The 143,500-nt window shown below is 44.6% G+C and overlaps 4 protein-coding genes across 9 annotated transcripts; 2 read left to right on the top strand and 2 right to left on the bottom strand.

Annotated features, from left to right (window-relative positions):
• Positions 1–48,594: 48,594 nt before the first annotated feature.
• On the bottom strand, positions 48,595–68,879 carry TFAP2A (transcription factor AP-2 alpha). 4 transcript variants are annotated; one of them, XM_030971690.1, is made up of 8 exons: positions 63,015–63,091; positions 61,962–62,502; positions 60,243–60,674; positions 57,290–57,341; positions 55,424–55,655; positions 54,396–54,514; positions 51,944–52,085; positions 48,595–50,381 (listed from the first exon to the last, which is right to left on the bottom strand). In XM_030971690.1, the coding sequence occupies exons 2-8, from the start codon at positions 61,986–61,988 to the stop codon at positions 50,093–50,095; spliced, it is 1,293 nt and encodes a 430-aa protein (XP_030827550.1). In that variant the 5' UTR covers positions 61,989–62,502; positions 63,015–63,091; the 3' UTR covers positions 48,595–50,092. The 4 variants fall into 4 exon arrangements, with proteins under 4 accessions (XP_030827550.1, XP_030827548.1, XP_030827547.1 ...); XM_030971688.1 differs by lacking the exons at positions 61,962–62,502; positions 63,015–63,091 and adding an exon at positions 68,710–68,879; XM_030971687.1 differs by lacking the exons at positions 61,962–62,502; positions 63,015–63,091 and adding an exon at positions 65,474–65,813.
• A 20,676-nt stretch (positions 68,880–89,555) lies between these two features.
• On the top strand, positions 89,556–100,349 carry GCNT2 (glucosaminyl (N-acetyl) transferase 2 (I blood group)). The gene is given in 10 exon segments (XM_030963939.1): positions 89,556–89,611; positions 90,047–90,135; positions 90,291–90,554; positions 90,557–90,657; positions 90,659–90,690; positions 90,692–90,785; positions 90,787–91,007; positions 91,009–91,163; positions 91,321–91,454; positions 100,215–100,349. Coding segments are annotated over 10 exon segments (1,281 nt in total).
• A 6,983-nt stretch (positions 100,350–107,332) lies between these two features.
• Positions 107,333–110,918, top strand: LOC115917601 (transmembrane protein 14C-like). The gene is made up of 4 exons (XM_030971779.1): positions 107,333–107,484; positions 107,832–107,933; positions 109,819–109,903; positions 110,132–110,918. Exons 1-4 carry the CDS (start codon positions 107,409–107,411, stop codon positions 110,187–110,189), a joined length of 321 nt encoding a protein of 106 aa, XP_030827639.1. The 5' UTR covers positions 107,333–107,408; the 3' UTR covers positions 110,190–110,918.
• Positions 110,919–113,105: 2,187 nt separating this feature from the next.
• On the bottom strand, positions 113,106–143,110 carry MAK (male germ cell associated kinase). 3 transcript variants are annotated; one of them, XM_030943896.1, is made up of 15 exons: positions 143,027–143,110; positions 137,670–138,007; positions 135,940–135,994; positions 134,884–135,005; positions 133,790–133,869; positions 131,872–132,004; positions 131,614–131,785; positions 127,204–127,371; positions 125,113–125,424; positions 123,885–124,075; positions 123,222–123,352; positions 121,199–121,330; positions 119,255–119,329; positions 117,596–117,724; positions 113,106–114,889 (listed from the first exon to the last, which is right to left on the bottom strand). In XM_030943896.1, exons 2-15 carry the CDS (start codon positions 137,768–137,770, stop codon positions 114,735–114,737), a joined length of 1,956 nt encoding a protein of 651 aa, XP_030799756.1. In that variant the 5' UTR covers positions 137,771–138,007; positions 143,027–143,110; the 3' UTR covers positions 113,106–114,734. The 3 variants fall into 3 exon arrangements, with proteins under 3 accessions (XP_030799756.1, XP_030799757.1, XP_030799758.1); XM_030943897.1 differs by lacking the exon at positions 143,027–143,110 and adding an exon at positions 142,667–142,848; XM_030943898.1 differs by lacking the exon at positions 119,255–119,329.
• Between the last annotated feature and the right edge of the window lie 390 nt (positions 143,111–143,500).

The raw sequence follows: 143,500 nt of genomic DNA, 5'->3' as shown, positions 1-143,500 counted from the left end.
ACCAGTAAGTGAGAAAACAGGGCGGAGGGAGCTGTGCCTACAAGGGGAGAGCAGAGAGTGATGATGACAAGGAATACCAAACTAAGAAGCAACCTGGACAACTTCTGGATCAGTTCATGGCCATCTCTTCAGTCCTTTTACCTCTTAGAAGGCTGCTGTCCATCATGGAGGAAAAAAGGGCAGATAGATAGATAGATAGATAGATAAATATTTCAGATAAGAGCTATTCTTAACATTTGTGGCAACTATTTAATTGCTACTTACATTCTAATGAAATAACTACATAGAGGAAAAGACCAGGGTCTGAATTAAGTGCTAGTTAAATGATGTGGGCAGCAGAAACTTTAGCACAAGTCCTGCTCAGAGAGTAGCCCAGGACACACAACAACCCTCATCCCTGTGTCTGCCAGCGACCAGTGTAGCCCCTAGATTTAACACCTCTTGTGAAAAGAAGAAAGCTTTACATGGATTTCCGGGCAGACTTTGCACTGCTGGGGGGAAAGGGTGTGCTTTTGCCAGTTCTCCTACAAAGCTGTTAGCTAGTGCAGAGTCACAGGTTCACAGTCCCTCTCCCACACCATCAAGCAGGTCTTCTGCAGCGTTCTGGGGGAATTCTAACACCAGGAGATAGAAAGGACAATCAATGCCTATGATAAGAGGCACTCCAGCAAACTGTTTATAATTTTTCCCACTGGGCTGCAGATGACCTAAAAGGCTCTTTTCCACTTCTAATTTCTATGAATCTGCAATCCTATTATTTATATTGTATCTTGAGGGTTTCTTCCAGAGTAAATGATGTAATTATACTCTGCACCATAGCATTTCAGGTTCTGGTGTAATAGAACTAAATATGTAATTATGTGGTTAGTAAATGTAACAGTAAAAACTCAAAATCTGTATCCATGTACTGTAGCGTCATAAGAAGAATTTGTTTCCTGTTCTGTACACAACAGATGTAATGTAATTATTTCTAACTGAAAAGTATCAGCAGACATTCATATGATACCAGTAAAAAATGCCCCTCCAGCCAATTCTTCATTCAAACACATGAAAATGAGAGAAATACCACAATTCTATCTTATCAGTGAAGTCTAGGCCCATACATTTGATACTCTGCAAAATCAATATTTTCCAGGCTTCTAGATACATGGAACACACAAAGATTATCCATCCATACATGAAGGGAAGGATCAGATTCACCCCTGATGCTAGTCCAGCCACTTCAGCTGAATTACAAGACAGCAGAAGACAGTCCATTATGCAACTTGTGTGGATTATGGTTGGAAGAAATAAAACTGGCCTCCGACATTTATACAACACTGTGTGACAAAAGGAAAATCGACATGAAAGGAACCACAGCCTTGTGGTTAAGGAGCTAATCCTGGACTTGGGAGATACGGTTTCTACTCAGAGGTTTGCCACAAGTTTCACATATGAAAAGAAAAAAGGAAAAAGAAAAAAGGAAAAAGAAAAACGGAAGAAGAAAAGAAAGAAAAAGAAAAAGAAAAAGAAAAGAAAAGAAAAAGAAAAAGAAAAAGAAAAAGAAAAAGAAAAAGAAAAAAAAAGAAAAAAAAAGAAAAAAAAAAGAAAAAGAAAAAGAAAAAGAAAAAGAAAAAGAAAAAAAAGAAAAAGAAAAAGGAAAAGAGGGAAGGAGAAGGAGAAGGAGGAGGAGGAGGAGGAGGAGGAGGAGGAGGAGGAGGAGGAGCAGGAGAAGGAGAAGGAGAAGGAGAAGGAGAAGGAGAAGGAGAAGGAGAAGGAGAAGGAGAAGGAGAAGGAGAAGGAGAAGGAGAAGGAGAAGGAGAAGGAGAAGGAGAAGGAGAAGGAGAAGGAGAAGGAGAAGGAGAAGGAGAAGGAGAAGGAGAAGGAGAAGGAGAAGGAGAAGGAGAAGGAGAAGGAGATCTTTATTGTGGGCCTTGTCTGCAAGAGGACACCTTACCAGTAAAAAGTGTGATTTTGCACAGGCGACAAATGCCCTTTAATTTCCACTTAAATCCAAATGTGAAATGCGCCTAGCTGTACCAGGGGAAAGTTCTTTCACAAAATAATAATAATAATAGTTTTTTTTTTAATATTGGAAGTATTGGGACAGCTCTAGCCTTAGAAATGTTGGGATTCCCATTTGCTTGAGTAAGACAGCTTCATGCTGGTTGAACGGGTATGGTGGGAATCCTCTGGATAGGGCCTTCAGCTGCAAAATCAGGCAGTGAAGTGGGAGTCACCGCTGAGCCACGTGTCTCCTTGCAGCCACTCCATTGGTGGAGGTGCGACATGCCTCCAGGTTTGTCAGGCACAAAATGACAGAGCCTAAAGAAGCACAAATGTTGTTTTCCTGTAGAACCTGCATTTACTTATCCAAGCGTAAAAAAACCTGTGATACTTGAAAAGAGTATTTTATTTCTCAGCAAACATCCATCAGGTTTCCAGCATTGCATGTTACCTTGCTCCTTTGAAGCAATGTGCACCATTCACCAAGGTGCTTTTCATGATGATTTTTCATTCAGTATGAATGATACTTTTCATTCACCAAGCCACCACACAGCTCAAGCTTGAATACCATGACAGAGCTCTGAACTCTGGTGTGTTCTACTTCCATCTCCACTTTGCGAACTTCCCATTTGCCACAGGAGAATAAATATCACGCCATCCCCACTGCTGAGTGACAGTTCCATGCCTGGTGCCTTACAGAATTGTACAGCTCTTCCTTGCTCTCTCTACAATCAGTCATGGATTCTACATCATAGGACTGAACCACCAAGATAAAAATTAACATGGTTCTCTGTAATGAGGTGTACTTGCTTTCCTTTGAGCTGGAATACTTGATCCTATTCTCCCACCCCATATTTGTGTCATGCTATTGGCACTGGAAGCATTAGCTTTGTAGTCACAATTATATGAGAACTAAGTAAACTACAGAAATTTGTAAACTGTTGCATTGCTAAATTAAATGCTGTTTTAACTAACAGTTAATAGTGTTTACTGCTGTGTAATAGTAATTTTCATTTTTTACTGTATCTAATGACTTTCTGATGACTCAAATTCTCTGTAGGGATACCAAATCATTACATTAAGGATGAGTGATTTTAGTATGCAATGACTGATCAGTACAATAATATGTAGACTCATGCTTCAGCTAGTAAATTAAATCATTTACACCAGAGCGTTTGTCAACCAGAAGAGTTCTATTACATTGCTGCATTATAATGTAGAGTCTGCTCAAGATAAAACACATGCTATATTAAATCTGTGCCACTTTACAAACAAAACCCTTAAGGAGCAGCAATTTAGCATATAGTGAGGCCATGGAGAAAGGCTGTTTTCCACACAGAGTGGATAAATCCAGAAATTTTGTCTTTCCTTTGGAAAAGTAGCAAGGCAACATAGAGGTATGGGTCTATTAGCTGCATCAAGCATTCTAAATATCACTTGAACACTTCACTTGGTACTAAAGGGACTTGTGGAAGAGAAAATGGTCACAGCCAGAACTTGTGAGCTTTCAGATAAACATACAGTTGAGCCAGCCTTATTCTTGATGGGATCACCACATCATCCTGAGCTATAAAAAATAAAAGGGCAATTTAGTCTGGGATACAAACACTCGACAGGTCTGCTGACATTGGGTGGTGGAATGTCACTGGTGAATAGCTCAACATGATTGCATTCTAAGAAACTGGAGCAATTCCTCATTTGAATAGGACTTAAACAACCTCTCACAGCATTTAGGAATTTCCAAGTGTAGGCTTTGGTTTGGACCCAACAATTACTTTGATGTCAAAATGTTCAGAAGAACAGATGATGTTTTATTGTTTTAGTATTTTAGGAAATGTTTGTTTTAGTGTTTTCTTTGAGACACCAAGGGGCCTAATTTCCAGTAAGATGAAAGCATCAGAGTTTCCATTCACCACAATTAGAATGGAAGGTTCTCTACTATTTGGAAAAAATCAGATACCAGAGTTTTAAGGTTATATCCCAAAGGCCGTGCACTAATCTTAAACCATTGACTCCACTGACTTTGACTCAGTCGTGCTCATATAAATACATACAATGATTCAGAACCCCAGTTTCCACTACAATTACATGCAATTATGCCATCCAGAAAATACTTGTAGGGACATACTACCTCGGACAAATCTTCCCTGTTGTTTTGAGACGCATCCTGAGACACATTCAGTATAAAGCCTTGAAGGACAATAGGAGATGCTTCATCATGTTTGCTAAGTTCATCCCCCAGAAGTGGCAGCTTTACTGTCAGAGAAGGGCTCTGAACTTCTCATAATGGGAAAGAGTTGTGACAGGGGGAAAGGCTTGTTTTGTGAACTACTTAAACTCACATGAATTTATTGCTTTTCAGGAACTTAATGACTCATTCATTTTTTTTACCCTTGGGATATCGAGAGTCACAAAAACAGTGGTATTTTGATTTGTGAAATCTTCATCATATAAATGTTTTCTGTGCTACTGTGTGGGAATCAGGTTTCTCTGGCAAGAGCTAAACAGTCAGGTTTACCATGACTAGTTTATTACTTGGCATGCTTTGCTGAAAGCCACCTAATGGATGAGATTGGTAGCAAAACAACAATGTTCTGTGGTGCCTTAACACCTGATCCAGGGGGCATCTCCTGTGCAGAGCAGGATCCTACATCTGTAACTTTACATGACACATCTAAGTATACCATACACTTTCTGCTCAGCAAAACATCCTATATGAGCCAACTCAACCAAGATCAGACCCCTGAATTTTTTGTTGCTGTTGCTTGCTTAAGTAGTCTTAAAAAAAAAAGGCACAGCAAATGCTTTTGATCTTTTTGTTTAAAATATAAAAGTGTTAAAATGTCCTAATAATCTGGAGGCTTTCCAGCTTGTAGGCAGGCACTAAGTGAGGTTTAATTTTTGCACAGAAATCAAATATTAGCATTGGGAACAAGAACACATACAAAAAGACTGCTCATCTGGCCAACATCTGGTTTGATGCAGCCATTATTTCAACAAGTACTTATAGGCAGGTTTTTTGTTGTTGTTGCTTCCTCCCAGAGCAGCAACAAACTAGTAGAAGAGATTAAAATTTCCATATCATTCCCACACACAGGGTGGTGTTGTACAAGTTGCCCAGGATGCCTAATTTGTCCCTTTCCCTTTTTTCATTTAGCTTAAAAAAACACTATTATATTTAAATACATGGGCAGGAAAAGTGAGAGTAGCAGTAAAAATTGTTACTTTCCAGTACATTCTTGCATGGCAAGTTGTGTCAGTGTTTATTACACATGTTTAATGAAAGAACTAGAATGCAAACCTGAAAGCAGGTTTGGACTGGGAGGTGAAATCAATCATCCTAAGACTAAGTGGCTCTCAGTTTTACAAATGCACACAAATTTTGAAGCTCAGGGTGTCTCACTGCTCATGCTGAGCTTATTGATCTCCATGTGGAAAGGTGTGTCCTTTTTCACTCCACCAGAAGAGAGGCATTCTTCCTGGAATCATTAAAGATCATAGGCAGTCTTAATTGCACAACCAGCATTTATTGCTATACCTGCAGATATACCTGTGCTTGCTTCCAGATCCCCTCTTCTCTCTCTCAGGACAGTGGTGTGTACCTTTTAAGGTAAGCTGGGAGTCACCACCAGTCCTGTGGTTAACTGACAGCCCCATGTGCTCTGCTGGGTGGTACCTACCAGGCCTTCCAACACTGCGAAATTCCAACACCTTCAAGTAACAGCCATGCTCTTGAAGTCAGTGTGCTATGGAGAAGCAATGCTCCACATAAAGAAAAAACATAGAACTCTAGACTATATCTGTGTCATAGATTGTAAACTAGTGACAGAAAGGCAGCCAATGCTGGAGCACATCTGCATGCAAAAATGGAAATGAGAGATTTATCTCCACCACTGCCTTACTTAATCTGCTTTTCACAGCAATGACATCTCTTCTGCTTGTAGCACCACCTGTCTTTATGTTTCTTTTCCTCTCTGGTATGGCTGTGACCATTTCTGGGGCTTCCCAAAAGCAGAAGTCAAAGTTATGGTTAGACTCCCACAGAAGCAGTTGCACACTAAGTGTGGGCATCCATTTACTGCAACCAAGCCAATCCACACAATTTACGGACACGAAAGGTGATGAAGGCTGGTCGGCCTTGCCACCAAAGATGGGACTCTAGATTTGAACTGAAGTTCTCGCTTTCTATCTCAAACTCTCATCTCACCCACAGTGAGCCCCTCGGAACGTGTCTCACTCCCTGCACATGGTGCAGCCTGGCCATCAGACCTCTGAGGGGCTCCTCGCCCCTGGGCTCAATTCTGCTGGCTGCCTGCAAATGGCTTTCTCCAAAACAGGAGGGATTGAGGTTCCAACATGGTTTTTGGGTGGGGAGAAAGGAGACAGAATGAAACTGCACAGCTATCCTTGTCCATTGGTTTAAGACCATGAATAAGCGTTCCTTCTGAAGGTGCTGCTACATCTCTCAGAGGTAATAGTCTCAGGTTTGGGGGAAGAATTGGCAGGTGCATGTTTATATGGAGAGGCTTGGGAAGGAAACAATATGCTGAACATGAGTAAACATGAGCCTTCTTCCCCCTCCAACCTGAGTGGTCATGGAAGCAGCCATGAACACAAAACCAAGTCACTATGCAGCAGGTCATCCAGCAGCATGAAGGAGACAGTGCTAAAGCACAGATGAAGTTTAGAAATTTACTTAGTGGCTGCCTGTGCAGGCTTGGGTAGGGATTTCTGCTGCAAGCAAGTCTTCTTTCAGCCTTTTCTTTTGTAAATAAATTGCTGACACAAGAGGTCCAGAACACACCTAGAAATCAACTTTTCTTCAACTGCCCTCACACAACTTGCTACCCTTCACTCCCTCCCTGTGCTTACAGCAACTGTGGCAGCTCCATCAGCAGCCAGCTCTGTTTCCTGTACATGCCAGGCAATAATTAGTTGCTTATTTCTTGTCTCTGATTGACACAGCTCCTACTCCAGCACAACACAGAGCTTGTTCTCGTCACTTTGCGACTTTCTCAAGATGCCATTAGTGGGCAAGGTGACACAATGTGAGGAAAATCACACAACAGCACCATAAACACAAGGGCAGGGCCAGATTCTCAGCTCTGTGCCTGCAGTTTCACTCTGTAAGAACTCTGTTGAAATGTATCTGTCACACATAAGACCAGAGCTGCATATTCAGCCCACAATGTGGTCATGAGGCAGTGCAAAGGAAGAGCACTCATTTCTATTACTAGAGAGCACTTATGCCATACAGTTGTTTTATGTTCTGTGAACAAGTAAAGATAAGGCAGAAATACATGCACAAAGAGGAACAAAGATGGGTTTCCATGGAAACACAGAATTTCCTGACTTGTATAATTAAAATTAACCATATCCCTTGTTAATGGACTTGTGGGGACAAAGAAATGTTGATTTTAATTATTTTTTTCTTTATTATATGTGAACACTTTTAGTTATCTTTCTCTTTTTACTTCATCTCTCTGACACATACATGTCCATACACGGCTTCTTACTTTTATATATGTTTTATACACAATGTGCATTCTGTAGCTTTCCTAACTCCCAGTAATATTAACAAGAGTCACTGATGTAAATCTCCCATTCATTGTTGAAGCCATAAACCTCAAAGAGTGTGAAAGCCCTGCATGAAACTCATTTTTCTGAGTTCTGATATGAATGTGGGATGCTAACATCCAGATGAAATGGCACACATAAACCTAAGAATCCACTGTTGCTGGATATCATGCATCATGCACTTATCTCTCTGTCTTGTGCAATACTGAAGGAGAATGTTCTCAACAAAACAGATTTGTATTTCCACACAGCAACATCTCTTGCTAGGACAATTGAAGCAGTGCCAGTACTCTGAAGCTTTCCACAGTGAAACACAGGTTGTCTGCCTGTAGCTTACAACCTTTGGTTCAGACTGTGCCATATATCACATGTTAAGTAGGAGTGGGACTGATGAGAGCTTGGACAGAGGACCTCCAAGGAAAGCTTTAATCTGGCAGAATATGGTATCAGTGACTCTCTACATGCTGTATGTCCCTAAGACTTAGTACTGAACCAGCATTCCATCTGCAACCCACTGGTACTGATAAAGGTGCTAGTTTTTAAAAAGAAAAATTAATCACAGCTCTAACCCTTTTTGAGGAGAAATAATAATATATCACCTCCATTTTTGCACAGTTTGGCCTCAATTTCCCTCTCATGTGTAAGTCACAGAATGAGTCCACAAAAAGCCTCTTCATCAGTAGCTGCCAAGTACTATCAGATTCAATTCTTAGTGAACTTAGGGACATCGTTGTTTCCACCCACAAATAACTCACAGGTAAAATAATAAAAATTAAGAAATGGGAATATTTTGATGCCTTGGAGATGGGAAGGAGAAAATTCTTCCCAGTAGTGTTACAGACGTGATCCTATTATCATAATAAGGCAGGATGATAGCCTTATTTCAACCTCAAATGGTTTATTTCAGCAACGGGTATAAAGCGAGCCCTTGCCGTACCATCTGCCAAGCACCTTTGGGATCTGACAGCGTGGAAAGATCATTAAAAATGTAAGAAGTTGCTGTTTGCATTAATAAAAACACAGGTTCAAAAATTAGGTTGAAAAAGCAACAACATTGTAAACACGTCTTTAAAATGAAAGTAATTTCCTCTTTGTAGTGAAAGGCATGTTTTATTTTCATTTGTTACTTAGGATGTAACTGTGCTGAATCTGGTTTCAGTGTCCTCACTGTGCCACTCTCTAATGCAGTTTGCACTCACAGGAATTAAATGTGCACTGTACGTGGGACTGTCTCTGCTCTTTCACCTGGACAGAAATAAGTGCATTTCAACCCCTACACCATTACTTCCAGAATGCTTATAATGAGGGTTGGGTAAAATTGAAGCCTATAGTAATAGTATACAGTTCCTTTTTTTAAAGCCTGACCTGCAGTTCTGGTTTTCAAACCAAATGACTATAGTCAGGCATATTAGTGCTTTAACCTTTTTATTACATTACATACATGAAAACAATTAATGCTGGGATTCTTTCCAATGTATTATCATTTTCTGTTCCCTCTGGCCTTTTTCCATCCATTTCAAAGAATGTACATAGCATCAACTGAACATTCTCTCATGCTTTTTTTTTTTGTTTCTTTTCTGCTTAACAACTGTCATGCTTTCAAGATCAGCCAACTATAGAGTATCATGCAACAGCAGCAGCCGACAGCAGCAGCAGCAGCAAAAACAACAACAAAAAGTTTGGGAGTTTAAAACTCCTCATAAAATTAAATCTGAGATTTAAATTCTCCCTCATATTTTATTGTCTTTTCTTTTCTTTTTCCTGTGGTAAATGGTAATTAGAGTCAATAATCTTTTGCTGAGAGAGCACCTTGTCCTCACAGTGTTTATATCATCATCATCAAAGATCTGCCTTAAGGCCCTGGCGTGTTAATAATTTAAGGTGTGCACAGCCTAGTTATAGCAGGAAGCCTAGTTATTGAGTTTGTAAACCAGCTGATGATTTATGGGAACACCTTGCATGAGTCATGCTCATTAAATAAAATACTTCAGTTTAATAAGGAACATGGGGTAAACAGTTCTTCCCGTTACAGGGTGACTGTGCAATTGGAAATTGCTGAGTTTTGTCACCAGCTTTGCCACTGCTATTTTGTCTTAATTGTAACGTCAGGGTCAGCCTGTCTGTGTGCTTGTGCAGGCACGTGCATGTGCATATACACATTCCCTTGAAGAACAGATTGGAAGCCTTTCACCAATGCTTTTTTTTGCCACCCACCCTCTCTGTCTCTCCCTTTCTCTCCATACAGCTGTTTCATAAGTTACCCTCTGATAATGAAGATGTTAAATCTGTCTTTAAAAGGCTACTAATTAAGAAAACAGAAATGTTCACAGAAATAAAATTACACAGGAAAAAAAATCAATATATGGTTGTTAAATGTAGCTTGCATTTGAGAGCCATAACCATATTTTACTTTTAAACACTAGAGCTAACTCTGACTCATTAGAAATTCCTTGGGAAATTGAGGCAGTAAAAGCCCTACACATTGGCCTCTTCTGTTTAACCAGAAGCAACCATGCTTTGCCCACTGCTTTAGAAACCCACTGTATCTGCAGGAGATTTCTGTGGGATTAGGTAGTGTCAGCATCTACCCTCAGGTGGCAAACATGCAGACAATAACCTCCTCTGGATCAACTATATGGTTGATGTTTCTCAGCCTGTTAGGAATCAGGGCATGGCTCCTTAGGGTCCCTGAAATCCCCCCTCATTGCCACCAAAGCCAGTGGCACTTGAGCACTGGGAGTGGAAGGAGGTGATGCAGCTGTGGCTGGAGTCTTCACTAGGCTGGTGGCTACTCCAGGGAAAATTACCCTTGTCTTCACTGGGAGGAAGGTGCCACTCATGGAGTTGCAACATTTCTACGGAATAAGGGGAGAAGCAAATTGAGCAATAAAAACTCCCATATACTTTTCTTGATGGGTTTCAATCTTATCAACTCAGACTAAAGGCAACTCAATTGGGTTTAGTTAAACTCTTAGACAAACAACAAGAAATTAGTTTTCATTTAAAAAAAAGCCAAATTTTCTCAGCAACAGAGTATTAGCAAACATGTCATTACCCCTGCAGTATTCATTTTTGTGTCCTTTATGGTTCCTTTTAGATGTACTTTTCTGCATTCTTTTCACAGAGGTGATACAGCTGTACATTTAATTTTCTGACTAATAACTGAACATCCCCAGACATAGACAGTCTGTCAGACACCATTAATAAATTTGTTCAAAAACATTGGGCCAGGCCCACTTGTGGGGTAACTTTTGGATTTAACAACACCACACGAATGAGTGATCTGACTGCCAATTTGTGAACAATGGCTTGAGTCCTCCCTTTTTTTCCAGGCAAAATAAACCATGACATAACAGGGTGTACATACTACGTGGGCCATCTCTCTGAGGCATCCAGTATTTGTATTTTGCAACCTTTTGATTGACACTGGAGCATGTCCTAACGTTATCTTGTTTTGCAGACAGAGAAGGCAACATGGACTGCTTCTGGTGAGACCCACAAATTAAATAAGGCAACCAGTTATGCCCTATTTCTTTTTTGTTGCTGTTTGGTTTTGGCTTTTGGCTTTTTCGGTTTTGTTCTTCTTATTGCGCAGTCCAGGGGCTTAGTCCAGGGGCTGCTCTGAGCCCTGCTCTCCTGCAGCACTACCTTGCATGCACTGAGGTGTCCAGCCTGCAGCAGCTGTACCCAAACATGTTCTTGAGTGCTTTCAGATTTCAGTTGTCTCCAGGCAGCTCAGTGAGGTATTTGAGAGTACACATTTTTACAGGCAATGGGAGTTAGGCATGTCCTCCTCGCCAAAAATGTCCAAGTCACTGACTGAGAGGCACACAAAGATCCTGGGGCGGAGAAGAGTGAAAAAAACCCCAGTTTATTCAAGGCCTATACTTATAAGTGCCCTAATTCATAAATTATAAATTTGTCTTCTAAATGGGAGACATCTTTGCAATGTCACAACTGTGACACTCCTTACTCCTGGAGGCTATACCAAAGGTGATGTGGGAAGGAAGGACACTGGAAAAAGTGTAGCATTGGAAGAATCCCAGCCTTAATTGTTTTCATGTATGTAATGTAATGAAAAGGAGCATCCTTTTTATAATTCAGTCATTGTAGAGGAGTGCTTTGGACTTTGTTTTGTTTTGTTTTGTTTTGTTCTTCAGTTTCATATAGTGCACATTATAGTTTCCTCTTCATAACCACACAGAAGGCAGAAAAAAACCACATTTCCTTCTTATCTTTTGCTGTGCTTAGTGAATGCAAGAACTGTATCAGCTTCACCTCCACTGGCATGACCACCTCCCTCCAGAAAGTTCCCAACTGATTGCACTTAATTGCCTTTTGTGATAGCAAAACACATTCCTGACACCACCTTCAAGCCCTATAGAAACTACCAACAAATACAGAAAATTAGTTTTATGGAACTATTCCTACCAGTGCACTGATCCAAGGGCATAATAGAGCATGGGAGTTCACTCAGACAAGGGACTAGGAAATGCTCCCAAAACATGGTAATACTAACCTAGACTGGAATAGGATGCTCTGGACCCCATGACTGCTCCTAGTGCACCTCCAGTCTCCACACTGGGGTGGTGTGAGGAGCAGAAAAGGCCCTGACACAGTGCAACCCTGCCCAGCAGTAATGCAAACATCCCTGTGTTATCAGCCCTGTTATTTGTTCAGCACAAATCCAAAACACACTCCCATACTAGCTAATGTGAAGAAAGTCAACTCTATCCCAGGGAATATCCCAGCACTTCCGTTGCAAAGTTCAGGGCTCCACTTCCCTCTTTTTGGCTGGACCCAATGGAAAGAAGTTTGGATGATCTAATTACCAGTGTCAGCCAGAAAGAACTGAACTAATTGCCTCCCTCTAGAACGTTGGTCCCTGCTGCTGTGGGTTCTTCACCCACGGCATGGAATAAAATATAATCACTGATCCTGCCCCAAACCAGGAAATTGGAGGCATGATTAGTTCCTGGTCTCTCTACCCATTCTGGCCTTGTACCCAGAACAAGCTAATTTTGGGGAAAAGTAGGCCAAATTAAACCATTTGCATCCATCCATCTATCTAGAACTGATAGATCCCACGTCCAGGTTGCACTAAAGAGGAATGCTGCCACTTCTGGAGGCCAGGAAATGGCTTCAAGCCAATCTGATGTGCCACAGGGAAAAACACACTATTGCTTCTATTCTTTATGGTAGGAGGGCAAGTGGCTTCCTTTTGGAGATGGGCAAAGTGATAACCATGATTATTTGCATTGGAATAACACTTAGAGACTGTATCCCTACTGTTCTAAATTATATAGCTAACTATCTATTCAGCCAAGGTAAAGGATTTTCAGACTAAGTATAGAAACATGAAGTTTCAGGAATGAGAGGTTTCACATGAGCTGGCACAATTTTGGTGATCCTTTGAATTGAGGTCAAAAATAGTCACAAAGTGTAGAAAAAGGAACAAGCATGAATGTGGAATTGAAAACATAAGGAGAGGAAAAGCTAAATTAGGCCATTAACTTATAAAAGAGGTATTAAGTGGAAAAGGAATTTGGTTGGCAGGATTTTAGGTTATATAATGGAAAGATACCAAAACAAGGCAGTCTCCTATACATTCTCAGGCAGGCTAACATACCTAAGCAAATTCATCCCGTAATTGGCTTCAGTTAAGTGCCCTATTCAGAAGACTTTGGGGTAATTCAGAGTGCCAGGATGCCTGGCAAGTGAAAAGCTTCTGGGAATTAAGCAAAAGAGTATCAGAAACACCCAAAATGAAACCACTGGAGAGCAACAAAGAATGTGATGAAACCTCACCTGGTTTTTGAAGTTTGTTTGTCAACAAGACACAACGGGACTCCAATTGAAAATTGGAAATTAAAAAAAAAAGAAAAAGAGCTTGCTAATGAAATTCTTGCATTCATGAATGTGGGTTGAAATAAATAACGGTAAAAATGAGTGAGTCCATATAGCACTACAAATCAGAAATCATATTAAGGATGCCATTTATCATATTCTGGCCAAACTGCACAAATCTGTCCAGTAAATTGCAAAATGAGCTCATGCTCAATATAAAGGGAGAAAGGAATTTCAAAAGACTAATATGAAGCAAATGTTTGCCCTGTGTTTCCTCATGTCCTATTTGAACCAAAGTCGACTTGCACCTTTGTTGAGGCAAACTCAGAACCTGACCCAGCCTGACTGGATTTTGAAAGCTTGTCTCAAGATGAGCAGCCAATACACAGGGTCTAGGTACCTCCAGATAAGCACCTTTCTTTGGACAACAGAAGATAAAGACACTGAATAGCACATCATCCTAAATCAGTCAGTCATCTTAGTCAGAGCCTTCAGTGTTCAGCTGAAGCACAAGAACAGAGCTGGAAATGTTCCTTAGTAGATAGAGGAGCACCCACCAGTGATGAGATAAGGTATCCACGTGACTCTGTAATAAATAGCAGGAGCAACATCCAACAGAATCAGAAAAACACCAAGATATTCCTGAAAGTCTTTGGTACCTGACAGATGGATACCTATGTGATTTAAACCAGAAAGGTCACTGAGTGAGCTGCCTCTTATTTGCTATCTTCCTCTGGCTCAGTTTTGAGTGTTTTGTTAAGATATTGCACAGCACATGCCACTGAATTAACCAATTATAAATTCTAGTTTCTTTACATGCATTTTCACTTAAGTTAGAAACAACTACCGTAGCTTATAAGGGGTTAATCTGACTAAATTATCTTTGAAATTCACTCAGGAACACCATGCCCAGCCTACACCATGCAATGTCAAACAGCCTGGCACATGGCAACTGATAAAAGACTTGATAACAAAAAGTCTTGGTTGAGTAAAAAGGTTGGTATTTGTCATCGTTACAATATAACACACCTCACAACATTTTATTAGACTCACCAGTTTGGGGCACACAGGCAGAAGGCAAATCACAATCCTGCCAACTTCTTGAGCAAATACAATTAATTCTGAGGTATAGTTACAGAAGAAGGTTATGCCAGGACAAGAGCAATATCCAAACTTGCCAAATAGCTGCTATCTAAATAAAAGAGATTTCAGCAAGTATTTGGGAACCTGACACACGTACGAATATTGTGTCTGTGCCAAAGTCAAATATGAGGAGCCTGCATTACAGGAAGGCCTGCAGGAAGACCTGGAGCTGCTGGCTGTACCTTGAGGACATCCAAAAGCTGTTGGCGTGGTTCTTGCGCTGGCAGAAAGCAGCACGTGCTCCCCCTGCTACTGACAACAAAAGAAGGAAAATGTGAAACTGACACAGATGCCAGGTGCTGCGGAACAAATGCTGCAGATGAGGAACGTAGAACATGACCAGAAAGTTCCAAGAGTTGTTCAGGACATGGTTACTAATCCAAGCCCTGTGCAGCTCAACAGCCTCTTGGCATCAAGGGCTCCTTCTCCCCATCCCCACATGCACGATATGTGCACTCATTTGAGTATGTGTTTTGGGGGCAGTAGGAGGTAGGTTGCTGCTATTTTGTCATGTTTGCTTTCACTTTCTTTTTTACTCTTTTAGGGATATGGTTGAATAGCAGTCCATGAAATAAAGACACTGACCTCTGCCCTATGGAAAGGACTTAGTCCTCCTCTCCCTGGCCCATAAGCAGGAGCTCAGGGCACAAGCTTAGCAAAGCTCCTCTCTATGAAAGCTGTAAAGAGCGGCATCCTCCAAAGCCTGGTGAAAAACTTCAGTATAGGTGGCAGAAGTGGCAGTGCAATGTTCCAAAGCCTGAAAAAGTTCTTGCATCATTTCCAGGTAAAAGGGTCAGCAATAGTCATCAGCAACCAGAGAACTTAACTTCCAATTACTATTATTTTAAAGGACTTCCTTATAATATGACACATGATGTAATGAAAAGGAAAAACATATGGGTTTTTTTTTTTAGAGAAAGGACTCTAAAAAGTAAGAATAATGGCATGGAATTGGATCTGGCTCACTTCTGGGCAAGCACATCCCATGCAGTGACAGAGGGACAGTGTCTTCGTATCGGCCACGTCACCAACATGAGACACACAGACTGAAGAGAACCTGCACTGCTGTACCACAGAAACACCAACTGCCTTGTAAATCACTGACTTATCTGCCTGGAGATTTCTGAGGAACTGAGTCGTTCTGGGAAGGGTGAGCAGACAGTGACACAGTGAGCACAGAGTCCTGCAGAAGTGCAGTCACAGAGCATTGCAGGGGAGGGGGGGAAGCTTTTAGAGGGATCCAGACAGGGGAGGACACCCAAAACCCAACACATTAACTTCATGGGGGCTACTCATGCTTGTGATCAGAACACAACATGCAAAGAGAAATGAGAACCCCAGTAGATGCAGGGCAGGTAACGGGGAGGTTGATGCCCTCACTGCCACATGCCTTAGCAGTCAGGGACTCCAGCTCACTAGATTAAAAACTAACACACAGTACTTGCACTGAGGTCAGACTCCTCATTGCAATGCAGATATACTCAGACTCAGACTGGGGAAATAATTGACATGGGAACAATAATGAGAAAATCAATTGCTAAGTCAGATATCATTGACTGCAATGAAAATTTTGTGCATGGAGGATTTTCAGGATAAAGACACAGCTTTTCTTTTAGGCTAGATGAGTTGCTAGAGATGTGAGAAAAGGTAATGTGGTTAATAGTGCTGTCCTTGTTACCCTACCCTTCCAGATGGAATTCAAAAGGAGTCTTGATGGCAAGGTGATTCTTCAGCCAAAGTTCCAGGCTGTGCTCCTGTAAACGTTTAAACATGTGCATGATTAAGACCTTGAGAGGCTAGAGCATTTCACTAACGGTGCGGGACACTGCAGTTTCATTAAATTTGACACTAAAACTAATATATCAGCAAAAAAAATACAGCCTAGTCTGAATGAGTAAGTCCATGATAAGCCCTGCATATCTCAGCATGTGTGTGGGACACTCCACTGGGTGAGGCCCACAGTGCTTGTACTATTATTTGCAGCAGTTTGCAGCTGTACTCAAAGCTTTTAATCAGTGCTCCAATCATGCAGGCAGCGTCCAAAGTGTAAAAAAATTCACAATTCTATCTGAGAATACTTAATACAATCATGAGCCATTCTCTGTTTGGCATGATGTTATCTCCACCTTCTGTCAACAGTATCTGCTGGAAGATCGATAGCAATCGTAAAGTAATGTTTATTATCACCTTGCCCCTCACACCTGCCCCACCGAATGGTTGCTCTTTGTCTCAGAGGCTACAAAAGTGCAGCAGACTGAAGCAGAGACACGCTTTCACCTTGCAGTGATGCCTATTTTTGTAGCAGGATTACAGTGCTAATTAAACGCCACTTGTACATCACTACCATTACTCCTTGAGCGGGAAGAGTGGAGCAGGTTTCCTGCAGGAGCCCTCTCCAGAAATACATTCATAGGTACTTCCACACCAGGCACGCTTTCAGCCTGGATGTATAGAATATTCGGATTAAAATCTCCCCTGTGAAACGAGACGGCCACGAAATTCCAGGTGTGAAGGTGGCACACGGGGCACTCTGGACCGCGCTAGGAGCTGCCCCGTGTGGATGCTGCTCCCTTCCTCGCCCCATTTCTCCCTTCAGAGAGCGGTCCGGACCCGTGGGCGGGTCGCTCCGTGCCGGGGGGCTCCCGTGCCGAGGGCGGTGGTCCCCGGGCGGCCCCCGTGCCGGCGGGGAGCAGTCGGGAGCGTGTCGCGACAGGGACCGGCTCCCCTGGAGGGCGGGCGACGGCGCTGGCGACTCCACCGGCGGCCCCGGAGAACAAAGCGGGGCCGGGGGGGGAGGGCGCTGGGCGCGGGCACCGGCCCCGGGAAGCAGCGGGTGCTCGTCCCTCGGGGAGCAAACCCTGCCCGGGCTCGGAGGGCGATGGGCTGCTCCTCCCTTGGCGGCGGATGGCGGTGGGGGTGGGGAGGTGCAGGGAGGGCGGCTTGCGATTTAACCCGCCGTCGCGATTTCGCGATTGTCACGACGTGTGACGGGACGGCACGCTGCTCGGGCCCCGCAGGCAGGGAGGAATGTGTTCTGGCAGGCCGAAGGGGAGCAGCGGGCAGGGCGCCCCGGATCAGGCGCACCGCGGTCCGGTCCCTCCTGCCGGCAGCGCGGGGCGAGCCGCGCCCCCGACAGCGGCGGCCAATTCTGGCCCTGACGTCACCTGATCGCCGATATATTTTTTTAATTAGGTGGCAGCTAAATGAAGAGTGATGTAGAACATTGCGAATGTAATTATCCATTGTGCTTCAGAGAGACGCGTATAGATCTTTTCTTCTCGCCCCACCCCCCCCCCTGAAAACTATCAAAAACCAGGGAAATTCAAGTAATCTTCCGTCCCTGTGCATGGATAGAGCCTGTCAGACCCTGTGCAAGGGCTACTGACAAACACAAAGGAGCAACAATAACTGCACACCACTTACAGCACTGCTAGACTTATTCATTCATTGTAACATAATAATTTTAGATGGTCATTGAAGAGAAGCATATGTTTCGGGCAGACATCAAAAGAACAACCAGACATTTAGATAAGACAACTAAAACTCAGTTTTAAAGTTTCAGATCTAATCCTGGGTAAAGACCGAACAAAGAGGCAGAGAGCAGAAATTACGTTATTTAAACTGACACCACCTAAATCGGATCCTTTCTTCTGCGATCTCGCACAAACACAGCGTGTTCATCACATCCAGCCGGCTTCATTACTATTTATATTACCGTGCGCTGGCTGCGCGCAGTCAATTCATAATTGTCCAGTTTTTCTAATTAATCACAAAAGATTTTTGTTTTGCCTACAGCTACTTCTGGGGTGACTCACAATGGCAAGCCAAAGCTCATACATCAAAGGCAGCCCTCCTTCGCTCCAGCCTTCTGCCGGAGGAGGCTGCCGGGCTCCCTCGCCTCGCCCGGCTCAGGGGGCATGCGCGGCCCCGGGCGAGAGCGCAGCCCCGCGCTCTCTCCTCGGCCCTGTGACTCGGTATTTTTATCTGATGCTCACATCCTCAGCCCAAACTCGACCCAGAGATTTTTTTGGCAGGATTTCTCAATTCAGAGCGTTTGATTTCCCTCTCTCTCTCTCTCTCTCGCCTATGTGCGTGCGCATGCTCTCCTCTGCTGCTCCAGCAATCTGTTCGAGGTTTGTGCGGCTTCAAAGGAAGTGAGCTGCATCAAACACTGCCCAAACTTCTGCCTGATCAATATTTCCCTAATGAGCTCAACGTAGGCAGTGTAACCCGGCAGAGGCTGAGGCAGCTGCTGGATCTCTCTGGCTCCAAAGCAAAGAAGCTTTTCGGTAACATTTGCAGTAGGCCAGGTTGTCTGTGCCTCCTCTGCCCGCACCATGAAGAGGAGCTGCTCACAGAAGTAAAATTTCTTGGCTGCAAGATGTCTACTTGTGAAAGTCACAGCTTGCCATCCTGAGTCAGAGGACAATGATTTGACCTCTACTTCTTGTGCTGCCAGGGGTGTAAGCACACAGAAGCTGTGTGCCCATGAACAAAGAAATGGGACGACTTGGCTGACAGCAGCATGACAGTATGTTCCTTCTCCACACGTTAAAAAGAAACCAAACAAAAAAGCCCAACCTAACACACCCCATGCACGCAATCCTTACCAAAAAAAAAAAAAAAAAAAGAAGACGCCACTCTTTTTTATTATTGGTGACATTGTAATACTGAGTGTCAGCCCAGTTAGAATCACTTGAATTCACGTGAAGAGCAGAAAGCAATAGACACACGCTGCCTCTAAAGTACACTCCAACTTAAGGCTGCAAATGTTGTTAATTATGTGGAAGCTTTCTGGTAAGATGCATCTATCAATGCATCTTCCTTGATCACATTCTGCCCACTGCTGGGTTTGCAAGGAGTCAGCACAGTGGTGGGAGAGGGGTGTTTTATTAATAAACCCTGCACAGAACCCTGCCCTCACTCTGGGTATCTTGGAGTGAAAATGGTACTGAAGCCAAAGCTGGTTTCTGTACGACAAAGCGTGGGCAAGCAAATAGTTACTGAGAGAAAAATAGTTTTTTAACAGCATAGAAGAGAAAATGTGTTCTTGTATCTGATAGCATAGAGGAAAGGGTATCTCTGATTTATTGCATGAGATTTCAGGCGGAGTTGCTTGTGGGAAAAATATTATGTTTAGAAAGGCTGAAAAAACATGAATTAGCAAAAAATAGTGTTTTCAGAAACTTCTGCTGTAGATTATTTAGCTGGCAGCAGTCCCCTTTCTCTGCAGACCAAGGAGTCAAAAAAAGAAGGGGGAATGAGGTGAAGGCAGCAGCCTTTCTCAGGTCACCTAAATTGCAATGTACCATTTCTGAATGTACAGCCATACCTCCTAGCGTGTTCCAGTTGGAGACGTGCTGGTATCCTTGCTTTGGAACTTAGAGCATCCCCAGTAACATGCTGTCACTTTTTAAGTCATCCATGAGAAAAATACTCCACAGATACTCCTGCAGGACCAGAGTAAAGTTTACACCTCTGCAGATAAGATAATGTGTCAAAGAGCAGATTCAGAGAATAATCCATGAGAAATATTTTGAAGGCTCAAGCCATACTTTCATTCCAGTGCCCAACCCTAGTTTTCCACCTCAGTATTTGCTGCTGCACATGAACATACACAGGCCCTCATGTGACAGGAGCACACACATCAACCCATCATACTGACTCAGATTTGCTGCTTTGGTGCCAGGGATGGCCTTTCAGGAGCCACCACCAGCCCTGACAGCACGCTTTGCCTTCCATTGCATAAATTAACAGTAGCAAAGTCCCCCTGTCCTTGCTATCAGCCCTTCACTGGGACTCACCTCTGCTGAGACGTGTTGGCCACAATCACAGGTGACACCAGCAACCCTGTCTGCGGCTGCTGAAGCCTTGGTCTTATCAAGGCTGTAGATCTGTGCTCCCTTCTGGCTCTTTTCACTTGCAGGAAGCCAGATTCAAAGCTCATTAAGCCCAGGGGAGTATTTTTCAGCTGGCTTTGTCTAACGGGTGAGGCTCCCCCAGTCTATTGCCACCTTGCCGTAAAGACCATAATTTTGCTGGGACAAACTGCTTATTACCCAGTTGCAAGCTTAATAATAACCAAGGGCTGTGATTCCTCCTAAGGAACTGAGGACCTGAATTAAGTGTTATTAATACCAACAATATTGTGCTAACACCGGAAAAATAGCAGAATTAATAATAATGTTATCTAAATGACAGTGTAAATATAAGGTAAGTAGTGTACCTGGCTTCTGAGGAGTGTGAAGCCAAATGATGATTTCCTCTCAGGGCAGTGATAAACAACTCAGTCATACTGAGTTTACAGTTTTAGTAATAATTGGCTTGGAGGGAAAAAAAATTATATAAAGCACAGTCACAGGTTAACTACATTATAATTACATGGTATAATTTCAGCCCCTGCTCCCAGAGTGGAAGGCACAGTTGTTATCTGATCGGGCTCCGTGTGTAATTCCCTGCTAGGTTTGGGGCTAAGCATTGCTGTGCTGGTTTTTAAAATGACTAAGCGGAAATGCAGAGACTGCAACGCGCCCCAGGTCACGGCGGGCTTGGCAGCAGGCTCAGGAGTGCAGCCTCCAGCCGTGGGCATGTGGGGCTGGAGCAGGAGGTGGTGGCAGCAGCTGTATGGCCATCAGTGTGTGCAGTTCCCCAGGCCACCTAGGCAGGGTTTGGGGCTGAGCCTGGTGGTGCTGCCCAGAACGTTGGTTCTGAGGGTGCCCAGGTTCTGTGGGTCTGGTGGCCTCAAGCAGCAGCAATGACAGCTCCTGTCACCATGCTGGAGCTGGGACACGGTGTCTCCCAACAGCTTAGAAAATCCTGATGCCTGGTCACCTTCCCAAAACACTCTGCCAGATTTCTCCCAAAACCAGCAAATAACTGGTCACACCACGTGATTGGAAAATGGATCTCCAAAAAGATTTGTTTATGAGTAGCTGCAACAGGCAAAATTGGAAGCCAAGAGCAGCATCAGGTACAAGTTGTGACTTGAGTGATGTCTTCTGGGGAAAGGGTAGAAACCTGTCATCTGTTGTTGTTGTTGCATTTTGAATTTTCATACCCTTTTCTATTTTCACTGGAAGCCTGATTGTGAAGCTAAGCTCCAGAGATGAGGAGAAGAATGGATGCCATTTGCTTTTTTTCCTCTCCAAAGCCCCTCCCTGACAGAAATCTGTGCAGCTTCCATAAGGATAGGTCTAAAGCAGGGGAAGACATTAGTTCTTGCCTTTTCTTTTTTCAACTCTGTCAATCCACACACTTCAGTCAGGACAAGTAGGACAAGTCAAGTCTCTTTTAATGTAGGATCAAGTGCAGGGACAACCAGAAGCATTGGGTGGCTTTTCTTACTGTCCTCTATACAAAGCCTCAGCTAATTTACACAGGCTGTCATGGCCTGCTGTAGGTGACAATAGATGCTGAGCCCTCCTGGGCTCACTGGAATGTCTGATCATGTTCCACTTTCATGAGGGTGTCCCATGAACCAGCTCAAGGCACTGAGCAAGGAAACTGAACATTTTCTCCATGCGCAATTAATGCTTCTTCTGGGGAAAAACAGAATTGTCACAAATCTGTGAGGTACTGCTCCTCCTCCATCCAACTTGAGACCTCTGTGCAAGCAAAGTCCCCTCGTCCCTCACCACTGGTGCCTCACACAGACTGCAAGGCAGGTTGGAATAACTTTCAGCTTTGCCTTCAAAGAGGCTGAAAGGCACAGCCCACTCGCTAATGAGTAAAAATGTGGGTCCTGTGTTGCTCACTATGCAGTACAAGAGACATGAGAAATGTTGAGGGGGAAAGGGAAGCCCAGAAAGGCAGAGCTGTCTGTTGGCCCTGTGGTGCAGGGTTATCATTATTAAACATGAAAGCAACATCCCTATCCTTAAATGCACTTCACTGCAGATGGAAAGCTTACTTGGGAACCAGAATGATTGCTTCCCAATGGCATCAGAACAGCTGCAACTTTAACCTGTTCTCTCCCAGCCACCATGACTTGGCTCAGCACCCTTCTCTGGGATGTCCCAGCTCCCTTCTTGCTTGGCCAGGCATGTCCAGGCATGGAGGAGCTATTCTGGCAGCATCAAAAGGTCCTGCTTGCTGGGTGCTTTGAGATTGCCTCTATAGGGCTTGCATGGCAAAGTCTGGGGGAGACACCCCATGCTGGAGCAGGGGAAGAGTTGGAGAAGTTCTGCCCCTGAGGAGGAAGAAGTGGCAGAGACCACAGTGTGACCACAGTCTGACCACAACTCTCATTTCCCATCCTCCTGTGCTGCTGTGGGGAGGAAGTGGAGAAAATCAGGAGTGAAGTTAAGGCTGGAAAGAAGGGCTCTCATTATGCTACTCTGATGTGATTGGTAAAAAATTAAATTAATTTTTCCAAGTTGAGTCTGTTTTGCCCATGACAGTAATTGGTGAGTGATCTCTACCTGCCCTTGTCTCAACCCAGAAGCCTTTCACTGTGTTTTCTTTTGCCTGCACAGATGAGGAGAGGAGTGATAGAGCAGCTTGGTGGGCACCTGCAGCCAGCCAGGGTCAACCCAACACATATATACAATGAAGGAAAAAGTTCATCCAAGAAAGTCATAAAAGCATCTATCGACATCCAGGCTAGCTCTGGTGAGGAACAACCCATTGGGTGTGAGAGCAGAAGTGCAACACAAGCAGCAGCAGGAGAGACCCCCACAGCTGAGCAGAGCTGTCCTCCAACCAGGGGAGGAAAAAGGTCCAGAGCTTGCAGAAGGACCTTTGTGTAATTTGGGAATTTCTACCACGTAGTCATGTAAAGTCCTGTTCTGTATTTTCTTGACTAAAGCATTCACCACTTGTGCTGTTTAATAGGGAGCAACTCAGAGTATTGTGCAAGCTAATAATAAGCACGCTTGGTCTCTAACATCTGTGCCTGCAAGTTTCTTTCCTTCTTGTACATGGGTATGTCCCCAGGCATTTCCTCACCTCCTCTTTTCTTTAAATCATTTTTCTCTCCATCTTCATTTCTGCTACAGAGAATCTCCATGAAAGGGATACCTTCGATATCTTTGCCCTGTTTATTACCCTTGTTTGCCTGTTTAGTAAAAGAGCTTAAAAATGACACATGTTCAACAAGTGAAGGCTGGGTGAGAACAAGGAAGCCTGCCCAAAATGTTGGTATTTACCCTCTCGCAAAAAGTACTCAGGCAGCAGTGGAGCTCCACTCTGGCATAACACTGCCAGAACCCAGGGTTTCCTCATATTTCTGTGGAAATCTTTCATAGGAGCCCAGGTAGTACAAGCAGCAGGAGAGGTCGCTGGCAGTGCCTTTCTGTCACTGGTGTATTAATGGAGTGGTAAGACAAATGTAACGTCTTGACATGCCAGAGGTTTTTTCCTGCTGGTGCTAAGCTGGCTGCTCCCCGACGGGGCTCGGCTTGTGCAGGGGTTCCTGCTGTGCTGTGTTTCTGCCCCCATGCCCTCAACCCCTCCCCTAGATAGTTGTCCAGCTCCTCTAAGTGATTATTTAGAAGTCAGCATTGTAGTAAGACCCTTGGTCACACCTGGAGCATATTTGTATTGCCAGATGCAGATAATTTCAAATAGGTGCGGTGACTCAGGAAAAACCTGGGAAGGACTTCAGGTGGACTCCAGAATATCAGCTTGGAGCTGTGGGGCGGGAACGCTTCTTTCCCCAGGATGCCCAAGAATAGACCAAGATTGATGTGCTGCCCATAGAGAGCTGATTTCTGCCCTACATGCACCCCATGAGTGATGGGGTATAATTCTGGTTGACACCACTTGCAGTGCACACAGGAGGCTCCCTGCTGCATCCAGTTTCCTTCCTCAGAGAGTAGGCCCTCTGCTGTGGATTTCTGTTGATTTTTTTGATTTTTTTTATCAGGCTAAAGAGGATATATTTTATCATAATGGTTTCAAATCCAATGTGTACAGGCCAACGCAAATAGGGTATTACAAGTTGAAGAACTGTACCTCAGGCACCATTTTATTAGAACTAGTGTTTACATCAAACAATACATCCTAAGTACTTCATATTAAGCTTGGACAAATCATTTGCCTGAGGATTAGGGTGTTGTGCCACTGAAATGTAATCCTTCTGTTGATTTTTTTTTTCAAGCTGGCAAACCAAACATGGTAAAATCAGTAACTGTTAAAAAATCAGAAGGGTGAAAACCTTAGCCTCAATTTGACATGTTTAATGAAACATAGGAAAAATTATCAAGGTGGGTTTGCAGACAAATATCTGAACAGCAGGTTAAATTTTCACCTGCTCAGATCAGCAAAACTCTACAGGGTTACAAAAAAATTGTAACAGTGGGTTTCAGTATTCCCCCATGGGGGCTGAGAAGGGAAGAGGGGGCTAGTCTGGCTGCCTCCCATAAGGTGTAGATGACGTTTGCATGTGGAACTGAGTGAAAGCTTTGGGGAGCTGAGCCAGGAACAGTGGTCAGAGCAGGCTGTTTCTCACAGAGCAATGCTCTGTGCCCCTGTGCAGCCCAGGCAGCATGTCCTGCCCCAGGAAAAGGGCAGGATGGCAGGAGGGAGAGCCTCACTTTTCTGGCCTCTGCTCCCAAAAATGGAAGAGCGGGTGTTGAGATACAACAGGCAGATGTGTAACACCAGCTGTGGGGAGTGGTGGGTGGCAGGGGCCCAGCCAAAATTTGTAGTCTTGTGTGGAATGGAACCAGGACAATTCCCGCTGGCTTCACGAAGGCAACCTGCGCTCCACAAAAACACCTCATGCCTTTCCAGTACCCAGGAAAGTACATTTCTCCCTGTATCTTACACAGCCATGGCATTTGCTTTCCCATGCATGCCCTGCTTGGGCCCCTTTTAACAAAAAACACCCCCAAGAATGAGTACTCAGGCACACAGGACACTCCTGATGGGAGCTGCCGTCGTGTACTGAAAGGACAAGGATGGCATCAAGGTGAACACGAAACACCTCCTGTCCCCTCACAGGCATTTAAGCTCAAGTCAGAGGCAACGGGAGTACTACAGAGATGCTATCCCTGAACTGAGCCCACAGTAGTGCCCTGGAGACTGTTTTCAACAGAAGCCCCATAGCAATGGCTGAGGAGGATACATTTCCATGCTAGGTAAGAAAATACCAAAATATAAGTGTTTGGTTGTATTGAAAGCAAGGAGCAGGACTCTGGCTCCAAACAAGGAAGAGAGAAAACTTTCCTGGACTTCTGCAGGACTGGCATTTCACTGGTGTGATTTCTCCCACCTCCAGCAATTTGGTGGTGCTCACATGCTCATGTGCACCTCAGGCACCTCTTCCCTGCTGTCTCCCCCTTCTCTCCTCCCAGAGCCAAGTCTCACTTTCCCTATAGGTGCCATCCATCCTCCCCTATGGTTTTCACCTGGCCAGGCCACCTGAGATGTTACCATGCTGCTGGCTGGCTGAAGTTCAGGAATCAAGAGGGAGCAAAGGGGGGTAGCAATCCTCTCTACCCACCTCTCCTACTCCTTTTTTCCAAAAAGGATTAGGTTACTCAATCCCACACTTTCTCTAGAGAATCAGGAAGGTGGGATAGGTGCAGTGTCAGAAATCAGTATCTTGTTTTGGGTACAAGCTTGCCAGTAATGACTTTTGTTAATAATTCCAGGGGAATCTGTATTTGAGACATCTAGTACCCAATACCTGTGAGTAGTATGAAATAAAAAGACATGAAGTGAATTGTGCTACCACCAGTGGATGCCAGTACCAGCATGTGGTGCACTGGTCACTGGCCCTCATTTCTCATCACTACTACAGCTAAGGAAGGCAAAGTCCTGCTCAGAGGGAACTGAGCCTGGTGTAATTTTGCTTCACTGCTAAAGGCACCTGCGCTGCAGGGGAGTCAAAAACAGTGAAGTGGATATTAATCCACAGAATATGCCTTGGGAGACACATTTAAGCAGATCTAGGTTTCTGTAAGACTTTATAGTCAGAATTCTCCAACAAAGTGTATTTGTATGTTTTGGTTTTATATGTGTGTATCTGTGGCTAGGAATTTATCTACATCTGCATAGTACTGCATCTTTGGGAGTGACACACAATAGATATATGTCTTGAGAGCAATGTAGATACAAACATAGACATGAGACACCTCTGTGAAGAGGTTACCCAACACAGTGACAAGTGATGGTGTGCAAGCATGTGCAGAATCCATGGGTCTGACCCCACAGTCAAAGAGATAACTCCCAAGTTTAAAGCTAAGGACAATATTAAGTGTTTCAGAATTAGGCCATCACTGAAGCAATCATCTCCATTCTTTTGGAAAGAAGAGTCACCGAAGGTGACATTTAAAAAACCCACAAAGACTTGTATTCTTGCATCATTGGGAAGAAAAAGAGGATTTATATCTAAGAAACTATTAATTGGGTAATATGCCCCCATACTTGAGTGCATACACACTAAACTTACTGCTTGTCTTACCACAGTTTAAAAATAAATCTAAAACTAATTGATATTCTTTTGCCAGCCATGAGTTACCTGCTAAGTAAAGTCAGCAGCAGCTCTTTGCCTCTTGTGGCTGCTGAGAGGTATCACAGAATTGTGAGGGAGCTCAGCAGCTCAAGCCAGGTGTGGGAGCCACAGACTTGTATCCCTCCCTGCAGTCCATTGATGCTCTCACCAGCCTGATCGGCAGCTCGTGCCTTGCCGTAGGTAGGCAGAACACCCAAACTTGTGTCTGTTGCTGAGTGCCCGTGATCACCCGCTGCATTCCCATGCTTCTGTCTAAGACTTCTGAAATCACCAGGTTTTGGTCAGGGACACAAAGCTGCAAGTTTCATTGAAAGTCCAAAAGGTTCTGCTCAGGCAACACTCCCCTAGGGCATCTAGATGCCCAAGCATTTGAAAGCCTTATGAAGGTCATGCTTGCTGGGTGTCCATCAATGTGTCTGGTTTGAGGGGTATCCACAAGATGCAGCACAGGTAATGTCCAGTCCCTGCTCATAAACAAAAATTTATTGACGAGTATCAAGGCATAAAAGAACTGCAGCAATGGGAAGTATTATGTTTTTCTTGCAAACAGCACAGTTAAACCTTTTGAAAACGAATCTTTGGCTCAAAATTACACTGTCAGACTCCAAGCATTCTTCTGTCAAGTTGGAACTGCTGTGCATTTTGTTAAGCCAAGCCACGTACTGAGAGCTGTCTTGATATTTCCTCTCCTTATGGGCCCATTCTTCAGCAGAAGAGAAGGGGAGTGCTGACTCGCTGAAGCAGTCATATTAATTGAATCTCCCAGGAGGTCCCATCCTGTCTGCACTCTCAGGGTAGCACCTCTGAACAAGGCACTGCTTTAAGAGCTCTGCTTTGCCAAGGCTCCAAGTAGCACTGGTGAATGCTGCTGCCTTGGCTTCGAGCGGAAATTTCACAGAGATCACACATGTGTGAGCAGGTTAAAAAAAAAAACAGCAAAAAAACCAAGAACAAACCAACCCACAAGAGGTAGAACCTGAAAAATTAGGAAATTGTAAGCAAACAGGGAACACAGGCAGGAGTATTGCACACAAAGGGCAATAAACATATGGAATAAATTAGGGGAGTAGGCAATGGAAGCAAAGCGTGTAAATGAGTTCCACAGACACCTAGGTTTGTTGCTACAGAAGCAGGGGATGGGGGAGAAGGAAGAAGGATGGAAAAGCAGATAAGTGGAATTAAAAGGGCCTTCTCCTGATCCCATGGCCTTTTCTTATGTTTCCTATACTCTCTGTTTATCTAGATATTGCTGAGACCCCAGATGAATAAGCACGTGGTATTTGTAGGTACCACGTGTACAAGCACACCTGGACACAGTTTCTCTTGGTTCAGATCAAACACCCAGCCTGCCTTCAAAGTATAGTATGAGGGTCTCTACTGAAAATTGAAATGCAAGTGTCTTGATTTCCCTGAAACTTTGAACTCTCATTTTTACTATCCTTCTGAGAGGACAGGGGACAGGATTGAGTTGTTAAAAAAAAAAAAAAAAAAGGAAATAGAAGAGAAAAAAAATCACTAAAGCATGTTCTGACTTGAAAGAGCAAAATACCGTATGCCTATACATGGGAGAGGAACAGCAGATTATAAGACTTTATATTACTAAAAGTAGCTTGGTCACAAGCTGGAGCTGCCATGGTTAATCTTACTGCACTGGTTTTACTGGCATTTTAATGTGTTACCCAGGACTTAACACTGTATTATTCACTAAGAGGCTTGCTCCCACCACAGGACATAGAAACATCACTGCTATTAGCACGAAAAGGGGAGCCACATAAACACAGTGAAGAGAATAGCCCCTTGTGCACATATACTTTTTATGATGATGCTGTGAAGTTAACTCTGGGGGCTTTTCCCCCTTGATTCCCACTGTGCTCACTTGTGGTGACGGGATTGTAGCTGCAGCCAGGTTTGACACTCTTGCACTGGGACTGAGGGGATATCGCCCCATCAGCAGGGCAGAGCAGAGGCAAGACAGAGCTGCCTGCTGCAACAGAGGAGGTGCTAAATACAGGCTTTCTCCTGGGTTGTGCAGGCTTTTTAATTTATCCTGTTGCTAATAAAGCATCAGGAAGAACTGTAGCTCAGGAAGCAAACGGGCCTGGGGAATGGCGGTGGTGGCTGCTGCAGGCAGGAAGAGTCAGCCTCGACTGCATAAATTGAAGGTTTCACATGCTCTGCAAAGAGTCTCTGTGAGACATAAAAAGAGTTAGGAGACCATCACAATCTGATCCACAGCCTGCACAGGGAGCTGAGGCTGTCGAATGCCATGCCAGCCTTTCCCAAAGGGAGCTGCCCTTCAGTCGGTGTGCAGGAGGCTCCTCGCCTGCAGCTCTTGCCGGGGCAGCTCTGACACTGACCCCAAGGTTGGACCCCTGCCTTCAGCAGCACCAACCACCAGTGCTTCAACGCTTCAGTTAACACAAGTCTCACAGGTAGTACCTCTTTCCATGCATATTCTTAGTTTCTTTTGCTACTCTATGAATTTTGGGATAAAACACAGGAGATTTTACAACCTCATTTGAAATGGATCTTTTTAAAAGGGAAACAGGACTAAAGAAAGACCTACCACCACCATTTAGGCACTTCAAATTCACACATAAAGCAGGAACTAGAAGTTGAATGGGAAACATCTATTCTCACCTTCTGCATTTGCAATATCCTTATATTTAAGTTCTGCATGCCTTGAACTGTGAGTTTATGACTATAGTCTACATGCTGATGCCAGCAATACAAGCACACAAGAGTGGCATGTTAGTGGGATTTAATTAAAGCAAATTTTATTCATGTTTACATCCATTGATACAGGACAAATCCTTCTTTCTACCCAATAATCTAAAAAACCATTTAAAAGGCACTTATAGTTTGTTTCCTGAAAAGTCATACCCTAGTGCAAACTGTTTCATGTCTTCCTTATATTCTGTATGTGTATACCACACTTATTTCCTCCAGTACAAAGGAAACCCTACATCATTCTATAGGGGGCAGTACAGAAAAATTATTAACACAAGAGTTTGAAAGGCAAGAGGCTTGCATTTCTCTCTGGTACTGTGTGGGGTGGGATGTTTGGCCTTGAACAATGTCCTTCAACAAGTTAGTGCTTCGATTCCCTTCTCACTAAAGGACTAACATCATGCTGTCCTTCAAGTCCACAACGGAGGTGTTGTGCACCGTGAAGGCACAGCACTCACTCAGCTTTTGCTCCTCAAACTGCTCTACTGACAAGTGAAACAGCAGAAGTTCCTGCTGCCTCCATTCAGCACTGCTCTTTGCCCCATGACCCAGACAGCCTGACCCCAAGGCCTTTCCCTGCTAACAAGAACTGCCCAAATAGAGACTACTTTAGGGTACGTCATCTGAGGGGGTGCTGTGGGCCAGGCATTTCCCGGGAAAACTGCTTCTGTCTTTGTAACCCCAGCACGGGTGAAGTTTATCAGTTCTCCTGTCTAAGATGTATTATTCTAATGGCACAAGGATGAGTGGCATGCTGAGCCATGGCTGGGGTTAATCAAATATCATGGTGGATGGACACTTAACCACTTAAAACCTTTGCTCAATCACTATGCAAAATGCCTTGCTGGAGGATCTTTTTATTTGTTTATTTTAGGAGACAATAATATATGTGTGTCTTCTGCTGTGTCAAATGTAAATAATCATGGAAAATGTCTTCCTTTTTTCCCTGACTTGTTTTCATAAAATATCCTGGTCTGTGCTTAACAGACGATGAAATAAAACCCAGTCTTAACAGGATTCCTGTTGAAATATCAATTGATTGACCAAAACACCAAAAAACAATGGAAAGAAAAATTCCCTTTTTTAGAATAGCCAGTTCATAGTGGCTGGCAGAGGAGTTGCTTCTGGATTTTGTCATCCTGTTACTAGCACATTGCTGTGTCTCCACATATCAGCACTGTTTTAGAAGGTACAGCTGGATACAACAGCAGTTCTGCTTTTACAGTCCAGGGACACTTAAAATTCCTAAATTCAGAACCTGCCTATCTCCTAGCCCCAAGATGTCAAAAGTGTGAGGGCCAGAAGCACTGGACTGTAACACTAGACCAACACAAAGAGATCTAGATAGCCACATCTAAAAGAGAACAAATATTTCTATCACTCATTCTTCAATTCGTTTTAGGTAAACCCAAAAGTAGCAAAGTCTTGGTAGGAAGACCTCCCCTGACATCACTGGGGCCATCTAGCTAATTTCCTGGGGGACACACCAGAAATAGGAATGATTACAGAGCTTGGCCACCTTATGCTCCACGAGCTATGATCTCAGATGCTGGGGTGGTGGTAATGCCTCTCTGCATCCCAACAGCACAGGGGCTGCTTGAGTGCATGGCTCCAGATCCGATTCTCCCTCTCCAAGCACAGCCATGACGGCAGTGAACACATGAACACTGCAAGCCATTGCTGTACCCTGCCTTGCAGAGCCTCTCCTTGCCTAGATGACTTATCTGACTCATTCAGAACAAAATTTGGAGAAGAAGGACTGATCATGCCCTCACTTGCCTGGGAGGCATTGCTGAACCATCATCAGAAATGGCCTGATTGCTGTGAACAAGGGGAAGCACATTTTGAAGAGGCCTAGGCAGGGATGCCAAGACACATCACGCTGCTCAGCTGTGTTCAGAGTCCTTCTGTGGGAGTTCACGGGAGGCGCTCAGGGACAGGACGAAGGGCAGTGGCTGAGGAGCCACAGGTCTGTCTGTCACTCAGAGGACCCTACGGAAAAGGCCACCAGGATGTGCTCTGCCAGCAAGGGTCATGTCCAATACCAGAGACTGGAGCTGGGGCAGGCCCAGGAGTTTAGGGACAAACAAGCCCGCGGAAGAAACGCAGCAGTGGATGCATGCAACTGTTCCCACCCTGGACACTGCCAGGGCAACAGTGAGGAGGGAATCAGAAGTGACAGTACTACTTTCTTGTTCAACAGGGTGAATCCAGGACACAGGCACAGCTTAAAATGTGACTTTGCTATCACTTGAGGTTCAAACCTTGATGTTATTTAAGGTTTAAGCAGGGTTGTGGAGTTTGCTTCCTTTCCTTGAGAATTTTCCTTCTCATTAATTTTATTGGTAAAACCAGAAGAGAAGGATGTGTCAGTAAGGGTATGAGGGATGAGGTGATGCAGGGGCGTCTCAACCCCTTTGTCCAGTTCTCCAAATACCAGGGCTTGGGAGCAGCCTTCCTGAAGTGACAAGGCTCCCTGAACTGTGTGGGTGCAGACTGTCCCATGTAGATGTCCCATCTGCAGGATCCAGTTTTCCATATGGCTGTATTAGATGCTCCCCTGACAAATGTAAACTTGAAAGGCATAGACCTAGAGTACCCTTTTTGTCTTTATTTTCTAATTTATTCTTAGAAACAGGCCAGATAGTATTTTTAGTAAAATTTTCACCTGCTTCCAAGTCAGTTAGGCTGATCTTAAGATAAGGACATAGACACAAAGCACACAGGGATCAGATTTTTAAAGCACTGAACTACCTGAAAGTGCAGAGAGACACCTAGCTGTTTCCCATTGCTCTCAGTGCAGAAGAACTGGGCACAGCCCAGTGAATGTAATCCTAGTATCTCTATACTGGAAAAAATGTGAAGAACAAACAGCAAATTCTAGAAGGGACACAGTGCCTTCATCACTCTCAAGTTATCAGCATCTTGCAAGTCATATTTTGCATCTTAATCCACAGCAGACAGCCATGTCAACATTGGGGATAAACTAAGTACAGGAGCCTGTGTTAATCAGTTATAATCAATTATATTCCTCAGACAGACAACAAAAGCACAGTGCTTGTGGACTGTGTTACAATCCCACCTCCTCCTCCTACCTATTCCCTATGACAGAAGCAATAGAAAAGAGTGCAATTCCCCCAGGTCCCAGTCTGGTTCCAAGTCTCCCCATCACCACTGCCTACATCCCCATCAAGAGATGAACCTGCAGCCCCACTAAAAAGATGCCCATGCAGACCATGCCATGAGTGTTCACACTAATAAAAGTGAAATACTGACAAGTTTGGGCCCTATATGTTGTCAGTGTTTATTCTCATGGTTTAGCTAATTATTCTGTATAACATTGGTTTAAAAATTTACACTTCCCAGCGAGTAATGTACAAACCAAGACTCACATGAGGATAAATTTTTACAAAAAAACCACAAAAGCTTCAGAATTATGCTGGCAATGGAATTGCAACCAGCATGACAATTAGACACAATGTTAATCAGATATGAGCAATATGAACCAGATTATTTTATTAGCCTGAGAAAGATGGTCAAGCTTCTTCCAGCTTTCATTTACCATTTCCTTTAAGGTGATTGATGATGATGATGATGATGATGATGATTTTATTGTTAGAATAAAATTTCTCCTTTTGTTTTCTTCTTGCTAAGAATCTAACTTACTATACAACAGAGTGGTTACTTAAGTCGATCTCTCAAGGAATTGTTGCTCTCTCTGCTGCTGCTGTTGCACTGAATTGCTTTTATTTTCAAATCCATCTGTCTGTTGCTACTTTTAATATACTCGTCCTGATGAGAACTGCGCTCCACCCCCACACTGAGCCTCACACAAAGGGGACTAAGGGAACACTCCTCAGCTCCTCCAAAATCAGTGGTTTAGGCTGTGAGCTTCACTTAAATCCAGTCTTCAGAAGACAGGCAGAGCACTGTGGACATGCTCATAGTTTTCTACTCAGCTCCTAAATCTCTTGGGCACCCTACAACAAAGAAAGCTATCACAGTGTTAGGGCTGCCTCCAGCACATGGATGCTGGCAGTCCTGTTTGAAGCAGGACTTCTTCCCTTGCCAGATAGCTTCCATCAGCTCTGTGCAGGAGCCTTCACGTCCCAGAGGGATGCAGAGCAGTGCCCATTCCAGGGAGTATGAGGGGAGCACCCCTGCAATGCCAAATGTGGTTCAGCTCACATAGGTGCACTAGCCAAAGACCACTATGGGATTAAGTATCATAAACTTACACCTGCTGGTGTGAAAATGAGCTACGGTATCCCTCCCTGTCGTGTCCTGTCAGTGTTCCCTGCAAGGGCAGTGGGATTGCTCTCCAGGTGTTCACTGAAAACAGCACATAAATGTTTCAAACACCACTTCATAGGTGTCACTCCAAAGCCATAAAGAAAACAGAAGGCAGAAAGCATAAGCACAAACCCTTCTCCCCTCTATAGGATTTTACAGGCTGAGGAGCAGTGTTAGCTGAAACCTTAATTTTACAGCTTTTTCTCTAAAACTCAGCATACAATCAGCCTCAGAAGTATTAGTGATGTTGCCTGTGTTGCCTGAAGAAGACCTCTTGGATTTAGGGGCAATAATTAATCTTTAATTCCAGTAAGGCAGCTGTGCTGCAGGGTTAGTAGGAGTCACCATGTTGGTAAATTATGATTGCACTGCACACACAGCCCTGAGTGAGTATCCTGCAATTATGGGGAAAGGCTTCCTGGGCCACTCACAAAGGCCCTCAGGTTAGGAAGGTCTTGCCAGGCAAGCTGGAAAAACCCTCCTCCTCTGTGCAAGACAGAATTTAAGGCAGAGTGGCCTGGGCAGATGAAGCCTCTGAGGACAAGACATAGACAGGGCCTAAGAAAGAAGGATCCATCAGGTCACCCATGTCTGGCTGGCAGCAGGAGTCAGGGCTGCTCTCTGCTCTGTCTTTATACATCAAATCAAATACCTCGAGTAATTCTGAATTGCTCCATTTGACCAGCTGAGGAGGCATAAATAGAACATTTGAGTGAGGTGTATTTTGCTCCCTGTGGCTGCCATGGGATGAAAGCAGCATTGCTCCCCTCTCTCTCTGTTTTGATTTCCACTGCAATTGTGTCCCTTCTCTGGAGTGGGAGTGCTATCCATAGGTCTCAACAGTTTTAGCTGAAGGAACCCCTGCTCATCACTTGCCTTGCTGGTGCAGCCCAAGATGCCTGCAGGCACCAAGAAAGTCTCAAAGACAAAGGGAGAGTGGCAACACTGTGGCCTCTTCACTAGAGACCTATCTTCCTGACCCCTGGCCAAGTCTGGCCCCTCTGGAAACAAAAAAAAAAAGCATTGAAAGAGACTAGCTTTCCCACGAGCCAAGGAAAAGACAGTTTGCCTACTGTTAAGTCTAAGTAACATCAGCCAAACACCAATACCCGAAAAGTAAGGGGCCAGATCATAAAGTCTTGAAGTCATTTGTTAGTCATAGCTGAGGGCTTCATCAGACCTCTGTCATACGGTAGGCTATGCTCTATATTGAGCCCAATCACTCACCCCTCCCTGGCTCAGTCACTTCTCCTGTGTGGACATCCTCACTTCTGCCAAAACACAGGGGGGAGTAGGACCAGTTGTCTCTCAGTAACTTATGTGGTAAATCGCCTGCCTGTGCCTTATCTTGCATTTGAATTTGTCTGGCTCCAGTTTCTGGCCTGCTGTTTTGGAGAAGATCCCTTCTCTGCAAGGTATTTTCTCCCCAGGAAGGTATTGTCATGCAGGGCACTTGTTGCTCACCACAGGATTCCCCTCCCAGTTGGCGGCACCAGCCCCAAAGGCAGAAGCCAGAGTCATACAATGTGACACTAAGTAAATACCCCGGCTCCATTTGAATGGAAGGGCAGTCCAAGTGGCTTAAAAAAAAAAAAATCCACAAAAACCCCTTGTGGGGCTCTGCTGTATTTGTTTTAGTCGCCTTTGCTGCCTAGGGGAAGGGGAAAGGAGAGGATAAATGTCCCTTGGCCCTTTTCTCCACGCCCTTTCAGCCCTGCTCGGGTGCATATGTACCACTCACCCCTCACTGGCTTTCAGCTCCCCTGGAGCTGAGGAGTGAATAAGACCTCTAGGACATTGTCTCTAAGCTGATAATTGCAGCCTCTTCACTGGCACAAGGCGTCTCTCATGCCATTTTGACCCAAACTATGTCTTTTTTCTGTATATTTTTAATTAGACTCAAGAATGCAGAAAACCCAGCGTGAGATCCTTTCTTTCCCCTTTGTTTAATATCTGTTATTATGACATTAAGTGTAGGGTTTTGTTGTGGTGGGGAGTGAAAAATCCCCCTCGGTTCTGCTGCTGTAGCCATGGGTTCGTGTACATTAAAGTGGTCATTTTCGGATTAGCTCTTGCCTTCCCTCTGATGCATGTGAAACGCTGAGCCAGTTAGTTGGAGAAGGCATTTTACTTCTTTTGTTGCCCTTCCTCACAACCAACGGCAGGGAGAGGACGAAAGCCCCCTGGCTCTCTTAAACCAGAAAGGAATTTCCAAAGGGTTTAAAGCTTTAGTTGCCACTTCTGTCTGGGATTGCCTGACGAAAAATAGAGCGGGTTTGCTTCTAAACAGAGCAGGCGGCGAGGAGCCTCGTATTTGCTGCTGCTGCTCTTGTCATCAGCGCTTGTGTGCCTGTTCACTGGGAATTTGGGAGTCCTGAGGGCAGAACCGACACTGAACAAGGGCACAACTCAAAACTTTCCTCTGGAATAAACGTTTTAAGTGGTGGGAACCAGAATTTTGCAGTAAAGTTGGGGGGTTTTTCCTCTTCTCTCTTCTTTTTTCCTTTTTCTTTTTTTTTTTTTTTTAATTACTCTTCTTTTTGGTTTGGCAGCTAATGGGAAGCAGAACAAAGGTTTGATTGAACAAGTGCTAGATTTCAAGTACACTTCACATTACTCAGGCAGCCCTATGATTTCTATCCATTTACATAAGACCTACGCTCAGCACGGCTATTTTTGTGGGATGTCTGATATTTTCTTCCTAGGAGAGAACATTCTTGAGCCTTCAGCTCTTCCCACTTTAACCATTCATATCATTACAACTAATCCTAAGGGCTCTTGATTAAAATAAAACTGAGTCAATTGAAAAATGGTTAATTACAAAAAAAAAAAAAAATACACATGCACAACTTTTTTGCTGCCTTGGACATCATCCCAAATATTCGTGTGAAAGTCGGACAAACGGGGAGAGGGACTAGAAGGTCGGGGTGGGGGGGAGGAAGTGTTTATATCAACACGGCTCAGTGATGGAATAACGCGCTGCAACGTGAAGTCAGAGCCGCGGGGCATGTGAAGTCACAGCTTCTCCAGGTGACAGGTGCTGCAGCAGTTCAGATGCGAGGCAGCCGCTCGTGCTCCCCTCCCTCCCTCGCCCCGGGCATGGGGAAACGGGGAGCAGGGCTGTCCCTCCAAACGCAGTTCCTCCGCTTGCCATACTGATGGGAAAAACGGGCTCATGAAATATTCCTGACCCACCAGAATAATTTTTGCCTTGAGAAACCTTCTTCCTTGCTTTGGGTTTGGTTTTTTTTGGGTTTTTTTTTTTTTTTTTTAGACCCTAATACGTGCCTAATCAGCGAGATATGTTTTAATTTAAAAGCCAGTAGACTGCAGCTGAACTGCACTACCGAAATCCGATGTAAGGATAATTTGGAGTATTCGAAACCGCTGAGTCAGCGGCGGAGCCCATCTCCATGGCTAGAATATTGTTTTTAACTCCCGCTGCTGTGTTTCACTTACTGTTATACCGATTGTATCGTGTAATTATTGTTTGTTTTCCAAAAATGTAATTACTTTTTTTTTCTTTGTTTCCTTCTCGACGTTAAATCTGCCAAATGCCAGACTAAGGCAGCTCCAGAAAATAGAAAAGGAAAAAAAAAATTAAAGCTACTGAAAGAGGAGGGGGGTCTTTCTCTTTCTCTGTAGCCGAACATTTTACCTCTCGGGGACCTTCTTCCATCGACTATTTAGTAAAGATAGCGGCACGTGTAGAACCCCACCCCGGTTTGAGGAGGACATCGGCTCCAGGGCAGTCCCACTCGTTCCTCGGGTGGTTTTCCCTGCCGGCCGCGGGCGCAGGATGCGGCCACTCTGCACAGAGCGGTCTGCCGGAGGGTTAATAGCAATGATACCAATAATAATAACGATAATAACATAAAGCTGTGGACGTGATTCCAGCCTGCTGCTGCGGCCAAGCTGCACAACGGGACCAGGAGGCCCGGAGCCGGGGGTGGTCTGGGGGAGCCGGAGGAGTCCCCTGCGAGCCCGCCTGCCCTCTCGGCCGGCAGACGGCGAGGCTCGGAGGTCTGGCCGCCGGCCGTCTCCGTCCCCAGGCGGGAGCTGCTGGAGATGCTGCCCCGCAGCCGGGGAAGCGGATCCCGGCCGTTCGGTGGCAAGTTTGGCCCTGGGGCCGAAAAGAACAGAGGATGGAGGATGCTGACCTCCAGCTGAAATGTCGCGTTGCACTTCTCGGGGCAACTTTAAGGGCTCAGCCCGGAGCGGGGAAAAGCGGGGGGCAGCCCGAGTGAGGCGGGGGTGCCAAAATGCGGGGCACGCTTCAGCTCTCACCGTGCCGCATGTGTTCAGGCCAGAGCCGGAGGAGTCAAATGCTCAGACCAGTGTTCAGCAACGCGCCAGGAGGGGTTACTCGACTTTTCCTCCTCTTTAATGTAGGTTTCGGGAAGAGTGGCACCGTGTAATATCGGCTCCCCCGATAAATTATACCTGCTTTAGTCAAAACGGTGCAGAAGGGGCAGAACGCCCACAGGCCAGCAAACCTTCCCCTGGCTTTCCTGGCACGTCCCCCCGAGCAAGAGCTTGCGGGCAGCACCGGGGAGGGACCGGGCAGCTGAAGACACTTCTCACCGCGCCAGCGTCAGACATTGCTGCCGGGCTGGTTCTGGAAAGAGGATGGATGGGAAGGGTGGGAAGGCTCGCCCTCGCCTTGCCTGTGTAGGAGGATCAGCCGCCTAACTCCTGTCCTCAGGAGCGGGGGTCTGGGGTTTCTCAGCACGGAGAAACACATCGTCCCTCAAACCGCAGATTTTATTTCTGGCAAACAATGCTCCCCCAGCCAGCGTTTGTGTGCGAGACAAGTAATTGTGCTCCCTTGCTTAAATAAATCATTGATGGGTGAAATTACACATGCTCACTTAAAATGTAATGTGATTAAGAGATTATGGGATCGCAGTTAATATGTTGCCTCACAGCTTCTGGACCCAATTCCTGACACCAGAAATCCATCAGCCACAACTGTCCCTCCTTGCGGGGAGGCAGCTCCTCCTGCCACCGGCAGCCGTGAGGGCTTGGCTGGGAGGGGGGACCGGGGCTCTCCCGCCTCTGCTCCCCGAAGGGGGCCGGAGAAGGTGAGAGGGAGCGTCAGGTTTGCGTTTGAATGAATAATAACTTCTTGCTGTTGTTGTCTGGGGGGAGGAGAGAAAAAAAAAAGTTAAATGGAAAGGCAGGAGACGGGGGGTGGGGGGGAAACGAAGGGCTGGGGCTTCGCCTGCAAGCTTATTACCTCTCATCTGAAAGCTGCTCCATTTCCTCACACATCGGGTAAGTCTTTTATCATGAGGTGGCACAAGCCCTGCCGGGGGCTATTGGTCGCCCCGAGGAAGGAGCCGGGATGGCAAGCGGGATCCTATCATCAGGCTGCATAATAACCCCGGGCTCGCCACAGCTGCGCTGTGACCCTTTGTGATGGAGCTGATAGTGCTCCCGTGAAATAATGTCCTCCTTTTGCGTGTGAAATCACCATGTTTATTAATTGAGCTAGACATGAGGGTTACCTTTTTCTTTCCAAGCCATGAAAATTTGTGATTCAGGGCAAATGGTTCCCCCTTCCCCCCCCTCAAGTTGTGTTGCCAAGGGGTTGAGAGAGAAGGACCAGCTGGGAAGAAGAGCTGGTTTGGAGGGTCGAGAGGGACTGAGCTTTACGGCAAGTTCAGAGTAGATTCATGCACAGACACCCCACACTTCGCTCAACCCCAAAAGCAGCCCCCCACTTCGGGCAAGCACCGCGGGCAAATACCAAACTCATTCCCAAAGGATGGAAGCCGGGGTGAGGAGGGACGCGCACGGCGCAGCCTACCCTGGCCGTCCCGCGTGGGGATGCGCGGCGCCCCACGCCGCCGCGGTTACGGCGCATCCCCACGCACGCACTTTAGGAGGTGGGTCGTGCCGAAAGAGTACGGCGTTTCTCTCCTTCTTCTTTTTTTTTTTTTTTTTTTTTTTTTTTTGCTGTGCAATTACGCTTATAACGAGCTTATTGCAGTATGTGCTTCTGGGCCAATAATACTTGTATTTAACCTAATTAAAGCCGACCTTTTAAAATATCTGAAATATAAACACGCCTTTTCTTTTTTTTTTTTTTTTCCCTCTCCCCCCCTCCTTTCCTACTCTGGTTTAACAATTTAACGTTTGACTCTCTGGGCTGGAACATGCAACCTTTCACCAGAGCACGGAGAGAGAGAGGGAGGGGGAAAGTAGCAAAAACCTGCGAATGAGGCGGAGGGACTGGCTTTGCCCGAGCATCCGCGACACGCTTCCAGGTAGGCAGCCACCCCCCCCCCCACCCCGCCTCCCGGGGCCACTTTTCTTCTCCCCTCACTCCCCCACTTCCTCATCCTCCTCCGGTGGGCAGGGGGCGGCAGGCAGGGAGCGAGCCGGGGTGACAACCTCTGCCCTGCTGGGCGGGGGTCGGGACCCACGCGGGGACAACCAGCTCCGGAGGAGGGGTGCGGAGGAAAGGGAAGCGCTTCTCCCTGCGCGCCGGGTGGCCACGCGATTTTCAGCCGAGCGCTGCCTGCCGGGGGCGGGCGCAGCTGCGTGGGGCCGGACACGAGCCTCCCACTGGAGGCAGCGGCGCTCCCGGCCGAGGTGGGGCTGCGCTGCGAGGCTGAGGCAGAGCCCCCAGAATAACTCAGTAACGAGTGTGTGCGTTAATGCCCCCTACGTCCATCACACAGGAACTGAACGAGCCTGTTTTCCCGTGAAAGCCCACCCTCGCACAATCTCAGCGAGTTTTTTCCGATCAATAGGAAATGTAAACCTTTTTATTTTGTTTTTTCCCCAGGGCAAACCCGAAGATGCTAATTTTAATATTTTTTATTTTACTTTTTTTAAACTATGTAATCAGAATTATCCTGGGATTATTTTTTTTCCGCTGAATGACATTACAAAGAATTTTGTTAAAGAAAGCCAGACTAATTGCTGCCAGAAGACTCTTTTCATAGAAAAGTCTGGTTTTCATAAGGCAGTTTCTGTGGATGTTGAGGTTAAATACAGACGTAGTGGAATAGTGGAAAGGGGATTTTAAATTTTTTTAATAGATAGATAGATAAAGACTATTTTTCTCAGCAGCAGGAAAGACCCACGCTTTAGTAAAAAAACTATTCAGGGATTCGCGGGGCACACAGTGAGAGGAGCAAACGCCGGCGCAGTCCCGAGCGGCCGCGTGTTTGCCGGGCGGCTCTGCCCCCGCCGCAGCTCCCCGGGGCTCTCGGCCCCGGCTCGGCCCGGCCCGGCCCGGGTGTCGCGGCACAGCCCCCCGCAGCTCCCGGCGCAGTTTCGGCCGGGTCGGGACTCCCTCGGAGCGCAGGGTGGGGCGGACGGACGGACGGACGGACGGACGGCAGGGTGTGAAATGCGGCCAGCCCCGTCGGTGGCCCGACTCCCCGTTCTCTTGTGAAAGTCTCGGTCCTCACCTGCGGCGAACCCAACAGGGGGAGGCAGGACCCGCGCCCGGAGCCCCCCTGTCCCCGCCCGCCCCAGCAGCAGGAAGGCGGACGGGACAACAGGCAGCCTTAGGGAGCGCAGCGGCCTTCCCGGGAAAAGTGGGCCCGGGGTGATGGGGGGTCTGCCCTCCATCAGCCATCCCAGACAGCTGAGCAAAAACAAGAAGTAAGAAGGACCTGAAGAGTCCCGCAAGGATGTAAAGATCGCGCACATTTTTCTCCCCTTTTTTTAAAGCTTTTATTTCCTCTTTAATTTTTAAATTTCCCTCGGTTAACTATCCCTCCTTACTGTTCTTTTACTCCCTCAGCTAAGGGGTCCTAGGTAGAATTTTTAAGCCCCTTCGCAACATCAGAAACAGAACAGGACTCCAGGTCTGAAGGAGAAGACAGCCAAAACAAAAAAGTAAAAGACGGAGCCTTTGCCTGCAGCAGGGCAGAGCCTGCCCCACCGTGCCCCTCCTGGGTCCCGAGCCGGCGGGGAGGGCAGGAGCATCTCTGCTCCTCTTCCGTGCCCAGCCGATCTGTCCCACCGGGTGAAAGGGGAAAATCGGGATGGAGGCAGATTTCTGCAAAAATATCCCATTCCGCTGATCACAGAGAGTCGCGGGAGTTTTCCAGCCGCTAATTCTCAGCCCTTCCCCTATCACCAGCAGCACAGCCACCGAGAGGTGGAGGTTCTACGCACCTCTTCATAACCTAATGCCCGCTTGGACTACCGGAGCTCTTTGCCGTGAAAGGGAACGGAGCTCAACCACCACGCGGGATGGCTTTCCTTTTTTTTTTTTTTAACCTTTTTTATCCTTTTTTTTCCCCTCACAACAACAACAACAACATCATACTCTAACGCCTTTGCAGACAGAGCAACCTCAGCCCTGTGCTGCCCGTCCGCCCTTTTGTTCCCGGCGGAGAGACCCGGTCTGGCTCGGCTCGACCCGCCGGGGCTGCGGGGAGCCCGGTCCTCCCCTCCCTCCTCTCGCCGGAGTGGGGACGTGATAAAAGGAGACAGGGCTCTGAAAGGATTTGATTGAAATGGCGTGTGCCAAGCTGATGGGAGCCAGCGAGGGACAAAGCGCCGAGGAGCCATGGACACTCGAGCAATTATTCCTCCACGCTGAAGGTGGATTAGTGCAATGGAAAGAAGCATATGTTCGGCCTGGGGCAACACTCCCCCTGGCTGGGTTTAGAGAATGAGAGCGGAGAAAGAGGCTGAACCTGGAATATCAACTATCTGGGAGACAGCCCACCCCACCCCCTCTTATCCCAGCATCTCCAAAAGTCTCAGGGATGGAGACAGAAATACACACGCCCATAAAGATAAATAGATAGATAGATAGATAGATAGATAGGAACAAACAGGCAAACACCCAAAAATACAGATGAACACACACCTCTAGGTACAGCTGCATGTGCACACGGTGCTGGCACACTGGCTCTGCGCAGATAGGCAGGAGCAAGAGGCGCCCTAGGTGAAAAACCTCCCCGGGTACGACAATGTGAACAAATAAACAGCCAGCCTCCAAGAAGGTCATAGCAGCAGCCAGTTCTGCTGGAGGCTCCAGTTTCCCCAGACCTTTGCAAAAGCAGCTGCAGCAAGGAATGGGTGATCTTCATACCCCCTACCAGGGCCTTGTCCAGGCTCTCCTGGCAACACAAAGCAAAACCTCAATTGCCCCTTTTCCATCAGATTTTCTTCTAAGCCACAGCCACCTCCTGTTTTCTTTGCCTTTCCCTAGGTCCCTGCAAAACCCCATCCTTTCCAGCAGGATAGTTGCAAGCTCTCCCAAGGGCATGAGGATGGGAAGAAGCCCCAGCAGCCAGCCTGTCAGCCCCCATCCCAATCATCTGCATGCCAGGATGCTCATGAGGGCTCCGTGGCAATGGAACACCCATCAACTACTGTCCTGGATCATCTACACCCATACACAGGCTCCAAAACTCAGGCAGGCATGGCAGGAGCACACTTTTAGCACTAATAAAATGCAGCTTGTTAGGCCTAATGAGGAAAAAGAGCACTGAGGCCCGGCACAGCTCCTGCTTTCCTCCCAGCACTGCCCCACTGGCCTCCCCACTGGCCTCCCCTGGCCTGAGCACACCAGCACATGCTGCAGTGTTGGGCGTCTCCCCAGCTCTTGTCCCAGCCATCCCACTTTGTAGGGCAGAGAGATAAACTCCACCACAGAAGAGGAGGAGACAGGACAAGCACAGGGAACAGCATCCAGCAGCAAGGTAGAGGGCAAGGACAGCAAACTTTATTGGGAGGGAGGAAGAAAGAGGGAAGAAAAGGGAATTGCAGCTCTTCCCTTCTCCTGGGAGCCCCAAAAATGCTCTGCTCTACAATGAGAAATGTGCCCCAGATATTTCACATTTCTGCTTCTTTATCCTTAGCTTTGGGGATGAGGATGGACCGTACGCAGAGAGGAGGAGGCCAGCTCTGTCCAAAGCAGGGCTGAGGCAGGAAGTTCTGCAGGATGACCAAGCAGGTAGGAACATAACCAAAAACACTGTGGAGGAGCAACACACATCCCTCAACCTGCAAGTGTAACTGCACAGCTCACACTCCCACTAGGAAACAACTCTCCATTCAGAACTCCTGCTTTTAGCTGAGTATTACGAAGAATTAACACAGGCAACAACAGCAGTGGGGCTTGAGAGCATCTCTGGACAGAAAAGGTCTTCATGTAGATGCAGTAGATCTCCTATAGAAAATAGGATATGTGTGCATGTGCACACAACATGCCCAAGGAACAACATGGTGAAATGGCTTGCACTTCACACCTGACAGTCCTCCACTTTCCTGCTGAACACAAGACAAATTTTTTCCTCACCTAGGCTATACTTCCCCAGTTTACCCTCCTTGCCCTGGTTTGAAGATCCGCTGTGCAAATGAGCTCTGTGACTACAAAACAGGACAACAACCATGGAGCTTGGAGTAACCTCAGGGCCCTGGTTTTGAGAGGGAGGAACTCATGGGGAAACCACAGGCTCTGGGTGCCAGGATGTGCCTTGCAAAATCAGAGCCTGAAAGAAAAGTGCCACAGGGAACCAGCAGGTCCCTCCTACACTACCAGAAAGCTCTCAATAGTCTTACCCTGATTTCCACACTACATTCACTCAGTGAAGATGCTCTAAATGCTCTGTTGGTATGATAAAAATTTTGGGCCACCAAAGTTAAACTCAGCATCAGAAAGACATGACTGCAGTTGTTGTAAGAGGGAATAAAATACCACAGATTTGTCACCTTCATATCTACAGCACCAGAAAGGAGTAACAGTTCAAGGATACGAATATTTACTGCCATCATCAGCTATATATCTGTTTATCCTGCCTGAAATATCAGCTTAGAGACTTTAAGAAAGAGACTAAGAAAGCTTAGAGACTTTAACTAGAAGAAGAAAAACAAGGCTATTTTGCTATTCTGAAGCCAGTAAGACTTTGCTAGTGATGGGTCATAAAATACTTTCACTTTTCCTCTGCTTCTAAAAGCATGCTGTAAACTACTTCTTTTTGGGAGTTTGGAGTTACTAAACTAAATATTGCAAATGGAGAGGCTGCAGCCTATGCAGAATAAATGATTTAAGAACTGGGCTTGGCTGATTTATTTTTTCCTCTGTGCAGGAGATAAAAAGAAGGAACACATTCTAGTAAACCCTACTCATTTTCACAGCCATTCTTGCACCTGTAACTCAAATAATGAAGCCATTTGTTATTTATATTGCACTTTCCCCTCCATTCTAGATTTCTAACGATCTGACCCTGCTTTATGGCCCTGACAAAGCCTGAAACTGGTGTGGACTTCCAATAATTGAACGATATAAGGAAAAATCTTTAACTGGAATGAAGCAGATGTTAGCTTCATGCAGTTCCCTAACTTGATTATTCTTTGGCCACGTTAGACAAGCATTAGTGATTGATAATGATGCTAATTAACCCCTTTCCTTTCCAAAACAGTAAACCAAAGCCAGCAGGATTCTGCAAACAACACACACAAAGTGTATACCAGTATCTGTTCAAAGTGGATCAGGGACACAACTTCATTGCCTGGTGCTCGACAAAAATCTTATCCTGCTGACACCAAGCTGGCTCCAAATTCTCTCTAGGAGTTAACAGCTCCAGCTGCTTGCAGGGCAGGGAGCAGAGACATAGCTCTTTCATGCAGAAAAGGTGCACGGGACAAAATCAAAGGTACCATTTATTTTTTTCTGCTCCCAATCTTTCCCGTTTGATTATGGAGCCAGTTTAAATCACTGTGCCCTCACTAGCTAGGATGGACTTCATGCTGATCCCTGTCAGAAGGGCACGAGTTATTTTAGCTACACTTTCCTAACATGAGGGCTGAGGCTCTGGGAATCTGGTCTGGGCTGAGATATTCATGTACCAAGGAGGGAAAGGAAAGCTCACATTGTGGAATTTAAATGGGAGGTAGAAGATGAGTAAACTAACAAGGAGCTGATCTGATTATGCAGTCGAATTTATCATGGACAATAAAGAAATTGCCTTTAAATGTAAGGGTTTGGATAAATGAATACTCCTAGCCAGTGAATAAAATGTATTCAATTAACTAAAAACCTTGTGCACTTCTGAACTGAAGTGGAATCGACTGTAATTGATTTATTTGAAACCAGAGGTTAAGGACTGAATTAGCTAAGTACAACTGGGTATTTCAAGCCACTGACTTCTCAAATGTCAAATCTCTTCTATTTTAAATATTATTTCAGCTGCGGGGCATTGCTGTCCTGATGGCTGTTCCACCAGTTAAATCTCAAATTATATTAATATTTGATTTTTGGAGGGTGGGGTAAAATACGGTACAAAGAGGAGGGCTGTCCTTGTTCACGGTGAAAGAGCACCAAGCTGTATTTTGGTTCACATGTAGGAATTAGCTCAGTGTGGCAGCAACGCTCTAACATTCAGCCACCACTCACCCCCGCTCCAACCGATCTGGGGCAGGGGGGACAATAACAACAGATTTCTGTTTAGTATATAAAAGCGTGACCTAGAATTTCACTGCTGCACCTCGATCACAACGTTAAAAATGCATCCAAAGAATGCTGAAGTAATTAGCACATTTTAGTAACTGCACACTGGTCACAGCAGAAGAGGCTGAACTGAACCTAGTCTGATTTCCATTATCGCCTGTAAAATCCTTCCTTAGAAATAATAGTAATAAAGAAATCTTCGCAAGGTCATTTAATTTCTGGTTTTTGGTAGCTTGCTAATCCAGCAGCAGAATACCTAATATGCGCTCTCCTACCATGAACTAGCTAATTATATGTTTAAAACATTATTTATTATGACCTTATAATGTTCTAGCATAAGACTGCTTTATACATTGACCAGTATAAAACGATTATATTGGGTACAGGTTTCAAAAAGTAACAAGCATCTGTAAATCCAGATATGAATGAATGGTATTTAATAAGATTGTTTTCATTTAAAAATGAGTATTTATGTGTTGCTGTAGAAAGAGCAGCAATGTATTGCTGTTTATGAATGCTATTGTGCCTGAGGTTAGGATCCCACACACAATCTGAGATGCAGCCAAGAAAAACAGCCCTGATAGACAATGCTTCACTTCACCTGCTACAGTACTGTGCATTTCATTTATGTCAAGAATATGTACAGTTAGGGTTCATTCACCTCATTATTTTGTTACATCTACTTTACGGTTAACCAGTCTCTCTTGGAAATAATAAATAACTGTTTTTAAAACAATTGCAGCTTTGCATTCAAAAGATCCACTTTCAATTTATAGAAAAAAATATTCACCATTTTTATAAACTAGCTGGCTCACGAAAATAGAATTTAGACTCCACCAACTCTCTTTCTGCTTGGCAAGATTGATTTTACACTGCCTTCCATAAGTAGATTACCAAAGCAAAATGAAACATCTTGGGCTTTATCTAATGCTTTGCTTCACCAGCTCTACCAAACGTCAAAATATATGAGCAAATGTTAATTCTCTGTGCAGCTTTATTGTAAACACCTCCCTCCTAACCTCCTCAATTTCTGCCTGAGCGAAAAGGGGAAAAAAGGAGAGAGAGAGAGAGAGGGAGTCAGGGAGGGAAGGAAAGAGAAAAATCAGCCTCCTCTACTAGAATACCGTCAACATTTAAAGGAGACCCTCTCTTTAAAATGCCTTTACATTCTAAACTCCATTTAGTCTCCCTTCCTATGATATAACATAATCCAGCCTGATCCTGACTTCACCTACACCCCGGGCCAAAGAAAATAGATTCAAAATCTGAATTCCCACATGTTTTTATAGACCATCTTCAAGACATACACTCCATTTTTTTAAAGCGAACTTCCCTGTTTCACAACTGGTTTCCACAAGAAGAAATTCAAGATAAAAATTGCAGTCCCTTACAAACTGACACAGCCATCTCAAAATGTCAGTCTGTGCATTCCACTAAAACACGAACCATCAATCAGAAATAATCTGTCTCCTGCAAGATTTCACTAAAGTTCACAACCGTGAGATGATTTTGTTGGCATCAACTACGGAGCTTTTCTTTTTTCTTGAGGGGGAGGGAGCACCCAGCTATGATTTATCAGTATAAATTTTTTTTTCATAGCAATAATTTTCAGTATTTTCTCAGTAATGATTCTTTTTAAAATGTCCTTCTTGAGATGTGTTTTTTAATCTCTGCTCTCCGTTAGGACAACTACATGTACAAAATTTTATAGGCTTATAATTCTGTATGCTATATATAAACATAAATAAAAACCTAGAGGTCAACATAAATAAAATAAAACTTTTATTTTTTAAATAAAATTATGTTTCGGTTAAAGAAAAGATAGTGTGTCATTTTTGTTAGTAGTACAGACAATTTTTTATCCAAAAGAATACATTGTGCTTTATTGTGTCATTTGTCTGAATACAGACTCAGTGGAATATCTAAATGATACCCTGCTCTGAACTCCAAGTTGAAAGTAAGTTTTTATTATACTTGAGGGAAACAATGGGTTCAGCTGCTTATTGCAAGGAGCAATTGTCAAGGGAGAGTTAAACTCAATTACTGTAACCATACTGAATAAAAAATACTGCCAAGAACAAAAATACGCCTGGGTAAAGACAGCTACTGAATAAAAAAATCGACATAAAGCGTATCAAATATTTATTTATCTGGGCAACAAAGGACTATGATACATTGATAGGCATGGAAACTACTGCCGGCACAACTCAATACAACACAACTATAACTGCTTCCAATATGGCCAGTGGAAATACAGGATACCAGGTGGTCCCGAATGTTTGAAGTTCTTTGGGAAAAAAAAAAAAAAGAAAAAAGATAAAAAGATAAAAATAAAAACAAAAGAAAGGGAGAAAAAAAAAGAGAGGAAAAAAAGGGAAAGTAAAGCTAAATCTTGTTTTAAAAGACAATATTAATTTATTGCTCTGTTGTTGCTTTCAGGAGGACAGTGGATGAAAATAACTTTTTTCATTTTCCACAACACATAAGGGTTGTAAAACCACTAACATGTTTAAAAACCTTGCCAGGGTCCAACATCACTTTATTTTATCTTCAATGAGAAACTAAATGTCATACTAATTATATATAAAAATTAATGGTTTTTTATTTGTTCAGCTGCTTCATTGTCGCTTTTAACATGCTACAATAGGGCTAAAAATGATGAATCCCAGAGAAAAACCCCCAAAAAACCTCTGATATCTAAATAAGTACCATGAACCACATGATGAACTAAGAGGGGAAGATTTAAAACCCACTAAACAAGAGGTAAACGAGATCACCAGATAAATAAAAAAAGGCTTAAAACAGACTCACCATATTTACAATTCCCATTAAATTACACATAAATAAATATATACATACATGAACACTGATTCCCTTATATAATAACCGTGAATCGTGTTGCAATAGAAAGTTCAAGTTGGTCGCTTTACCTTGGACAGGAAAAAGTTCTACAACTGAAGATATGACATGGAACCGCTTGTGTTTTGTGTTCAAGTTTATTCACAATACTGATAAAATGTCATCAGTCCTCTTTGCCTTTTGTCTGTCTGCTGTTGCTGTTGTACTTTTTCACTCTTTTCTTTCATTTTTAGTATGGCTACAATCTTAACTGAAGTTTATGTAAGGGAAGGTGGTGATTCAGTCCGGTGAAGCTCATAGAATTTTTAAGTATTATTTATTTCTTTTTGTTTGTTTTTTTTTTAATTTTTTAATATATTTTTAGAAAAAAAAAAGTCCTTTTCTTTTTTGTTTTATTTTTTGTTGGGTTTTTTTTTCTCCTTTTGTTTTATTAAAAAAAAAAGTTCACAAACTCAAGACAGAACTTTTTTTCTTTGCTGGCTCCGTCCCCCTGTTCTGTTCTCTTAGGCTCCAAACTGGGGTAAAACGATGGTGGCAGTGGGAAGAGAGGGGAATTTAAGCAGGAGGAAATGGAAATGTGGATGCTGGGAAGGGGCGCGGAGAGAGGGCAGAGCAGTCCTGCAGAGTCAGAGAACAGGACTGGCAGAAGGACGCTCATTCTGTTGCTGTAGCCTGGGGTGCTGGGTGCTGGGGAGAGGGAGGAGGGAGATGAATGGATCGATGGGCTATGAGGGGGAAGGGAGAGGAGCGTGTGGGGGGGATCCTCACTTTCGGTGCTTCTCCTCTTTGTCACCGCTTTTGGTGCTGTTGTCTGTGTGGCTGTTGGGGTTGTTGCTGAGGTACATTTTGTCCATGGCCTTGAGCGCCTCGGTGAGATAGTTCTGCAGGGCGGTGACGGCAGCACACACTGCCGGGCTCCCAAAGCCGTGCGAGATGAGGTTGAAGTGGGTCAGGCAGCTCTGGATGCCCGGCTCCAAAATGGGGTTGGGCCGCGAGTTCCCCAGGGGAGATCGGTCCTGAGCCAGCAGGTCGGTGAACTCTTTACAGATCTGTCTGTAGCACAAATGGAGCAGAGAGACAGAGGGAGGGAGGGAGGGAGGGAAAGGAAGAGAGAGGGAGAGAAATGAACCATCACTGGCGGCAGCAAAGCCCGTGCATTCTCCCTGCTAGACTGCACAAGCCCCTGGATCAAGGGGGCTCCTGCTCCTAAGCATACACATTCTCCTTTCTCCCTCTCCTCTCTATGCATCCTTCCCCAATTCTCACACTTCCCCAGCACGCACAAACCTCTTCCCTTCACCTTGCGTGCACACACGACAGCACACCACACATCACACCCCAGAGCCCCATCCAACACACCGGAAGGCAACAGGAACATGGAGACACATGCCTCTTGCCCCACTGCTCTCTGTATCTCAGCCCCCAACACTCTTCACAAACATCCCTGCCTAGCTGGGGTTTGGAGCACAGACATAGTTTAAAGTTCCTGAGCAGGCTTAACAGACAGACTATGATATCCAAAAGGTAAGCTAACGGATTTATCCATATCTTAGAAGATTCATTTTTTGGGGGAAACCAGAGAGGGATACAGGCCTCTTCCTTCACAAGGCTGAAACACACACCTGTGTGTCAAGAAGAACGAGTGAGGGCAAAGCTGGCAAGTGAGGATTTAAATTAGGGTATTCTGAAACATTTATATATGTAAATCTCTATCTCCAAATCCAAAGGGACCTTTCCACAGAGGGGAAGGCTGACGCTAGCCAGCGCCTGGAAATTTCCTTCCAGGGAGGTGAAAAGGGAGGATACAAGGGCATGGTGCAGAAGATAGGTTATATCACCCACTCACTGCACAAATGGTTGGAGAAATAACACACCTTACAGCAAGAGAGCTCAGAGGCATGTTGAAACAGTTTGTATTCTAAAACCCACGTTAATGTCTTCCAGCCATAAAGCAGCTCCCATCTCCTGCTTGTGTCCTCTGGCACTGTGCCCTTTGGTGACACCTCCGTTGGTAATTAAGGGCTACTAAACAACCCTTTTAATTTCCAGCAAACATACCAAAACAATAATTTTCTTTTCACATACCACCTGGAAGTCTAGGCAGCCCCACCAACGATAAACTCTGCTAGCATTTTAACTGCGTACAGATTGCCATTTAAAATACATTTTTAATATCCCTGTATTAGCTAAGTAACAGAGCTGCTTAGGCAGGAAGAACCATTCCCGATTTTAATGAACTGAAATCAGTTTAATGTGCCAGTTTTATTTTACTGTCAATGGGAAGACTTCCCCTTCTACTTAAATTGATAAGCTAAGTGAATAGGCCCAGAAGATGTTTTGCTTTGAAGAATTACTGCTTTTTCTGTAACTAAACATCCACTCTCAATTTGCACAATTCACATTCAAGGTAATCTGTGCAAACAGATTTGGAGGAAACCAAGCTGGCCTGTAGAACTCTCCTATAACAGAAGGGCCAACACACACCCTCACAACTTACAAAGCCATCAGCCACTGGTTATGCAGCAAACAAATATCCTCACAAATAAAAGCCCCAAACTCGAGTTAGTCCCCCTCCCTTATTTCTAAGCAACATGCCAGAAAGTTAAATGTCTTACTTTGTAGCTAGAAGCATGTTTTTTCTTGTGACTTGCTCGTTTGGATCGGAATGTTGTCGGTTGAGAAATTCAGCTACTGCTTTGGCAGGAAATTCTGTCTCACAAACGTACCCAAAATCTCTAGCTAGATGTACTGCTTCTCCTGAATAGGGAGGCACGGGTGGGGATGGAAAGAAACACAGCTCATCAGTACACATCAAACAGAGGCAAAAATCCATTTGAAAAAAACTCCAAAAAAAACAACATTCTACTTGGGCTTTTCTTCTCAAAAGCTTGGACATTTTCTCTTTGAAAAAGTTAGGGCCAGAAATGTTAATTACATCTTATTTTGCAGTTTTCGTTGCTTCAGTTGAAGGCAATGCAAATGCATATTTTCATAACAATTGTTACGAGTGAAATCTCACATAAGAATTTTTAAAAGTTCACATTGACTAAGAGATACTTTTAGACAGACAAGCTACATCCACCTAGAATGTGTACTTCGATTTACATCTCCATACCTATAGAGAGCCATTTATGTACATTTTATTCACAGCTATTTACTCTGAAAATGTGTTTGCCTCAGCCACATTTCTATATTCTTTTGCAATGCATCAATGATTAATATTGATCATAATTTCTCCTAGAGCTCTTCTAAATAAAATGCATTAAACAGCTAAGTGTTTAAAATTTAACTTGATCGCATATAATTATATGTTCACCCCCAAACGATTAACCATGAGAATTTTAGGGTCATTCCATCAAGTCTGTCTGTTTTGTTGATTTTCAAATCTTTGGTTTTAATTTCCTGAACCAGTTGGTTTTTACTGCAGGGCTTCCTGCCATTAGCTCTAGCTCCGGAAGAACGCATGCGCCAATTAGAGCTTCAAAGCCTCAGTCCAGTGAGCTTGTTTCCATAAAATGGAGCGGATCATAAACAATAACAGTACTCTAGAAACTGCCTCATCGCTATGGGACTCGAAGCCTCAGCAATGTTTATACTATCATCTCCCCAGAATTAGCCACCATCACTAAGTTATCTGAAGATCAGGCCTCTGGTTTTGTTTTTTTAAAAAATCATTCTTTTCAAAGCCATTGTACGTGAAAGCCAAACAGAACAATGGATTACCATAAAACCTTCTCCATATTCATTAACATCACAAATAATGTTAAGCATCTACCAAATCTAGACTTTTTACAAGTTTTCCCCTCGTGATTTTTTTTACCACAGCAGCGTGTCAATGCAATTGCAAAGCCTTTTCAGAAACATGAAGACGTGGTAATTTTCACACAGTATAAATATAGTTTGTTCACTAATCTGCATGTTTAAAAAAATGACGCCTGGCATCATCGCACAACGTGTCTTTCCCTGTCCCTTCGAACATGAAACATTTCTCGCAGAATGCGAAGCGACAACAAAACAAATTCCCGTCTACACAACCAAACTTAAGCTGAACCTGGACAGCTCAGGCTGAGTTTAAAAATACTTTACAAAGGGAACCAGACTAAAACGCAGCCGAACTCGTAAGTAAGGGGAAAGGAGAGGGGTCTATCTGCCGGCCTCAGACATACTTTGTGTCAGCCAACGTGACACAGCCACTGCTTCAAAACGAAATGACTGCAAACTCTTGAGCTTCCCACCTCCCCGTACAGACAGCATAAGACATCCCAAGGCATTAAAACAAGTTGCACCTTTTCCAGCCAAAGCAGAGAATGATACAGCCAAGGGAACATGTGTGCTGAAAATGAGAACCAAAAGGGAGTGGGGGCTGGCAGTGGTGCAACTTTGAGGCTTTCAGGACACCATTAATTCATGGCTGAGGTCAAGGATTCCCAAATTAATTCAGGAAGTAATGGTCACGCATTTCTCAAATGCAGATGTCAGAAAAGTTAAATGATTTACTGTTATGCGGCTGCAGGCTGGGAGGGAGAACAAACTTAAAGTAGCTGCAGCTTCTGACATTTAAAATTGCTCAGTTGTCCACCTGTGGCAGAAGAACAGCACTGAAGTATTAGAGGCTCTGCTGCCCCTAATTTTCAACTTGATATTCATGGGTCTCTTATGGGGCTCATAAGCCCACAATCCCCCTTCACAGGGATCCTTCCCGTGCTGCTCCCAATGAGATCTGCTTACTCCACAGAGGGATTACTCATTTGAATGAGTGAGCAAGATGGGGCCCTGAAAACATCTAGCTCGGAAACTTAAAGGCAAATAAATAATAGAACACTTTGCTGAGTCTGCAGGACTCGCACAAACCCGTTTCAGGTTATAACAAAAAAGCAAAGGCACACAATTAACCTGATCTTTTTTTAAGACACAGTAAATAACGCCCTTCCAAATGCCAGTGAGCAGCACCAACTCTTGGAAAGGAGAAAGAAAACCTGAACGACCCAACAGCAAATCTTCTCCCATTTGGCAAAAGTAACAGGCACATTTTCCAAAGGAGCCCTCCCAGCTCTTGGAGTCACTTACCCTCCACGAGCGATGTGAGCAAGGTAACGTTAGCAGCTTTACGCCTCCCGGCTGGCAGGTTTAGTCCTATTTTGTCCAGTTTCTCCCTCAGAGATCTCCCTCCGTTTTTAGACTTTGCCCTGTTCCACACAGAAAGGCATTGAGAAATGAGGCTTGGGGGAACACCTGCTCCTACTTTGGCTCCTGCCCACACATGCCCCCAACACATCCTTTTCCAGGGAAGGGAATAAAAGGTTTAGGCACAAGAGATGGGATACATGGCTGTGGGAGATTCAAGACCAACTGTTGCTGAAAGCTGAATCCCACATATAGAGATGGCACTTTGGATCACACCTAGAGAGCAGCGGCCCTCACTAAGGTCTAGACCAGCCCCAGAGGTGATGCAGAGCTCTGAGGTGTCTCCCGAGCTCCCAAGGTGCCATGGACACGGGGGCAGCTTCTCCCCAGGCATGAAGGGAGGGGGCCGATTTGCAGGGCCGGCAGCCCAAGAGCATCACTGCCCTCACACCAAACTCTACGTGGCCCATCTGTGCCTTTGCAGCAGAGCTGGGCTAAGCGGGGCTGCAGAGATGGGAGCTGCCTTAATTAATCCTGGATGGTATTCCCTGCCCAGGCACTGCCTAATTGCCTGGGTGAGGCCACCACGGAGTAGGAGCCCACGGCAGGGTGCCCTCCGCTAAGCCGGTCCTGGGGGTGTGTATGTGTGTGTGTGCCCGTGGGGGTGTTCATGGCCACGAGAGGGACAGGGACACGCAGGGCCCCCACGGCGGGGCTCCGGGGACCGCGCAAGGCCGCGCGTTGCCATGGCGACAGCGCCCGGGCCCCCTCCCGCCGCCCGGCCGCGCTGCCCCGCCGGCCGCGCGCGCCCCGCCCCCTAGCGGCGGCCGCCGCACTCCCCCCGCGCCGCCGCCCCGCGTGGGCGCTCGTCCTCCGCCTTCCCTGCCTCCATCCCTGCCTCCCTCCCTGCCTGCCTGCCTCCCGCACGGCACGGCCCGGCATCCCGCCTCCCGCGTCCCTCCGCCCCTCACCTCCGGAGCACTCCGCCCAGCAGGGAGGCGTTGAGGCACTCGGGCGGCGACAGGCGTCTCTGCACTTCCGCCACCGTGACCTTGTACTTGGAGGTGGAGCTGAGCAGCGAGAGGCGGCCCGGCACCGAGCAGAAGACCTCGTTGGGGTTCACCACCCCGCCGAAGAGCGCGTCCTTGTTGATGGGGATGGAGGAGACGGCGTTGTTGTTAGACTTGGAGAGGGACACGGGGCCTGCAGGGAGGGAGGAGCAGGGAGGTGAGGGTGAGGAGCGGGCGGGGAGCCGGGGAGGGAGGGAAAAGCAGCCGAGCCGCTCTCTGCGGCCAGCCCTGGCCCCGCACCGCCTGCGGGGCAGCGGGGACGCAGCGGAGGCACCCCTCCCCTTTCTCGGCGGGAGGCGCAGGGGGAGAGCCGGACATCCCTCGACCCGCAGCGAGGAAATTGAAAAGACCCCGCCGCAGCCCCTGCCGGGCGCCCAGGCCGCCGGGTGCCGCACGCCGGTACCGCCGTGTCGGGCCGGCAGTGCCCGGGCAGTGGCGCGGCAATGTGGGGCAAGCCCGGGGCCCCGCCAGCGCACAAATTTGGACGTGGAAAACCCGTAACGCGGCGGAGGACCGGCACCCCAAAATACAGCTCGGTCCCTGCCCGGCGGCGGCCGGCGGGGAGGTGCCGCCGTTCCGTGCCTCGGGTCCCGGCCGCCTTCCCTTTCTCCTCTGCCTTAGCCCGCTCCGCTTGGCGGGCGCAGTCCAACCAAGCGGGGGGCTCTCTCCGTTTTGGATAGATCACTTGTGACATTAATAGCTCTGGGAAGGCTAATAGATACAACAGGAGTTAAACGAACTCTTGAGATTACTAATAAAAGAGCCAATTATCATGTCGACTTGGAAAGAGCATCTCTTAAGATTTATCCCTTGCACATCTAATTTGACGTGACAAAGGCTTTACGGGCGGGGGTGTATGAAACTTCAGGTTCGCTGGCTGTACAGCAATTAGGGTTAGAGAGGAGAGTGCCTCTACTCAGCACCTCTCTCCTTTGGTGGCCTGGGTACCCAAATTCCAGGTGGCCACGCAGCCACAGCACCCCTCAGAGCAGGCAGGAGCTAGCCGCGCCTTCCACCCTGCCAGTTTTACTCCAACAGCGTTCTCACTACACAGCATCCAAACGCAAAACCCATCACTTGCCACCAAGAACCTGCTTTGCAATATGCCCTGTGCCACCCTTCCCAATCTTTCGATTGTCCAAAGAACGACGGGAAATGAAAATCGAGTGAAAATTTGCAATAAATATTTAGCACAATCTGGGTAACAGCTTCCAAGCAATTCAATTCAATTCCAAGTGAAGCAAGCGCACAAAGCCAACGAAAACCAAACCACCCTAACCACCGACAGACATCAGTTTCCAGAAACTCGCCCCTCGTTCTCCACCGGTCCACCTCATCACCGGCGTGATTAAATAAGAAAACCCGAAGGAGGGGGAACAACGATTTCACATTCACAGCTCCAGTTTACCAACAACGATTCAAGCCCTCTGCTCAGCCAGATGCATGGGGCAAACCATGAAACCCAATTGTTCGCTAATGCACTAAAAGACCGGCTCGAATTTTCTAGATAATCTGCTAACATTTTTCCTCGTTAACGACAATAATAATTAAAATACCCGGCAAACGTGGCCATTCAAGAGGGCGGATTTCAACGCACATCGCCCGTTTTTCTTTGCTTCCAATCTTTCTCGGCCAACAGTACATGCCAGAGGAAGGAGCCCGGGGCCCGGGGGCTGGAGGGGAGAGGGGGGAGGCCGGGTAAGTCCTCCCAGCCAGCAGTCCCCAGCCTGTGACGACATGTTTGGTATGCGCAAGGAAACAGCTTACCTTTCTTAATTACAGTTTGATCTGGGATGTTAATACCGGGGTCTTCTACGTGCTGCAACAAAAGGAACAGGCAGGGATGTCAGTGCACAACCACAACAAAAGGCAGGGAGGGCGAGGTGGGATGGGGTGAAGGAGAAGTTTTGTGCTCCCCCCATTCCTGGGCACGGTGTGGGGAGGGAAACAACAGATCCTGCACGGAAAGGGGTGGGGGGAGGAGGGAGGAAGGGGATTTGAGGGAGCTTTCCTTTATCGAGAGGAATTTTGCATCCCTCCCAGCTCTTCCCCCGATCCCCAAGAAAAAAATACAATAAATCACTTACACCCCCGGGGCCCGAGTGGCCTTAAGCTTCTGAGGGCTCCCTCCTCCCGTCCCTTCCCTCCTCCCCGGGAAGCAGCTCCGGCCCGGCCCAGCCCTTCCCCGGGGCCGCTGCGCCCGCTCCGTCTCCCGCGCCCGCGGGAGGGAAAGCACAAAGGAGCGCGGAGCGGCGCGGGGCCGGGCCGCACGCACCCCCGGGCTCCCCACTATTGTCCCCTCGCAGGTTCCGCGGCCGCGGCTACAGCTGGGGTTCGCGCGGCGGAGTCACGACGTGATTAGAAAGTCAAATGAAATCATGTTTTCTAATTCCAAAAACTGACAGGCAATATAATGTCTGGCTGTGTTTACAAATTAACACCAGTGCTGCTGAGATAGAAGATTTCGCAATCGTTACAAAACCCAGGCATTACCATTTAAAAAACTATTACTTCCTTCTCTAGTCTTTGTCCAACAATAATACCGATTCTAACATTTTCCATTCTGTCTTGGATTTATGCTCCTGTTAATTGTGCCTGATCTCAATGATTCCGGGTGGATGGTACTAAGTTGCTTTATTACAGGTTTTATTATACTCAATGCTCTCATTTGTAACTTGCCTAAAGTGCTTCTGGATTTAAGTATAATTAAATTGAGAAATGTTCAGAAATGACTACTACTGCAGTTCTTGTGTTTTAACTATATGGGGAAATATGATCCCTTTATGCATGCACCCTAAACCCATAAAGTAAATGTAGTGTGGCATAATACTTTTATTTGTGTTATTTCTACACATATTCCGTACAGGGAGGACTGTTAAGTTTAAAATCCCACAGAGATATTTACGATTAAATAATTTTCACCGTCTACTTGACTTTCTTAAATATTAAGCAGTCGTTTTTATTAAAGGTTAACTGTTGCAGCAGCGGAAAAATTCCAAAATTATCCTCCCAACTCAGATTTCTGTAACGGATTTTTTTTAACTAGATAAAACACACCTAAAAGATGCACCCTCTTATTTTATACTCTCCTTCATGAAGCCTGCTGATTCAGCCTTAGAGAAAAAAAAATGGCTAGACTGGCTCAAGGATTTAAACCAGATGGCATTTGGTTTTCACGAAGTATAGCAATGCTATTAATCCATAGATCTGAAGAGGAGGCTTCCTGAATCAGCCCACTGCCATGGAGCACAACTGAGGAGAGGGAGAATTCAAGAGAACATTTTAGGTCATGTTTTCCTACAGCAATCAGGGGCTTGCAGTCAACAAATTAGTTTATTCATACGATTGCCTCCATGTTATTTTATATCAAGTTTAAAGAGTCGACCTGCTTTTAACAGATCCAAATTGCTTACTAAATCCTCCACTTTGGAAAACGTATGCGTTTATTGCAAAACTGCTAAACACAACCAGCAATTTTCTGTGGCTAATTTAGCCAGATGAGGGCTGTAATAAATTCACTATTTTCTCTGAGTATAATTTACAAAAGATTTCAAAATGACCCCCAAAAATAGGTAAGTTCATCTGAACATTATCCTTGCAACACGAAACTGTACTCATTAAACTGTCAGCGAATATATTGTTGTAATATTTGATCCTGTAATTTGGGATGGCATTTCGGCAAAAATCACATCCAGATACCACAGTTCCCTCCTCCTCTTTCCTCCTGCAAGTCGAGCAGCTTCAGTCCCTCAGCATGAGCTCTGTGGGCTTTAATAAATTTATTGCCATGTTTTAATTCCATTTGCAGGGAGAAACCCAGAAAGATGAACTTTGATCACGACCTATCATGTTGCATAAGGCCACTTTCCTAACTGAACAATAGCCCTGGCTGGCTTTGTAAGTAGCCTGTACACTAATGTCATGCTTAATTAGAAATCATTTTTAAAGTCTGTACTCATCGATAATAGAATTAGGTTCCCCCAAATAATGCATCCTCCAATAGGCCCCCAACATTTGATTTAATAGAAGGTGTAGTAGGTCTGACTCAAATTCGATAACCTATAGGTAATGATTTATGAGGTCATCCCTTTGCACCGCTACTAAAAGAAGGCGGCAGCATTTTAGTATACCTCTTCCCTGATTTGTCAATTCATTCCTTTAGAGAAGAGGATCTGCCCATACCCTCTTATAACTTTGGATGTGGTTATTCCATATGCCAATCCTGTAATCACGGGAAACCAATTTTTCTTTCTTAGGCCACTTTCGCCCACTTCCCCCCAACCCCCCCTTTACATTTGTGAGATCTCGTTAAATGTCCTCACAGGCATTTCAGACTCGTGTCTTTCCCAAGGCAGTAAGAAATCCCCAAATGCACGGCCCTGTGGTGATATTATATATTCTTCCAATCGTAACAGCTTATTGTCATTGAGAAGGAAAGATATTGTTAACAATGACAGTAATTTGATTTATTTATATTTTAGTGGGCAAGTTAGCGGGGAGACGTCGCTCAGGGACGAGCTGCGAGAACCTTTTGTTCTAGGTGGGGGCTTCACTTTTCCCTGGGGGACGGGGAAGGGGGGGGGGAGTCCTTTTCCTTCCTTCCTCCTTTTTTTTTTTTGAGGGGGGGCGGGGGGTTCCCCTCCCTCCCTCCCTCTCCCCCCGACGTTGAGCTCCCGCTGTAAGAGGGACGAGTGGGCTCCGGGGCGGCCCCTTGGCTTACCGGTACGTCCTCGATGGCGTGGGGGATGGAGTGGAGGGGCAGGTCGGCCAGCCCCGAGCCCAGCCCGTGCGGGGCGTGCAGCAGGTCGTCGTGCCGCCGGTAGTCCCTGCGCGGGTCGAGCCCCGAGAGCTGGTGGGGCAAACCCCGGTGCGTGTGGAGCAGCCCCGTCTCCTGGCTCTGCCTCTGTCCCGGCCATCCTGGGTGCTGGGGCTGCGGCTGGGCATGGAGGGGGTTGAGGCTGTACGGGTCGTTCACGTGGGAGTAGGGGTCCTGAGACTGGGGGTAGATGGGCTGGTAAGGGGGGAAGTAGGGGGGCTGGAAGTCGGCGTTGGGAGTGTGCGAGAGCGGTGGGGCGCTGGTGTAGGGAGACTGACCCACGGTCCCCAACTGGGGTAACCGGGCTGTCCCGTTGCTGGTACTGTCGTGGCGCTCCTGAGATGGGGAGCGGGAGAGGGGGGGGCGGGGGGGAGGGTTGGGGGGTGGAGGGTGCAGACGAGGGGGAGGAGGGGAGGGGAAAGGAGAAAAGAAAAACAAAGATAATATCAAACTGATTTTCCTCAAAATCGCCTTGAAAATTTCATCTATAGGGCAATGAGGGGCAAATAATCGTTTCCGAGGCGCAGAAAAGCAGATCTGGAGATCTTTCTGCCTCTGATTTCCCTTCCCAAATAATTAAGAGGCAGTCTCGCTTTTTAAAAAAACAATAATAACGGCAATAATGATAACAGCAATAATAGCAATAATTACAACAGGACAGCTTAGAGTAATTAATAAAACGTTGCGGCGATACAGCGTGGATTCACATCAGATCGTGCCCCGGCATTTCAGGAGCAGGTATTTCCCACAAATAAAAAGAATGATTCACAAGCGAGCATTATTGAAATAATAATTCTGCCACAACACAAAATCCTTCCTCGGGCCCTTAACAGAACCGAAATAAATACTATCGCTGACATTACCGATCGCGTCCCAAGAAAACCCTGGAAAATCCAAACCCACTGCCATTTTGTTACTAGAAAACGCCGAAATAGCCTCCAAACAAACCAGTAGTTCCCCCTTAGAGTTTTAGAAATGTTTCGGGGAGAAAGCACTGCTATGGTCCCCCCACCTACGGGGAGAGCCCATCCCCGGGTGTCTGGCCGAAGCCCGGGCTGGCCGGGTTGCGATTTGGGAGCGGAGCGGAGCGGGCAGCGGCGGCCCGGCCGCTGGGGAAGCGGAGGAATGCGGCAGGCGGCCGGGGGAAGCGCCGCCGCCCCGACGGGCGAGCGGCACCGAAATGAGCCCGGGCGCTTCGGCACGGCTCTGCCGGCTCTGGAGACCGGGCAGAGGAGCCCACACGAAAGTCTAGGGCAAAAGGAATGGCCTCCACGGAGGAGGATTCGAAGGAAAGAACCACGGTCCCGAAACAGAGAAAGCGAAAATACTACGTTTGCAGGTGGCAAGGTTAAGGAATCGAAGCGGTAAGGTCTAAGCAAAGCCTTTTGCCGTTCGCTCGAAGCAGACCAAAGGAAAAAAAAAAGGGGGGGGGAGGGGACGGACGAAAAGAAAAATAAAGAGAGAAAGGGCAAAACGTAAACCACCGAATTTATAAAAATGATGGAAAGGAAAAAAAGCCCTCTCCGGAAAGCTGGGTGTGAAATCCCCACTGCCACCGCCGACAACAATAGCAACACCCAGCGCGCACCGAACCCCCTCCGAGAGAAACGTGAAGCAACTCACCATAGCCGAAAAACTGTGCACTAACATCTGCGAAGAGTCGGGGGTTACAAGTCAAGGCAGAAAAAACAACAAAAAGGCAGAGGAAAGGGACCGGCGAAGCGCGCAGCCCCCGGCGGAGCCCCGCGGGTGCGGGCGCGGCGCGGGCGCGGAGGGAGCGCGGCCGGAGCCCGGCGCTAGGCGCGGGCGGCAGGACCGGGGCGCCGGGGCTGCTCCTGCACCGCGGGCGCGCCACGATAATCCATCAGAACTTGCACCGATCTCTGCTGCCCTTCATCGGGTGTTCCCAAGGCGAGCTCTCTATCCTGGCGCGGTGTGAGGAGCCAAAGTTGTTGCTTTTTCTTTTTTTTTTTTTTTTTTTGTTTTGGTTTGTTTTTTTTTTGTTGTTTGTTTGGCGCTTTTTTTTTTTTTTTTTTTTTTTAGCGTGTGTGTGTTTGTTTCTTAATCCTTTTTTTTTTCCTCTGACTCTTTCTTTTTCTCCTTTGACTAGGCTGCTGCTTCACTTGAGCTCCTAATAACAGATCTGCTGCCTTCCTGGAGACTCCTAATAGCAGATATTCATGACTATTAATATTACACGAACACTTAATAAGGGAAGAATGGCTGGAAATCGAGCGTGAAGCGAGAAGGCAACTCAAGGCAGAGCCTGTTCTAAATGACGTCCATTGAATGAAGAATCAGTGTATCTAATCAGAGATGGGGGAGAGGGAGAGGGAGAGAGAGACAAAAAGGGAGAGAGAGGGAGCGGGAGAGAGAGAGGGGGCACATGCTGCTGCGTCTGACGAATCACAGGAAAGGGGCAACATTTTAAAAGGTTGCAGGGCATGCAAAAGTGAAAGAGAAAGAGATCCGGAGAGAGGGAGAGGGTGGGAGCCAGGAGGGGGGTGCAGAAAGAGGGGGGGGCGGGGAGGTAGTGGGAGAGACGGGCAGAAGGAGAGAGGGAGGGGGCGCGGGATCCCCCCCCTCATCCTTCCTCACCTTCGCTTCGCTTCCCTTCCCTTCCCCCCGGCTGCCGCCTCCCCATGTCCCCAGCCCCGCAGTCCTTCGCGGGCGCACCTCGGGCTGCGGCTGCTGCGCGTAGCCGGCCTCAAAGCCCAGGGAGAAGAGCGGCTGCTCGCTTCCCGCTTGGTTCTTGCTGCCCTCGGCCGCACCGCCGCCGCCTTTGCGCGGGGTGGGCTCCGCGGGACCGCCCGCCGCCGCCGCCCCGTCCATGCCTCGACGGCGCCCCGCCGAGGGGCTCCCCTCGCCGCTGCCCCCGCGGCGGCCGCCCCGTGCCGCCGAGCAGGCTCGCCTCCGTGCCCCACGTCCCGGAAACCGGCTGGGAAAGTTTTTTTGGGTGTCTCCCCCTCTGGGTGTCAGCCCTCCTCCTCCTCCTCCTCCTCCTCCTCTTCCTCCGGTTGGAGCCCAGCGCAGAGACCAGCGGGCGCCCGGAGCGGGGGGTGCTGGGGAGCCCAAGGAGCATCCGCCGGGCTCCCCGCGGCCCCCCTCTCGGAGGATCCGGGAAGAGACGGAGGAAAAAGGCAGGAGGCAGCAAGGCGGGGAGGGAAGGAGGGCGGGAGGGACGCGGGGGGGAGCGGGAGCCGGGAAAAGAGGCAAGGCGAGCGCTTCTCCCGGCCCAGACAAGCCGGGACTCCGGCGCAACCCGTCGGACTGGCTGTGCAACTCCCAAACAACTCCCTTAAAACAGGCACCGCTCCGCTCGCCGCCGCCGCTGCCCCGCCGCAGCCGCCGCGCCGCCGGCGCCCGGCCCCACGCTCCGCCCGCCCGCCCCGACCCCCCGGCGCTCCGGCCGCCCCGGGCTCTGAGCGCGGCTGGCCGGGCTTCTATGCCCTTTTTCTGGGTTTATCTTTGGTTTTCTTTTCTTTTTTTTTTTTTTTTTTATTTTAAGTCAGGTTCTACCCCCGGCGGGGTACAGCCACCCTCTTTTCCATCCTCTCTTAAAAGTGTTCTCGCACCCGCTCCCGAGGTAAACACGGGGAGCCAGCCCCACAAGTACGCGCACAATCCGGCCGGTTCGCGGAGCGGCTGCTGCTCCCTCCGTGTTTGGTAACACCTCAGTGCGAAGTCCCATTAACGCAAGGCAACAAAAGCCATTTGCGATGAAATCCACACGCTCGCACGTGTGCAAACTGGAAGACCGGTCCTGAGGGGAGGGAGGGGGAAGAGGCACGCTTTCCACCAGAAATGCAGCTGAGGAGTATGTGGCTTTTTTTTCGGGATTGAAAAAAAAAATTAAAAATCCAAAACACCAAAAAAACCCGACTCAGCCAACTAAGAAAAAATAATTTAAAGAAACCATTACGCAACCCACAAACCCCAACACCCGACACCTCATTAATAGAAATCAAGCACCGGCTAACGAGTGGACCTAAAGCTCAGCTCCCGCATCGGGAGACAGCTTCATCCCAAACTCCTCCATCAGGGACTAGATCACCAAATCACTTAGTCGGCGCTGAGCCTGCCGAGTCCTCGGTCCCTTCCCTAAACTACAGCATCACCCAAAACAGCGTCAGGGTCGGTCGGGAGAGTGCCCCCTTGGACCCAGAGATGCATGTCGGCAAGGCTCCGCCGAGGCTGAGGGGATCTTCCCGCGTGGGTCATGACCAAATAACAGCGTTCACTTGCAAAGTAGAGTCTTTTATTGCGCGGTTTGAACCCACTGCACAGGCAACTTTTTCGAAACGGGTGACAATAGTATTCGTTGGTTTGAGACAAGGCATGGGTCCTGAGCATGGCTCTTCTTTTTCCTCTTCTTCTCCTTTTTGTCAGATCAAAAGACACTCGCCTCTTTGTAAAAATATGGATGCACATACAGGCACAGAGAGAGATGCACGCACACAATCTGTGCTGAACGGCTCCAAAACCGAATGAGGTGGATTTTGTTTAGTTTTTCCCAAGCGGTTAAATCACTATGTCTCAAACCCGTGGGAACGTGGCCCTGAAAATTAGGAGGCTGGGGGAACACTGCTCCCAAAACCCATTATTTCATTTAGGCAGCTGACCCCTGTAAATTTGTGCAGCTCGGTATAATGAACCCGCAGATATATCGAAAAGGCTGCATTTAAGCGTCGGTCCTGAGCCAATTTATTTGGATGCCTCGGGTACCTAGAGTGCAAGAATAATTCTCTTCCCTTTGTCTCTTGGCCCTCTCATTCATTCATCCGTCCATTCATTCAGCCAGCCGCCTATCCATCCATCCATCTATCCATCCATCCATCCATATGGATGAGTGTAGCATCCTACAAGAGCCTTATCTACGGAAGATCTACCTATAGACCAGGCTGCTTCTGGATCCTGTTTGCCTTTCCTCATACACTTCCGACAAAGCCGTGTTTCCACAAGCCCCGAAGTTCCTGGGGAAGGACCCCAGCCCCTCTCCGGCTGCAGGACCGCAAGGAAGCCTGATGACGGAGCAGAAGTTTTCCTAAACGAAATTGAGAGACGGAGGGATGCTGAAGGCTCCCGCTTGTAGCTGCGGGGCCGGGGCTCCGCCCGGGCCCGGGGGAAGCGCTTACCTCACATTCCTCATACTTGATATTATCCGTCAGTTTCCAAAGCATTTTCATGGATTGGCGTGAGAGAGAGGATTTGGTTCTCCCTGCCTTGCCTCTCCCTACGGTGGCGGTGCCGGGCGGCGTGGGGAGCGCGGCTGGCGGAGGCTCGGCAGCGCTCCCGTCCGCGCTCGGAGATCTCCCTCTAATGGTGGAAACTTTTCCCTTTTCCAGCTCTTTACCCACAGTCTAATCGCCTCATTAGCATATCAACAACAGCCCAATTGCTCGCCAGCACAACAACCTGCAGCGATGGACACAGGTAGAAGGGACCCACGAGCAAGGAAAAAAAAATTAACGATAAAAAAAGATTTCTTCGACTTGCCGAGCCCCAGCGCGCGGGGGCAGCGGGCCCTGCCTGTCTGCCTGCGGGCCGCTGCTGGCCCCCGTGCCTCTGCCTGCCAGCGGGGAGCAAAGTGGCCACTGAAATCAAAGAGGCTCCCGTCCGATCCGCAGAAAGTTTGGGGCTAGCCATGAAGCCACCCAATGGGATTTATCTCTCCCCCTACCCACTTTTTTTCCTTTTTTTTTTCCCCCACTGAGGTTAAAGGAAGCAAAGCGAGGAGAAACGAGAGTCGTGTCCTGCTCGAATGAGGTTATTGTCTGCGGAGGCTTCTGTTGCCCTCTGGATTTGGTCCTTTTTTTTTCTTTTCTTTTCTTTTTTTTTTTTTTTTTTTTTTGTGGATATTTTAAAAGCTTCTTTGCTTCGCAAACTGCCTTTTTTTTTTCCTCTTCTCGGCTCTGTTGGCTATTGGTCTTCAAAAAAAAAACCACCACCCCAAACAAATCCAACATTATCCCCCAAATAGAACTGGGCGAGCGGTAAATTGACTGTAGCAGGAGCCAAAGTCTTTTGCAAGCACTTGAGCAAAAGGACAAAACAATGACCACAATAAAACTTTGGTACTTTCTTAGGTGGAGCGCTTCGTTTGTTTAACAATGTGCCGCTAAGAGAGCGCTCAGGCTGCCCTCCTGGGGGGCTTGCTTCTCCACCCTTCTCCTCTTTTATTTCCCCGGGTGCCCAGCTTGGATACATCCACCGCAAGGCTTCGTTTTTCCCGTTTTTCTCTTTTTTTTTTTTTTTTCCCACATCTCTGGGTGATCCCTCTCTTCACCGAAGGGCAAGGCATTCCCTCTCCGCGGGGCTGGCGTGTCGGGCCTGGCGCAGCTCGCCGCGCTAGCCGTGTCCCCAGGCGTCCCCAGGAGCCGGGCATCCCCACGGCTGCCTGTGCACCTGGCTGCCCTGCTGCTCACCGAAACTTCCTTTTGCCGACGGCAGAACCTGCCTCTTCGGCCTGGAAGACCCTCCCGGGGCCACCCTCCCCCCCGCCCTCCACGTCGGAGGAAAATTTACTGCCTCTAGGAGCAAATGGCCCCTGCGCTCCGATGGGGAGCCGCAGTGGGCCCTCGGGGGCCCGGCCCACGTGTCGCCACGCCGGGAAGGGCGGCAAAGCCCCCGGGCTCCCGGGACTGCTCTTCACACACACAAACATCCATGTCCCCTAAACGGATTTTTTTTTTTCTCTTTCCCCTTCCCCCCCTCCTCCACCATACTCCCACCCCCGATGCTCTTTTTCACCAGCGCTTTTGTCTACCACTGGCAGGAGAGTAAATTGTTGTTTTTACTCTCATTGAGGTTCAAATGGAGCTGGCAGATTAAGCCTAGCTAATGCCCCGGGGGGGTGCTGGAGATGAGAAAAAGAGGAGAGAAGGGGGTTGGCGAAGGGGCCCATGGCCCCTTAGCGCCGTCCTGTCTGAACCGGGGCGGTGGGGAAAGCCTCCCACCCGGGACAGCCTCCCAGCTGCGGCTGCTCGGGACTCCCGTGGGCCAAAGGCCTGACCCGTTTGCCTTCTCTCCCCGGTCCGCTGGAGCGCAGGGCTGCGAGGGGAGGCGGCGGCTTTTCCCGAGAGATCCGCACGGGGCAGCGGGAGACGATTCCCGCGGCCCGGCCCCTCCGGCCAGGCGGGGCCAGGGGGGCCCCTCAGCGCCGGGGAGAAGGGGCAAGGAAGGCCGGGGTGTAAGCAAAAGTCGAGAATAGATTTCAATGCAGATAACCCGTAAATACGATTGCGCAAGAATTGATTTCAGTGAAAGAAAAGAAAAATCTTCTTTTGATCACTTTTTCGCACCGGTCTGATAAAAAGATGTTAGCCCATGTAAAAATAATTTAAATAACTTTTGTTTACTTATTTTGTTCCCTCATCTTTTTTTTTTTTTTTTTTAGACGACTTGTTGCTACCCTAAAGAAATAAAAAAATAGGGTAGTCTAAGGAAAGACTTAGTCGAGACATTCTAAAAGTTGGGAGCAGAAAAAGAAACCAGGCTCCCATATGGAACTGGACTGTCCTGGGGAAAAAATCAATTCTTTAAAAGTCCTTTTCTCTAAGAAAATCCCGTGTGCTTGAACAGGACGGTGCATCTTCCCTTTCATTAGTCGGCAAACTGCGGTCATCCGGCCCGAGCGGACGGGCACCAGGGCGCTCCAGGGTTTTTCAAGAGTCTCCCAGTTCGTGAGCCTCCGTAACTCCACACGTGTAGCCTGGCCCATGGTGCGTGCGGGTCCCCTCGGGTCCGTGGGGCCGGCCGAGGCCCCGGCGGGCCGCGTGTTCCCCTCCTGGCCCCTTTCGCCGATGAGTTCTACTTTTCCCTTCAGCTCATCCAGCGGGAGTGCTTTCCACGGGCGCCCCCGGCGCATCTACTACCGGGTGGGACCCGGCAGCGTTATTTATCCATGGGACAGGCTGGGGTGGGAGCTCATAGAGAGGTCTCAGCTCCCGCGGCACGTCCCCGATGCGCGCCGGGTCCCGCCGCTGCTGCGGGCCCTGCCCCGCGTGGGTCCCGCCGCGGCCCGTGGGCAGCCCCGAGGCTCCGCAGAGGGCCGGCCGCCGCTGGCCCCGGGCACAGGGACGCCGGGCGGGCACACGCCGCCCTCGGCCGGCCCACGCTGCCGGGGTCGTGTCACCCGCGGCGGCGGCGGAGCAGCCCTGGCCCCTGTCTAGCCCAGTCCGCCGCTCTCTACCTGTTGCAGTCGGGCCTCACGAGTGGCCGCGGGCGGCTCCAGCACCGAGGGCCGCAAAACACTCAGCCCCAGCGTCAGGCTCGTCCCCAACTCCCTCCGGGCCCGTCACCTTTCTCGCTCCAGCCCTGCCTCCCGTCCCAAAGTAACAATAAACCCCCCCAGGGCAGAGGGTCACCTTACCTGCCAGTCCCCCATCTTGGCGAGGATAGACATCCTGGCTGCAGGCTCCGAGTCCCCAGGTCCCTGCTGGTCATGGACTGCGAGGGCAAGCCACTCGCCTGGGACGCCTGTGGGTAAATCCTCCCCTTACCTGAGCCGGGACTCTCTCACCTGGCCATAAAGAGCTGGGTGCTCCCTGCCCGCGCCTGCGCGCTGCCTCCGCGCTGCCTGCGCGCTGCCCCCCGCCACCGCGCTCCCACCGCGCCCTCCCGGCCCCGCCGCTCCCGGGACACCGGCCGCGCTGCCCCCGGGGGCTCCCGAGCGTGCCTCTGGCGTCCTGCAGCCGCCGGACCCCTGCCCGCTTCGCCACGGTGTCGCGTCCCGGCGCTGCCCCAGCCGGGTGAGCGTCCCGGTGCTCCCCGGCCGCGGGCAGAGGGCAGCGCTGTCCGCCCCGGTGCCCGCCCGCGGCCGGGGTGGGGCGGGAGAGCCCCCCAGGCTTCACCTTCCCCCGGGGGGCCGGTGGAAGGTTATCGCGGGGGCAAGTTGTCAAGGAATACATGGACGTAGTAGTAGTAGTAGTAATAATAATAATAATAATAATAATAATAATAATAATAATAATAATAATAATAATAATAATAAAATAATAATAATAATAATAACAACAACAATAATCATAATGGCAAGAACACAGTAGCCCAGAAAGGCAAAGCACCGGGATGGCTGAACTAGCCCAGATGGGCGACGGAAGCACTGCAAATTGCCTGGGGAGTTCAGGGGGAAACAAAGACATCCCCCCCAGTGCAGACAGTCTTTCCAGCCCCTGGTGCGGGGGCCAGGAGGGGGCGGGCGGCAGCCGCGGGCGCACCGGGCTGGCCGGGGTCTGTCCCGCCGGGCTGCGCGGGAGCGGCGTGTGCTGAGGGACGCTGCGTTCCCCGGGGGAAACTGGCCTGCGACAGCCTGTGGCCCTTGGGCCTCCCCGTGTCCGTACCCCTTGTCCCCGCCCACGTTTTGTTGTGGGGTTTTTTTTTTCTCCCCTCGGGGATTCAAGCGCCGAAGTGCCCTGGAAGCTGGCCGGTGTGTCGTGTAGCCCTGATTTCACACCCCGAAAAAGTAAGGAAGCACGGACTCTGCCTCATTTCTAGGGGCAGGGCACTGGGGGCGTGGGGAGAAACTGTACTCCAGCTACAAGATTTGAGGGAGGGATGCCAACAACTTCCACTTCGCAGTTGCACAGCAAGCCCTTTCACATTTCAGAGACAGGTGAATGGGGCATCGTGTCCCAGGTATGGGACAGTTCGAGGCTTCCTGGATGTCGGGGTGCATTGTCACCCACCAGTGAGGCTGCGCTGGGTAGGGTCACCGCCTGACCCCAGTCTCCAGCAGCAGGAAGGGGATCACACCCCCTCTCCCCACCATAAGGGCTTGGATACAAGGACCCTACAGAAGGGAGTTCCTGCCCCGTCTCCAGGCAGGTGGGAAGCGGGAAGCAAGAGCTGGCACCCGCAGCCATTGGATCTCGGGGGAACGCCGGGGCCGCGGGCAGTCGAATAGTCCGTCCCTGCGGGGCTTTCCTTCTCATCCACCGCCCCAGCAAGCCGGGGTCGGCGGAGACCGGGCACCCTCGGCGGGGCCCGGCGGGTCCTGAGCGTCCGCGGGGCGGGGCGCGCTCAATGGGCCGTGCGAGGGGCGCTTCGCACCGCCGCTCCCAGCGCCGGCCCGCGGTGTACAGTTAGCGTCAAATTACACCAATTAACCGGGCACCAGAATTTAATTACACAGCCCTGCCCCTTTCCCACCCCTCTCGGTCCTGGGGAGACTCCTGCTCGGGGACGACGCGGAGCAAAGACGGCCCCGTGCAAAACGGGAAAGGGATGGGGAAGATGCGCAGAGATTTCGAGGCTCGGAAACCCTGCCGCCTCTCCTTTCCCCGCTTGCTGCTCGCCCTGCCCCCTCGAGTTCTCTCCAGGGAGCGGCAATTTTGGCCCCGTAACGATTACTTAAAATGCCAGCTTTTATTACTACTTTGCCGAGAGGGATGAGGAATCAATTCGATTTAAAGTTGGCCTTCTGCGAAACGTTCCCAGTAAACTTGGGTGCCACACTTCTCCCGGTAGGATCTTTCCCTTCTGCCTAACTCCAGCGCTCCCCACACGGGGTTAAATCTCCGGGCTCAGGACCCGCCGCCCGGCTCTGCCCCGCGGCACTTGGCAGCGAGGCGGCCCGAGCACAGCCGGCCGGCGGGGCGTGAGCCAGGCTTTCGGGACTACGGGCAGTCCTGACTCGCACCGGGCTCAGTCGTGCTCTTTTTTTTAGCCTAGGGGAAGAGGGCATGGGCTGGGCGCGCAGCAGAGCCCGGTGTTGTGGGGCGCTCTTTTCCCCTCCCCGGGGCATTTGGTGACCGCACTTCGGGAGTGAATTCGACTTCCCTGGCCCGGGAGTTTAGAGGACGCCTTTCCCTGGCAGCCTTGAGGGCACACCCGGCCCGTGCAGGGGACAGGAATCGCCGCACCCTGAGCTGCTGTCATCCCTGAAGTGCCAGCTCTGTCTCGCCCTGCCGCCCGCCTCCTCCCTGTGCAAAGGGAAGCTGAAGCTGAGGCGCCTCCTCTCCTCAGACAAAACTGTCTTCTAGCGCAAAGACATGTCCTCGCTCCTCTGTGTCACACCGTCTGGTTCACAGCTCGGTAGTGGTTTTGGCAGGTGGCTCCGAGGGAGTCACCGCGGAGCCCTGTGCGCCCTGAATTATTTCCGATGGACGCGCCGGGTCCCTCCCCGTGTGTCACAGCGCGGGCAGCACACGGGGCAAAGCTTCCCTTTCCCTCCACCGGCAGCTTTCTCATGGCTATAAACCCTGCCACGGATCTCTTCCCAACGAGAAAGTAGGGAAGAGATGGTCCTGGGGGTCGTCCACCTTCCCGACGTCGAGGTTCCCCAGCCGGTCTGAGTTACCGAGCTCACCCCTGAATGTCCCCACCAGCCTGGCTCCCAGCTGCCGGACGGATCTTTCCTATTCCCTCCTGCCTGTTCAGCCGGCCCGCAAGGCGAGCTGCAAGAACATTTAGATAAATCCGGCTTATGATTCTCTGCGGGGAGTTTAGGCTTGGTTATTCTTCCCACTGTTGCTTTCAGTTCTCCCTGCCCCAATGCCGGCCGGCTGGGGAGAAGCCCAACGCGGCTGATTTCCGCCGGCTCACTGACACATAAATAGCTTTTTTTTTTTTTTTTTTTTTTTTCTTCCTTTCTCTAAAGTAATTTTTGGCAGTGCCCGGCCTGCGCCCGTGGGGCCACTTGCAGCTCGGGCGGCCCCGGGGCCGGCAGAGGCGGCGCTCCGCTCCGCGCCGTCCGGGACAGGGACAGACAGACGCCCGGCGGAGGATGCGCGGCTGCGGGGTGGGCTCGCTCCCCGACAGGGTAGGGAGGAAGCATCCCCGCCCCGTCCTCTGCCCAGGCTGAACTCCCGGAGTCGGTATTTTCGGAGGAGAAAGGAGAATTCAGGTTGGTGTGGGTCCACCTCGCGACAGCCGCTGTTCCCGGGATGAGGGCCGCCTTCGCTGTGCGCACGGGGCGTCTTCCCGAGCTCTCCTTACGGCAAGAAAGGGGCAAAAAGCAAGAGGCAAAACCCGGCAGGACATGGAAACACCCCAAACACCGCAAACACTACAAAACAAGGACAAAAATGGAGAGGAAAAAAATATACAAATACTCCCCGCCCTTTTTCACTCGCACTTTGCGGTCCAACACGATTAAGTTACTTTTGGGAGGCCGGTGCCGGAGAAGGAGAGGTGCTGTGTCTCGGATGTTAGCGGAGAGGCTTTTCCTCTGTTGATTTGGGGATTTGTGTCTTGTTTTTATGCCCTGCTGTGGGGGAGACGGGTCCCCGAGCAGAGCAGTCTCAACCCTGCTGCCAGTGGATCCGGGAAAGCCCTTCCGATGGGCGGCTTGGGATGTTGCAAAGGAGAGAAAAGAAAGGATAAGAGAAGAAATCCGTATGTGACCGCCTTGTCCACTGTGCTGTCTCCCAGCTATTCAGTCTAGCAGAGTTTGGGTTTTTCCAAGCCCGCTTCCCACAGGAGAGAAGCTCACCGAGTGCAACAGGTCGCTTCACCTGCTCCCGGGACCTCACAAAACCGAGTGCCCCTTCCCTGTCCTTCCTCCTCCGGCTCCCCGCTTCGCGACTTTGCTCTGGGATACGCTTTGAAGGGGGATGCGGGACGTCCCGCTTGGACAAGACGCGGAGCCGTCGCCCCTGCGCAGCCCCTGCAGAGAGGCAGGAGGAGAATGATGAGGATGCTGTGTCCCTGAGTTACGGCACTGTGGGACCTTTCCGCGCGTCTCTGCCTTTCCCCCTCACACCCCACACCCACTTCTGAGACCCGCTCTGCCCCGGCTCGGTGTGTGAATCGCCAGAGCGTTGTCAAGAGGCTGATCAGTTTGGAAATCAGCAAATAAATACTTTAAAATGCATACAAATAGCAACTTTTTTCAATGCCAAGTGACGGTGTGGGAGAGGTGTTTGAGTGCAATTTTTTGGAAGTGAGCTGAAAACATTTTATTGGAGGGGGGAGAAAAAGAGAAGTTTTTTCCAAGGAGCACGTGGGTCTCACCTGCTCCTTTAATATTTATTTGCTAAACTAACTGCACTAAACCAACTAAACAAGCAAAACCGGCAAGTGATCAGGAGTTAATACTGAGCACACACTGCAGTGCCAGTGCAATCCACCTACCGACGACTGGCTGGTGTTTGCATGAGCAACCGCATGGTACAAATTCCCATGCTCTGGACCTCGTAGGGAAAGGTAACCGGTGCATTCTGCTTCACCAGACACCTTTCTCAACCATGGCCCTTAGGGGCTAGCTACTGTCATTGCGAGGTCCAGAAAACGAGCTCCTAAAAAGATTATCCCTATGAATAAAGCATCGGTGGGGTAAAACTCCGGGCTTCGTCTTTTTTTTTTGATTCCCCAGGGAGTAGTTGTATGGTCTCAAGTACAAATGTAGTGAGGTTTGGTTTGTTGGGTTTTTTTTTCCTCTTGCAAAGCACAATAAATTAATTCTCGACATACCGAGCACTTTTGTCTTTAGAAAAATAAATCTATCCACTAGATGCAGGTCAAGATCTTATTATTTGTTCACTCCAACTTGGATGTTTTCTTCTGTTGTACATTTCATTTTCTAGACAGACAAACCCCGCCCAGTTTTATGAAAAAAAAATGCATTTACAGCTTGGATATAAAATTGGAGTATTTTCTGGGCAATTCTGGCGGCTCACATGTCCTTCAAAAAGCTTTTGCATTTGAAACACAGGCAACTATTTTGCCAACAACCTCATAGCTGCAGTAGATTGCAGTTTTACTGATCATGCCACCTCTAAATAACTACAAATAAGTTCTATTTTACATTTATTTTCAATTTTTCATCAATAACATTGTCAGATGAAATCCAGAAAAGGATATGCTGCCTAAGGTCCTTCAACACATCATGTTTGATGGAAGGGTTATTGCTAATTTAAAAATGTTCTAGGAAGGGCTGCTTTTCTCTAGCCAAAGCTTCACTGCCTTTGCTACCCCCTTGCCCTAAAATCCACTGATGCAACTGCACATACCCTTAGTACAGAACACAGTTACACTCCAGCATTAAGTCTCCACATGGGGAGTTTTTCTTGGATTAAGATTTCGAAACTGAGCCCATAATAAGATATGCTATAAAACCTCAAACAGCCCTCCTCCCCCAGGGATATTTATCTTACACATTTAATTGCCCAGTAAAATAAATTCTGTATGTGTACACTTATATGGGAAGGATTTTGATCTGGTAATTTCAGTGTATCTTCTGATCTGTAGCAGCTTAGAATGACATCCTTGAAAACTGTGGAGAAGCAGAAACTGTGCCCTGCTAAATAATGCCTATTCAGCTGCTAAATATTTACACATAGGCAGGAATGAGCTTTCCTTGTAATGCTATCTCTTAACTCTAAATTAGCATTCAAGAAGAAAAACAAGTGCAAGTCATTTAAGCATAGGCCCAATCCCTGCTTCTGCTAAAGCAAATAACAGAGCTCCACTGACTTGCATGGAGCAGAGTGGGGCTCCTTCGTGTTACCTCCATGTCATATTAGCACTGTCATTTTTGTAATGACTTCCCTCTTACAGCACTCACTGCTGTGTAATAAGCTTCAACAAACCCTCGAGAAGTGCAGTGTTATTAGTTTATCTGCTTTACAGATAAGTAAACTGATGCAAGGGGAAGATAAGGAATTTCCCCAAGGTCTTGCAGCTGGTTTGCTTGAGATCAAGGGAAGGAAAGAAAACCAAGAAGAGGGACGGAATTAACCACCAGAACATGTCCCATAGCCAGGAAAGCTATGTGAAAAGGAGGAGCAGGCAACTGGAAACTCCATAAATCAGGCCATTTCCAGTCTGATAGCTGGAAATCAGCTACTCTGCTACTCTTTGGTGGTTAAGCTTGGGCACTCACATTTGAAACTCTGAGCTTCTCCAATGACACTTAGGTTTTGCATCCATCCTGGCATGACATGATATAATGGAAGTGGAATTTCATTTTCAGTGCATTGAATAAAACACCCTAATAAGACATGTTTAGAAAACAAAGCCTGGTATTTCCCACAGCAGAGTTTTAATAAAATCTACTTTGATATTTCTATGCTGACATTGGAACTGCTGTCTGCAAGGCATATATTTTAAAGTGTCAAATAATTACAATAAGACATATTACTGGAAAATTACTGTCGGAGGCTTTGAAATCCAAAGCAAAATTATTCTGCACAAAAAAAATCTCTTAAATGAATTTTTTTAAACAAGAAACTTCCAGAGCTCTAGTGCTTAATCTAGCCCAGCTTGTATGCAGCTGCAATACATTTAGCCTTTAACATCAACTCTAGCCATTGTCCTAGGACATGTCTACACCCCACGACACTTTATGGTATTAAAAGGATTGCTGTGTGGCTACAGCAACTTGTCACTAAGATATATCACTCAGGGGAGAGCAAGACAAAACAAAACCACTGAACAACATGGCTTTTTCCCCCCATGGCAGCCTATGCTATGGTTACAGTTTGCTTGGCTCAGTTGGGTTTATGTGGTGTTTCATACAAAATGTCCTGCCTGCCTGAGAACTATGGAGTAAAACTTGTGGAGGTGAGTGAAAGAGCAGGCTGTGCACTGGATAATCTGGTGTAATCGTTCCACACAGCCATTGGAGGAGCACCAACCCGCTACATGGGCAATCTAATTGCAGCCAGGGCTGATAAATAGCTCTTGCACCAGCCCCTCCCTCTGGCAAAGGGAAACGAGGGCGGGGTTGGAGGTTATGGCTGACAAGCACCCACATTACAGCTGTCCTGGGATTTTCACCTTGGTGTCCACTCCAGCAGCTGCAGGCACCACCACGCCAGGTTCAGCTCATGGGGACAAACTGACCAGACAGAGGTTTAGACATCATCTTCACACCCAGGAACACAAACACTTGGACCTGGACAAACAAACTTTTTATTCTCCAAAGCGTGGTATTACTATACTGCTACAATGGCAGTTTCCCAAAATAATCTGGGAACTTAATCCAGAACAAGTCTGAGGCCATGCTTGCAAGTGCCGTGCAAGAAGGACAAAGAGATGCTCCAGCCTCCCACGGGAATCAGAGCCCCCCACACACCGGGGCACATCCCACCTCTCCCCAGGAGAGCCTTGGGAGAGGCACAGAGTTACTAGCAGCCAGCAGCCTGTTTACACCGAGCAAGTGTAGGAGATTGCGAAGCCCTGGTGCGTTTGCAAGTGAAATCAGCCTTGAGCTGATGAGCTGCTCCCTTAACGCTGCTCCCTCCGGAGCGGGAGTGAAGCGTCCGACTGCACCGGCTGAGGAACCTGCCAGAGAGAAGCGATAAAGCAAAAAGGCTAAAGCTTGGGTTTCTTTTCCTAAGTCTTTGGCGCCCCTGTGTGTCTTCTTTTCGGGAAATTCAGCTGAAGAGCAACTCCAAGGTTTTCTCCCTTTAACCCAGCAACAGGAACACTGCACTCAAAACTAGGAGAGCTCTGCCAATGCTACCTAGTGGCCTGACTCTAATTTGAGCTGTGCCATTTCTACTCCTAACCTCTCCTCCTTCAGATACTGGAGGATTGCTGGAATTGCCTTCTTTGGCAACTTTATCCAAAGTGACTAATGTCCTTAGAACACCACTTCCTGGAGTCAGGACATTTATCACTGGCTTTTCTACATCCCTTTATCTCCCATTATATCTGAAGTCCAGACTGGAAAGAGCCTTAAAGACAACAGGTGAAAAAAAACCAACTATATGAGGTAACTTAAGCTATCAAAGTGTCAGATTTACGAACTAGATGGGCAATGCATGCAAAATGCTTGTCTATATCTCTGCATCAGGGTTGCACTACAATCAATTTTTGTTCAAAGGTAAAGGCACAGGTAGAGGAAATTTGACACAAAAAATTAGGGAAATCCTAAGATGAACTGTAAATATTTTTTTCTGTGAGGTAGTTGCCATTATTTACTCATTCCATGTCTTCAAAATAACTGTGACACAAAGGAATGAAGTAAGTGGCCTAAGGGTACAGGGATGTGGCAGGCAGCTGGACACAGAGGAAGGAAATCCAGCCAGCCTGAGTTCTGGCAAGATTTACTCTGTTGGAGGTCCTGGTACAAATGGGGTCTGCAGAAATAAGTCTCATAAGTCTTTGTCCTCTTTCCTGCCTTCCAGCTGTCAGTCTTTATTTCTAAACAAGTGAGAGATGGGCATGTCTGAGGGGTGTGGTGTTTATTTGGGGCTATTTAGAAAACATAAAAACACACACTCTGCAAAGTGTCACCGGAAAAAATATGGCGTGCAAACACAGGCAGGCTATCACTTGCCCCAGAGTCAGCATCACCTGCTTCACACTCAACCTGGCTAACCTGGAAAAGGCCCTCCTTTCCTGATACCCGTGCCTGCCTTCAGACAGATGGCCCCAGCTGTAGGCAATGTAGACATAGGCCTACCCTGGCTATATTTATGGGTGGGTGGTTACCCTGCCTTCATTTCCCACCTGCAGAGCTTATTACTCCTTTCACCAGATCTTCACTGTAGCCTTCCTTGTCAGAGGTAAATCTGCTCCCTAAGGCAATCACACCAGGGAAAATTATCCCAAAAGGTTTCTCCCACCTGCTTCCCCCCCTCATTTCTCTTTTTGCTTCTACCCTTCCTTTATACAGTATCAAGTTGCCCCACTAAAGTTTTTGGTGAGGCACTCTGCTGAATTCAGGTAGCCAGCCTAAAAATAACCCTGAAACAAAAATTAAGGCATTGCTTAATTCAGGGGACTTGTCCTGTGTTAGGACTTAGGTCATCTACCTTGATGCCAGTTCCCCTGCTGGATATTGGTATGCCTTAGCTGGTCTTGCATGCTGTGGGCTGCATTTCAAAACCAAAGGACAAGCTGCTATTTAATCTTCTTTCAGACCCATTAAGGAACCCAAGCTTTGCTGACAGTCTAGAGCTTATGTGGGACCTTCCCAAGAGAAAAAGCCTTTCCCCATGTTCCTGGGAATCCTACTCCTGGCAGCACAACCAGTGGGGTGATACCCCTTTGCTTACCTCAATTTTCTGCTCTCCCCTCACTCAGAAAAAGTGGTGCTCCTTTATTTTGCAAGGCTGGCAGCAGTGGTCACAGAAGCTGGTGGGTGAGTGTGAGGTCAAACTCATCCTGGGATCAGAGGAAATTGATTTGCAGTGCAGGAAAAGAGTTTCTATGGTTTTCCCCTATGACAGGGCCCATTGACTAAATAAGGGAGATATCCCACTTGGGAAGGAGCACAGCACAAACACTGCTCCTAAGGGCTGTAAGCCTCAAATGCCTGCACTAATGGGCAGCACCTAATGTGTTCGTTTGACCAGGTTTACAGGCTGTTGATTGTGCATAAGAATTTAGAGCATGAGCAAAAAATTGTCCCATAAATGGGCTGGCTGCATTTTAAACTAAATTAGCCCCAGAGTGAATGGCCTCCTCCACTGCATTACAGCATGACTGAGCCTGCACTGGGGATTGAGAGGGATTCATGTGACTGGTTAAGAGTAATGTTATTAAGATTATTATTGGGGGCTGGACCAGCCCCAATAGGAATGCAATTATTCAGGACCTTTGAGCTACAATTACGTGCGACAGAAGAAACCTGACTATGATGGCAGAGTATTTGGGCCTTTATGGCTAAGCAACTCACAAGCAGACAGGGCTTAGGGCTCTGACAGACGGGTTGTGGTGAAGCTTGCTGTACTGGTTGAAGATGTTTCCATCTCCAGCAGCTCACTCCAATAAAAAAGCTGGCACAAGGGAATTGGTTCCTCAGCCTCAGCTGCTCTTGGTAGGATCTCAGCACATCAGGCTGTGGTTTCACACCACGGAGAGTTCAATGACAATAGCAGCCTTAAGGGATTCACACCCTCTTCCTCAGACTCTTGACAACTTTTTGCCGACCTGCTGGACTGATTCAGTTTGTTACAGGAAAAGAAAAAAGAAAGAGGGAAGGATTACTGTTCCCTTTTTTTTTATGCAGACCAAGGCCTGAAGCCACTTACAGTCTGCTCGAATCTCTCCAGTCAGCTGAAGGCATAGCATGGGAACAGTCACCAAGTTGGAAAACAGGGCCTTACCTTAAGCTGCCGCCGAGGATGATTTTTTTTTCCTGCCTCCCTTTCATTCCTGTGCCCGGGAAGTGGTTTGCTTGCAGCGTCTGGGAGGACGGGAGCACTAGTGCTGACGGGCAATGTCTCCTGCCGGGACAGTGCCCGGCAAGCAAGGAGACACAAGGCATGGACGATATTGGAATGGAAGCAGCGTGGACAGCAGTGTTTGGAACAGCACGACATTTTGCTGATGTTTTCATCTCCGAGTTCGTCCCGGCCGGTTTACACGCGGCAGGAAAAAAACTACCCCTTTGTAATGGGTGACTACCTACAATTTATTGGAACCGAGCTGTTGCTAAACACATGGAGTAGCGATGTATTAACACATTGTAAAAGGCTGTTTGATCACCATGGGATTCCAGATGAGCTAACAACAGAAAATAAGCCATGATTCACAAATGACTCATTTCAGCATTTCTCTTTGATGCAGCAGTTCAAGCAAGCCCTGTCTATGCACATTCAAATGAGTTCACTGAATAGTCATTGAGCCCAGCCATGCCGCGCTTGCAAAGTCATTTTTTTTTTACAAAGTGTAAGTAGAGTTTTTAAGTATAAAAATTGGGCAATTTCTAGCAAGGCGCGCCAATGCATGACTCCAGTCACTCCTTCCGAAGCTTAAAATCTCGTCACCAAACATTAGTTTTCCGTGATTCGAGCCCTCCAAGTGCGGGGCCCCTCAGAAATCACACCCCGTGGTTCGGGCATCTTTCAGGTTTAAAATACAGCCAAGGGTCTGACGTCCAAGCGGGACACTCTTCCCAGGGGCTCCCCACGGCAGTGCCTTGTCCATACCCCGTCCGTCTGCCGGCGCTGCGAGCCGTCCTCCTCCGCCTCCTCCTCGCCCCGCTGCGGGCTGCGATCCTTTATCCAGCATTGCCATCCAGTGGCACCGGCGACAAACGACAGCCAGCTTGCGGATGGGAGCGGGGACCTTCTGCGCTTTAAGCGCTCTGTCCGGCGGGGATGGGGCTTGGCAGGCTGGCCCGCTCTCGGGCAGCAGCCTGATGGCTGGATGGAACAGGTCAGTCATTTATTGCCAGCCGGCTGTAACCAACCGGGACGTCGCGGAAAAGGCGGCGAGCATTTAACGTAGGCACTGACTGAAAGGTACCCGGCCCCTTTCAGAGAAAGCCTGCCAGTGGATCCTGCTTTTATTTGAAGTTTTCTGTTGTGCTCTGGTATGTTTTTGGTTTTGCGTTTTGGTTTTTTTTTTTATCTTGATGTAAATTCACAGTATTTTAACAGTCAGAAGTCTGCTTTAGTACTCCCCTATGGATTGCAAAACCGAGTAATTATAAATGGTCACTTAATGTACTCATCTAGCCATATTTCTTTTTCTTTTCTCTGAGATGTTGCTAGCCAGGTTGCTCCCCAAAACCTCAAGCATTATGTAACAGACACAGAAGACTATTGGCAAAAATTATCTGTGAAAATACGGGATCGTTCTTTTCCCAACAAGACTTGCAATGTTTATATTGACCTAGTCTTTGGAACACATCTATCACCCACCCTCTCTTCAGGGCACAGCCAGGTGCCATTTCTTGCTGCCCAGAGAGAAATTCTCTGAATCACAAGAGTTGCAAAGGAGCCATTGACAGCCATTTTTCACTACTATTTGAATGGCAGAAAACTGAAAACCAACTGCTTATGTTTAAATTATAACATTTATCATCAATCCTGGCAAATTGGAGAGGTACAAGATGACTGGAGCTTAGTCAATAAAAAGCCCATCCCCAAAAAGGCTTGGAAGGAGGGTTGGAGGAAATGCAGGCCTGTCAGCCTGTCCTTAGTGCTGGGAAAGGTTAGGGAACAGAACATCTTGGGTGCAAGATACATGGCACAGACAGGACAATCAGGGAGGGAATCAGGACTAGCTAACCTGGGTTTATGAAAGGCAGGTCCAGCTGGACCAGCCTGATATCCTTTTATGACCAGGTGATCTGCCTGGTGGATGAGGGAAAGGATGTTGATGCTATCTACCTGAACTTCTATGGCACAATTCTGGACAAGCTGGCAGCCCACAGCTTGCTAAGGGGCACTCTCTGCAGGGTAAAAACTGTCTGGATGGTCACCCACTGAGGTGGTGGATGGTGCCTAATCCCCTCGATGGCCTGTCACTGGCAGGGTCTCCCCCAGCTCAGTACTGGGGACAGTTCTGTTTAATATCTTTATCCACGACCTGGATGAGGGGGTTGAGTGTACCCCCAGTAAATTCGTGCATGACACTTAGTGCAGCAGCAGTGTTGATCTGCTGAAAGGCAGGAAGGCTTCGCAGAAGATCTGGACAGGCTGGACTGAAGGGTCAAGGCCAGTGAAATGAAGTTCAGCATGACCAGGTGCCAGGTCTTGCACTTTGGCCGCAGCCCCATGTGGCTCTACTGGATGGGGAACAGAAGAGGCTGGAAAGCTGCCCGCCAGAAAAGGACCTGGGGATGCTGATCAGTGGTGCCTGAGCATGAGCCAAAGTGTGGCCAGGAGGGCCAGTGCCATCCTGGCCTGTATCAGGGACAGTGTGACCAGCAGGAGCAGGGCAGGGATTGTCCTCAGCAGGGATTGACCTCAGCACTGGTGCGGCCACACCTGTAATTCTGCATTCAATTGTGGGCCCTTCACCACAAGGAAGACACTGAGGGGCTGGAGCTTGTCCAGACAAGGGCAGTGAAGATTAGAGAGTCACATGAGGAGCAGCTGAGGGATCTGGGGATGCTTAGCCTGGAGAAAAGGAGAGCCTGGGGTGACTCTATCACTCTTTACAACTATCTGAAAGGAGGCTGCAGTCAGGTGGATGTTGACCTCTTCTCCCAGTTAACAAGTGGCAGCTCAAGAGGAAATGACCTTAACTTAGATAAAATAGGCTCAGGTTGAACATCAGGAAGAATTTTTCCCCTGAAGAGGTGGTAAAGCATTGGAATACGTTGCCCAGGGAAGTGGTGGAGTCACCATCCCTAAAGTGTTCAAGAACTGACTGGATGTGGCACTTAGGGCTATGGTTTAGTTGGCGTGGTAGCGTTTGGTCAAAGGTTGGACTCAGTGATCTTGGAGGTCTTTTCCAACCTATTCTTTGAATATATAATTCTATGGTAAGTAGTGGCACAAGAGGAGTCAAAAGGACTGTTTACCTTTTACAAAATCTGGGTAAAAGGGACAGCACAGAGGTTACCCTGCAAATCCCAATGCAACTGCTGGCCCCGCATCACGAGGCAGGTCCTGCTGCCACAGCAGAGCTTATCACCACAGATCAGAAGGTGCTGGCTGGTGAACACCAGGGGCAGACTGCTTGGGGACACTGTGGTGGCCTGCAAAAGATTTGCCACAAGGAGCTGATAAACCCCCCAGGTGTCTGTGCAACTGAAACCAGGGTGGACTATGTGATACTCAAGACCAGGCAGCCAGCAGGAAGAGGACCACACTCCTGGTGTTCCCATGAAAGCAGTCAGGTCCCAGAAGAAACTGAGAACAAGCAGAAGCTTCAGCTAGCTCCCCAGAAGGCGATGTAGTTTTCCATACTGGAGTGGCAATAGTAGGACCGGCTGGAGGAAAAGGGAGTAAGAACTCACCTTTGCAAGAGAAAGGTAAGGCAGGGTGGCATCGGCAGACATGATGTGCTTTAAGACTCAATCAAATAGGATGTAAAACACCACAAATTTCATTCTGTACACACAGCAGCATCAGCAGAGCTTAGTCCCTGAGCAGGTTGGATATTAAATTGATCAAACTGGTAATGAAAGTGGGAATTGTTCCATCTCAGCTGACACAAGGCAGGTGACCTTATTAAAAAATATGCCAGTGTATTTAATGGGGTAGGGCAGTTTCTCAGGGAATTCATGATTAATGTGGCTATAACTCTGGAGATCCCATAGCTAATGCCCCTGGAAAAAGTCTTACTTCCGCCATGAGATGGCCCAGCTGAAATTTTTAATATGGCACTGTATGGATACAGTACTGTATGAATACAGGCATATAAATTCACCACTGTTTTCTGTCAGAGATGCCAAGTTACTCCAGAACTGCTGTATTGATTAGAGGACATGATGGCCTCATGCTGGACACAGCAATCTGGGGGTGTAAGAAACCTCAGAGCCTGCTGAGGGGTGCAATGTCTCTCTCTGAGGTCTGTTCAGGCTGACCACTAGGAGCAACTCAGACTCCCACACTGTTTAGTCACAACAGAAGCCACCATCCAAGACACTGAGCTCATGTAATGTCCTGAGCAAGACCTGACCTGGAGAAATCTCAGAAGCTACTGACAGCTAATGCCTGGAGCAGGGCAGTGTTTGCAGCTGAGGAGGTCTGTGTGTGTGAAAAGGGTCTGAGAGTGAGAAAAGCAATCATTTGTGCATCCCTGAGATGGAGCAGGAACTCAGGAGAGTCATAACATCCCAGACCAGGATTGTGTCCCCAGCAGGTGCTTTGGAAGAGCAAAGTAGAAGTGCAAGCAAATGTGGCACTTTTCCTGACACCCTTCCCAGCCTACAACCATTTGTAGACCAGGATCTTCTGAGAAGGATGTAACTGCCATGTATCCAGCTCTGTCATGAACTTGCCCAGATGTGTAACAGAGCCCACAGAGATGGAATAAACAGGGGCTTAGGGATAAAGCTGCCTGTTTTCTTCTGATTGCTATAGGTACAGGGAAAAGTGTATATTCTTTGCAAATAAAAAGTAGTATAGCAAAACCTAAACCTAAATAAAGGCTTAGGGTTCAGGTCAAGGAGCATTCTCAGTGTAAGAAACAGCCAAGAAGCTGTAAGTAGTTCCCAAACAGAAATTGAGCCAAACTGGAAGAAAAGAAACAAACACTTGCAGAATCTTGACTGCAGAGTATAATTGTAATTCAAAGCAGGATTCAGACATGCTGCAAAAAAAGGTTCCAGAAAGCACTGTGAAATAACCTGTCTCAGGACGGAAAACAGATGTTAGGAGACCAGCTGCCAGGTGTGTATAGTAACTGGGCAATCCAGTAAGAAAACCTTTGCCTGGGAGAAGCTGTTCAGCAGGAAAGGACCAGACAAGACAAGGCTGCTGCAGGAGCTGAGGAATGCAGTGTTGTGCAAGGCAGGAGATTTACAGCCGTTTTCTGGCCTCTTTGCCCCTTTATAACTGACTTGGAAACTTTCCAGTGACCCAGTGTGGGAAGACAAGGTTGTCCCAGCTTCACTAATGCTATCAGGGTCTGTCTTCAGGCCCATGGGGAATGGTGATTGCAGCCACTCCCCTTCCCGTAAGACAGCCGTAAAAGGTTTTTGTGTAAGCAATTGAACAAGGGACCAAAACATAAACATGAGCCTCCACCCTAAGCAAAAGCAAACAGGAAGGTGCTTGGCAATTTGAAAAACTCAGAATGAAGTTCCAGGTTTTTGCTGAGCAGTTTGGGGTGTGCACTCATCAACAGCTCCAGAAGGTAACAGGAAAAAGATGTGGAGATGATGTGAGAACTTGATAGAGCCTAAAGCAGGGCTCCTTCTAAAAAGGGTGATACAGGCTTCCATGTGTCTGTGGATAGCAAAGACAGGGGAAAAAAAAATTCCCCTGTGTTCATATTAGAACTGTGGTAACTTTTAGTGCAAGTTTGGGGTGAGGTAGAGAGCTCAGCAGCACAGGCTGCTTTGCCCAGGCTTCTGGTGAGGAGACCCTGGCACACAGCAAAGCCTCCAAAGGGAAAACAAGGAAACAGAAATTGAAAATCTTAGGCTAAATCTTAAGAAAAGACTTTGGGCTACAAATGGTGACTTTTCCACTGGTGGGAAGAAAACTGCAGCTGTGCAGCACTGGTGAACTTCCCTGACAGCCAGGGTTTGCACTTCTGCCAGTGGGTTCTCATTACCCACAAAGAACCTGGCAGGCTCCAACAGTCAAGGATGTCTAACATCATTTCCCCAGTAGACTTAGACTTGCAGTGCAGTGTGATGAGGTTGCTTTCAATCCTAAAGCCCTTTGGGAGGTTCCAGAGCCCCAAAAACCAGGTGGCACGCCACAGATGCTGATGGTGAGGAGAAAAATGCTTTCCCAAGGCAAGTCCTGGCTTGGTTCTACCTAAACCTACTGAAAAATCTTCTTAGGTAGGAAGACATTAAGGACAGCAGACACCTACTCTACAGCCCGCTGAAAAAGAATCTTGATAATTCAGTGAGGGGAAAAAAGATGGAGCAGTGATCAAGCTAATTTGTGTTACAATGAGAAAAGATATAAGATGTGAAATATCTGTCAATAGGTATACTGTTAGACTTAGCATTTATTAAATGATTTTTCTTTATGCTTAGGATGAATCGCAAATATCACAAATGTTTTTTCTCCATGAATGGTCCAGGACTATCCTGATTTTAACCGAACTGCAATGTTAATAGCAATTAGCAAAGATCATGAGCATATTTCTAAATGATGACAAACTCCTCTTGTTACCTTTGCTGAGTGTAACAGGATCCCCAGCCCAGCTACAACTAAGTTACAGTACTGTCATATAGACCATCAGAGGAAAGAAAGCTGGAAAAGACCTCGAAAATGACCAGGTCTGAACCAGTATGACCCGTAAAACTGCTGAAAAAGCTACGCCTAACCTGCCAATGAAAACCATCATCAGGAAATTTCCAGCCTCTCTAGACAATCTAATCCACATTTAACTGTTTATCACTACAAAGCTTCCATTATGTCTGATCTTCACCTCTTCTGATGCTATCTAAGATGATTAGTTCTTCTCCTATGCACAGAGAACAGAGAGAATCAGCTACTCCCTTCCTGTTTGAACCAGAATTTGCTTCTGGTTTACCTTTTTTACATATTTGAAGACTTCCTGCCCCCCCTCCCCTTTTTTTTCCTAATGCCATAATAAACATATATATTTTTTCAGTCATTCTTGACAGTAGGTGTTTTCTAGATCCCTACAAGTTCTCTGCTCATGTTGTACCTGGCAAAAAAATATATTGTCAGAATTAAGAGCATGATAATGCTACATATTTAGTGGAGACATTAAAAATAATAGCAGTGATCTGATCCATGTATTTGTTCTCTCTGACACAGCCAGTCACCTGTACCAGCACCCAGGGCAGTGGTACAGGGCTGTCAGACTTGCTTGGCAGAGCAGGTGACTCCCAACCTGCAAATGGAGTTGCTTCACTCCTCTGGCTTCTAACACACCTGCAGCTGGGAGCAGACCCCTGACCATGCAGATCCTAGGCTGCAGGGACGCTGCCCTGCCCTGACACCTCTCTGAGGGTCTAACACCATCGAGGGGAACCCCTTGGGTTCACACTCATAAAGCTAGCAAGTGCCCAAACGTTTGCAAAAGCCATTGTAAGCTGCCTTTGGACACTCCTCCAGGGCAAATGGTAGCTGCACATGTACATTTGTACTTTACTGTACACCCATGTGGATTTCAATCTGCAGGGTGAAAACAGATCCCTATCCATGCCTTGACTACACCAGTGTCAGCTATAAAATCTAGTCATATTTACAGAAGAAAACCAGCTAAAACCAGCTTCACCACCACAGCCTGCCTGTCCTCTATTAGGAGGTGTTTAATTATGTCTTGCTTTCCCTGTGCAGGAGGATAAATGAGCAGGGAAGAGGATGCCGTGCTGTTGCTCCTGAGCAGGTGATGAGGAGTAGTTTGCACAGAGGCGAGTACACGTCCCTGTTGGAAATTAATTGGAGGAGGGAGCTGTCGAGTGCTCTGCTTTGGAGCACTAGTAATCCTGATTTGCAAAATGTGCTCTGCTAAGAGGCTAGGCAGCTTACCTATTCCCTAAACCTTTGTACTGAGAGTCTGCTGCAAATGCAGACAAGCAGCAAAGCTCCTGCAGTGTGGGAGGCTCCGTGTCTGGAGCTGGAGACAGCAGCAAGACAAAGGCGGATGGGATGGATGCATTGTCTGGCCCCTGCTGTTTGTGCAGACAGATGTGCCCACTGACTGTGTGCAATTAGATTACTCGATGGCTTTGCTGGACCATGTGAGCTGAGCTAGCACTTGCCTCAATGTGTCATTCCATCTCTCCTCCTGTTTGCTGCCTGTGCTGCTGAGTTGTGACTGTCCGGTGTCAGTACGCCTGCCTGGGAACTCCTGCTTCAGGTAGGTTTGAGTTTTCTTCTCTTTTAGCAGTCAGATGATGGCTTCCTGGGAAGCGCAGGAATGGCAGGGACTGCTACGAGCAAGGAAAAAGGGAAGGCAGAGGAGTGATGTGAATAAATTTTGACTGGTTTTGTGCTCAGAGTCTGCTTTCGCTTCCCCTGTGCTGACAGCTTCCAGCCTTCCAGCTCAGACAGGGCATGTGAGTAAGGCACATGTTAGAGGAGACCCCTGCCAGGCAGGGCTGCTCCAAGGGGAGAGTTTTAGAGAGACCATGCACACTGTAGGACATCCCAAACCAACACAAGACCAAAGCAGTTTCGTCTCATTCAGTTCAGAAGGTGTGAGGGATGAAGAGATCCTTTACTTGGGCACAAAACAGCAATCTGTGGTTATGTGCACTTCCAAATCAGAAAAACCGCACTGAGCAAAAATTGTTTTCTCCCAACAGTCTCACTGTGAATTTAACAGTGGTGCCAGTTCAAACTGACAGCTTTGCATGAGAGGGCCAGGAAAAAGAACATCATCCCACAGATGGTTTTGTCCTTGCAACAGAATAAAAAATGCCAAGTGACTCCAAATAAACATGAAATGCATCACATTTGTTGCTACTGACTGAGGCCAAACAGGACCTCAAAACTAATGTGCAAAACCTGTGCACCTTGCTTTTTAATTAGCTAACAAATTAGCTGAAACCAATTACCTATATTTGTTAAGGCCAGGAGCAGTTTACTGAGTACTAACCCTATTCCTAAGATAATATACTCTTTATCTAGAAAGCTCTATTCCCATTCATTCACATGGAAGACATTTCAATCCCCATCCTACTGGGGAGTATGTTTCCACTACAGGAGCCACACCAAAAACTCCTCTCAGGCTAAAAGAAAATTGCTTCAATGCAGGTCCAGGGAACAACAGAAAGGAGTGGCACTGCAAATCCCAGCCAGCAGCTTGAGTTCTGCCAGCACAGAACCCTTTTACACAGCCTTTTTGTTAAATTGCATGGTAAATTCGATCATCTATTATTTTTTTGTCCCATAACACTGTTCTTGTACCTAAAATATGCAGAGGTCCAATACAATGTACAACAGAAGAAGCCAGGACCCTCATGATGTTTCCTCACACCTTGCTGATGATAGGTGCCATAATATAGTTCATATGTACATCTGGATTTGGCTGCTCCTTGCATTTGAACTTTGGATGAGTCTGTAAATCAGCAACACCAATACATGAAAACTACTTTTTCCATTGAGGTGGCTCATGTGGCTTATACATTTTTTTGTTTGTTTGTTTGACTGGCTTTGGTTTGGTTTTTTTATTTGTTTTTTTGGTTTGTGTGTTGACTTTTCCTGAGGTGGGGAGGGTTAGTTTGGTTACCAAGGATTTCACTTTAGTCAGAGCTATGTCAAGCTCTCATTGCATAAGCATGTTATACCAGATGCATGCCCAGTTCTTAGAAATACAAATGTCTCATCAGAAAGCCTAGGGTTAATTTGAATAGTTTAAATAGCAGGTTTTACTAACCCAGTTCCTTGTGATGGATGTATGTCTCTGACATATTTTATGAAAATCCTTTCACTAGGATTTTTCTCCTGAGAAGCTGAGAGGCCTCAGAAACGAAATGTAAACAATAACTATCTGATGGCTGTGGAATGTGGTCTGGAGATGGTTTACAACAGGTTGCGTGTGAATTGTTTTTAATTAATATCCAATGACAGCTAGCTGGGTTGGAATCTTAGCATCTGTCACAAGATTTTATTATTCATTCCTTTCTAGCCTTCTGATGTCTCCTTTCTCATTCTTTAGTATAGCTGTAGTATACCATTTTTTTAAATATAATATATATCATAAAATAATAAATCAGCTTTCTGAAACATGGAGTTTTCTCATCTCTTCCCTCATCCTGGGGACCCTCAAACACCCCCACAGATGTAAACCTGAAGCTCATCACAAGTCATCCATGACTCTTAGTAGAAACTGTCTGTTAGATTTCAAATTTGCAAATAAAAATATCACTGAAATAAGCAGATTTCTACACCAGGGCAAAAGAATTATCTTGCTTCTTATATGTGAGTTTTTGTGGCCTTACATGAGAAATGAAAAATAGTGAAGACAGAAATAAAGATGTGGAAGACGAATGAGTGGTTCTTCTTCATCCTGTGCTCTTTGGCTGGGAAATGGTATGTGTTGAACTGGGTTTCTGATTATTGACTTCTAGAAATTGTATTTATCCAGAATATCAAAGAGCAGAAAGGCCACAATAGCTTATATATATGCTTGATCTAGTAGTGCAATTGTCATTTAGACATACTGAAGTAGCATTTATTTCATGTTACAAGTCTTTCACAATTCAGAAGCAGTGATGACTGACACATTGGGGGGGGTTAAAAAAATCCTACAAGTTAAAAAAAAAGAATGGCATGAGGTAAACATGATGTTTTCCTGTCATAGGGAACATGCACAGAAATTTTAACAGCTATATGATACATGCAGGGCGAGTGGGGAGGAAGCAGTTAAGAACATACCCATACATTGAATATGGGGACACACTGAAATATGTGCCAGCTGCTCATTGGCAAGACAATAATTACTCAATATGTCTGTTTAATCTTCAGGGTGCTGTGGAGCAGATTCCATCTGCAAGTTGTTCTTCACTTACACTGCTTCTACATCAGTGATGACTGTGCAACTATTAATATTGAAAGTAAGGGCAGCAGCTGCACACTGCATCAGATGGATCCATGAGTCCTCCAGCAGGAAGCAAGCACAGCCATCAAAACAAGCTGTTGGTGGTGTCTGATGTTGTATTTTAAGACAGACTTTTTCTGAGGAGCAATGAATTACTCCTCTGTGCAACAGGCAGATATTGCCCTTTTGGTGTTCTGAGTCACAATGTTTCATTTCCATTTGTTTTCTACACTGTTAATTTGCGAGCACAAAAACTTCTTTGGAGGCTGAACTTCTCAGCAAGCTTGATTTTAGCAGAAGTCTGTAAAGCACTTGTTGAGGAAAAGGCGTCCTTCTGAAGGAAAATGCCATTCAGAGAACCCAACTGCACAGAGTACATCACACAGAACCACCGCATCACCTGTGCCCTCGCAGCTGAGGAGGCCGCCTGCACCCTTCCTACCTCATGACATTGCACAAAGAGTCTGAGACCTTCAAGCTTTTCTTCAGGGAGCTGTTCATGCTCCAGAATGTCTACCATGTTCATGTGGATGTTATTCAAGGAGCCAATTCCCTTCCAGCAGGCAGCACAGCTTTCTCAGCGCCTCTCTCATTTCCTGGGCAAAGAGGGTGGTCTGGGACAGCACCTCCCACCCGTGGGCTGACCTCCACTGCATGAGAGACCTGCTTGGCCTTGGCTGTGCCCTAGTGCTATCTGCTCAACATCTGTGGTCAGGACCTCTCCTTGAAGCACAACAGGGAAATTATCCAGCTGCTGAAGAACCTTGAGGGCAAGGACATCACACCCAGGATGCTGCCACCTCCCCATGTCACCACCTGCACCAAATATGTGGGCAGGGAGCAATTTTACTCTTCTTTCATGCTGTGGACATTTTTGTGCAGATGTCCATCTGACCATCTGTTTTGGCTCTGTGTCCATGGCCATCACCTGGCTCTTTGTGGGGTTTGTGCTGCAGAACGAGCGTGTTCTCCATCTGCTGGTGTGGCCCAAGGACACCAACAGCCCTGAGGGGCACTTCTGGGTGATGCCCTGCAGGATCCCAGGTGAGTATGATTTCTTCCACTTGTTTTTCCTGTAGATAGACACTTTTGTGCCTGTTTCACACATGGACAAAGCTGGAGAGGGACTTCTTACAAGAGTATGCAGTGATAGGATGCGGGGAATGACCTTAAATTTAAAAAGGGTGGGTTTGGATTACAGGTAAGGAAGAAGTTCTTTGCTGTGGTGGTGATGTGGCAAAGGAACAGGCTGCCCAGAGAAGTGATGAATGGCTCATCCCGGGCAGTGTTCAAGGCCAGCAGGATGGGGCTTTGAGGAACCTGGTCAAGTGGAAAGTGTCCCTGCCCATGGAAAGGGGTTTGGAACTACAAAATCTTTAAGATCTTTTTCCAACCTAAACCATTTTATGATTCTATTTCATAGGTGCACATGCAGAAGCGTTATCTGAAATTGATTTTGTCAAAATCTAGATGAAAAATTGAATTCTTAGATAAGGCTGATCTATCAAATAATCTTACTGACCCTTTTTGAGCATTGAGGGAAAGGTGACTGTGCTGTCCAGAATGTGAGCTACTGTTGCATGACTGAGCAGAAAGATGCCTGAGGATCTAAGTCCAAACAGAAATCCTTGGACATTTCAGCTGATTCACCTGTAAAATCTGAGATGATGAAAAGAGAAGTAATAAAAATTAAAATATGCCATCTATGCAAGCATTGTAGTGAAGAAATTTTGTAGGAGATGTTCATTCTGATTTCGGAATTTCTATTTCTCAACAAATTGAAGTCAATTCCCCTCATGAAATCTGAATTCAGGCTGGAGCTGACTTCTAGTCTTCACATGCTTTTCTGTGGACCACACACAGCAGCTCTCCCATAGTTATAAAAAACCCACATTTTTTAAAACTCATAACCACTGCCTAAGCTTTATTGTACAAGGTCAAGAATTTATGCAGAAAAGCAGAATAAGAACCAGTATTTTCATCTTTACAGTGTGTATTTACTATTACTTTCTTTTTTTCTTTACTGTGTGTATTTTCTCATGCTTCTTTGCATGACTGGGGAAGGGTTGGAAGATGAGCAGGATTTCACCCTCGTGCATGCTGCTTTTAGAAGCATCTGGTAGGACTCCACTACTCCCAGATGCCTAGAGCTTCCCAGCAGCCCAAAGCAGGGATATGAGGAATAGAAGCACAGGTAAAATTTTTTCTCCTGTCTTTTTCTTTCTTTCCACCTTTTCCCTACTGTAACTTGTGGGAAATAAACATAGGGAGAGTAACAAAGAGCACATTAACTTTCAAATTATCTCATAACTTTATGAACATAGTGCATGCTCTTCTGGTAACTGTATTTTGTGACTGGCCTGCTCAAGAAGCACAAGCGACTACTGATTGAGATATTTGTAGAATAATTATGAGCATGTATTATTTGTAGCTAGATCACTTTTCCAGGAAGCTGGTTGCTGTGATCTTATTACAGTCCATTGCCTCAGAAGCCATAAACCTGGGACCAGATATATTCTCCACAGTCAGAAAGCTTTAGGTGGTTGACATTTGTTGTACTGCACTGTGTAGCTCACACAGCCTAAATATTTAATTGTAATTTCCATGATAATCCCTATATGTTTTCCAGTATGGCCATAACATTTTTTTTTGTGATTGTTCTTTTTGTGTCTGAAAGATGAAACTTTCCCACAGCACATACGTTTGTTTCCTCTTCCTTTTTTTCCCTTGCCATCACATTAGATTGCCTGTCCAAAAGTGGCCACGTGGCTCTGACAGATGTGCTCAGAGGCTGTGGTTGCACAGGATTTTGAACCCAAACTTAAAAGGATAACACTCAGTCAGACACTCACCTGAATGTATCCAAGTCAGATCCATGAGTGCTGGGCAATTCTGGGGTGAGAAGTCATCCCTCAGTGTGTGGGATGTTAGCCTGGGACTCAGTTCCAGGCTCTAACAAAAAACTTCTGTCCAAGTTTGACCAAGCCACTTTCTTTAAGTTTCCAGGTACATCACAGGGAGATAATGATTTCAGGACGGTGGTCCAGCTGTTAGAACAAAAAGGTGCAGGCCTCAGGCAAGCAGAGGAGTCATTTAAGGACCAGTTTGGATGGATAGCATACCATGAAAGAGCTAAACCAAACAGTTATTTGCAGTATCAGTATCAGCCATGATAATCTCAGTTCAGATAAAAGATAAAACAAGACTTGCCCACAAATCTTAAAATAGCATGCCTGTTGCCTAGAGTCATGTAATGAAGACCAAGACTTTTTCTTACCCCCTTAAAGGCTAAAGATTTTCAATCCTATTCAGCTGGTTTTCAAGTAACAGCCTTAACTTATCTTTGGTATTTATCTCAGGCTGCTTATCTTGCACATGACTCCTGCATGACAGAAAATTCTTGAAAGTCACCTTTCATATAAGAAAGAGAAGCATGGGGGAATTAAGAGAAAGTATTTCTAAGGTATGTAGGTCTGAAATGGCCCTTAATGACTTTCCCCAGGACTCTGGAGAAGCACGCACCACCACAATGCAGGTCAGTGGCCACGTCCCAGCAGTGTTACCACTCGTATACCTTTCCTCCCTCTAAAAAAAAATAAAAAAAAGAAAAAAGAAAAAAAGCATAAAGTGGGTTGTGATGGCCATGGGAGAGGTGTGCATCCGTAGGCCATGCTATTGAGCCCCTTTACTTCTTCCAGGCCAAATTCCTGCCCTCACTTTCGTGCAATATAGTCACAGCATATGGACGATTTGGGACACAAGCAGTCTCCGTGCAAACATTCCCTCAGGGTATGCAGGGGTGTGTCCATTGACATCCATCTCTGCTGATCACCAGCAATTTATGCCTTGCTCAAGTGGGAAAATAAAGGTCACAAGAAGTAATAGCAGCACTTCTCATTCAGAGACGCCAGCATGCTTTTACAAGGGAGATCAGTGCTTTTATTTTCCACTCACTGAAGCGGGCAGAAAAGGGTGAGATGATACTCCCAGTGTCTTAAAGCAGACCACTAATTCTGTTTGTGGGTGGAGTGTTAAACCACTCCTAGACTTTGAAAGTATATCTGCATCATCCAGATGTCAATTCCTCAGTTGGGAGCTGAATGGTATACAGAAAAATAAGAAAAATAAGAAAAATGGCTACAGGTATGTCTCCAGTAGTTGCAGTAGGATCACAAGGGAGATGGGAGTTGTCCTTCACTGCAGTTTTTCTGATGCAGCAGCCTTATGTCCCAAAAAAAGCTGTTAGCTGTCAAACAACACCTCATTCACACCCCTTGGATGTAAGTGTGAGGTAAAAGAGAAATACCAGAAGTTTCTGAGTAGCACTGCTAGTATATTAATCTACAACATTAGACATTTCCTTATTTTTAAGTTTTTACATGGCCAGTTGCTTAAACAGACAGACCTGTGGTTTTTTTTCAGGTGCTTTAGCTTGCACTGAACTTTTCACCACAGCAACTTAATAATTCAAAATAATTTTGGTACCTGTCCATCCCACTGTCATTTGTAGACGGGCTCTTGGAAAACAACCTTCCCTGCAACGCACACGTCATTCTAATATACACTAATGTGGCTCTGTTCTGCCTGGGATAATTGTTCATTTTCCTTAGCTTAGTCCCCACCCTTCAAAAGTCAGACAGACAGAGACACACAGGTTTTTTAAATATGATTCCAGACAGTGATGCTGGTTGAATAAGCCATGCTCTAGAAAAAAGGGATTTTGTACCTATGTCTTCATCATTACTCATATAACTAATGCTCGTTCTTTTGTTCCTATTCTCCATTATTTTAATGAGACTTCCTGATTGAGCAAGAACTTCTCATAGGAATAAAGTATTAAAAAAATAGGGATTTTCCTGTGACTGTTTTTGAGTCTCATGCCCATGAAGTTGTTGTAATCTCACCATCAAAACCTTCATCTTTTGAAAAACCTGCTGAAGGGAAAGTGTTGCAACACTATTGCAGCAATCACAAAAACACCTTAATTGCAGAAATTCTGAAAAATTACTTTTGTCCTCTAGCCCCCATGCAGATATTATAGTTCACCTGAGAAGATAAAACTTAAAGCAGGCTCTGGTCTATATGCAATTAACAGTCATTGGAATTTAAGTACTGCAAAGGAATAATCCTTTTTTTCACAACCAATTGTTTGCCTCTCACTGAAACAGCACTTAGTGATGATGGGATAAGGATGGGTATGTCTTCAGTAAGACTTGTTGGAAAAGCACAGCTACTAAATGGGCTTGTGCTCCTTCACTTGGTTCTCCTTTACCTTTCAACTATCAGACATTGGTGTAAGAGGCTTCAAAGAACATAGCTCCTTGAAGAGCAGTATTAGATGAGAGTAATTTAAGGAAGATTTGTTTTTCTCTCTAAACAACAACATCAGGTAATGTCTGTGATAACTCATGCATGTAACTAATGAAACTTCAGTCCAGCAGTAACAGACTTTTCTTGATATTCCCACATGCTGAGTTGCCAACAGCGCTGGGTTTTTTTAGGGGGAAGATTCAACCAGACCACTTGAACCTATCTCCTCCTTTCACCTATGAGCAAATTCATCTGACCACACCTAAAGCTGTGTTGCACACATCTGGGATGTGTGTGTGTTGAAATACAAGCCCTGATGCCAGCACACAGGGTAGAAATTGGCAGAACTGTGCCTAAATGGGTGCTGGGGTGGGCCCTAGCAGCTCCTGCAGAGCAGCTCTCCTCTTGCCTGTCCTTGGCATCCAGCATGTTCCCACAAGTCCAGCTCACTCCCACTGGGAGAAGCAAGTGTTTCCTGAACCACCCTCTAGAAATCAGCTCCTCAAAACCAGGATCCCATACACACTAGAATTAGTTTATGGGTCAAAAACAGCACAGAAAAGCTTCCTCCAAAACATACCAGAGGAAGCTACTAGAAGTGAGACTTTTCCTTATTATCCATCAGATGTTTAAACACGGGAGTGCAGTTTAACACTCTTATGACTGTCAGCAGCCTAACAGCTCAAGAAGATGGCATGCATTGCCTTAAATCAGAACACTTTGTTTTAAATAAGCTTCTTGCTTTTTTCTGAGTTTCTATTCTTTCTTTACAGCTTCTGAGGTCTGCTTTGAAGCTCAACAATCTTTATTTTAGTTAAAACTTCACCCCACCACACACACACTTTTGCTTTTGCATACACCACTGAAATGAAAATTGCTGTGGGCAAAATATGAAATTGAGCCTTTGTACATATTTAAGGAGGAGTGTTGGTTTTCTTTTTCCTCCATTGTCGCAAATTCATCTTGAAAGAAAATCTTTTCTTCTGAGGAATGCCCCCCTCCCCCCCATCTTTACCAGCTATCTCCCTTCCCTGGTCAGGTGACATAACTTGTCTTGCTGGGCAAACAAGAAAACAGACAAACCAGAATTCCAGAGCAAATCATTCTTGCGTGCCATCTTATGCACCTGGTCAGACAAATTCCTGTTGCTGTACAGGGCTAAGAGGTGACCCTTTCCATCCTACCCACAACTGCTCATCAGCTTCTCTCCATCTTCCTAAGCACTGGATTGAGGCTGGATTGTGGACGGTGGGGAGACTGCCTTTGCCTGTAGTGGGAGGTGGCTTGTGGTATTGGTTTCAGGAATGGGATCCTGCAGGAGCTGCTGGCCAGTGCAGGGGTGTGCCAAGGTTGGCAGTGTGGGCACTGTGATGCAGGTGGATGAAGGGCCTGGTGGTGGCCACCTGGGTGCTGCTGGTCACTGCTGTGCTGCTGAGGCACACTGGGGGCAAGTGGTGGCACTGGGGGGTCTCTGAAGACCACAGGGCTGGAGTGGGCACATGGCACACTGCTGGCAAGGCAGGCACCCTGCCTGAGGGGCAGGCAGCACTGGGCACAGGCCTGCCAATTGTAAGTGTCCTGCAGCCCACCTATATGTGACCCACCTCAAGCCCTGCATGTTTCCCAAATATAAATATATGGCTCCAGTGCCCAGGAAAAGTTACTGCTGATTTAAATCATGTCTTGCAGAATAATATTCCCAAGGATGGGAACAGTTCAGGAAGATTTCTAAAGAGCAAACTCCTGTGCATCAGCTTGTGAAGTGCAGGAGAAAAGCTTGGATCAGTTGGTGGCACAGGAGTGTGAAGAAATTGTCCCTTTGCCTAGGGAGAAATGCTGAAGGGGAAGCACAGGCTGTTTCAGGGGGCTGGTGGAGATTAGCCTGTTGGTAGATAGGTTTGACCCTGGAATCACAAGCATGGCATTTGGAAAGTCAAGGCCAATCAGGCAGCCTTTTATGCTGCAAGATTTCCAGCCTCATGTTGGTTTAAGTGTGCATGTTACAGAAATGGGGGTGCAGTGGCTCATGTGTAAGCTGCCTGTGTTTGTCTTCATAATCTGTGGTGGTGATGCAAGGAGGAAAGGGAAGGGAAGATGCAAGGCTGCCTCTTGGAGTCAACACATGCAGAACAGCTCGCACTGGAATTGTAATGGCAAAAAAACTAAGGTCTTAGTGGGGATGTTGCCTTTGGGGTTGTGTTGTCTTTGTCCTGTGAGAGGTCCAGGCTCTGAAGCAACACTTTTCCTTCCTCCCAACCCCCACCACTAAGAAAAGGCATGAAATTAAAGGCAACAGAGGAGCTGACACATCTCTTTTGTGGCTGTCTCCACACCTGAGCAGTACAGTGCTGCTGGTGGCTGCTCTTAAGACCTGGTGGCAGCAAACTTGTTTCCAGAGCAGTGCTCAGTATTGCTGCCCAAGAGGTGGCTCTTTCCTATCCCTAGTCTTCAAGGACAGAACTCTGCTAACCATGATGGAATGAGAGAAAAGAGGTGAACAAAAGTAGAGTGAGCAGCTCATGACAAAATTTATTTTAACTTTCATAAGCAGTGCCACTTCTCAGACAAACGGTTTTTTTAAGAACAGCACCCCAGGAAAATTCTGAATCTAAAATCGGTCACTCAAGCAATTATTTAAAGAAAAATATGTATAAATTAATTTTTTCCCCCATATTGAGCTACACTTTACCCTACTTTTTAATGAACTTACAAAGATGCCTGATTTCCTCAATTTGGGAGACGGTGAATAATGTGAAGTCAGTAGTTTGTATTCCTGGAAGACAGTGCCTTCCAGTATTTCTGTGGATGTCCTCGGGTCATTCCTGTTTTGTCAGATATCTTTCTGCTTTGCCATTGTATCAGCATTTTCCAAAATTTCCCCCACACTACATTTATTGCCATCTGTTATGAACAGATTTTTAATTGGGATGGTAATGCACATCCCAGGCTATTTAAAGCATTTATTCCCTGCCATCACTGTCCCTTTTTCTCTTTCATAAAGTGTTATCTTTACCTTAATGCTTTCTGTGAAAAAGTAATATTTCTCTGAATTTTCCCTGGGACAAAACCACACTTTTTGGCATGTTGCTTTATTTGGTAAATGCAATATACAGAAGGGGAGAAATAAAGCTGTTAAGTTCTGGTTATAGCTGACACACACAGCTGTTTATGGCAAAGTGCTATTGTAGCTCTGCAGTTGGATCATACAGCTTTTTTTGCATTTGTTTTAAAGCCATGAGTCAGTCTTTGTGGCATGGCACTTGATATGAGTGACATTCCTCAGGGGCTGGTATTGGAACTGGCACTGTTTAACATCTCTGTCAGTGGCAGGGACAGTGGGATTGAGTGCACCCTCAGCAAATCTGCTGCTGACACCAAGCTTTGGGGTGCAGTCAGCATGCTGGAGGGAAGGGATGCCATCCAGAGGGCCTGGACAGGCTGGAGAGGTGGGACTGTGCAAACCCCATGGAGTTCAACAAGGCCAACTTCAAGGTCTCACATGTGGGTTGGGGCAACCCCCAAGGACAAATACAGGCTGGGGGAGAATGGATTGAGAGCAGCCCTGAGGAGAAGGACTTGGATATTGATTGCTCAGCAAGACCCAGCAGTGTGTGCCTGGAGCCCAAAAAGCCAAATGTATCCCGGGCTGCATCCAAAGCAGTGTGGCCAGCAGGCTGGGAGAGGTGGTACTTCTCTCTACTCTACCCTCGTGAGAACCTGCTGGGAGTGCTGCATCCAGCTCTGGGTCCCTCATGAGGGGGACCCATGAGGGGGAAAACATGAGGAGGACATGGACCTGCTGGAGCAAGGCCAGAGGAGAACTATAAGGATGATCAAAGTCTGGAGCACCTGTCCTATGAAGATAGGCTGAGAGAGCTGTGGTTGTTCATCCTGGAGGAAAGGAGGCTCTCAGGTGACCTTAGAGCATCTTTCCAGTACCTAAAGATAGCCTGTAAGAGAGCTGGAGAGGGACCTGTTACAGCACCATGTAGGAATAAGACATGGGGGAATGGATTTATACCATTAGAGGATGGCTTTAGATTGGATATATGGAAGAAATTCTTTACTGTGAGGGTGGTGAAGGACTGGACAGGTTGTCCAGAGGAGCTGTGGACTGAAAGTGTTCAAGACCAGGTTGGATGGGACTTTGAACAACCTGGGCTAGTAGAAGGTTTTTTTAGAGACAAGTAGAAGCTGATAATTAGTAACAAGCAGAGCATAAACTCTAACCTGTTTATATCCTGGATAGGTCCTGTGATCTGCCTAAATCTGTATCTCTTACTATATAATATCATAGCCTGTAATTGAGTTTTAATAACTCCTTTGAATTATATCATGCCTGAATTTGTTCTGTTAGTCTCTTTCCTTAAACCAACCAACAAATAAACAAACAAATAAACAACAAAAACCAATGCAAAAATCCAGTACTTACTACTAAATTCATGTGAAGGTACTATGTGTTAGTGTTCAAATAGCACTTGGAGGGCAGTGCTGGTTGGGAAGGTTACATGAATGATCATGTGCAGTACCATACTGAGGCTGCTGCAGAAGAGGGATTTTATTTCTCACATGAAACCTTCAGGTCTTTTGTGTTGACATCTTGTCTGAGTCATGACAGCTGCTCTCAGCGAAGAAACTTGACAACCATGTTAGCAGCCAGGCATTTGTTGATGTGTATTCCAAAGCATTTTACCCCAGTTTTGTGGAGAAAGATCTCAGAGAGGGCACATAAACCTGAACACAAAGCTCTTAAAAGGACTAACTATTTGATTTTCTGTTACCTAGTTTCAGAAGTCCCAGGATCCATGGCCAGCACATGATGGGGAGGTGGAAGTGGTGAAGTGGATTGATATGGAAGAGAGCCATGGAGGTTGTCATGGTAATGTGTACATTTTTCTCCATTTTTTCTTCCTGTACTAGCAACAAATATTTGATTTCAAGAATCATTAATCCATAACATAATTATGTGTATCAATGAGAAAAATAAATTGAGAACTTCAGTCAGCTTCAATGACAACAATTTCACATCAACACAACTATATTGAAACCAGTGAAAATACACAAAAAGCATCCAGAATTATTTTGTGGAAAATCTAGTGTGGATAAAAGTATTGGTTTCTCTTCACTGACAGAGGAAATTCAACTGGTATTTTCAGGTGACAACACCCCAGCCTACAATGTCACTGAAAGCAGTCAAGAGAATAGCAGTAGCAATCTTAATTTCTGCTATGTCAGAGCATAAACTCGTGAGACAGGACTTTTAGAGATATTCTGTAAATGCAGCTTGGGTTGGGTTGTTTCACACTGCCTGCAAATCACTTGACACTTGGAGGCCAAAGTATGAGAGATCCAAAAGGAGACACCCAGGCAAAGCTCCTCTTGCAGCTGCAGGAGCTTTCCATTTTTGTCATTTTTAATGGGATATTTTCTAGCTCCAGCTTTGTCTTGCTACCCTGTCATTGCTATCTTTTTCTACAAAAATACAAACACAGCCATGCATTCCTGACAATTTTTGTGTCTAAATGACAAGTGTAATGGATCACAATCAGCAAGATCTTAAACACAGGAATACAACTTCTGGCTATACATATAGATATGGTTCTGTCAAATATACTGATATTTACCACAGAGAATAACAGAAAACTACTGGAAATGGAATAAAGATGCTGCATTTCCCAGATCATACCTGTTATTTGAATATCTGTTGGGACAAGGTTTGTAAGAGCAAACAGGATCTTTTACTAGATCAGTGTGCCTGGTTAAAAAAATCAGATAGTGTTTCTGGCACAGGAGTCCACATCTGAGAAACAGGGGCTTGCATATTTGTCTAACTTGGCTGACTAACTGAACTGGGAAAAAAAATTAAAAATAATTATTTATGTGCAGATTTTGGTTCATCAGTGTCCATAGACCATCCTGTGTAAGGACACAGATGGAGAGATGGAAAGTGGGAAGATAAGTATTTTCAGGACTGAAAAAGCAGTAACCAAGCTTTGGCAATAATGTAGTATTTCTGTTTTGTACCTTGATGTGGCATAAGATTTCTTAAGACTTCTTCCCAAGTGTATTCACTTTTGCGGCATACAGTGGTTGACCCAAACACAGCCTTGGGTTCGGTAGATCACGGCCCCACTTGAATTCCACAGTAACAGCCACTAGAGGGAGGCCATCCAACGTCTGAGCAGATTGTCCCTTCAAACTCTTGGTAAAGTGCACAAAATCTCAACTGACCTGGTATGCTGCAGAGAAAAAATAAAAAAAAAAAAAAAAAAAAGAAAGAAAAAAAAATGGGGCTTGGGGATATTTTAGTGTGGCAAACGAAGAAAAAAGTCATGGTTATCAGTCATCATGTCCTAAAAAATAAAGCAAGGAAGCAAACCTATGGATGCTTATTCCTCTAGCTGTTGTGGCTGTGTTCACATGGCGTGTTAGCAGCACTGTTGAGTGACCCAGTCAGCTGCACAAAAGCGGTAGAAATTGGGATGCCTGAATCTAGGGAGACTGTGTGCTGCTCTCCTGCCTTTCTTCTGAGCAAGCAGCGATGGCCCAAAGAATAACTCTTGAAAAACAGCAGCTTACCACCAACTTTATGAAAACATTGCTGATTTCAGGGTCTTTTAACAAACTGGATTGCAAACTGCAGCAGTTCTGTAACAGGAACACAAGACATTTAGATGTCCTGGAGGGTGGCTGGTAAGCTGCAGGGAAGGTTCTGAAGAGACAGGATCTGCCTCAGTCAGCTTGTTCTGCTTTTAAAGCTGTCAACACCTAATGATGAAGATTCCGGCAGAGAGGCACCAAAAGTTTACCTCCAGAGAAGAAATTCTGTTTAGTATTTTGAAGAAGGGAGAAGAGGGCTTTGCTATCTTGCTGTCATGGAGGAAGCTAAAGAGGGAAGTATTGCAGAGTGAGTAATTATTTCAAATAGGGGGTTTTAGGAATGTCTAGAGACTTAAGAACTTAAGAGAGGTCTGGGACCAGTCCATCCCCTCCTTGGTCTAACAAGCTGAATATCTCCCAAACTGAAAAAATCCCAAATAAAATAAAGCTGTGCTGAGCATTTTTGTGAATATTTAAAGTAGCCCAGAGTACAAATAACAGGTGAATAGCAAAATGTCAACAGCAGAAGCAATGAGCTTGGCAGTTTGAAATTGATGGATATAATGGCATGTAGCACTCTGAACCTGAAGAAATACAGATATTTTATGGGTATACAGATACATTCTGCGTTAAATTACCTATTCAAGTAAGAATCCCGAAAAACATCACAGATTTCTGTCCATTTAAGATTATTTAAGTTTTGTTGGGTTTTTTAAGATTTGTTTTCATGAATGCTACTCCAGGTTATGCTTTTCTGTGAGTAAATCAATCTGGTTTCACTGTGTGACTGATTTTTGAGTGCCACACCTGCCTCATCAGTCTCTTTTTTTATAGAAAGAACAATACAGTTATTCACTGTAGAAGAGACAAAACAATGATTTCTGGCAGCCACACTGAAGAAGTTCATCGAAACCAGTGAGACCTTACCATACTGGTGTTAATTTGAAATAGCAGTCAAAGACAGGGGAAGATGAAAAACTGAAGGGGGTGTCTGGTAGGAAGGATGTTAAGGAAGGTGAGACTCCCCTGCGCAACAGTGACAGCAGTGATTGAGTTCAGCAGCTATGGTGCACCTCTGCAGAGGGAGCTTGGGCTCCTGTACCTGTATCTCCTACGTGTTCTATAAATATGGGAGAGCAAAAAAAAAAAAAACAAACAAAAACCAAAACCCGAACACAACAAAAAACCAAAACCACTGCCCAGATGTTTGCCAAAGTATTCAACTTCACTTAAGTAATGAAAGCAATGTGTATGTAGAATCATAATATTATAGAATGGTTTCTGTTAGAAGGGACCCTAAAGATCATCTAGTTCCAAAATCCCTGCAATGGGCAGGAATGTCATTCACTAGATCAGGCCCCCACCCAGCCTGACCTGGAACACTTCCAGGGGCACCCACAGATGCAGAACAAGGAAAAATCCAAGAACACTTTAGTTTGCAGTCTGGCTTGGTTTTCTCTCTTGCATATTGCATTCCTCTGTTGGCTGTATTAATTCCTCTGCCCTATCCTTCAAACCTTGTCTCACCTAATTTGTGAGCACACAGCTACCACAAACCCATCATTCTGAAAGCCACAAATGCAAGGCTGAAGCATTGGCACCCATGAATAAATCATAGCATAGCCACAAGAAGCATAAAACTGAAGCAGCCAGAAGGATTGTCTGCTCACTGGCTTCTGAGTCAGTCACTGGTTTCTAATTCAGTTAAAGCATCAAGGATTCTGATTTATGTGAGCTGTGAGGTCAGCAGTGGCATCAGCAGCACCAAACAATTAATGAAAGCGCTGCAAATATAATGAAGGATGGTCTCAAAATCACGGTAAGGTGTTCCATCGCGATGTGCAGGAATAGATCAACACCCTCAGCTTTCACCAGGAACCAGCCTCTGATCATACAAACATCTAATTAACAGCTTGACATAATGCTTAAAAAAAGTTTTACTGGCATTACTCCACAGCAGAGGGGCACTTTTGATGACCCTCTGCAAATCATTCTCAATAGATTTAAACAAAGACCAATTTTCTTTGCTCCAGATTCACAGTATCACCCTCTAGCTATGGCTTTGCTTTCCATCTCCGTCCTCTCCCCACTCTAGGAATCCAGGGAAGATTCAGAACCTTGGTAACAGAGAGCCATCCAAGAAAAGGTCTTTGCCTAGCAAATCCTGCTGTCTCATGGCTGGTGGCTGCCAGCACGGTGGTGGTTTGCTATGTGGGCATGAAGGCTCATTCAGAAGAATGATTAACAATTGGCTAGTGTGTGAATGTCATTTTTGTGAGCGGCACCTGAAGAGGCTGGAAACAGGCTTTAGAAATAGGCCTAGAAACAGGCACTCAAGGCAGAACAATGGCATTAAGTAGGTAACACCAAACTTTTCTACCTGATTTGATTAGGTGCTCAAACGAAAATGGAGGGAGCTGCACCTGTGGACTGATTAGCGTGAGAAGTGAGTGATACAACTAGCAGATAGACAAGGGGTCAAGTAGTAATTTTAAGAAAGTTATGTTACCATGAATGCTTCTGCCTTACTTTGTTAAAATGTATAAATAGTGCAATCAGTTTGTTAAAATGTATACATAGTATAAAGTATTGATGACAAGTGAGCGGACCAAGCTCGCTACTTTGTGCAAACTAGAATGAAAGATGATAATACCTGTCTCGGCGAGTGAATTGGCAGTGGGCATCAGTTAGCAAGCCTGCCTTCAGGACAAAGGCCTGCATCCAGTGCAGTGCTGGGCAGGCTGCTGCACCTGGTGCTGGGGATTGTGTCCTGTAGCACAACGCCACCATTGCTTTGCCATGTGTATGGCGTCCTCAGCAGAGCTGCCAAGGAATCCAGATGCCTTCTTTTGACATCTGGATTGGGCTTCCAGGGCAAGGTTGGCTTATGAGAGGAGACACCCGGACCAACCCTCATGTTGGGCAGAGTCAACCAGCTCCAGGACAGACCTGCTGCTGGCCAAGGCTCAACTCAGGACGACAGTGGTGGCACCTCCGTGATAAGGCATTTAAGAAGTGGAAAGAACTAACCACACAACATCAGCAGCTGGATAGAGGAATGAGAACCTTTTGGGAGGAATAGCTTTGCAGACAGCAAGGTCAGTGAAGAATGAGAACCTTTTGGGAGGAACAGCCCTGCAGACAAGGTCAGTGAAGGAGGACAGGAGGTGTTCCAGGTGCAGGAGTGGAGGTTTCCCCTGTGCTGCAGCCCGCAGTGAGGCAGGCTAAGCCCCTCCAGCCCATGAAGCAGAGATCCTCCTGCAGCCCATGGAGGACCCCACACTGGAGTGGATGGATGTGCCCCAGAGGAAGCCGAAGCTGCAGAGAGGAGCCCACCCCAGAGCAATTGTGCTGGCAGAACTTGCGACCATGCAGAAGATCCACAGCCTGGAGCAGCCTGTTCCTGAAGGACTGCACCCCATGGAAGGACCTACGCTGTGGCAGGTTGCGCAGGACTGTCTCCTGTGGGAGGGACCCTGTGAAAAACCCCAATCACTTGTTTTTAAAATTTTAAAAGTGTAATGATAATAAAATGGTTATAAAAATAGCAATATAATCAGAGTAATAGTAACTTGGACAATTTGGATTAGGACAACATAAGACAATAGAAACAAAGAGTTGTGGACATCTGGGTACCTTTTTCTGGGCAAAACAAGCCCGAAAAAGGACCCACGTTAACAGAGGATCAATGCTTAAAAACAATAGCTGGTTACATATTCATACCCTTCATACATGATGCTTAAATTCCATTCAAACAAAGGATTCTGTCTGGTCAGCATCAACTTCTTCCTCTGAATCCTAATGGCATCTTCATGGCTGAACGAGGGGGGAAGAAGTTCGTTTCTTCTGATAAGAGAGCAATAAATCCTCTTTCTCTGTAAGATTTAGGTGTCCTGTTGTTGCTATCTCGCTGTGAGTCCTTTCTTTAAAAAGTATCTTACATAGCATAGTTCCTATTTTAACATTATGTTATAACCTAAAACTATATTTAACATACTACTAAAAAAATTAATAGAGCACAACTTTCTAACACAACACATATAGTATTAATTTTAATATTTGCAAAAAGCTAATAATAAAATATGCATTTTTCACAGACCCCATGCTAGGGCACAGCAAGAGTGCGAGGAGGAGCAGCAGTGCAGGAGAGGTGCTATGGACCGACTGCAACCTGCACTTCCCACCCCCTGGCAGTGCGAGGTGATGCCGAGCCTGGGAAGAAAAGGGGAGGTGTGTGAAATACAAAGCTGTGTTTTGTGTCAGGTACATATAGGCAGCGTGTGTATTTGTGATTGTGATATGTGTGGAAACCGACCATGGGACAGTTGTAAAGACGAGTTCTAATAATAGCTGAGGAAAGTAAAGCATGGAAGAAGGCCTTTGAACCTATCGTTTGTTCACAATTAAACTTTATGAGTCTTAAGTTGATTTAGGAGCTTTTGAATTAAAACTTTAAGGATGTTGCTATTTGACAGGAACTTTCTGCTTATAGTTAAGTCTTAAAGAGTTTTGCAATAATAACCTTTTGAAGTGTAATTTTAGAATATTGCTTGTAGTACTGATCTTTGAAGCTATAGCTTTAGAAAATTTAAAAAGGAAACATACTTATCTCACGCCTTAACAAAACAGTGAAAAGCAGCTTGAGAAAGGAAGATGAGCATCAACTCAAGGGTTAATAGTTTCTACCAAGGGAAGCTGGACATCGTTGTTATGAGATTTATAGTCCTTGCAATCAAAAGGTGGACCCACATCTGGAGAGCTGGACCTCACAGATGGGATGCTTCATCCATCTTTCAGAAACTGGACCCCACTATCTAGGGATGCTCCTTTCTGGGACATATCCTGAGAAAAACTAAATCACAATAGTGTATAGAATTGTGACGTAAAAATTGGGAATAGAAACTGCTGAGAAAGCTTATGAGTACCCCTATAAATACCTGTAAACCTCAACTATCGGTGTGCAGTTGGAGGGGAAACTTTCCACTGTCCCCAGCGCTGTATTGCTCATACTTTACCATATTAATTAATAAATTGATCGCTGCTTGAATATTGGCCTAGTCAGGCTTCTCATTTATAACAGGTGGGTGTTTTCTGCGTCATTTCTGACTTGGAAAAGCTGGAAAACTGCGTTACTGGTGGGCAGTCAATCAAGCAAACCTTCCCGGAGCCGAGGCGCCGTCACGGGCGGCGGGCGGGGCCTCCGTGAGGCGGCCCCGGGGCGGGGCGGGGCGGGGCCTCCGTGAGGCAGCACCGGGGCGGGGCGGGGGGGGCGGGGCGGGGGGGGGGCGGGGCGGGGGGGGGGCGGGCGGCGGGAGGGCGGCCCAAGGTCGGCCTTGCGCTGCGCGGCCTTGCGGGGTCTGTCTCCGCGGCTGCCCGCAGATGGAGTACGACTGGCTGGGCTTCGGCTACGCGGCGCTGGTGGCGGCGGGCGGTGTCGTGGGCTACGCCAAGGCAGGTGGGTGCTGGTGGCCCTGGCTGTCCCTGTCCCGGCCGTGCCCGCAGGCAGCCCCCGCTCCGCTCCCTTCCGCCCCGCCGCGGGGTCGCTGCCGGCGGTGACACCGCAAGTCCCGCTCAGTCCTTACTGCACCAAACAAGTGCAACGAAACGGTGCTCGCGGAGGTCTGCGAAGTGTGTTAAAAAAACTCCCCAGACCCCTCAACCTTAGCGCTAATGCTGTGGTTAGTTTGGTTTTGTGGATTCACTAGAACGGCAACGTCGCAAAGCGCTTTCGTTTGGCGTGCAGGCTGACTCTGTGTGCAAGCCTCTCTGTTCTTCCGCTGACTGCTTTATTTTTTATTCAAGGCAGCGTCCCGTCTCTAGCTGCCGGTCTTCTGTTCGGCGGCTTAGCGGGGCTAGGCGCGTACCAGCAGTCCAAAGATCCAAAGAATGTGTGGCTTTCCCTCGGTAAGTTTGCTCGGCAGCCGAGTACTGAGTGTTACTGGTAGCGGTGGGAGCAGTAACCTTTTTTTTTCCTAGCATGTTTCAGCTGCCCCGTGCCGTTGTACCTACACAAATGTAAGTGGCGGCGGGACCCCCTGCCCACAGCCAGGAGGTATTTGTGTAAGAGCACAATTTTTGTTTGTCCTGTGTGAATCCAGAGTTGGTGAGAAACATCTGTCTCCTCTGCCAGATTAGATAGCGTGTTACACCAACACATCAGGTGCAGGAAACATACATGGAAAATTTTTGGTTGTGAAGCAGCATTTTTAGCCTGTGGTGGTGGAATAAGCACTATTTTTGCAATAGTGACAGCAGTGTGACAGGTGGTATGTGGCCTTAGGGAACCCTGGTTTGCACAAGCATCTCAGAGGAGCAGTACATGTTCTAATGCATCATACACTCTGTAAGAAACAGTATGTTGAAGAAAAGAGGCACTGATCTATTCTGCTTGCTTTCAGTAGAGCTTACATGAAGTTGTGGGTGTTAAGCTTGCAGTTAAATCTTCAGGGGAAGGAGAAGGATGAAATCACTGTGGAAAGTATTTTGAAGCACTCAGGTGAACCTCAGGGAGTTCCTTTGCTGCAGGAGTATAATATCTGATTGTGCCTTTAGACACTAGGGTATTCTAGATGACTTCTTGAGGTTCCTGCTAGTTCTGGAACTACTCCATAGTGTTACTAGTGCTATGATACTTTAGCTTTACCGTGATTTAATACTATTTTAAACCAATAGGACTAATGTGCTGAAAGGCCACTGTAGAGAACCAACCTCATCAGTAAGGAATGAAACATAAAATGCAGCTCAGTGTGAAGCACAGTTTCCATTTGTGAACTGTCCTTCCACTCTGGCATCCTGTGGGAGTGGCTGTGCATCTCTGACACGGATTTTTAGGCAGTGTCATGGAGGAGGGATGAGCAGCTTTTGTATATCCTGATGTGGTGCATGGAGTATTTTCAAATGGACCTCTTGAAAGCAGTGCTGTGTCACAGTCTAGTACAGCTCTCCATCCCTCCATCCATCCATCCCTCCATCCCTCCTTGCAACGTGCAGCTGTGGCTCCTGCAGAGCTATGGACCCAGTACATCAGGGGTAGAAATGCAGAAATAGAACCTTGACAGAGTATCTCTAGAATACCTTTTACCCTGTCTGATGCCAACAAACTTGAGGCTTTGGAAAAACATATACTGCACTTTCACCTGCCTTTCTTCTTCAAAGAAACAATGGACCTGTAAATTTCATGTGAATGTTGATGGGATTCCTTTTCTACATTTAGAGATAAAATAATTTGCAGTAATGTCTAAGATGTTAATTGCTCTTTCAGTTTGATCCTTTGGATTGCTTTCTGTTTTCTAATCATAATTTCAAGTGGGGTTGTTTTCTTTCTAGTTGTAGTATTTACTGCCACTTTCCAGTTCAGAATGTCCCAGAGAAATGGGAAGTGTAAATAATATTTACCTCCCACATAGTGAATACTGTCACCATCCCAGCTTTCTGGCAGTTTTGAGCCTGCCTGTGTTCGAGGGAATAATAATTCTTTTGGAAGTAAGGGTGGAGGGAGAGCTAGTGACCTGTTCAGAGGATTAGAGTTTGTGGGTGATCAGACCATGGTCTCAGCCCTGGTGAGATCTCCTCGCTTCTGCTGAGCCGTGGAGCATGCTTACCAAAGCTGCTGAGAAGCTTGTAATGACAGCTTTGATGCTGAAGAGAATCAAATTGTTTACTCTCAGAAGGAGGCATTCCTGTCTGTACGTGTAGGTCTGTTCGGGTGGTGCTGCTCAGTGTCCGAGTGTGGCAATGCCGCGCTGGCATTTCTGTGTCAAATGGTTCTGACTGGGCTTCTTTTCAACAGTGGCATCTGGCACCCTGTCTACTGTTATGGGAATGAGATTTTACAACTCCAAAAAGGCAATGCCTGGGATAATTGCCGGTGCCAGGTAACCACCTGTCCTTTGTTCTTGTCTGTGTTATTGAATAAACATTTTATTTAGCTTATTTGTGGATTATGTTGTTTTAAAAATGTAACATGGTAAGTTCTGTGAAAAATGAAATCTTGTGGTGGTGTTTAGGTAAATGAAATTATGTCAGTGTTTTCTTCCTTCTTGTTCTTTATGGGATTTTTGCCTCCACCTCCTTCTTTTTATAACAACTATTCTGTTCCACAGTTTACTGATGGTTGGACGGCTTGGGTTGCAGATGATGGAAAAACCTATTAAGCCATAAATCTGCATGAAGTGACTTGAAGACACATGACTGAGAAGCCCAAAATGCAACTGCCTAAATGTGCCGCACATAAGGGGAAAAGGCACTGCTACCTGTGCATTGTATTTTTCATATCCTAATGCACATGGGTTGTGTTTTCAAAGGACCGACATGGAGAGCTCTTGTCATGGTATTTGTCTTAGCATTTTCTGCACTGAAAGCAAGCAAGGAAATATGAGTGTAGCATTAGTTTAGCTTCTGGTCCTGCAGCTTAGTGTCAGCAAAGACCTCCTGGCCCTTGCATTGACAGTTGCAGGATTGAGACTTAAATGCCCATATGACTTGTCCTTCCAAAATCACGTGTACCTCTAAAAGCAGGGGAGAGGAGTTTCTGATTTGTCACTAGTAATTAATACAATAAATGTGCATATGATTTTCCATATCCCTTTCCATGCCAGTTTATCCATTCACAGTGTTTGTCAGTCAGGGAGTTTGTTCTCCCAGCACTGTGTGTTAGAACCTGGTCCCACAAAACACAATCACGGAGCCAGCTGTCGAGGCTCTGCTGTAATGCAATAAATGCATACCCATGCCTTGCAATCACTTGTAAGCTCAGCTGTACGTCATTCACTTCGCTTTTACAGATTACTACTCATAAATCAAAAATATGCTTTATTAGGTAATGCTGAATTGTAGGCACAGCTTTATTAAAACATTATTTTAAATAAACTAAGAAATTATTATTGCAAACTTTTGTGTTCTACACAGCTTATTTTGTCTCCAATTGTTCACCTGGATTGATACAGTTTGCTGCCTTTCCTTCAGGGTGTCAGGATATATTTGTGACCATGAATTGTATAAATAATCTATTCTTGTAACTTGTAAATATAAAAATCTGAACTGGGAGGGAGGTGGAGAGCACAAAAGCATACAGACTACATATGCGGACAAGTACTATATTGACATTTCTTAGTTTGAGTTTTGGGTTTTGTTTGGTTTGGGCTTTTTGTTTGTTTGGTTTTTTTGGTTTTGTTGGTTTTTTTTGTTTTGTTTTCTGAGGGGATAATCTATTTTAGATTTAGAAAATAATGTATGAAAGTTTATTTAAAGACTGAACGGCTTCTTTCATCAGTCTTTGTCCTCAGTTGATTCCCTTAATGCCTGAAATAATTCTAAATATAAATCTCCCATAGAGAAATATCCTGGAAGATACACATGGTCGGTAATGTATCCCTTTTCTGGTCACATTTAACTTATGTCCCTTTTTGCACAGATCCTGAGCTTCGATTTCTTCAACCTTTTTGTTTGATGCCTGGTACTGAGAGAGATGGAAGCAAGAGGGCTGGTGCATTAGATTGGTGAGACTCTGGGGCTGCTCAGAATTCTCTGAGTATCAGGGTAGTACCTTGGCAGGAGGGTCATATCCTGTGGCTTTCCTTATCTCCTCCCTTGTTGCAGCAGAACAGGCAGGGCAGTGACCTTGTGCTGCATGAGCAGGAGGTGCAGAGCTGGGCCAGTGGCCACAGCCAGGCTCTGCCAGCAGGGAGGTGGCTTGCCAGGCAAGTCACAGGGATGAGGCAGGGCTTAGATCAAGCCAGGATGCCAGGTCAGTCAGACTGGGTTCCAGATCTGCAGGGACGTGGCCAGGAATGGGTACAGCTCCAGCAAGTGTCCCAGCAGCCTGGTCCCAGGCCAGACAGCTTTGGTCAGAGCTGGCTTGAGCACAGACAGATCTGGATGGGGAACTGTGCTCAGAGCATCTTCTTGAAGCCCTTATTCATCACGCTGCAGAGTTCAGCTTCAGGTGTTCACCTGTATTTACATTCTTCTCCCACCTCCCTGCATGGAAATAAGGGGTGTGCAGGACAGCAGATGGTTTGTTAACATATCACCCTTTTAAGTGCCTAATTCCAGCCCAGGACCCAGCACTGGTAGGCAAGTGTCCCCACACCTTTGTTCTAATTTGAAAAAGTTAGTAAGCCGGACATTAGCATTTAAGATACTTCTCCTTAAACTGTTTTATGGGGAGGATTTTTTGCCTCTTCATATTACTGTTGAAGCAGTTTTCTTCTGTAGGAGTAGGATGCAAACATAAATGCATCTCCTGCAATATACTGAGAACAGCCATGACCCAGCAGTTTTGTAATTGTATAACGCTGGTCTCAAGCCAGGTAACTTGTGAATTTGAATTGCAGTTGTCTTTAACAGAATAAAGACAATAGAAAGCACAAAACTGGACAGGTATGTGTGTTGGTAAGCTTTTGTACTTTAGATGAAAGTGTGAACCCTTGCTGCTGTTTCCTGAGCTTTGGAAAGCAATAGGTTGAATACTGCTGGTAGAAGTCATTTAGAACTTGTAGAATGCTCATGCTCAGGATAAACAGCAGTAATACAGGCAAAGGGACAAGAGAAAAATTTTAGCCTTACATACTTTTTACCCCTTTGAATTTTTATTAGCATATAATAATTTTTTTAAGCATTTCTGCACTAGCAGTCCAATGTGTACCAGTGGATCAGAGTTAAATGATTGTAATGATTGTACAAAGCCTGTTATCCTTTTCTTGCTGTTTACAACAAGAATTATTCAACACTTGTTATGCTTTGCTTGTGGACAAGTAAAGACTGATCAGGTGATGTCAAAGCCCTTTCAAGGTTCATTACCATGTGACAAGGACAGCATTTTTCTTCTAACTATATTTAATGCCATAAATGGTAGCTGTTTATTTTTCTGCTCTAAGGTGACTGACTCACAGACACGTGAGCTATCAGCACATTATTAGTTAATTCCTTGACCAGGCTGTGATTTCAACTGTCACTGGCATCTTGTACAAGAGAAGAGTGATTAATTTTGTTTTTTAATTATAAAATCACAGCTTTTATGGCTGTTGCAAACTGTCTGAGAGTATTCTTCATTGCCATAGCAAGTTACAGATATGTTCTACAGTTACATTAAGATGCATTTAAGTAGCTTAGGGACATCTCTTAGTACTAAGGGAATGGCAAATACTTAATCCTAGACCAATGGCAATTGAATTAAACTCACTAGTGCATTACTAACCAGACAGCCCTATCCTCGCATAGCTCTGACAGCATTAAAAAAAAGGGGCATTTTCTTTAGGTGCAATTTTCATAACAAAATACTTGACTTTTTGGTACAACTGTTTTAGATTAAACTGCTTTCCAGGAAGTTAATGTAACCCATATATTATGACACACTGGGTCAACAAAAGGAGTTTAAATTTTAATATTCATTTATAAAAGCCATACAAATAAATTAATTTTTTTTAAATGCTTGAAGTCATCATTAACAACTTTACATCTTTAAAGAACATACTCAGTTTTTACTCTAAAAGGGCAACTTTAATGTTACTATAAACTCTAAAGCATTTATTCTAAATGCAGTTGTTAACAGAAGTAGCCCAGCTCAACATCCTAATAAAAATTCACTGTACATTGCAAAGTCCTTTAGGTAATATTATTATAAAAGTTAGCATAAAAGCTAGGGAAAGTACTGAATGAGCATATAAACACTGACATACTGAATTTTTAAAGTTTTGTGTGTGTTTTCAGGTACCTAAATTGGCCTTTAAGATCTAAAACAGAAAGCAATGTCTTTGAAGAACACACCAATAGTCTTCCTCACATAGCCTATTCAAACTCCGTAGCTTAGTCTGATCACCCAATAAAGACTGTAGGAGCATGAGTTTCGTGATAATTTAGGCATTTTGGCTAATTCACCCTTAAAATGACTGACAGATTGCAGTAATTTAGGCTCTTTAAAGATCACTGTGACATGCCCTTGATAGGACAGAGATAAATCTCTACAGATCTTTGACCAAAAATGGCAACAAGTTAATTAAAACAGCAGAATCTGATTGTTAGACTTCACTTCACAGCTTGGTAAGTAGTATTCAGTACTTGGTTTAGCTATTTTCCAATATTGCTGTATCATTCAACAGCCCTCTATCAGCCAGATTTCTAGACCTTTCTTGTGTAATATCTATCAGTGGATTGCCTATGTCCTATTACAAGGCTTTCAGTTCATTGCTACATGAATATTTGTACCTTACAGACCCTGAGTAACTCTTTGTTACAAGTGAGTTCTGAAATCCTTGCAGGATACTGATGCTCTTCACAAAGTCAGATCTGTGCTTTCACTCTTGTCTTCCTGCTAAGGAACCAGCCTAGCACCTGGAAGCCTGGTGCTGCTCTGCTTCAGCCCTTCTTTGTGCTGCCTGTGTGCTTCAAGCACATCCCAGCAGCAGATGTTGCACTGGATAAACAATCCTAACCCTAGTTGTTCCAAAGAGTATGAGAACAGGAGGTCTATCTATAGAAAACATTGGGTGAAACCTACATCTCAGTTTTGGCAATATGTGTTGTACAATACTTCATTGCACCCTACTTTACAGCCAGTATTTTACATGGTGTTATATGTGCTATACAAATACTAGAACACAAGGTCTTTTTTTCTTCTTTACTGTTGCATAGTCTTAGGAAAAGCTGGAGCAAATAGGCTTTTCAGGTTTTCACAGAGCATGTAATATCCACACAGGATGGTATTTTCTATCTGTTTCCTCCATATTTGGCCACCCAGTCTGTTCTCCCATGCACTCGCTGAATTGTTGGGGGGCGAGTGAAGATACTCATGTTTGTTGCTGCTGCATTGAAAGTAGGACCTGGTAATGGAGGACGAGCAGCTTTATTTTTCCAGGAATAATCTGAAAGGAATAAGAAGTCAGAATTAATTATGACTAAAAAGGTATTTTACTCCTCTACAGGGAAAAGAATGAGTGCTCACAGAGGACATATGGTCCTTAAGGATGCTGATGTAACAGGATGCTTTGGTCTCCTATGTCATAAAACATCCTGAGTTGGAAGGGACCACCTAGGATTATAGAGTCCAGCTCCTGGCCCAACACAGGACAACCCCAAGAATCACACCATGTGCCTAAGACCATGCTGTCTGTGCTTGTTTTCAGCAAAGATTATTTTTCCAATAGCTTGTGTGTATTATTCTCACCTACTGAATAGTGGTTTAGCAGCAATCCCCCAAGAAAGCACTGAGAATGAAATTCAGTGGAAAAACTGATGCAAATGCCTGCAACTCTGTATCTCCTATTACAAAACTGCTACAGTATGAAAGTGTTCTTTCTTCTATCTCAAATATTTAAAAAAGCATGTCATTATAATATTGATAAACTGATTAAGATTGAAACAGCTTAGCCTGAAGAACACCTCTCAGAGACCCTCTTGTTCCTTTTGAGATTTTATGCCTTTTATTCCCCTCTTGTTTAGCTCAGAACTCCCGGTGTACTTGATGGCAAGTCTTCTTTGCCCCATTTCCCATTTCTCCATTGGTTTCATGGGATTTATTCCAAGTTTGAAGGCCTTTTTTCTCTCTTAATAATTGCACCCACCTGATCTCAGACACTAGCAGTAGCACAGTGCTGTATTCCTGACCTTCCTATTCACATTTCCCCTTTTGATATTTCAGGTAGTGGCTACTTCCTTGAGTTTCATGTGATTAAAGTAATTGCTCTGCTGCAGGGGCTGACATTTCTTCATGTTCATGACCAATTCAACCATTTTCCTAAGTCTTTAAAATCAGCCAGCTGGAACCCCTTTTATTCAGACTCCTGCTATGCCTTACCCTTGTTTCCTTAGCATTCCTAGGGTAGTTCCTGCCCCTTCCATTCCTACTTTTGTATTTTAATCTTACCATGTACTGATACTCTTTAAAACAAAATTTAACATTTAAATTGATGGGAGTTTTGGTGCCTAGGTATCATTCTGTTTCTTAGAGAAAACCACCTGGTTTTGGTAGCATTTTAACACCAGTGGATTGAACCTGTTAAGGAACAGGTGAGGATCAAGATATTTAAAAAGCAGGAACATCAAGGACCTTAAATCTGGGGTCACATCTCTACCTCTGAAAACTATTTCTTTTATTATAGGCTGGCATTCCCTATCTTTTATCAGCAAGTATGATTCCAGTCTACACTATATTGGCAATAAAGGCCACTTTTCCTGGTATTTTCCTCAGAAAAATGGATCTTGTATATTACATTAAATTATTTAAATTATGGCATTAAAAAATTAACAGAAAAATTAAAAGAGCAGAAAACAATTGAGAGCATAACTTAGTACATTTTGGATAATATAAAGCAAGGGGTCACCAAAAATGTTAATGTTCAAATTCTGACATCTAGGAGATTAAACCTGCCATTTGCTTTGTCCTTATCTCTCTTCCCATACAACTCTGAAGACTTTAAGCTAAATATGAGTGGTTTAAGTGATAGGATTCTTGTTCTTCTCCAGGACACGGAAGAGTGTCTTAATTGACCTCCATCTGCCAGCCTTTCTGACTTCTACTACACATATTCAATTTCTAAATACAGATAACAATAAATTTTATTTCCTGTGGAACATCACAGGTGATTTTTTTTTTCACTATTCACAGCAGTCTAGAGTGAATTGCAGATTTTGTCCTCCTGTGAACCTCCTGATCCACGCATTGTGACAAATCAACTCTCGCAGTTTTTCTTCAGCAGTGGATCAGTAAGATAATGAAGTGCAGCTCCAGCCTTTCTTGGTGGGTTTCTGATCAAGTCAGACACAGAGTATGCATACATCTAAGCATATTTTAAATATATCTAGATATATGTGTATGTGTGTGTGTGTGCCATCTCCTTCCTTCCCTCCTGCTCCAGTTCTCTGAAGCCACTTGCAAGTTCTTAAGGAGAGGAGGTAACTCAAAGGAGCATGTCAGCAAAAAGACAACATTACTAAGCAGAATTGTATGAGACTGGTTTGCCATGGACCCTTTGGTCAAACAATTCACCACTGGTTTAGGGCCTTGCTATTTCCTCTGAAGTAACCAGAGAAGTGGGCTGCTGGGTGTGGACAACAGTTCTAATCTTCACTCAAAAACTTTCTCCTGCATCCTGAGCACTGCTGTTCATCTTCTCTGCATCAGAAACATGACAATGAAGAAGGTGCTCAGAATGTCACCAACGCTGCAGAGGATCCAAGGTAACAGTTACATTCAGAAGAGATTTCAATTGTTTTTAACGAATGTTAAAAACATGACCCTTTACTACACAGTTGTGGAGTTACATGTTTCTACAATTCTGCTTAGCCCATCAACACTAATGAACAGTAGTTTAACAAATGCTCCAAATCTTTTTTGTACCTTTTGTAATTATTTTCTCTTTTATGTAACAAATATTAGTAGCAGTAGTTTCTCTAAGTATCAGGACAGGCTCTAGGCACCTACATGCAGTTCACTTGTATTAAGAATTTATGCCCTACAATTTTATTTACAAAACTTGAGGAAAACCAAGAGCTAATAAATCCCTTAGGAAGCATGGAAAATTAACATTTCTCTTTGTCTTGGATATGAGTAGTAAAAGAATATTTCTTACCCGATACAGATGCACCAAGAGGTGCTAGCTGTATCCGTTGTCCAGCTGATCCAGCTTCTTTTTTATGGAAGGAAGAGGTGTGTAGTCCCAATGGGTTATAAGCACCACTGCTTACAAAGCCAGGATTTCCTGTTGACATTGCAGAATTTTAGAATTTTCAGCTGCATTCAGAAAACTCAGCCTACTTTTTATACTCGCTTCAAATTATATTTGCAGTACTACAAGAGTGCCAAATGTGCGTGTTCTTTAAAAACTCCCTAGTGCTCGTCTCTTGACAAACAAACATTCTTTCATTGAATTCATTCTTTGCTTTGTATATTAGTTGGACCCTTTTCAGCACTAGCAGACAGAAATTCAGCAGGAATAAAGACAAAGAGCAGGATGAACATTTCATAAGTACTTCCACTAAACATAAGACCACATAGAAAGGTTTGCACTGAGTTGCAGAGAAATGTAAGATTTTACCTTTTGTTTACATCTACTCGCTTTACCAGAAGCTGATTTAACTAGTGCTCAGTATTAGTCTTCTGCTCAACATGTTTGGCCTAAATCTATTGAAAATAATGGAATCCAATGTCTCTTGTGGAAAGTGGTGCACCACTTGAAGTTGACTTTGACAGTTCCCACAGTTAAAGTCCTGCTATACAAGTCAGACCCAATTATCCTCTCTCTTTAACCTTGGTTATAACTCTGTTTGTGCCTAGTTTTAGTCCATATCTTTCTTTAAACCAGCACTACCCTGGGAAGGCTGACATAACCATCCTCATTTGCAAGCTAGGAAGCATTGTGCATGTACACACAAAATTTGTTCTGAAATTAGTGTCCACTGGAAGAGCGATCTGTTACAATACTTACTCCCTGCTCCTAGAAAATCCCTTACCATCTCCATGTCTGTCATCACTTGGGTCAATGTTAAGACTGTGCTGGCACAATGTCCAGAGGGAAATGCTTTTCTCTAGTGGTAAGGTTCTGTGTTCAGTAGTATTAAGTTTATTTTGACCTTTATCATGTGCGAGCATATTCATCACAGCTTCAGTGGTAGTTACACTAAAACACAGCTTCTGCTTGGCCAATTTTTCTATCTCCTAAATCTTTTGCCTTTGGGCAATCCCATAATGTTCCTCTTCACACAAACACTCCCAGACCTCTGTGATGATTTCAGAGCAGTGTAACTATAAGGCACAAACTAGGCAGCCTGCAATCTTGAGTTTCCTCCCTTTTACTCTAAGGTAACTCCACCAAAACCTGTGCAAGCAGCACCACTGTGTGTAATGGGTAGAGAACCCAAATGCAGGAAAAGGTGCAAGTCCTGAGTGCTGTCAGGGACAAGCACATTCTGCATTTGGATCACTTCCTCACCATTATCCAGTGACCTGCTGTGGGTTATGATTAGGGTAATAAAATATTGTCTGCCTTCTAAAGCACAGTAAGTTCCAAGAATCCAGAGGAAGCCTTTACATCACTTCTACAAATGCCTCCCATGCAAAACCACCACATTGCCATAATGAGGAAAGCAAAGTCTGACAAAACAGATTGCAACTAAAAGCGGCAGTATATGATCATTAGGAACCCGCATTATAAGTGAATTTTTTTTACAAGAAACTGTAAAACATAAATAGGAAATGTACAAAGAACCAGGCTATAACTGCTACAAATTACCTTTTGGATCTTCTAATTTTTCATTCAACCTTTCTTTGCATGATAGCTTTTCAATAGGTATAATTAAGTTCTCATCTGTAGACAAGGAAAATTAAAGGAAGAAAAAGATGGAAAGACAGAACTTCAGAAGAAGGGCAGGAAGAACCAATTTAGGTCATGTAAAAGAAATGAGGAAGGAAAAAAGCAAGCAAGAATGAATATCTGACACATTAGTAAGTAAAATGTCTTATCCTTGTTTTCTTGAGCAGAAAATGTTACTCCAAGAGGTTACTTTACAAGGCCCATTCTAAATATGCACTAACAATGTGATTTTCCAACAATGCAATTACATTCCATTTACAATTTTAAGGACTTGGTGATATCTTCAGAGTTGACTGATCATAAACTTACAATCCGTCATAAATAAAGCATTTGTAACTATTTGCTCTTATCTTATTTTGCCTTAGAGCAATGTTGTGGCTGATGAAAAAAAAAGCCCACTTAAATAAACTATACATAGTTATTTAAACACAGGAGCGTTGACTTTCAGACTGTCAATATGAAAAAAGATATAGTTTACATGTATTGTATTTCTGTGATCCATCTATCCTGGTTCCATGTGTTTCATGTGTCTTAAATGTTGCTATCTTCCCAGTATATGAAACATCACATACAATTTAACATACTGATGGAAATACCAAGTATTTTCAAACAAAAAATAATCAGTTTTAGTGCTTTATTTCTTTAAATTCTTGGTAGTAAGACAAATGCAGGATTTCTACCATTCGCATTTATTCTAATTTTATCTTCACTGCAGTTCAGTAGGTAGACGTCTAGCCAATTGATGAAAACTTTTGGAAGCAGCTATTTGCTTTTCTGTGCCTGATTCCCTTGCAAGACTATTTATAAATAATTTACTTCTGAGGCATATGGATACTCTAGTTCAGAAAACAAATTATATATACAAGATGATACAAAATATCTCTTCTATGCCACAAAAAACTCTGGTAGGTGCTGTTGTTTCTCCACTTTCTAAAATTTTACCCATTAATTCAAATTAAAAACTTCAGCTTGCCTGACTTTCAGAGGGGAAAATGAGGTTTGTTGACACTGCAGAATGGCTACTAAAGTTCTATTAAAAAGGGGTGCAGCATCTGCATGTAAACAAACCTTCTGAAGTTCTTGCTGAAGAAGCATGTAAAGCTGGGTGGTTTATTGGCACTGAAGTATTTGGAGAGTGACTCGTGCTAGCTGGACAATGACTGCAGAGTTGTTAACTAGGTAACCTTCCATAACAGGGACAGTGTACCTGAGGTATAGGGCTTGGGGGTGAGAAGACAGATTTCAGTCCAGATTCTGATGCTTTCCTCAGTGAAATCTTAGATAAAGTTTTACTAGTGTTGGACTTCACTCTATAGAATGCTGATAATAGTGTTCTTCACAAAACATAGTCTCACTGAAAGTTCCTGGAAATAAGGGGACTTTTCTTGCAGCAAAGGATTTAGGACAAGGCCAGTAAATTGATAAAAGACATGTCTAAAATATTAGGCAGCACTTTTATTACATGAGCACACCACCCACTCTTATGTTTTCATGGGTGAGACTGCTGTTGATAGTGTTCCATGGCATAGGGAGCAGGCAGTAATGAGGCCAAACTACTTGCTTGAAAACAGTAAAATAATGGTCTCAGTGGATTATATACAAAATTTATCTTGACAGAACTTTATAAATAGGTCTGTACCTTCTGTCTGGTCTGTACCTTCTTAATGTTCTGAAAACAAAATACATCATATCACATATGAAAAAGTTGGGGATTTTTTAAGAGTCTTTCACTAAAACAAGAGGGAAAAAAAGAGAGTATAGAGTCTAGAGCCTAAGCTTAACTGCAGAAGTTAAACCAGATGGTCTTAACTAAATTAATTAAAGTCTGAGGAGATGTATGTGACCATTTTCAATTACACTTACCTGTAGTATTTCTGCTGTAAGTCACTCCTCCCCCAGCATTTCCTAGTGATTTAGCAAACAATTGGTTGTTCCAGGTTCCATGTGATCCTTCTTTATTGACTGCTGCTAAAGAGACATTCTTTGGGTTTACACCTTAGAAAACAAATGACAGAAAATGTTATAAATACCAAATTTCAAATTTAATTCAACCAATAAATGACATTTCTAGAACAGAAAACCAACATTGAACCATTTGTCTTATAATGCAAAACACCATTAATGTAAATTAATCATGTCCATTGATTAGATTTTTAAGCTGAACCATGAAAACCAGTGACACTAATTTAAGAACAATTCTCTTCATGTTTCAAGAGAACTTTTAAAAGACTTTTCAGTATAGGTACTTGGTTTCTATAAAACCATAATCTCATAATTGATATTTTTGTCTGTCAAAAAAGGAACACACAAGTTAAAAATATCTATCAAAAATTTGGGTTCCCAAGGCTGAAAATAAACTATTTCTTCAAGGGTTAAGTTAAAAAGTAGGACAAAGGTTCTTGTGACTTCAGCATGTTACAAGCATTACAAGAGTTAATAGGATTAGAACACATGAAAGCAGCTCCCAGATCTAGTGGTTGCAGAACTAAAGTAATATAGATAAATAACAACAATGTTCCTTGGACCTATTATTCCCTTAAATGTTGAAATTAATTATTTTTTACATCTATGCCTTTCTCATTGAAAACCATGGAGACATTAGAATTGTGTTTAATAAAATGTAAGAAATACAAACAAGTCTTCCATTTGTGTTACCTTTAGATACGGAAGTTCCTCACTCTTTATATTTTTCTTTTGGACTTAAACTGTTAATTCCCTGAGCATCCTATTTAACATTCTAGAATTGAAGTCATCACTGCCCATTAATCATATGTTCTATCAAAACAACTTGCCTGACAATGGGGAATTCCTCTGTGAGCCATCTAAATTCTCAAATGTGGATTACAGAAGTCTTGGTATGATTACTGTAATTGTACAAACCACCATAGTAACAAAAGATACTGAGATACCAAGAAAATAATTTGATTATAGAATATATTCAGAATACTAACTAAGGGAAACATTCACTTTGCTTTCTCCTTTCCATTCTCATTCCCAGTAATTAAATAATATGTTATTTTCCTGAAAAAAAATCGCCCAGATCTAGACTAAGATATCTATTTCTAAAGAAAGATGACTGCCTTAAGAAAAGAAGTGAGAGTATGAATTCCTACCAGTGCCAGTAGATGGATATTTCTAAACACTTTTTACAAGGAGGAGGACTGTGTTTATCGGAACTTGTATGTTCAGAAAACCCCAAACATCCTGACAATGCAAAATTGGTAAATATGCACTATGTAAAATCATAGAATCATAGAATGGTTTGGGTTGGAAGGGACCTTAAAAATCATCTGGTGCCAATGGCCCTGTACATGGGCAGGGACACCTTCCACTAGACCAGGTTGCTCAATGTTCCATCAAACCTGGCCTTGAACACTGCCAGGGATGGGGCATCCACAGGTCTCTGGACAATCTGTCCAGTGCCTCATGACCCTCACAGCAAAGAATTTCTTTTGTATATCTTTTCTAAATTTCCCCTCTTTCCATTTGAATCCATTACTCCTAGCCCTATCACTACAGTCCTGATGAAAAACATGAATATAGTTTCTTTAGTCCTCACATACACCTGCTCACAGATTAATCAGGATATATTCCTAGTAATCCAAGAGATGTTGGATTTATATTACTGAGGATTTTTTATCTTACAGGTCATAAGAGGGCCTGTGAACTTTCATAGTGTACAAGCAGTATTGAGGTCCTGCCATGTTTATATAGCCAGGGACTGCTGCATCAATTGTGGTATCTTCTGGGACAGCCATTTAGTCCAAAACATGAAAATTTAGTTTGGTTAAGAAAAATAAAATTATCCAGTAAGAAATCTAAAGCTTAAATGTATGTAGATTGTACACAGCTTGTATTTTCCATATGTATTGACTTTTAACCTTACCAGGCAGATATCTTGATTGGCTTATATAATAATCTTTAGCTGATGTATTTGATCTCTCAGAATCATTTCTCATCAGAATCTTGTTTTCCCCTCCTGGCTGGATACAGTGTGAAGCTTTTGGTTCTGGCACACTGAAAAATCAAAATTTTCAAACCATGTGACCAAAAACTCCAGCTCAGACCACAAGCTGACCTTAGCCTGAAGAATACAGTGCTCTTTGCTTATCCTACTTTTCTCAGTAGAGTCTGTTTCCTCAAAGTAGCAGTCAAACCTAACACCTCAGGAGAGCCTGATCTGGGATTTGAAGAAAGAAATGTATCCAATACTATGGAATAAAAGCAAATGTGGCCAAATGGCAGAACATAGTACCATTCAACTGACAAAGGAAGTAATGTTAGCATGTCAAATTTTAGTAAAACAGTTTCTTAAATACACAACAAACACCTGAACCATATAGTGCCTGAAAACAAATTTGATTCTGTTTGGATATTACTGGCACTGTAACAACATAACACCCAAAGCTGATCTGCTCATGCAATTCTTGGCATTCTTGCAGAATTCTGGTGACTTGAATTTTAATAGACTGGTCTTAATCAGTCTATAAATCTACTTCTGGACACTGTTTACTAAAAGAAATTGTGGTTTTATAATTGCAGGACCTACCTAAAAAGAAATTCCTTGTTTTTCTTTTCTTTTAACAGTGCAATGCTAGGCTTCTTTGAAGATGACATTCCAAATTCAGGGTCATCCAAGTCATCCCAGCTATCGACAGCCTTTACCAAAGTCCGACCCCACCGTCTTCTGCAGGTTTTAGGACCTAGTACACCATTCAGAGGGCCACTAGCTGCTTGTTTCTATTTTAAATAAATTAAAATAATAAAAAGTTAAAATAATAATAAAAAAGCAGTTTAATTCAGTTCTAAAATTTTGTATTTTGTATCTAGTATAACTCCTGACTACAGACTTTGAGGGAATTACAGACTTTGAGGGAATTTTTCCCAGTGTGTTGTACCTGTTTTGGTCACAGTCTCATTATGACTTTAAGTACAAAACATAATAATACCAGCATGTATTTGAAGCGTAGTTCTTTTGGACTTTCATCCTTGAATTACTCAAGTTTACCTGAACTAGTGAGGTTAACATTCTGTTTGCAAACCCAGTTCAGTGCTGTGCTCAACCACTGTTTCTGGCATCTTGCTGAACTCATGCTCTGAACAGTGGTAGGTGAGCTGTCAAGAAATAGAGCACAGTGGTGCAGAACACTGCTGTGGCCCCATAGTAAATACAGCAAATAAAAGAAATTTTTCTTTAACATTCTGTTTCAATGAAATTATTAAGTTTTAAAACTGTCCTTCTATCTATCATTTGCTTTCCAGTATTCTCTGAATACCCGTTATTTTTTACATACTTTGTATTGCAGTTCACTGAGTACAAGTACAAAGCAAAATGGAAGTTACAAACCAAAGTTTACTACTAATCTTCCTAAAAATCATAATTGCTAAATTCTTACAAGGTTAAGAGCTGGATGAACCTTTCTGGGTATTTTCCTGCATGAGGCAAGTGAAGTTCTCCCTTTCCACTTCTGTGTTGTGACAGTATTGTTGTGACAGAATTGTTTCTCAAAGGTCAATAAGTAACAGCTGTTTCAACTCCATTACTGCATAAGCACGTCACTGAAGGCTATTATGATGAACATTGTTGTTAAAAGCAATCTATTCTTCTGACTTGCTATAAAATTTTAATAACCAGACAGTTATATCATCACTTATTCCCTAGTTATCTATCTGCATCTCCTCTAATAAAACATATGACAATTTTCAAGGGATCACCTGGCTGAACATCCTAAGAACTTTCAATAAAACCATCTATGTTGTTATTGAAGACAACTTACAGGTGATGAGTTTTTATTGATAATTGGAAAAAGTGGTTGTGACTGTGGCTGCTGCTTTGGTATTTGCTGGTTAGCTGTATTCTGAGGCAACTGAATTTGCTGGAGAGGCTGGTGGTTAACCTTTGGCAAGGGCTGTGGCTGTGTTTTGTCAGGTAAATCAGGTGAAGACAGAGGCTCTGGCTTAGCTTCCAGTTTAGGTAAAGATGGCTTTGGCTCTGTTGGCTGAACTGGTTTAACAGGAGTCTGCTTCTCCAGATACTGTGGGGGAGGTCCTAAAATTTGGCCAACTTGAAAGTAAGGGTGCTTCAAAGCCTGCAGAAGAAGATATAACACATTAATTTTAACTTCAAAAAGTTGACTTTGGTAACCTCATCAAGGATCTAAGCAGGTTACTGAAACATTTGAGCAAGCTTTACAGAACAGAGGGAAGATGGATGGATAATGAGATCATATGTAAAGTGTATATTGAGAACTGGCAGTTCTGTATTTCAAACTCTTACATAACTTAGTAAGACTGGTCCACTTGTACATATAATAGCATAATAATATCCTTTTGTTCCCTTCTTTATTGCTAGGTCGAGTCTGTATTTTGAGGTGCATTATACATTTAACACCATTCTATATTTATGCAGTAACAAATTTCTCTTTTAAAAGAGGTAATTCCCACTACTTTTAGCACATGCTTTATTTACATGTCTCCACTGCTGACTGTGTTTTGGCAACTCAGTGAATAGCTTGAGTTTTTTTAAATTAAAAACAAAACCAACAACAACAACAAAAGCCCCAGAAGTGAGATGGTTGTCATGTACAGGTTCTACAATTAGATGATGTTAATGAGCAAGGTTTCTCCCTCATTTTTCTTATCACCAGCTTTTGCTTTTCTTTAAAATACATTTACTGTGCCTGCTGTGCCTTCATAATGTTTATTAAGAAAATACAGCATCTGTCCTAAGGCAGATGTTCATTTGATCCTTTCCTCTGACCTTTCCATGTCCTCTGCTAGATGCAGAGCAGGGACACACCTTAGTAACACACCTCCTGCTATATCAAAACAACCCACTCCATTAATCCTTCTGGGTAGGATTCTACTCTTTTGTTAGTTCTCAAATGCATGTTTTGCCTCAGCTGCACTCAAGAATAGCTGCCTTTGAACACACTGCCATGTATATGCATTGAACTCTTCCTTTTGACTGTGGATTACACAACTGCTGCAGCTGCTTCCTCGATAACTCACCTGGGTAAAAGCTGGTTATTTGCTTTTATAAAGCACCACAGAGTATTTTGTGTAGAGTTACATAGTACTGGACTACAGATAGATCTCCATCACTGTACAAGAGACATCCTTTATAAAGTGGAGAGGAATGTTTTCTTTATTTGGTACCATCTGCTTAACTGCTTCTGAATCACTTACACAACCACCTAGGGTAACTTGCAATATGTCCTTTCTTTCCCAATTGTATTCCTCTTTTATATGTTCTAAATAGGATTACATTAGGTAAGAATAATAAAAAAAAAAATCCACAGAAAGTAACCATATTTGGTCCTGGAAATATGCATTTTGAAAATTAACTTGGAGAAAAATTGTGACCTTTGTGACCGATTGGCATGTTCTTCACGAAGTTCCTTCTTTATCACTTCTCACTATTTACATTCCAAGTAAAAATAAGCCTTAGCTCTTCTACACTGCATTTCATCTGTGGTTTCACAAAAAGTAAAGTTTTCAAACTTTTTGGTACCTCCTTTTGTATAGATGGGGAGGAAAACAGAAGTGGCAAAGTGATGACAGACACAATTGAAACATTTGCACCTCAGCTATATTATATTAAATTTCTCTGTCCTGTACAGAGAGAATTCTAAGATACACAGCATAGAAGACAACATTGCAGAAATAACTGAAGAGTTTCTGATGTCTGCTGAGCCAGGTTTAGAACTTTCTCTTCTCACCACTTAGTCTCATTCCCATCAGAGTGTTCAAAATGAGGAGACATTTGTGGCCATCACTATTATGACAAGCAATTGGTCTCTGTATCTACAATTTTTTAACAACACAAGAAAATTCAGTCTTATACTTAATCATTCATGTGCTCAGACCTGACTTGCTGTAGGTCTCTTCTTTGGATTCCAGTTCAGCATATCACTCATAAGCTGTATTGCTTCATTGCTTGCATTTGGGATGAGAGTTTTTAGGCTTATAGGGACACATTGTGGGAAACGGAAATTCATGGCAGAAGCAAGGTGGTATCCTTCTGTCCAGTCACTCTGTTTCAAAGGAAAGAAAAATCAGCACCAAAAAAGAACAAAGATGTATTTAGATAAAATTTAAGGCAGCTTGAATCATGCTTGGTCTGCATGGCTCCTTCCTATATAGTTGAAAACAAGCATTCCTGTTTTCCATGACAATTATTACAACACTAAGGAACACAGCATCAGTCTTCAATGGCAGTCCTCCTGAGATTTCCTGTAGCTACACGTGGAACCATGACCATGAATAACACACTTGGACACATTCTATCTGAAGAAGACCAGAGTGCAGCAGTACCAGGAATGCCACATCCCATCTGCCACAGAAATGAGCCCAGCAGCTGACTTCAGCATGCCCTCTTTATGGAAATAGCAGAGGCAAGGTCCCTCCATTCACCATGACACAGCTGTATAACCATGATGCAGCCTATACAATATAGCACTGATCCCACCATTGTGACAGTCAATGATTAAGTTACAACGAGACAGTATGACAACAATAAAAAACAATGATCACCAGATAAGAGCTTTTTAAAAAAGTGTTTAACTTTCTAAAAGTAAACCTGGAAGTCCTTCATTGCTTGATAACGGCATTCTTAGAATACAGAACTATAGGATTATCAAAGTCCTCAAGAGACCATTTACTCCACACCCTTGTCCCTTCCTGACAGGTGTTAAGTTTCAAAAAGCTTCCAATTTCTGGCAATCCACAGCCAGACTATACAGATTACTCCAGAGAGTAATCTCCTCATGATTAGGAAAATGGAGGTTTCTTGTACAAATATAATTGACCATTGGTGAGTGTCCTGTCATCCATAGATACTAAGAAGAACTATCTAATTCTTCCCTCGAGAGTGGCCTTTTTATACATTGGAAGGTGTATGTATTTTCCTTTCTTCCAGTCTTTGTTTGTACAGGCTAAAGAAACCCAAACAATTCCTAAGGTCTAGGCTTTTTGAGTTTTATTTCCTCTCTAGACTCTTGATTTTTTTCCTTTTGAAAACTCTAAACTGGATATAATATAGCAAGAGAAACAGAAAGATTAGTTCACATGTTAATAGGCAATACTCCTTTTTCTACAAACTGGTATGGTATTTGTCTTTAGACGTAGAATACACTAAATAGCTCCTATGGCCCCTCCTACAGATGTGTTAGCTGGATGGTTATCCACAGCTATTGATGTAGCTGATTATTCCTGCCTACGTACAGCATTCTGTGCACTACTGAAAAAATTTCTTTAAAGCTACATCTCTAAATCTATACATAAAAAAATCCCCTTCTAAATCCTAATCTTTTCTAACACAATTCTTCTCCACCTGCCATCGACAAGCTTAAGCAGCAAAATCTACTCCACCAGACAGCCTTCAATAAATAAAAATTTAATCAGAGGCGGAACCACGCGAGTTCTATTCAATGAATCTTTTTAATAAGAGCCAATGAAGCTTACTCTCTGGGCAACTCTTTCCAAACAGGTATGCTCTTATCATGCAATTTGTATATGCTGCTGAGAATGTTATGAGGGACAGCATCAGAAACCTTGCTGAAGACAAGGTATGACATTTGTGCTCTTCCTCTATCCGCCATGCTTATTGCACTGCTACAGAGCAAATTGGACTGATTTGATACAATTTGGTGTTAAGGTACCATGATAGCCATTACTCATCTTTTTAAGTACAACAGTTTTAGCTCTGTTAGCACAGTCCATGGTACTAAAAAAACTCAAATAGAATTATAAACCACATCTGCTTAAAATAAGTCTCAAGATTTCAAGTGACTTCCTCTTTCACCTCAGAGAAAAAAAACTCAGAACAAACCTTAGTTTGTTCATTTAAATCAACGGAGAAAAACTTCCCTCCTTCACTACACTGCCCTTCTTTACTGAGTTTGGTGACATTCTGTCTGCTAGAAATAAAGGAACAGTTTACAACAAAGTACCAAGGGCTGCACGTTGAACTGATGAAGCATAGGGATAAGGTGAAAACAGTACAAGAGCAAAATGAAAAATACATTTCTATTAAAAAAAATTAATTCGCAATAACTTAAAGTGCCATTGCCAACCTTCAGCTAATGAAAAGGCATTTCATTAATCTCTGCTATTGAGGTTGTTATCAATTTTTTCATTAAATTCTCACAGTACAAGGGCACCACCACTGCCAATACTTCAATGGTGCAGTTTAAAAAATAAAGCAACTTAATTTATGAAATAAAACAAAATAGTTGCCTGCCACTATTTAAAACACCCAGATTCACAAAAGTCATTGGTATGTTGTTATGGACTTAAGCAAAGGAAGGTAAAATGGAATGAAGATAGCTTCTGGGCATAATTCCTGTAATTCATTATTGCAGAATAACAGAATAAATGAAAATAGATGTCTGAAAAAAATAATATTTGTAAAACTATCTGCAAAATCAGACTATTAAAATAACTACTTATATTTTTCAGAATGTAAGTACTTGTACCAAGTGCATTATTTGTTGTGGTAATTCCTATCATACTATTTAAGTACTCCTTTTACAAAGCAATCTCCTTGAAGAATGCCTTAGCACTGTCATAAGGAGAGCAAATTCCTGAGTCTGCCCAGCAGATGACAGGGGCACAAAGTAATTAATTACAGTTTCCTGATTCTAGAGGGCTGACTTACAATGTCCTTAACTCTTGGGGCCTTTAAGGGAGGCTACAATTTTTTCTGGTAATTCAGCTGGTAATGCTCCCTGCCTTCCCAAGCACTAAGCTTTCTAGTCAGGGAATGACAGACTCTAAACAGTCAGGATTTGCTTCTGTTAGCTGCTTGTAAGGTTAGAGAAAAAACACAGCAAACAGCTCAGTGCTGCTCTGCTACTGCACACAGTGAAAACCTCTCTCTGATCTCCCTGCATTTCAGAGCTTGTTTATGCTGTATATTGAAAATGTTCCAGAAGCCAGCATGGTGCTGTCTTTCAGTCTTCATATACATCAAAATGTTCCTGTTACTATCCTAGATTTGTGATCTGCTCAAGAAAGTTCACATCTGCATTTGAAAACTCAAGTCTTAAAATATTGATCCTATTTGCATGTTATTCCTGAGGCACAACTCTGTCATGGCAAGCACTGTTTTACACATCATACTGATTTTCACTGAGTCCTCCTGATTCAATTTTCACTTCCACAACGCATCATCCATAACTCTCCACCTGACCTTTTCCTCTTTGCTCTGTCATGAGTTTGCACCTGTTTCTCAAAATGTTCTCTTGGATGTTTTCCCACCGCTTCAAGCTCTGCATGTTCCTAGCTAAGCTTAATCTATTTCTGTTTTAAGTTTTCTGTTCCTTACTTCTCTATTGATAGCGGCTCCTTTACTGGACAAGAATTATACTGTATTTTATACAGGTAGAACACTAATGAAACTGATGTATCTCTCTTCACCCTTAGGAAGTTCAGATCTAGGTGGACTGTCTTTGGTCAGTCATTCCACCAGTTCTATTTGCACCCATAAAATACCGATATGTATCTGCCATTTATTACTTTAGTCTACAAAAATATTTAATAGCCTATGGTCTTTTTTTTCAGTTCTTTCAAAATTTTGTAGGTAACCTTATTCTTTTCTTGCATATTCTCCCATCCATTTAGTAAAACAACTTTTAAACCGAATATAATTGCATCCATTTTTATATGCACTACCCAAACCTTCCTTGTAATTTTAAAGAGAATTTAGCTCATCAAGAAAATAAGCAAAAATAATTGTTTCCAGTCTAAAATACTGCACATTTTCCCTCAATTACTTCTTATTGCTAATAATATTTATGAGACATCTGTGTTTGAGATTAAATGCTTCTTTCTTGCTTTAAAAATAAGAAAAGCATAATTTGTCTTATTTATGGTAACTTTTACAAGCTCCAAATTCTGTGTGCCAGCACAGAAGAATTATACTTTTGGTAAGGGAAAGCAAATTTGCTCTGGTAAATTAAAGCCTAGGACAATTCTGATTTCCTTTCCATTATGAATAGCTTTAACTAAATTAAATAATTTTATCTGGCTTTCATCAGAGGAGAGCAAGGCTTCACATAATGGTATGATATACAACAGATGCTAATATACAACAAAAGACTAGCATTACATGCCTTAATAGAAGCTGAAAAGAAATTCAGTTGAGCAAACACTAAGTCTGCAGGAAACTTATTGAAACAATAACCCAATATGCAAAGATAACACTGAGTATTTTGTAACAATTTTATCCTTTTTTTTTTTTGTAATAAAATTGTGTGAGGTTTTTTAAGCCTTACCTTCTTTGGAGTCCCTAGGACTTGGCAAATTTTGAAGATTTCATCTACTTCGCTTGTGCCTGGGAAAAGAGGTCTGAGTGTGTATAACTCAGCCATTATGCTGCCAACTGCCCATATATCAATAGGTGAGCTATAGACAGAAGATCTCAGCAAAACTTCAGGAGCACGGTACCTGTGAGGATGGAGGGAAATAATAAATAAGTTTAAATGGTCATAAGAAGGTAATTAGTTAATGTATTAAATTCTTTATATACTTACCACCTGGTAGAAACATAATCTGTGTAAGGTGGCTGAGATCTTAGTTCTCTAGCCAAGCCAAAATCTGCAATTTTCACAAGTTCTGGTCCACTACAGAGAAGGTTTTCAGGCTTCATATCCCTATGAAAAAATCCTGTAGAAGATCAAACAGAGAATAATTGCAAATTATCACAGAATCACTTCTTAAGCAGCAATTTTTAATAGGAGTATTTACTTTGGGATGTTTGGAATAATATAGTGGTTTTCAGTCTTTTTTCTTTTTCTTTTTTTTAATTCAACCTAAAATAATTAGAACCCTCCCCCAACAAATGCACATATTTTCCCTCTAGTGATTATTACACCAAGTGTTCTTCAATTAACAAATGTAAACTGTCATTAGCACACTAAGGAAAATGAATTGGCTGGCAGCAACATCAAGTAAAAACCAGTTTCAGAATGAAATCTTTTGCTTTATCAGTTTTAGATAATGGAAAATTGAGCATCTGACATGCTTACTTGATTAATAAAATTGCTTAAAAGATTTTTAACTAGTTATTTATCACTGTGACAACAATTTGGAGATACAGACATTTACAGGATATCCAAATCCTGCTCAGAAATGCTAATATTAGTAATGCAGGCACATAAAGCTTCTTCAATGTTTGCTGTTGGCTTGAGGATCTCTATACTTGGGCAGTGGTTAAGTCACTAAATAAATTAATTCTGCTGTTTAATTGGAACACAAAATTTGTTATGTTATCCATTAATTTGATTGAAATCCACTTGCTAGAATAAAGCACTGAATTTCTGCATGCATAAATTGAAAACAACTATAAGAAATTGGCTGAAATTAATACAGTGAATTGTAAATGATCAAATTTATCATACCTGGTGTTCCCTTATACACTTATGGTCAAATCAAGATATTAATATTGTAACTTAAAATTGGAAGTTTAAAAAAAATATCTAATTTTCTAACTTATTTTGCAAAGAAATGAGGTAGGAAAGGAGGATGCTAACAATCAGAGAACAGTATATGATCCTGATCAGAAAGATAAGAAAATGTCAATTTCTGGGTATTTGAGAATACTGAATAAAACTAGTTATTCATTTAATTCACCAACAGCCCTCTTCAGGGTACACTGAAAGTAAATCAAACCTCACTAGGAACACTGTTTCTTATTTTATTTTCAGCTAATGTTTTATTGTCTTTGGAAAGTTTCAAGGATACCAATGTGATGTGAAGAACAACTACAAAAGTTGAGCATGAGAGTAAATTACTACCTTTTTAAATGCAAAGGAGTTTGATACCAGTATTTCAGAATACAATTCACAGACAGATATAAAACATGAGCTTTAGGAGTTTTGCAAACACTGCGAAACTTTTTATTGTTGTGAGCACACCTCACCTCTTATTTAGACTGTGCCTGTAATTCCTAGAAACATCCCACTTACTAAAATATTTAAATCCAGGTTGTATTTGATAAGGATACTCTTTGAATATCTTAGTGAACAAGTTATTTTAGTATTTTTTTATATGGAGAGTATCATGTTAGTTACACTATCTCAACACAAGAGTATTGATGTATTAATGCTTCTCAATTAGATCTTTTTGAGGATGCAGAAGTATTTAGTATAGCAGAGCATACAAGTTTCTTTAGTTTGTTTATTCATCTGCTAACTAAAGCAGAAAACACTACTGCACAGTGTATGAACAACATCCAGTGCTTTCCAAGAGAAAGAGGAAAATCGAGTTATAGGAAAACAAAGAGTAACTACAGGCAAAGTTTAAAACTGCACCACACTTGAAACAGGTAACCATGATTTTATCAGAGATGATTAATAGCCCTTGCTAGATTATTTTATTCATGTTATTTCTGTGCATTATCTTATTTTCTAAAAAAAGTGTTACACAGGTAAACTCTAGTAGGAAACCTACCATGTTTGTGGATGAAAGCCAGCCCTTGCAATATCTGATACATCATGTTTCTGATGACTGACTCAGGGAAAAACTTGTTTCTGTGAAGAAACAGGATAAAAACATACATAATTCAGGAAAATAATGTGCCCTCAGAACATACGTGTTTCTTTATTTTGCCTAACACATCATGAACATGTGAAAACAGACCCATCAAGTCAAAGTAACAGAGAGATGCAACTCCTGTTTCAAAATTCTATTGGGCCTTAATCTCAACCACTTTAAATGCAGCAGCAGAACTTCTGTGCTGAGATGTTCATGGTGCTATCTCTCTGCAGTGTGCTTGAGGTAAGTGTGGAATGCACAGTGCTGTAGCAAGGCAGAGGTTGCACAGCGCAGCACAGGTAGGTGCATTACCCAGTGGTGCCCTTAAGGGAGCCCTGCTAAGAGCAATTCTGCTCATCTGCAAAGAAACATTGTGTTCATGTCACCAGCAGCTACCTCAGGATGTCAACTCAAGGGCTTGGCACATTAGGAGATACAAGTGCATTACAAAGTCTGAAGGAAACCCACACCAAAGGCAAAACAATTCCTGCAAAGAAAATGTTATTGAAAAGGCAGGTCCTACTCTGAAGACCACCTTGCAAGCCTTGCTATGTACTGTTTGTCCAAGATTGCAACATCAGAGTTAGCCCATATTAGGCCATTCTTACAAAGATGCACCCATGTACCATCCCCACCTTAAGTCAAACCCATGAGCAAAAGTAGCATGAACAGTGTTCAGCCAATCCTTCATACATTAAAATGAAGGCTAATGAAGAAAAAAAACAAAACAAAACAAAACTATTTGGAATTTCTCTCATGGTTCTACACAAAGGCATGCCAACTCTCCTGTTAACAAGTGATCTTATTTCCAAAAGCATTACAATATGCAGTGTTGTAACAGAGCAATGCAGAACTTTACCCTCCAATAATCTCGTGCAGCAACTCCTGTTCATATCAATGGGGCTACAGGAGGAGCCAAAACCAGACATCCCTAAATGTTCTTCAAAGCAGTATGAGAATCATTAAATAAAGCACAATAGCACACTACTTTTCTGTGAAAAAAGACATACCTATCCTTCATTAGCTGATAGAGATTTTCCTTCATGTACTCAAATACAAAATAAAGGTGGTCATTTTCTCGTATGACTTCCTTCAATTTTATTACATTGGCATGGTTTAGCTTCTTCAGAGACTGCAACAGAGCAAAATACAGCTTCAGATAACCCCACAGTGACCTTGATTCCTTATCAGAGCTAAATTTTTATCATCTCAGTTTCTAGCACAGAATCCACACAACATATTCATATGATACCCCATTATTTATCTTGTAATCTGTTCTAAAGAAGAACAACCCAGAAGTCTGAATAAATCTCAAATTAAAAATAACAACTATATTAATAGTAGTTTAAACCTATTTCTAGGGATTACCTCAGAGCTGGAGTAAAGATTAGCACAAAAACCTAATTCCCTACAACAAAAGACAAATCTGAAGCTGTAAGAGCTCTTGCTCATTGTAGTGAATAAGAAAACCTTCATATTTCTTTTCCCTTCTTTTTGGCATGAAACTTTAATGAAGAAGGATTCTCTTACAGATGTTCATTTTGGACATACTGATTTATATGAAGTCTCCAATAACTTAAATCAAAAGCCCGTTAGTAGGGAGTTTTGTATATACAGAAAATCAGATGCCCAAAACATGGAATTATTTGGAATTTATGCCCAGGTTTTCAGTGTTATTCTATCATTTGGCTAGCCAAAATTCCCAGTGCTTTCTACAGATGCCTCAAACACAAGATATATGGAATGGACACACAACTAGAAATCTGGAAGTAAAATGAAAAGGAGGATGGTAAACCACAGAAATACACACATCCAAAATCAATTTCTTTTCCTTTCTCAAAGATAAGAGGCTTGGCTATGAGACATGGCCACTGCTTGAGAATAGTGGGATATTCCACAAATCAGCAGGACCTCTAAGAGTGCCAGCACCCCACAGTTTTGTGAAATCTGTCAGCATTTAAGGAGTTCACAGAGTCTGGCCTCGCTTGGACATGGCAGCTGCCCTTTTCCTTCATGCAAGCCTAACCAGACACTTATTCTTAAATGTGGCATGTTCACCACTTTACCTTGACTTCTCTCAAATTCATACATTCATCCCACGAATAGAACTTTCTTTTCATTCTGAAATAAAGTCCAAGATAAATTATTTTCAGTGAACAGTACAGAATGCTTTTAGAATTAGAAAATCTAAATGATATTTTCTAAGACTAGCACTATCGATATTTTGAACGCAATTAAAAACATTCTAGCATACCCATCAGCAATATAATTAAAAACAAAGTCAATGCTTAGAATTGCTAAAAATTTACAGTGATTAATCATCAAACACTGAAACATATTTTTAGGAGAGTACAGCCAGAGACCATGTTACTCCAAAGTAAAAGGGACATAAAACACACCTTTGTATCATTTGAATTGTGTTTTTAATAATAAAGTAAGCAACAATGACACTGCACATATATCATGGAAAATCATGTCCTTATGCGTAAGTTGCATATTCTAGGAAAAAAAAAATTAAAATTTTGAAATCTGCAAAATATCTGGACTGCTTTCTATTATAATTAAGCGTCTGACTTAACTGGTCATTTTAAAAATCTGTTTCGATATATTAATTAAAAAAGGTTTCAGTTTTTTCAAGCAACATCATAGCCTCTAATCTGTTATATATAACAGTGTAATACATTTATTTGTAAGTCCTGCATAAATCCAAATGTGGACATTTGGTGTTGCTCAAATCTTGGGAAGAAGTTGTGAATGCCATTGCTGTGTTTTGGTAAAGCTTTAGCACCTAAAGTGAAGAGATTTAAACCCATAATTTTAATTTAAAATAAAAGTATCTTCAAGCAAAACTGTACCCTCTCAAGTTCCAAACTTAAAAACCACACAACAGAATTCCAAATCCTGAAATCACAAAACTAACCCCTTCCCACAAAATGTTGTTCCTTTTGCTAATAATAATTAAAAAAATCAATTGGAGATTCTTTTTTTAGCTTAGATTAATATTAACTTCAGTAACAGTACCAGCAAGATAAGGCGAAACCTGAAATTCTCAGAAATTCTTAAAGAAAAAGTCAGTCGATCATATTACAATTAACTTAGTGCAGTAGACCCATAAATGAGAGAAAAAAGTCTGAGCAAGGTACAATTTCTGGTATTTGAATTATACTTTATATCCAGCTTGCAATTCTCTAGGAATACAAGGGGAATTCCCCACACCTTGAGTGGAATTTTTCTTTTTTCGTAATCATCTTTTAAAGGCAAGTATGACAATACTCTTGATTACACAGAACACAAGTTTATTAGAGCCAGGGAGACAGCCTTTATTTACCTTTCCAGATTGTTACTGTTGTTTATCACTGTAGCAACACCTGAAACTTAATGCAGTACTTACAAAGATTTGGGGGGCTGGGATGGAATTTCAAATCTACCTGTTAAGATTGCTATTCCTGCAATTCATATAAATAAACTCCCTAATTAATCCCATTCACTTTTGCTTCTCCTTTGGTGCTAGCCTAACAACATTTTTAAAAGAAGCATGTTCAAACTGAGCAAAGCAGCATGGCAATTTTACAAGCCAATGTAAACCAGTAAATTAAACTGATGTGTCTCTCTATTGATCAGTTACCAGAAATCTGACTCACAATCACCTTGTTAAACATCTTAATTTAAAAAAAATGTTAATTTCCTTTTAAAAGGGGACTTTTTTCAATTCTACACAAATGGAAAACAAAAATAAAGTCAAAATTGAAAATCTAAGATTTTGCAAGCACCTTTGCTGAATTGAGATGCTACATACCTTTTGATAGCCACAAGTTCTCCTGACTCATTGCTCTTCCCCATCAACACGCTGCCATAGGTGCCATCACCCAGTTGTTTCATAATTGTGTAACGATTCATTTTTTTTACAACTCAGAGAGCCAAATGCTTATGAAATGCTAAATATATTCTGTTTTATTAAAGGGTTCGTGCTCTTTGATTTTCTCAAGAGAAATCTTCTTCCAGACTGTTTTATGTTGGTGAATGCTTCTCATAACTCAGCAGGATATTCACAGCTGTCTTCCAAACTATAGCTGCTTTGAGATCCAGTTACGAAGAATGGGAGAAAGAAGAACATGGTCATTCTCACATGGATCCCTAAAAAAAAATTTTAAAAAAAAGACTAGGTAGTTTTACAGTATTTTAGAAAAGAGACACTCTGCTACTTGTATCAAACAATAGCACCCTCCAGAACCATATGTGCTTTTTAAATGGACGTAAATGCAATTAGCTCCTTTAAATTTTTCAAACCACAGAAGGTGCCTGTTGTACAATTAGGGTTAGAGTAAGTAGAAACTGGAGAGTCAAGGTTATTGTCATAATTCCCTAGAACCAGCAAGGTGTTTTTAAAGCTGGTTATCCTAATAGAAGCCCTTACTCTGAATTTGTAGACAACAGCAGCTTCCTGAACTATTATAAATGCATGGTTGAAGTTCTGGAAAACATAAGGACAAAAATTTTGCACAAGGTGCCCCAGCAAACTTAGGGTCTGAATACTGTGTTTGGGATTGGTAATGCAAGCAGGCTTCCCATGCTTAAAAGTTAGTGAGGAAGGAAGGTGGAGCAGCAAGATAACCACTGCATTTTTCACCCACATAAACTAATTTGTTATAAATGGACATCTTGCTCTGAAGTTGACATAATTCTTAGGCATGGTAATGGCTGAAGAGTTAAGGTTATTCTACAATTTTACAAGGGCTGCAGAGAGAAGCACACAGCTTACATGCACTGGTATGGAAGATTAAATCTGAACTGTCATTTGGAAAAGAATCCATATTGAACAATGCTGAATCACATTAATATTTGAATCCATGTAAATATTAATTTGAATCCAAATCCAAGTTTGAATCTGAACCCCAGCTTCCATTACACACAATACTATCTCTCACCAATGCTTCTGTAACCCAAATGCTAATACACAAACAAACACTGAATGCTAACTGAATAATAGCATTCTCTACCTTTTGCCTCTGCTGTCTGAAAATACAAAATAAAACTCAAATGAATGGGAACACACCATCAGTCTACCTTTATAGGAGATTGAGAACTCAGCATGCAACTCTCTAGTCCTTATCCTTATACCAAAATTAGCTACAGTCTGGCCTATTCAAACAGATTAAGAAACTCTGATTCAGCTGATAACAAGACTTAGGCTTGAGATTTACAGGCCTGGCAAAATAACAACAAAATTGGCCTCTCAAGGAGTGTGAAATATACATTCTCGAGCAGACCAGCCTGATGTGTAAATGAAACAGCTGCCTGGACAATAGACCAATGTTTCTAAGTTGTTCTTAGTTGAAATGCTGCTTCCTCTAAGTTACAACACAGAGTGTTACTTCTGTTAGCAGGAAAGAATCTCACATCATCTATCAAGATGCCACTGGCACAGTGGACATCTCAATTTATAATCTTTGCACCAAGCAACCTTCATTTTGTCAGGGAAAGTTACAAAGAAAATTTTTTTCTACACCCATCTACACCTCCCCTTCTCTAAAGCCACAGCTATAGTGAAATAAGATTTCTGGTTAATAGTGTATTCTGAAACAAAGCTAAAAATCAGATTTAACAAAAAGTAACATAGGCATCTAAAATTATGATGAGATTTTAAATTCGACTTTCATGTATTTAAGCAAATTGTTTTTCTCAGAGTTCAGCTTTATATCTTATTCCCAAGAATGCCTGCATGCACTCTAGTCTTTAATACCATCAACAATGCCTTTTTACAACAAGGTTATTTGTTGACTCTGGTAATGAGCAGATGATCAAGTGTATTTATTCCAAGTTAAGATACAGTCTGCATACACATCTTGCAAGTTGTCAATGGATAGTTCTAGGTATATATTAAAAAAACAAACCCACACTAAAACCTTGAGGGTATTCTTATACCCATTTTACAACACAGCATCACATCTAAAGGGTCAGCAATGGTAAATTGTGTATGCATTTTGCGTATAGGTGTAGACACGTGTATCATGTGAAGTGAAATGTAACAAGTTTTGTGTGCTTGTGTTTCTCTGTTTCAACAAATATCATTGAGCATTGTTTAAGGTATGTTTTTTGTGAGGGGATTTAGCAATATCTGCTACAGGTGGCCCTTGCTTGAACTCCTAGAGTTACATTAAGAAGTTGGAGAATTTGCACACATTTCAGCACACATTTCATGCTCAAGTTTTTGCTCTCTAACAAAGTGTGCCAAAAACAACATGAGAAAAACTTGTATTTGCAATAAACAGAACAAGATCTAGACACAACCTCAAGCTTTCACCTTTAAATTCTCTAATTTTGGTGCCTAAATCCTATCAGCTTTCCAAGTAATTTTCATTGGAGTATATATTAACCACCAGCTTTAACAATTATTCCTTTTGTCCAATTCTAATATTTTGGCATGTGCAATCAAAACAACTTCACATATATCATTCCTTCCCTCCAGAAATTCTGTGTAATACAACACAGACACAATTATTCATTTTGTCTGTTCTATAATATATTTTATTGCCTTACTCCTTTTCTGCTGTATACTTTAAGTTTTAGGGTACGAAAACACCTGATCAAGTAAAGTACAGAAAAGTTGGTGCATTCCTTCAATGATCAAGTGCAAGTGTCAAATCCACTCAATGGAAATGCACAAAACAAGGTGTGAAAACCACATACCCTGACAACAATGTCTGTGTACCATCACATCTACCCCACAACGACATGTTCTGGAATTACAGAGCATGATGATTAGAACATAGATGGCCCAGAGATTCACCTTTCACTACAACAGATTTCTGCAGACTTTGTAATTTTCACCACTCATACGCAGCTTAGGTGTGCAATTTTTTCCTAGTGGTCCATTTGGATTTTCTTTTTCAAATCTACAATTCAGTTTTTGTCCTTTTTTGTCAATCTGAGGAAAAGCAAGGGCCCAGTCTAGCTTTTCTGGTTAAAACAAGCCTTTGGAGTGGCCTTTTCCATACTAATGCTTATATGATATTATTTTCTCAGTGATGCAAAGCTCTAAAATGTAAAATTGTCATAACAGGTACCAAACAGACAAGAAAAATCCTAGTCTAAACAACAGCTTGTTGTTATTCTTAATGGCATACTGCACATAATCTCTTTACACAGGATTAAGGAAAGATTAAAGCCAGGGACAAATAGAGGACAAAATAAAATAGCTTGACAGAAACTTTAATTTGTGTAAATTTAGAGAACCTGAACAGGTACTAGAGAATTGAAACAAATCATCACTTCTACTGTATTACTGGTGTCTTAAGCACTAGCAGCAATTTTATATTATTTTAGATGTCTGAATTACATTTCAAAATGTAACAAATAGCAACTAATCACCTACATTTCTTATATACAAATACTAAGCTTTACCAAGAGTTCTACAATTGCATCCTAAACAAACTACTCTCAAATAATCAGAAACTAGGACGTATGACCCAATAAGACCTCCCACCCAGAGGAGCAAAACACCCACAACCAAATTTTACCAACCTGTTTACAGTAACTGATGAAATCACCAAAACTGTTTGCATGGCACAGTACTGTTCTCAATGATCAGAACTGGCAGTATTGCACAGCACAGAAGGCATGCTGATACTGATTTTAAAAGTAAAAAAAAAAAAAAACAAAAACAAACCCAAACCCAACCACAAAACAACAAACAAATTTTGCTACAAGAACCATCTTGGTAGTGAATGTATATTACTAAAGCTGCCAGTAATCAGATCCCTTGACAGGTGGATCCAGTTCTTGAGATTAACCTCAAACCCATTACTCTAATCAAATACCAGCAGTTATTTAAAAACACGACACTCAGCCGCAAAAAAGAAGTCAGTAACATTGACAATAAATACTGGTGCTTTGAAATAGACTGCCTTAATTTTTTTTTTAAGTCCCTTAAAAATCTAGTATCTTGTTCCACTTGTGTGTATCAGGCATTCAGGATGTGATATATCAAATTAAGAACTCCAGTTTGCTCTAAGTATTTTCCCCTGTTTTGTTCCAAACTAGCTTTGGTTTCAAACCAAAATTATTCTCACCAACTTTTTCAGCAGATTACCACCATGCCAGCAAGGCTACCACTTCCTACCCACATGAAACCTCTTCCCACCATGCAGTACAGCAAGTTTCAGGATAACAGTGGTTTCAGTGCTGCTGGAACTGCAAGTCTCCAGTTTTGGGCAGCATCCAGAAGGAATATGAACCACTCATCTTTCAGCATCTGCACCACTGTAAATTTCAATAAAACACAGAATCGTTGTGGTTGGAAGGGACCTCTGGAGACCATCTAATCCAAACCCCCTGCCAAGGCACGGTGACCTAGAGCAGGTGACACAGGAACACATCCAGGTGTGTTTTGAATGCCTCCAGGGAGGGAGATTCCACAACCTCCCTGGGCAGCCTGCTCCAGTGCTCTGCCACCCTCAATGTGAAAAATGTTCATGTTGTGGTGGAACTTCCTGTGTTTCAGTTTATGACCATTGCTCCTCATCCTGTCGCCAAGCACCACTGAAAAGACTCTGGCACCATCCTCTTGGCACCTGCCTTTGAGATAATTATGCGCACTAATGAGGTCCCCTCTCCATCTTGAGAATGGAAACAAATGCTTGTTTCCACTCCAGTTCCACCGGGTGACATCCAGCCGCCTGCCGAGTGCGCGCCAGTCCCTTCCTCAGCACTCCTGCCGCTCACTCCGGCTGTGAAACTCGGCACCGCCCGGCCTGCCACTTTCACCCCGCTTCTCCTAAATAAAGCTTCACCTACCTCCTCTCACTAACCGCGGAGCTCTCAGGCCGCCAGGGCCCGGCTCTACCCCACCGAAGCCAAAGCAGGCTCCCCGCAGGCTCCGCACCCACGCGGCGCTCCCGCAGCCCAGCACTGAGCGGGGCAGCTCCCCCACACGCCAGTTCACCGCACACCGACCCCAGCCCCCCGGAGCACGCTGGGGGCCGGCAGCAGCCCTCCCTTTTAGGAACGGAGCTCCGCGGGGTCCCGCTCCAGCCCAAACCCGCACCTCCTCCGTGCTGGGAGGACCCCAGGGAGGCCCGGCCCCCGGGACACGGGCGCTCACCAGCCCGGCCCGAGGGGGCTCTCGGGCCGCCATGCCCGCCGCCCCTCACTCACCGCGGCACCGCGGGCGGAGCCAGCTCGATGGCGCCGAGCCCCCGGCCCGCCCGCCGCCTCCCTCGGCCGGGCCGCTCTGCCCCGTCACCGGGGCGACGGGCGCGGGGCCGGGCCCGGGCTGGGGCGGGCCCGCCGCCGGCACCGCCCTCCCGACCGCGGGCACGGCTGCCAGGGAGTCCCCGGTGGAGCGGAGCAGCTGGGAGGCGGCGGATAAACAGCTCTGCCGGGAGCGGCGAGAGCGCCCTGCTGGAAAGGGAGTGCTGCGCAACGGGAGCTGAGCCCGGTGACGAGAGCCGCGTCACAGGTTCCCTGAAGGTGGCCGCATGATACGCGAGATCGTCTCTGGACAGTCCTTATTATAATTACTGCTAGTAGTAATTATATATTGAGTATATATTTGGTGCTCTGGTGAGACCCCAGCTGCAGTGCTACCTCCAGCTCTGGGGTCCCCAGCACAGGAAGGACAGGGAGCTG

Source organism: Camarhynchus parvulus, chromosome 2 (genome assembly GCF_901933205.1).
Source record: "Camarhynchus parvulus chromosome 2, STF_HiC, whole genome shotgun sequence".
Classification (NCBI taxonomy): Eukaryota; Metazoa; Chordata; class Aves; order Passeriformes; family Thraupidae; genus Camarhynchus; species Camarhynchus parvulus.
Note: the sequence above shows the minus strand (reverse complement) of the source record. Positions and strands in the feature narration are given on the sequence as shown.

Bases quoted from the DNA above. Each gene is read 5' to 3' on its own strand.
- TFAP2A (XM_030971687.1), bottom strand. From the start codon at position 65,524: ATGAAAATGCTTTGGAAACTGACGGATAATATCAAGTATGAGGAATGT. The intron at 55,656-57,289 runs GTAAGCTGTTTC...CCCTCCCTGCAG, and splicing joins TCAAACTGTAATTAAGAAAG to GCCCCGTGTCCCTCTCCAAG. The intron at 54,515-55,423 runs GTGAGGGGCGGA...TGTGTGGAACAG, and splicing joins CTGGGCGGAGTGCTCCGGAG to GGCAAAGTCTAAAAACGGAG.
- LOC115917601 (XM_030971779.1), top strand. From the start codon at position 107,409: ATGGAGTACGACTGGCTGGGCTTCGGCTACGCGGCGCTGGTGGCGGCG. The intron at 107,485-107,831 runs GTGGGTGCTGGT...TTTTTATTCAAG, and splicing joins CGTGGGCTACGCCAAGGCAG to GCAGCGTCCCGTCTCTAGCT. The intron at 109,904-110,131 runs GTAACCACCTGT...TCTGTTCCACAG, and splicing joins GGGATAATTGCCGGTGCCAG to TTTACTGATGGTTGGACGGC.
- MAK (XM_030943896.1), bottom strand. From the start codon at position 137,770: ATGAATCGTTACACAATTATGAAACAACTGGGTGATGGCACCTATGGC. The intron at 135,995-137,669 runs GTATGTAGCATC...ACTTTATTTCAG, and splicing joins GAACTTGTGGCTATCAAAAG to AATGAAAAGAAAGTTCTATT. The intron at 132,005-133,789 runs GTAGGTTTCCTA...GATCTTCTACAG, and splicing joins GGCTTTCATCCACAAACATG to GATTTTTTCATAGGGATATG.